The following is a 144,179-nucleotide window of genomic DNA, read 5'->3' on the forward strand; positions in this document are numbered from 1 at the left end:
GATTGTAACTTAGATTAAGCTAGGCTGGACTAGCCTAGGCTACCACAAGATTTTGTAAAAGTGCTGTAAGTTTGACTTTTAGTTACTTTCAGGTATAAATTAATCTTGCATGTGTGAGATTAATCCACTCAGTGAATTTGTAAGACAAAAATGTGGTTATGAAATATTTTCTTGATGTTATTCTAGATCAGGGCTACTCAACTATAATGTTAGCAAAGGTCCATTTTGACAAGTTCAATATTTTTGTGGTCCGGTGAATATTTCATATGCAACCACCACAATTAAACAACCAGTAGCCTACGAGCACCGAAACACTTTTTAGGTAGCTTAGTATGTAGCACGACTTGGATTTTTGTCTGACACAAACAAAAAAATAAAAAAGGAAAAAATGTTTGTAGTGTAGCTGTGTGGATCGCACATCAGAGAAGACGGCAAAGTGTTAGAGGTCCGGGGGCGAAGTCCCCAGCTCCTTGGATGATCACAAAATTTGCTTTTCCCTAATGGAAATCTGTTTAAAGAGGCCCTAAAATGTGGCAATGAGTTTATTTTTCCAGAAGCCCGAGGTCCACCTTCAACACCCAGAAGGTCCGGATTCGGACCACGTTCCGCCAGTTGCGTAGCCACTAGCCCTGTTCTAGATGTTATAAATGACAACCAACTTTATTTCCTTTTACAATTATAAATAGTCGTGAAACTCCAGTTATAGCGAAATCGATTTCTAATTATAAAAATGAGGCAAGTAAACTGTTGCTGTGATATTAATGAGGTATCTTATACAAAATTTCTAATAAACTTTTGTTAAAACATAAATCATCCAAAGTTTAATCCAATAAAGTTAACAGCAACGTAAGTGGCCACTTTGAGAAATAATGTTTTTATTTTTTATTTAAAGGTTCAAAAACAGCATTTAAAAAACTTCAAAAAAGAACTCGCAAACTTTATCACACGAAGCATGACGTTGATGTTTCTAACGTTGATGTTTCTCCAGAGAACATTCCAGAAATTTATCCTGAAATGCTTCAAGTTGATTTTTACCAAGGCAGGTTTATTCCAGATGATGATAATTACAATCCAAAAAGTCAAGGAATTCAGTTGACCACCTCTGACAGAGCTGTAACAATCAATCAATTGGTTTCTGAAATTCAAAAGAACAGGTTTGTGTCGGTTATCGGATATCCTGGGTCAGGAAAAACAACCCTATCGAAACGCCTGGCACGACGACTCTCTCAAAGAGACGACTGTCTTGTCCTAAGGATGCTTTTTATGGAGATGAACAACTGTAACGACCATTTGGTGTTAAAAGAGTTTCTACTGGGAGACTGCAATTACAGATTAAAAGACGAAGAAAAGAACTCTGTTTTTGAATGCATCACAGACATTCCGGAAAATTGCTTTATAATTTTAGATGGATTTGATCAGGTGAGTTGGACCCTGGAAAACGATGTGAAAAAATCCAATTACAATACTCCACTTCAATATTGGGAACTTGTTTCGAATCTTTGTTTAGGAAAATTTCTTGAAAATTGTCACTTAATATTCACTTCTCGACCACACGCTATGGTTAATATTCCAAAAAGATGCCGACCCAAACGCACTTACTTCATTCGTGATTTGACGTCTGACAACATGAAAACGTTATTTGACGCCTTAGTAAACAACCAACAAAAATCTAAGATTCTGTGGAACAATTTTACTGTAAAAACTCCTCATTTAAAATCAATGTCTCACAACCCTCTGATGCTGCAACTCTACGTGAGAGCATCTCTTGGATCGTCACAAATTGATGATATATCCACGATGACCAGGATATTTTATACTGTATTATTAAATCTTAAAACCTCTACACACGCCGTTTCCACATCTGATGATATTGTCATTAGACTTTCCAAAATCGCGTATGAAGCAACACAAAAAGGAACCGTATTAATCACAACAGACGATCTTATGAAAGAAAGGCTCACTAGTCAGAATGTTCAAGATCTTGTCGTCACTCTATTGGGAGCAAACAGAGAATATGCACTCCTGGAAGGGCAGCAACGGTTATACTTTACTCACCAGACCTTCCAGGAGTACTTCAGTGCTTTATACATCTGTCGTGAAATGTCATTACCAGATTTTACGTCATTCGTCCAAAATAACTTACTGAAGGATCACTGGGCTGTTGTTGTCCAATTTACGGCCGGACTCCTTTTGGATCCGATCATGAACAAAGGTAAGTTTGTGTTTTATCTACAGATTATTCATCATAAAACTAACAACAAATTATATAATTGCGCTTCTTTTCATTAAAATAAATTAAGACATAATTCATCAACTGTATGTGAAAAAAATCATTGCAATAATATACCCTCCTTAAAGTGCACCTGACAGGTTGGACCCAAGTGTAGTAACTTTTCTAAGCATTTCTTAGCGCAGAATTATGCTTAGCGAACTTTTTAATCTTAACCTCAAAGCTCGACTGGTTAGGGCGAACTTTATACAAAACGACTGCTTTGCAGCGCCACCACTGGCGAAACTCCATATTTCACTGCTCTGGGACGACTTTGGTGGTATTACGTCATCCTGAGTGGGCGTCTTTCAAGTAGCGACGTCGTCGTCAAAGTAGCGACGAATAAAACAAATGCTTTCTAGATGTAATTGGTGGATCACAGTTTGGTCGGAGTTGGTACAAGCGGTTGCAGTTTAATAAAACTGTACTGGATACGTTCCTACAAAGCCTAAAATATACTTGAAGTGAAAAATGAAGAAATCGCGCGAATCATCATTCATATTTAATTCATCACTATTCATAAATAAATAAAAGTTCTTTCTCATAATGTGCCTTCAGTTGGCCATTGAGTGTAATGGCCATCTGGACTTGGAAAATTGTTTCGGATTCGCCAAACAATGCATGACGGCAGCACAATCCGATTGTTGCTTCCGAGAGCATCCCCTTGTAGCCTAGTATCCACTCCAATACATGCCTGTAAGCAGTGCCGGTCTTAGGGTATTTTGGGCCCTGTGCGGAATATACTTTGCGGGCCCCAATGACAATGATCCAATTCAGTAGCGAAGCTAAATATTTTGAAAGGGGAAGGGGGTGGTCTTATGGGATCGCCGAAGGCGACACCCTGTGGCGGGGGTCCTCCCCCAGAAAATTTTGAAAAATTACTTTGAATTTGGGGCATTCTGAGAGCATGTTCAACAAAAATTTGGGTATGAATATTACTGTAAAATGGTGCTGTCCGGTGGCATAGCAAAAGGATAAGCTCATGCTTTCCTCAGCATTTTTCTGAAATATAAAGCTATGTCTCTATGTTGATTTGGATACAACCTATTTCGTCTCCTAAAAAATTCTTACCCCGATTCCGTACCCTGAAATCGAAGTAAGAAAATCAAATTTCGATCTAATTCGTCCCCTGAAAAGATCGAGAGAAATTTGAAATGTTTGCGGCAACTCCGATCAGCGACATCGGCTCTGTTGTTTTTTTTCTCGATCTTTTCAGGGTACGAAATATTCAGGGGACAAAATAGGTTGCACCCGTTGAGTTTCTATGTTTTCTTGCTCCTAATTGTTTTGTTCAATTCGCTTTGTTAAATTTTTCCATTGGAAATAACAAAATTCCGGATTTTCTGAGTAAATTGCGGCCCTGTGCGATCGCACGGTTTGCACACACCAAAGACCGGCACTGCTGTAAGCGACTAATTACTGATTCTGCCTGCAAGGAAATAAAATCACTTCTTTTAGTGTGCATTCTTTAGCGTTTAGGGTATCTTTAACCTAATGTAATATCCTTACTCTTTTGATAGGTCTCCGTTTTTTCCTTTCGGTTTATTGTTTTTTCTCCAGTTCCTGCTCCTCATTAAAAAAGTACCCAGAACTGCAGGATGTAGCCTAAGTGTGCCTCAAAATCGGTCAAATTGGTAACACAGCTAGATGCGTCTTTCTTGTCTTTCTTCAAAAGTTCTTTCGTCTGTGGCACTTCATGGCAACATACACATTCATTGGGCTGAGGCATAGACTCGCACTTGTGGCAAACTCACCACCTAGAGTTCCCAGCACGCCACTCATTGCTGGGAAGATCCAAATTGGGTTGGTGGTGTTAACAAAATCATCTCCAGTAAAAGTGAAGAGAACATAGATGACTAGTTTTGTATGGCCCATCCCACTTTCGAACACTTGAAGAAAACTTTTAATGACTATTTTCTTCTCAGCACCTTGTTTTGTTTGAAAGCGCGAAAATATAGCACACGTCTTTGTCACGACACTGTCACATAAACAGCAATTTGCGGGCTTTACCTCAACCATAAATTAAGGGTAGGCTACTGTTTGTGAGATACTGCTGTTACACTGCAAATGGCTATAGCCAGATTAGGACAAATAAAAAATTATCAAAATTGTAGCCCTACAAGAGCTTAGAAAAACTGCAATTTTAATTGAATTGAGATGTTGTTTGATAAAAATAAACTCAACCTATTTGATCTAAACCTGATAGTAATAATAAGTTGACTTTTCATTTCGGTAATTCTCATTTTGCACATTCTTTAGAGTCTAAAGTCTTTAGAGTCTTCTTGCAAAAACTTCTCGGCTAATCTCACACAGTTCTGTTGCCTCAGGAAGATAGCAATCTCCTCTCGCAAATTACAAACTCGCTTCAGGACACTACCCCGTGACAACTATCGCACTTCTGTGTGCAACAGCAATGATTGATAATAATCAGAATCCACAAAGACGAAAACAAATGCCGATTTAGTGGACTTGTTTTGATGAAGTTTACACACTTCATATCATTCAACATTTCGTGCAGCTCTTAAGACAGCTTTTTGCAGCAAAGGCCTCTCTGTGGAGAAAGCAATAAGTCCATACAGCACTTGGGGCTTTGTCTCTGATGCGTTTTACCACACCAGACTATGCGTGATTCAACGTGTGGAAAAATTTGTCATAGTTTGTCCGACATAGCGTTCGAGACATATAGTGCACGTTACAATATATACCCCGTAACTTTGTCAAGTTAATTTATGTTTGAGACTAAAATTTTGTTGGGTTTACATTTAATAATAATAATAGTAAATGTAATAATAATAACAATAATAAAAGCGAAAATTGTTAAAACTTCTTGCACTACGAACATGCTACAAAGCTTTCCGATATCTCGACATGAAACGCTTCATGACTTGTGTTTATATTTTCCAGTTTTGTAATCGATCTCTTCACGTTTTGAATTTTTTTATTGTTATTTTTTTCGCCCAAGATACAATATGCCTGAAAAACAAGCGATCCAAAAAAATTATCAGGCGACCCAACTTTGGGTCGCGACTCATGAGTTGGAAACCACTGCTTTAGACCAACGGAGCCCCACACATTGACGTTTTGCAGTAGTCGTACCATACCTTACCACAGTGATTCTCAAACTGTGTGCCGCGGCACACTAGTGTGCCGCCACAGATTCTCAAGTGTGCCGCGAATCTTTTTGAAATTTTGGAAAAGAACTGTATAAATATTTAAAATAAGCCATTCAGACAAGCATGCGACTTAACCCTTAACATACCAAGCCTAGTTCACCAACGTCGTTTACCAAGGTGGGGTCCTCCAAGGACCCCATCATTTTTATTGCTTAAAGTATACAGTATATACAGAGTCATCAATAATTAACATTAGAACTTCAAACAAGTGTATTTAACAAATGGTAGATAAAAATTGAGTAATAAACATATAATATTATTGTCAAATAAATAAATATTTGAAAAAAACAAGTTTTACTCATTGTGTCGGCTATTTGCGTCGATAATAAGTCGGAGACGCTTCGAAAAGGACCTGCAAGAGTCATGAATAGCTTTTTGAGGTATTTTGGCTCATTCTTTTTTCAGATTAGCCTTCAGCGCTTCCAAACTTTGGTGGTGTTTAGTCGAAACCCTGCTCACCAGGTCAGACCAGATGCCAAAGTCTAGGGGGTTCAGGTTTGGGGATGAAGGAGGCCATTCTTCCTTGGAAATGACAAACGACAAATTGGCTGAGCCAGTTTTGCGTTCTCTCACAATACATACAATCAGTATACTGGCACACTAAAGCACAAGAGCCAACTTGTAGTCTACTTTCTTCATCCTTAGGCTACTTAGATTACAGTTTATACAGCCTATGTAACAAAGGAAGATTGCTGAAATTGTAAGTAAAGCAGATGCCATTTTTATGACACTGTAACAAATCCCTGTTTTTACCCCAAGTGTTATAAAAACTAAAAGTTTAGCATCACACATCTTAGCATCACATACAGTATAATATATGTGTTTCTACAAATTACTTAAACAAAGGATCATATTCATAAACACACAGTTCATTCACTGTCATCTTCACATTCTTTTGCACTTGTCACAGTTGTGTTGGTGACTCGGTGCTGTTCGCAAAGGAAACGTTTGCATTTGGAGAATATAATGTTAACTTTTCTATAGTTGTTTCAAGGACTTTGAAAACATCTTCTTCTCTTCCGTCTCACTAGCTGCCTTGACGTTAAGAATATATTTGAAGCTTCGATCAGTGTTTCGAGTTACAGAAACTCCCATACCATCAATAGCTCTAACGATGTGAAGCTGAAAACCAGATGGATTACATGCTCTGTGCAAGACATTAGGTTTCGTCAATTCTTTGCCTAACTCCATCAAGAAATAATATCCTCGATTAGATTTTCTACTGTTCTAGTCTCTGTTTTTGAACACCCCCAAGTGATATAGGAACTCAGGACTCCAATGTCAAGCACGTTCATAAAAAGTCGGAAAGGCCATCTTGACATTCGTCTGCGCACAAAAATATTCACTCACCAACTTGTCTGCATCATCCACTCCGCCTTTTGTGCAGTTATATTATTCAAGTATCATGTTGGGTTTCTTGTGATCTTCATTAGATAGTGAATCATCAAGATACTGAGAAGATAGTAAACGAACCGTCTTGTTTTTTTAGGCACATAGCTTACAACTGACAGTTTATCTGAAAAGATAAAGTTTGACGATAAAACATATCGTCCCTTCGCAACTTCCGGAATATCTGACTTTTTTGCTCAGTGTTCCTGTCTTGGTGATATTTTTCTAGAGCAAAAATTCTGCAGTTGGCACTGATGTACAAAAAATACCTGTGGTAACACTTCTTGCAGTTGCAAACAGTGATTTCATTATGTCACACAGTACACACAACCCGACGTCCTTGATTTTTCTCTGGTGCACTCCCAAGAAGTTTTCCAGTATAGACTTGGAGATTATACAGGTTAGTGGTTTTCACGTCTTCAGCTGCCCACACTTTAATTCCCTATCTTGCTGGTTTTGATTTCATGTACTCAGGGCCGGATTTAGCTGATGGGGGGCCCGGGGCACTTTTAGATCGGGGTGCCCCCTGCAAAAATTGTTTTCAAGCCTACGGCGCGAAAAACCACCTCTGCGTCTACAGTAGCATCAATCCAGCACTGCACAGCATTTTTCAGAAGCTTCAAAGGCTGAAAGGAAGAAAAAATAACAACACAAAATCACATTTTTTCCACGTAGGGGGGCCCTTCAAAAGTCGGGGGGCTCGGGGCACCTGCCCCCTCTGCCCCCCCTAAATCCAGGCCTGCATGTACTGTCTCATTGGAAATTTCCCTCGGAAAGAGACTAATTTTTCATCTACCGTTGCTTCTTCAAATGGCTTATAGATTTTTTTTCAGTTTTCTACAAATCCATCACAAATTTCCCGAAAAGCTGCAAGTTTAGCATTTTCATTTCTTTGACCACGTGTTGATTTGTCATCAAATTCTCAAACTCTGGCAAAATGTAAGGCCATTTTTCGCGTGAAGTTAACTGGATAACATTCAGCATTTGTAACCTAATATACCAAGGGGGGTCCCATCAGGACCCCAGGTAACGTTATGCTGTTTTTTGCATATGTTTCAAATAATTTTTTAATTTTTGTTGCACTATACTGAACTTGCTTAAATTTATGACACATACACAGATAAGGAGAAAAATTGTTGCTATAGATAAGGCGGGAGATAAAAAAATTCACCTCTGGGGTCCCTACGAGACCCCGCTTGGTATGTTAAGGGTTAAAAGCGCTTTAACTCCTTCAATAGATGATAAATAAGCACATGTGACGATGAAACCAATTATGGCATTGCCGATACAGCAGGGTAATTGCCGCATCACTATTGGGCTGCTATGTTCGCTATTGCTTTTGCTAACATTACTTCCCTCCATTTGGAAGCAATGAATCAAGCAATCTTTTTGCAGAAGAAGAACAGCTCATTGATTTACGAAACGACCCATTTTTTCAAACGCTGTTTCCACAAAAAACTTGGATGCGTTTTGGCTGTCTGCTTCCAAATTCTATTTCATGATCCGTGCAAAAGCAATCAAAATTATATTGTCATTTGCATCTTCATGGCTATGTGAACATGGCTTTTCTGTTTTGACTGAAATTAAAAGCTGTAAACGAGAGAGACTGCTTGAAATTGACGATGAAATTCGGGTATATGTTTGTCAACAATACAACCTCGTTTCAGTCGAAGCTTATATTGGTATAAATAAGCACATCCATCGCATTGACACGTGAAAATAATTTTTTAAAGCAACTTTTCTTCTTTTGTAAGTGTGCCGCGTGCGTTTTACATTTTTTCTAATGTGCCACAAGCTGAAAAAGTTTGAGAACCACTGCCTTACCAACTCACCACAGAGAAAGAATGTCTCTTTCCCACCCATGGTGACGTCACAGCGGTGTTGCCGTTTTTATTTTCGCAATTGAATGAGTGCCAGATTCGCCGAAAGTGAACGAAAGTTTACAAGCGTGTAACTTAGTAGCCTGTTGATATTTTTTACGATTTGCTGGTCAGGGAAGTTTGTTAGTGTCATCTCTTTGGTATCTTAGGTAAATTTAGCGAAGTTATTTTCCTGTCAGAGGCACTTTAAACAAATTTTAATTGACCAATAAAACCTTGAGACTTGATTTCATTTTATATAGTAATTATTGCTCCAACAATAATACTTTCTTTTTTCAAATCTATAGATCTATCGAGCTCTGCAATTAACAAAATTCCTTCAGTAGAATCTACGTCAGCATTGACACAAACGTCATCTCAACCAACAACTTCGTTTTCACAAATTGTTTCAAGTAGGAATATAAACTAGATATTTTGCAATTACCTTGTGACAAGGAGTAGCCTAATATGTGCTTGCTTGTTTATTTGCTAAAAGTAAAATTACCTTTGGAAACCACTGGGCTAGGCGATCGTCCGCATGTGCTGACAATCTTTAGCCTATTTCCCAACGGGTCAATCACGCAGCTGCTTCAGAGCAGTGTATTTTATAGAGGAGGATGCTTTGTTGATCTCTAACATTACATCAAGAGTATGGAGTTTATTCATTCTGTTTTTTCAACATCGTGTTTTATTTTTACTTTTTTTTCATTTTCAGATGAATCTACGTCAGCATTGACGCAATCATCAACTTCGTCATCACAAATTGCTTCAAGTACGAATATCGACTAGGCCACTCAAACTTTATGCTTGAAATAACAAAGTGTTGGTTTGTATAAACGTAAAGTTGTCGCCCGACTGGTTAGACGTCGAGCCGGCGCCAACCTTCGCTTGGTTGCTTATTGGCCACACAGCTATTAAGTCACGGATGATAAGGATTTTTACACTCATCGTTGATTTGTTGTGAGAATCTCTATTCTCAGACTGAGAAAACTATTAACGCTTAATCATAGAACTTTTACATAATTGCCACAGTCACAGAGGTTGATATCGCTTTTTGTAAAATTGCTCTTGCTTACAAATTATTCCATCCACTATAGGTGGCACTCAATAAATACCTGAGCAAGAATTGTGTCATGCAACTGCACAGGTTGATAGTTGAACCAACGTTGCTTAATGTTGTGGTTTGTTTGTTTGCAAAGAAACTGAACCATCAAAGCAAACCAACTTTATTTATTGATTATTATTATTGAAGATTGTTTCTTAATGATGATAAAGCTATGACAACTTAACAAGTTGTCAAATAATTATCTCAAGTGATGGTGACAATTGTTGTCGTTTTCATATCCAGGCTTACCGACGGTGGTTGAAGATTTATAGTAAGTTTGCTAAAGGAAATATCGAAGCAGAAAATCTTCATGTTTACAATCAGGCGTATTTTTAGGTGTCTTGCCAAGACAGTGTCTTTCACTTAGTGACACTCCTTGCGCTTGATCAGTTCTAATTTTTATTTCTTTTAGACACTTTGGGTCCTGCAATCAACCAACAGCCTTCAATCAAATCTGCTTTGACACAAAAACCTTCCCAGCAAACCTTGCTTTCACAACCTCCTCAAAGTAAGAATATTCTCTGCTGACAACATTTTAAAGTTAGCCAGTAGCCTAGTGCTCAAGTGCATCTAGTCACGAAAGATGAACCACGATCACCTTCTCAAAAAACTTACCAACTTCTATAATCTACATCTACCACGCCTTAACGTTCTCGTTTGCTCATTTATACATATTTCTGTTGCCCTGTCGGCAGGTATTATTTTCGCTGGATGGTCAATAATTAAAACAAACGGCACCAAAACAGAGACAATGACACGTAGCCTAGCTACTGAACATTAAAAGTCTTCGCAACTACAGAGCAGCTCTCCCGTGATTTTGGTAGACCTAATATGCGCCATTTTGTCGAAAATGACTTTTTTGCATTTTTCTACGTTTAAATACTTCATGCATCTCCTGACAAAAATTTGTGCCCTAATGTAGTATGGTTTTCGAGATAATTGGTGGGTAAAACCTAACATATTCTAATCTGTGCAAGAATAATTTTCTGAAACCTAACATATTCATCTACTCCAATCACGTAACAGGATGTCGTCACGTGACAGCCATAATTTCAGAAGTAATTGCAGCAGGCTATTTCACAACATCTTACATCTCTTGAGTTGCATGAAGCGGATTCAAAAGCGTTTGATAAAGTAGATTGGGCGAAAATGTTGTCAAGCACTAAGTAAGCTTAATTATGTAGGCTAGCCTAAAAATGTCCATCCGAACACACTAGCTTTTCTTTTCATTAAATGCCGTATCATTTACGTTCGCCGATCAGTTTGATTTTTCATAGCCTACTGGTGTACTGATGGCTTAGTTGACTTTACGGTACGCTAAATAACTTAGCTTGCATACGATTATTAAGATTTTAAAGCAGAGACCCGGGAGTACGCTACTCAGTGTGTTTAGTCATTTTTAATCAACCGTCCCAGATGCTGTGCAGCCAATGAGCCAATGTAGTACGGTAGCCTTAAATCAGGGGTGATGAACCTTTTTTGCTGTCGCGGGCCACTTTGTCAATTACACATGAGTTATCGGGCCACACAACTTAGCGCTTGTCAAAATTCTATGACGTCATAGATTGGAATCGACCAAAAATACAAGGTGAAGTTGGTGAATAGTGTTTAAACAACTTTGCCTTAAACCTGTCCTATTTTCTAACTTTAAACCTTGAAAGTTAGTGTTTAGGGCAAGAAAATAGCAAAGGAAAAGTGTACCAGTGAATGCATAAAACAGCTTTGAGATATCTTTTGTCTTTAATGCATGAGCGATTGTCAAATCGTTTTGCGGGCCTCACAAAACTCTTTGACTGGCCGCATGCGGCCCGCAGGTTCGTTCGTCACCTCTGCCTTAAATGGAGGCATGTTATTAAGTAGGCTACCAGCAACTAATTTTGAGTTAGCGATAGCCTTTAACCTAGCAGGCTTTTGTGATATCAGCAAAGTCATCTAGAGATTACAGTGATGAAATGATACACAGTTCTGGGAGAAATCCAGTGGCTTACCGGTACTTTAGGTTTGATTTAAGCTTACAAAGCCAACAGAGTGTGGTCAAAGTCAACATTTAGCTTATATGAGGCTTTATCATACAAAAACATAGCATTAAATAAGCCAATAAGGCGGTTAAAGTCAACATCGAGAGTATATATTAGGTTTTACCATACAAACCTAATACTTTTTTATAACTAGTTATCTGGCAAAACCAAATATAAGCCATATTTTAATAAACAAACAAAAACCTGGCTCAAATTTCATTCTTAAAAATTTTGTTTGGTTGTCCGCTCCAGCCTTCCAAAAGTCAACTTCGAGTGTTTTACCTTGTTAATTTAACAGCTATAAACACAAAAAGTCGTTTATCTCGAAAACTTGAAAATGGCGGATATTAGGTTGTGACAAATCACGGGAGAGCTACAGCGCAACATGTGTAAGTTGTACGTGGCATGCAAAGTCATAAATTGTATTAGCTCTGATCCAAGTCAAGCATGTTTGTTCAGCCACTCACAAGTGGGAACATTTACTTTTTATTTATTTATTTTTACTTTAATACTGAAAGGGTAGAGTGTGTGAGCATTTTCTACTGTATGTGCATTTAATAGTAAGAAAAAGGTTCTGGAAATATGTTTTTTATACTCACTGTAGTTTGTTGGAGTTTTTGGGTTGTGCGCCTCAGCAATGTATTTTAAAGCAGCTTTCTATATTTTAATTTGAAAAGCCAAAAATATAAACTAGGTCATAGAACTTCTGACTTACAGTTTCTACTGACTTTTGAAAGCACATCAAGCAGCTTTTGAATGAATAGATTGTTTTTCAACTTATATGTATGTTTATATTATAGTTGTCCCATGGCGGCACATTAGAATCGGCTATAGGCAAATTGTTCATAAGCAATTGTTTGTAAACTGTTTTTCGTAAAGTGAAATCCGTAAAACAATTCTTCCTAAAGCATTTCTTCGTATGCATCAAATTTTAACTGCATGCACGAAAAAATGCTTTATGAAGAATTGTTTTACGAAGAATTAATTTTACGAACAATTGCTTACGAACAATTGCTTTACGAACAATTGCTTACGAACAATTTGTCGGACACCCTTATTAGCATCATATCGCAGCACAATACTGTGCTACGACACACTAAGGGACTCAACAGTTCTAGCTCGTTTGTCAGATCTTTCCCAAGATTGTTTTCATCAAACATCTCAACAACCGAACAGTCCATCCACTGCTTCAAATCAACCACAATCATCTTCCAAGGATGTTTCATCTGTTTTTCAAAAGCCAAAACCTCAAAGGTTAATGAGCAGATTGAAATATTTCACACAAAAAATATTTCCAGGTAAGAAATAAATTATATGATTTTATATTAAGAAACAGCTTTCAAAACATTATTTCACGTAACAATAGAAGAAAACTGCTTTTTCAAACTTTTCAAATCTTTGTGCTGTTATTGATGATTACGCGCCAAAAATAATATCAAATATTCAACTTTTAGGTTTACCTCAAATTTAATTAAACTAACAAACTTTACGTCCAGGCCTCGTTCTATCGCAATAAACATGACAATAAATTAACACTGTGATTAACATTTATCGCTGTTTGTGGCTTTGCAGAATCATCTAGAACAGGGCTTCCCAAACTGGGGGTCGTGACCCCCCAAGGGGTCGCGTAACGAACTTCAAGGGTCGCAGAAAGTTTACCAATTTGCACAAGGTACTGCATATTGACACTTCTGTACGAGTTGCTGTGACAGTTATTAACTTTATTAAGAGTCGCACACTCAATAGGCTGCCCGTATTTTTGAAAATTTATGAGGTGAAATTCAATTGGAGTTAAAAACTCTTTTACTGCATCGTGAAGTGAGGTGGCTTTCAAAAGTTAAAGTTTTAAAGTGGCTAGCCAATTAAAGTTGAAAACCGAAATCTTTATTTTTCCAACAGAATGAACTTCAGTCTTGGTCTACCATTTTCGCAATAATATCTAGCTTTTGAAATTATGTCAAATGTCAGATTTGCTTGAAAAATTAAACTAATTTAATTTGTCTCTCCTAAGAGAAAACATCAATATTATGCATTGAAATCTAAAACTAATGCGTTTATCAAAAAATTGAACATCTGGAAACCAAAATTTCAAAATGATTTATCTGAAATGTTCTCACTTCGCCTACCGTTCCATCTTATGCAACATTGACACCGTTTTGAGACCAGCTTTGATTAACATTAAGCCACGGGTGGACTTGCTTTGTACCAGAAGGCAGTCACACCCATCACACTAAATAAATGTGTATGATTTTTGGTTTGCTTCCAGTTAGCTACCCAACCCATTGGCTGCGTTGTGATGGTCAAAAATAAATAAAAAAAATAAAAACAAACTGAACTGAATGCCGATAAATTGTTTTTGGTTTTCGTTTGATCTTAGAAGCTTTTCAATAAATATCACAAGTGGATATTTCGCACTGTTCTTCATGCAAATCGTAAGTGGTCTCGAAAAATGTTAGGAGATTAAAAGGGGTCGCAAGCAAAAAAGTTTGGGAAGCCCTGATCTAGAAGAACTGCTAAACCTTCAGCACAAGTACAACCATTTTCTTATCCTGGACCAAGTAAGATTGAACTACAAAGATAATTAAAGCTTTGTTAATTCTTTTCAATTGTTTGTATCTTTACACATACTGTAGATCAGTTTGTTCAACGCTAGTCTCTTGATCGGGCTATGTACGACTCCCGCAAGCAACTATCTGCCGCTCCGTGACATTTGCTAAATGTTCTGTAAAGTTTGTTTTACATATTTCATAAAAAAAATTTAACTTATGAGCTAGGCCAACACAAAATTTGCGAGGCCAAGCAACTGCATGTAAATTTAAGGCAAACAAAAATAACAAGTTAATTTTTTCTTTGCCTTGTATTGCATCAACTGAGTTGCGACTCAAGCGTTAGCAATAATTTGTTAGTACACATATTACTAATGTAAAGTATACAAAGATCACATGATGCACGCACAACCAAGTTAACCATCGTTTCCTTTCAAGGTTTAAAATCGTCATTTTATTTCAAGTACAATATAGGCAAGACTAGGCTACTTTACATTTGTGCGTTGAACTAAAACTTCAACAACTTCATAAAGTAATTGTAACTTTAAATTAACTTTAATTTAAAATTTATACTTTAGCGATTGCAAACCTGTTTGCATTTTCATAGGTTCTTCAAGCTCTTCAACCATCCAGTTCCCTTCAGAAGAATCCGTTGCTTTAACACGCCAACAATCTTCCCAGCAAACACGACTATCTTCACCAGGTAAAGTATATTTTACATTTGTGCGTTAAATTAGGACTTTTACAACACTATATGAAGTAGCTAAAAACACAAACCACATTATTTTTTCAGTTCGAACACTGACAAGTTCATTTGCACACCACGATTGTTTGTTAGTTAAAATAAAACGACAAGAAGTGTGGACTTGATGAGTGTCATGAAGTTGGAACCGCATTTCCACAATTTTTTTATATGTTATCTCGCAAACATTTTGGCAAAATCCAGATCTGTACCGCTCGTCAAAATTTTACAACAAATTACAAACTAAAAATTTCAGTAAAGAAATTATTTTCAGAGCTTACAGTGATTTACAGTACAGTAAAGCTAATGTGCTGTTTGACAATGTTGTGTCTGTGCGTCTGCAAAGGTGATGATAGCAAGTCGTAATTTTCATGAGGATGTAATTTGTTTCAGGTGAAAAGTTGCAAAAGCAGAAAGCATTTATTTCAGAGCTGTACAAAAAAACTCGAGAAGTCGCTGCAAGTAAGTAAAAGTTTTAACCTGGTAAACACAGCTTTCAATGTTAAAAATGTTTCACCAAATTTGGAGTAGCCTATATTCAAGAGACTAAAACTTAATATTGCATTGCTTTTTGAGTGGTCCAAACTGAATATATTTACCAAGCAACCCCTGTTTGGGAAGGAGCGATCTTCCTAACGTCAGCACTACATGACTACCCACTATAGAACAGCAAGCATTGTGTTTCGCTAACCATACCGGTATAGCCTCCACAGTCCACACTAGGGTGGCTCGTTTTTGAACTTTTTTTTTAATTCTCTCGGGGTAGTGGGGAAATGGTGCCAATGAGTGAGAAAACGCTCATGACAAAATTTGAGATTCCTAACAAATTGTTTTTAGCCTCCTCATGGGGCCCAAAAATCGAAAAATGGGGTCAAAAACGAAATTTTTTCAAAAATATTTTTAGTTTGGGTAGATACAATATTGTTTAGATATATCTATTTAACCTAAAAAAAAATTGAAGTCATTTGAAATATTGATGATGAACTGTTTTATTTTGATCAACGACGCACGAGTACAAAATAATTGACACGGCGAGAAGAACACAATAAACATAGCCAGGTCAGAGACTTTAAAGAACTGGCCTGCCACGCCCCGTGGAGGCGGGGAGCGGCGTGATTATGGGGTGGCGATGCACCCGGAAGAGAAGTCCACCAGCTTAGGTCGCGGGGGCCAGGCTGGGGAGTCTAGGTACCTGTGGAAGGAAAGTGTGGATCGAGAATTTGTGCGACTCGTCCGCAAAAGTTAGAATGGCCGAACGGGCCAGGGAGACGGGCTTTGCTTTCTGCAAACGCAAAAAGGTCAGCTCACGACGGGCCGGGCGACAGAAGTTTTATAAAGCCAGGCAGCGCCCACGTCTCCATCACGTGACCGTAACACAGGTACCTTTAACTCCTATACCCGGTCTGCCCGTAGGCAGAGCAGATAAACTTTGGGGTCTCCCACGAGGAAGAGAAGCTTAGCTACAAGGACGATTTGAATACTCGTGGGAGACGAAAATTATATAAAATCTGGAGCAAAGGCTCAATTAATTGGTGTAAAAAAAAAAGATGGTAAGTGGGAATATATTGTATGCTTTACCTACCGAAAAAGTGTTGACGTTGAACCAACGAGCACGGATGTGCACTGGCCAGACGTTGAGGCAGGTTTGCCCAGATGGGTCGGGGGGACTAGCAATCGAAGCGTAGATATGACTAGGCTACGTTACCAGGAAAAATATAGAATAGTGTGATGAAACTTTGGAGGTTGCATCGAGTTGATCAGGAAATCATGTTTATCGATGAGTTAAAAGCAACGCGAGGTTGATCCGAGCGGAAAGAGCAGCATATCGGGAGAAGGTAGTGTCTAAAATTTCCATTTTTCTGAAAATTTTGCATTTTTGTTTGTGGTTACATAACTACAAACTTCGTCAGTGATGTAAATTGAAATAAAAGACGTAAATTTTCCTACCAAATTAACCCAATTTCATTAAAAAATGACGCAACAGGTCAGGGCGATCTATAAAGAGAAATACAATGACGTTTTATAGTTGGCAAAATGTCTAACGCAATTATGTATAATGTAATCACAAACAAAAATGCGAAATTTCCAGCAAAATGAAAATTTTCAGAAGCTATGAGGAAGCTGAAGGAATAGTTCAAATGACTCCAATTTTTTTTCTTAGGTTAATTAGATATATCTAACCAAACTAAAAATATTTTTGGAAAAAATTTTGTTTTTGACCCCATTTTTCGATTTTTGGGCCCCATGAGGAGGCTGCATACAGTTTGTTACGAATCTCACATTTTGTCATGAGCGTTTTCTCACTCATTGGCACCATTTCCCCACTACCCCGAAAGAATTGAAAAAAAAAAGTTCAAAAACGAGCCACCCTACTCCACACTAGCCATCAAGACTTTTTAAAAAACATGTGTTTCTCGGCAGTCAAGTGTAGCAAGAATTGACAGCGATAGACACGTGTTTTGCCCATGAGACTTGGCTTTTTTATCGAATTGTTACCTGACTCATCATTAATGCGTCCGGTCCGGGAGCCGTCCACACACCCAAGCACAGCAGGTACACCATACTTACATGGATGATACTGACCAATGAGGCGAGGGACTTACTCTGATAAAGGGGACCCACCGCGGTAGATGGTAATCTGTGGGTATATAAAAAAAAGCTTATTAACTGCCTCAAACTTATCTACCTGTCTCAACTTTCCTCTTGCTGATGTTGCAACAGACTAGGAAGTGACGGTCAAGCTCGAGAACTAGCACGTTTTGGTAAAATTTTAACCCTTTGAAGGTTGGGGGGAGGCTGTCAATTCAACTTTTTTGTATCAACAGTTGTATTTCTAAAACCACTGAGGCTTCGACTACGAGATTTCTTGACTTTTCCTAACTCTTATTCACCTCTATTGAGCTAACATTTTGAGCGAATAAACGTTATAAATTGAGAGATATAAGGCATTTCTCAGCACATCCTCTGAAATATTTCATATTCTATTTATATGTTAGTTTGCATTATTATATGTTATTTTACATTATTATATTATTTTGCATGAAAAATATAGATTGAAATTGAGATTATGTAAAAAAAATTTTAATCGCAACATAGCAATGCATGTTCTTCATTATACTCTACTAAAAAATAATGTGTAAACTCACGCAATCGCAAAATAATCCAAAAGTCATAAGTCACCTCAACATTTCAACGTATATGAGTAGTTCTAAATTTACATAGTTTTAATTTTCAGATATGCTCAGCGTGAATAATTTTACAAATTGAATCCCAAATTTTGAAACCGTGCTTTAAAAAATAGTAGAGATATCACTCCTAAAGCATAAGAAGAATCCACAGCCCCACCCCCCCCCAAACTGAGCAAGACTGCAGGAGCCCAACCTTCTAAGGGTTAATTTTACATTATTTGTGTGCATCAGTATCGTACCACTAATTTATGCCACATAGTTCTCAACCACTGCTTTTGTCGGTCAATTGAATCCTAACATTTACGGAAAAAAAGAGCCCAGTCTCATGGGCGAAACATGTGTCTATCGTTGTCAATTCTTGCTACACTCGACTGCCGAGAAACACAAGAAAGACCTTGTTAAGTTGAAATGGTCTTGACAAGATAGCTCAACTTTTCTTCAACATTTTAGCTTACACTTTCATTAAAGCCATGCCGTCGATTGTGATATAGCAACCTCTCGACTATAACCTTCCATTTTTTCATGATTATAGACAGTAGGCTAAGTTAAGTCAATTTATTTTGCTTCAATAGCGCAACATATAAACAAACAAGCAGAGTAAATGATAAGTAAAAATAATGCATTGTAAGTTACAGCTGTTGGTATTTATGGCGCTCTCTCCTCGGACTACTACCTTAACGTGGTGAGAGAGTTTCCGTACCTCAGTGACCTCTAGAGAAGTACTGGCGGGAGCTAACTGCTCCCAGAAGGGTCACCCATGCCAGGTTGGTCGAAAGGTATAGGCCAGACAAAACGTAGTCCAAAGTGCCCAAGTCCCCAACGGCGGAACAGGCGGATGAAGTCAACCAAGCTCAACAACTGTGAAAGCGGATGAAGGCTGCAGCATGTCGCCAGCTCCAATCGTCTTGCCTTGCCATTGGATAAAGCTGATGGCTTTGTCAAGTTTATGTGTGCTTGTTGAATGTGCGCCATCAAGTCCACGCAAATCAACCCACACACAGGCGTCTTCGCAAGACACTTGAACCTAACAACGATCGATAATGCATAACGAGAATAGGCAAGTGAAAGCTGGAAGTTTCTAGTGCGGAACCGACACGTTAGTGGTGCTAACTTGATTCAGTCGTTCTATCTTTCGGAAGAAGTAGGAAAGATGTTCGGCAGCAGTTATCACGACTGAGCAGCCCTCTTTAGGATCCACTCTGCTCACCCTGAATAGGGAAGGGGCTAGAAAGGTTCCCTGAACATAGTCTGCTTCAACTCAACCTGTCTGGTAAACCGCGTCCAGAGGGTTCTCCTTACCTGCGGTCGAAAAACGAAATATGTAGCCTAACCATGAAATTTGCAACCTGGAATGTTAGGACTCTAATGAATAACTCCAGCTCAAATAGGCCAGAAAGACGAACTGCGATCATTTCTCGTGAACTACAGCGTTTCAACTTTGACATCGTGGCGCTTAACGAAACCAGTAGAGTTGGAGAGGGCCAACTAAGGGAAGAATGTGGCAATTTTACTTTTTTCTGGAAAGTCTATGATCTTTTACATCCGAGAATCCACGGCGTAGGTTTTGCGATTAAAAATTGCCTCTTCCCAAAACTGACGACAAAAGATTTCAACAACGCTGCCTGCGCAAAATTCTGAATATCAGCTGGGAAGAGAAAAGAACAAATTTGAGCGTGCTAGAGGAGGCTGAAACAACAAGTATTGAGTCCGGCATTATTCAAAGCCTACTCAGATGGTGCAGGCATGTAGTGCGAATGCCACATCAGCGTCTTCCTAAGCAAACGTTTTACTCAGATTTGGCTAAAGGTAAGCGTTCGGTAGGTGGACAAAAGAAGCTGTAAAAAGACTCACTGAAGAGTAATCTTAAAATGTGTAACATCGATTACACAAACTGGGAGGAAACCGCAGAGGATAGGCTGCTTTGGAGATCTGCCACTCATGAAGGTGTTGCCACGTTTGAGAAAAGCAGATCTCAAAGGTTAAAAGAAAAAAGAATGCAAAGAAAAGAACGACAATCACACCCACAACCAAATCTCCCAAAGGATCTTAAATGTACCAAATGTAACCGAACTTTTAAAGCCAGGATTGGACTCATTAGCCATTTAAGAACTCACCGTTAGCTTTTTATTTATTGCGAAGGCCATCATCCTAGAAGACGAGGGATAGCTATCAATTATGGCGCAATCAGGATGGTAGCGAAAGACCATAAGTGGTCATCTAGTCAGCCACCACCCCATAACAATAAATCTAACTACGCATTCATGCACACATATGTGCAGAGTCACACACGCTACTTCGATAAATAAAAAGGGTTTAGCCACTGACACGAAAAGAAAACAAAAAAACAACTACTGTTGGTTTGAATCTTCATTCCAGGATTGAGAAAACCGAGGATAAGGATTCAAAGCAGCTACCAAGATTAGGCCAACAACCAATCTGTAATTGTGCGCTAGATTTCTAGAATACAGCGTTCGCCAAAGTTTTACTAAAAAAAAACGTATAGGCGCCATCACAAAGCAACAATTATTACGGAAAACAGACATACATAGGATAATTTGGTACTGCTGTGAATGACAAAAATTAAGAAGAACGATAATATTGAGTAAAGTAGTCCTTTGCATTAAGCACTTTAAGGTGTGCATGTGTAGCCTATCCATGAAAGAGTTTTGTCATTTTTTTGAAGCGATGGAACGGTAAACCTTTTATGTCGTGTGAAATGTCACTCCACACTAACTTGTAGGCTACACACAAGAAATAGAGTGTTTTTTTGCTAAAGTTGGTTTCAAATCTGGGTAAAAAAGATTGTTTTAGCCTTGTGTTTAGTACCATATTGACGTACGTCATCAAGCTTAACAAAGTAGCTAGAGAAACAAGCTAGCAATAAATTGTAATAAATGAAAGTAAGCAATAAATGAAATAAGAAAACGTTAACTTTTTTTTTGGAAACATAAAACTGAGTAGCCTATTTATCAAAAAAAAAATAAAAAAAATAAATCAATTCAAATTAATTTTAATATCTAAACAATGAATTTTCTGGCACTAATTGCTACTTAAATTTGTTGTTAAATACTTTTTTTTGGGCAACACTACGCAAACATTTTGCATATAAAGCTGCAGACGACAATTTTTGTTGGTAGCTGACAGAGTTGCCAACTTTGCAGTTTATCAGCAAGCTCAAGTCAAGTCAATTTATTTTGTTTTAACAGCACCATATATTAACAAACAAGCAGAGTAAATGTAATTGTCAAAACAATGCATTGTACAACTGTTGGTTAGATTATGGCGCAATCAGGATGGTAGCGAAAGACCATAAGCAATCATATAGTCAGCCACCACCCCATCACAGTAAATCTAACTACACATTCATACACACTAGTGTACAGAGGCAGGCACACTACTTCAATGAATAAAAGGGTTCGCCACTGATATTGAAAAACAACTGCTGTTGATTTGAATCTGCATTCTCAACCTGAGTAAGCCGAGGATGAAAATTCAAACCAGCGACCAAAAATTAACCAACGACCAATATGTGATTATGTGCTAGAATAGGCTACAGCACTTGCGAAAGTTTTCCTGAAATAATGAAAGTGGATAAACGTGAATACCTCCACTGAATTGCAACAATTATTATGTAAAACATACAAAAGCAGGACAATCTGATACTACTGTAGAGAACAAAGATTAAAAAGTACGATACGATGATATACTGTAAAGGTAAGTTATCCTTTGTATTGAGCACTTAACCCTTTTTCCTGTGACGTTTTTTGGCCAGTTGACCTGCGGACGGGGGGGGGGTCGGCTCGACACTAGCACTTTGAGCTCGTGTAACTCAAAAATTACGCAAGATAGATCAATCAAATTTTCACATGATGCAGATAATTTATCTGACAACACAGCATCGAAACTCTTTTGCAATTTGTTCAACAGCACAAGTTGAGAAATCAAATAATTTGATGGTTGGTCATATTTTTTTTATTTGACTTGAGAAATCGCTTCTTAATTAACCTATAATTGAGTGTGACGGGTTAATTCCATTGTGTACCATTTTAATCTTTTACGCGGAGACGTCGTCCACGCTTCAATGAAATCGTAATTGGCGTCCACTAACGTTTGCTTGTTGTTTTGCCGGAGGCATTGTAAAATAATTTTGCTTTGTTTCAACATTTGCAGAGAATGAGACAAAATCACCGCAAAAAAAAACTATTTCAAGTTCTTTTTGAGTCACATGTTTATAGTCTACACTTTTTCAAACGTACTGTCATTACTTGATATTAAAACTAAACCAAGCAAATTTTTTTCACATTCACAGTGTCGAATTTGGTTATGCATGATAAAGAAACACACTTTGTATTTCACAGCACATCTCAGGGAGCTATTTATCCGTTTTTAACATTGTTTCAACGTCTAAAGACGTTGAATAGATGTAAAAAGTGTCTGATTTGCTGTCTGGGTAGCGGTTGAATACAGAAAAGTAAGGTAGCCTAATGGTGTCACGTGGTATTTGAACAACAACCTATCCAAAGGTAGTGACTTGCTTCGATAGGAGCTCGTGCCATTTTTGGCCATCATGCACTCCAAAAACAAAGAGCGTCTAAAACTCCTGACTAGAGATGTAAATGCAAAAAAAACGAACCGTTTTTTTTTAAAAAAAACGTGTTTTTTTTCAAAAAAAACTTGAGCCAAAAAAAACACTCGTTTTTTGGTTTTTTTGGTTTTTTTTGTTTTTTTTCATATTTTTCTGGAAAAGTTGCAATTTTTTTGCAATTTACAGCTTAGTTTCATTATAGTGCTCTTGAAAAACATTAAATTACTAAAAATAGTTTTATTGGTGTGCTGAAATTCCTAAGTGTTTGTGTTTGGCAGCATATGTTCTTGCATAGTCCTATGAGGACCTATGTTGTTTCGCTTTCTTCTTCATTCTGTGGCATGTTTGTGGCAGTAGACCTGACAAACATTGAATTAATGAAATTTGATACATGACATAATGTAGATGAGTTAATTTCTTTTTCCTTTTATGGAAGTTAGCCTATGATGTTAGTATACTGTGGTACTGGTTATTCTTGTACACACTCAATGGGTTGACGAAATTTTGACAAAACAAGGTGGCAGTATTCAGTACACACATTTACCTTGTTTGTGGACGTGGTAATTTACTAATGCAAGCTATTGCCAATAGCTTGTTTAAACATGTTTTGTAACTGATAGCTTGCCAACGATGTATATGCTTTATAAATGTTGAAACAGAAGTATTCTTTTCGTGTGTTGTAAGATCTTGGATTGGACACTTCGTCATTGATGCTTCTTGCAGATTATTCGGGACATATAATGCAAGAGACCTTATCACTGATATTTTTAGCTGTCAAAAGTTAGTGCATTTGTCAGAAAAGGTTTAGGTTAATGTTCCTTTCAAATGCCCACCACCCATGTTGACTATTGCTAGTAACTACCATTCTACCAACCTTGAATGAAGAAGTTTTTCCTTTAAAGTGGAGTTTTTCAGCACTGCTCAGTGCTCAGTGTTCACATAGTGAATAAATGCTTTATAATGCTTTTCCTGACAAGAATAAAGTTTTACCCATATTCCCACAATGCAGGATAAAGATACAAAACAAACATCAAAGATGAAAACTTATTTTATTTGAGAACTAGGACTACTGTTTTTTGAGATAAAAAGAAATTGACCTCTTGTCGTTACGCACCAATAAAACCATGATGCAAACTTTAATTTTTTTTATTGGGCAGAGGAAAGATTGACGAAAAGTTAGGCAAAAACAAAAAAAGTGCTAAAGTCTCAAATTTCTGCAAACTAGTTCAAATTGGATGATTAAGTGCAACCAATAACCATACTTCTTTTAAACATGTCTATGACAGCACAATGGTGTGATTAAGGGAAAACAAACATGACTATGACGTCACAAAGGATTATTGAATCTCTTCAGGGAAAATAAAAAAACATCAAAACGTTTCCATCTTTCACTACATTTAAATGTGATTTGGGCTAAAAGTTGGGACTTTAGCACTACACTGCTTTTGCCAAACTTGTCATCAATCTTTCTTCTACCCAATTATTATTTTTTTTAATTTACGCACCATGGTTTTATTGGTACGTAACGACAAGAGGTTAATTTCTTTTTAGCTCAAAAAGTAGTAGCCAAAACTTGTTTTAATATTCATAAACAGATAGCCCACCCCATAAAACATAGGGGTAGAGCTAAAACTTATGTAAATATGTTGAGCGGTTCTTGAGATATGGCCGTTTTTCTATTGCTCCGTATCTATAAAGCCACTTAGTGGCTAAGGTTATTTCACTTATAACTCGAGAACCGCTTGTGTGATTTTCATCACGTTTGCACCAAATGCACATCAACTGGAACAATCTCTTGACGTTGTACTGGTAATGGTGTGGTGTGCTGGTGAAAAGTGCCTTTGTGAAGTAGAGAAACAGGACCCTGACCACCTGGTCTTAACGTAACATGCCCATTAACCAAAATCCCAGGTGGCTTCGAAACTGTACACGAGTGTGGTACTGCATTGAACAACTGGCTGAACCAAATTACAGACAATACTGGAGATGTGCCAACCATAGGACACTGTGTTACTATTTGAGACGATGAGAAACCTTTATGGCTCGTGTGTTGAGACTTGAGAGACATATTGTCTCATTTGAAAGATGTTATACGAGTTATGAGACTATTTTTTTGTTGAAAGAGACGCTATTGCAATGAGTTTACCCTAATTGCTGCATATTGTGACATTTAATAAAAAAATAGGTAAAAAAAACAAAAAAAACGAATAAAAAACAAAAAAAACGATAAAAAACAAAAAAAACAAGCTCGTTTTTTTTAAAAACAAAAAAAACCGTTTTTTTACATCTCTACTCCTGACTGATGAACTATGTTACGATGCATTACAAAAGTGATATGTTTCAATACTTACCAACAATGATCACTTTGAATGAAACAATTTTGCAAACAGTTGTGATAAAATGTAGTGATAATAATCGTTTAGTCAACGTGTGTTGGTAGGGTATAGAAGAGGTCGTTTGCACATTGCCAAATGGAACTCCCGTTCTGCGTGACAAACTCAAAGTCGTGGCCTAACGATACGAAAAATAGATACATTTAGCAAGACATCAAATCTTGCAAAAAAAAACTTTTTCAGGCTGAGTGCTATTGTCGTACAAAAACAAAAAATCACTAAAGTTTTGACTTTTTCCTTGGGCAAAATTAAAGGTTGATATTTTAAAAATGCACGTTTGTGTCTAAATGATTGAAATGTTTTTTTTCATTTTGTTAACTAGATTTGCAAGATAACGTTTTCTACATTTTTTTTAATAATTTGTTGGACATGCATTTTGTGTCGTTATTTATTACGCATTAGAAGATTTCTTTCTTTTCAAATGTTGAAATAGCATTTTAGATGCAGTTTGCGGTTGATGGCGTTACTGCAAAAGCCATCTTTTGTAATTGACACACACCCAAAAACAAAAGGCGCATAAGCCATCTTTTGTAATTGACACACACCCAAAAACAAAAGGCGCATAAACTACTGCTGGCTGATAGACCACGTCACAATACATCATAGCGATGTTTTTCCGAACCAAAGACTCAGAAAACCAATTTTGTTGTATGTTAGTTTAGACGTCTGCAGACGTTGAACCAATGACAAAAAGTGATTGCTGATTTCAAACAAAGTGATTGCTGTTCCCAATGTGTAAACAATTTGATAAAAAGTAATCAAGTTTTGGCCACAGCTTTCTGGTCCGTATAGGCTACTATGTTTATGGTCAATCAACTCACGTTGCAAATAACTTATCGAGTCGACATTCCTAGGTAGGCTCACACTGAAGTTGTTTTGTGTAAAGTCTTGCTTGTGAAAAAATCGAAGTAAAAACACAAAAATAAAGTAAGTTATATTTACAAAGTATTATATTCTTGAATGAACCATAGTTTCAAAAAAAAAATAATTTGAACAGGTTTCATCTGATAAAAAATATAATTGATATCATCGCGAAGGATCTAACAGCTGCGAAAATCACTTCGAGCATTTCTTTGTGGTGATTTTCATTATGCAAACCAAGGTGAACCTCAATATACATATTTTTAAGGCAAACGATAAAAATCGTTCTTTCTTTTTTTCTAATTAGTTTGATGAGACGAGGAAACGATCCGTATAAACAATAATTCAATTCAACATATTTCCCTTCTTTTGTCAGATATGCATTTTGTGTAACAATGTTTTAGAAAAATTGCTGAGTATGGTGTAGCGTTTGAGATGCAGTCAGAGAATGCAACTTCATGGTTGAAGGCGTTATTACAAAAGCCAATCTTTTGTTACGGAAATGTATTCTAAAACAAAAAGGCACAAAAGCGGCTGACTGATAGATTGCGTTACAATACGTTACAAAAACGAGGCATTGATTTCAGATTCTTTCAACCCAACAAACAACTTTGCTCCAAATGACACAAACGTCCAAATTTATGGAGAAAAATATATAGGTCTACACCGTTTTGTGAAAGTAAGCTTTTGAAGACCAACATTTGAATGAAAAGTTTGAATTTGTTGAGTTGGTCCTAATAGTGTTTCTGCTAAGATATATCCAAACTTTTAAATCCTCGTAGAGAAAAAATAATTTTGCAATCTCTCAAGCAACTGCAAAATTGCCATTTAAGTAAAGATTCAGTGCTGATACAATATGCACAATGTTTGTCAAAGCACAATAATTTAGCTGCGCGTGTTTTTCCACAAAAGCCAAGCAGTTTAGATAGTCTGTGTCAAGTTCTTTTCAGTATCCATCAATCTCTCGTTTTCATAAAACATTTTCACAACATCCAAAAATATTCATGTGAATATAAGTATACAGGTACATGCAAAAGTTTATTGGCGGGACAAGAACGCACTCTTTGCTTTCCGACAAGAAATCAAGAAACTTACCACATCAGTGATCAGTCTGTTTATTTTATGAGATAAACAGAGTTTTGTCAAGAATTTTCCTACTGCTTCTTGTTATAAGTTAGAAACAAAATGTATTGGCCATAGAAAACAACGTAAAATTACGTTTTTTTCAGCATAGCTTATCGGATGCTCTCTGATAATTTCAAAGAAACTCAGATGTAATTAAAAGATTAATCAAAGCAACTCAAAACTCGAGTTTGCAAACAAAAGGCGGAATCATTACGGTTGAATGCTTTACAACAAAGCTAACTCATGAGATACCTGCGTCGCAGACCACGCACGGCGGCGCTCAGTAATCCTATTAATCCGTATAATTTGAAAACAAAAGGGCTGGCTAGTAGCTAGCTAAAATATCAGAGTATCAGAGTATGACAATAGCAACGTCATTTAAAGTGGAATAAATACTTGAATAATTTTTAGGAAAAGTCAAGAAATTTCAAAGCTGTGGATCGCGTAGTTCTTTAATGATATTGCTTTGAAAAGTACCACGTCCCTACCGACCTCCCCCCCCCCACAGGAAATAGGGTTAAGGTACGCATGTATATTCATGTAACAGTTGGTTTTTGACATTTTTCTGAAAGCGATGGAATGGTAAATCTTTTGTCGTGTGAAATGTCACTCCACACTTGCACACACAAGAAATGGAGTGTTTTTGTACCAAAGTTTGTTTCAAACCTGGGAAGAAAAAATCTGGTTTTAGCCTTATGTCTTGTACCATATGGATGTATGTCGTCTAGTTTAACAAAGTAGCCAGAGAAACATGCTGGCAAAAAAATATTTTCGTACTTGAACATGAACTGTGCATATGTCAGCTTTTCAAGATCACTCACTTTTAATACTTGAAATTTGCTGTACATGAAGGTCGTCGAGGTTTTCCTGTCACCAAACAAGCACGCTCTAATACTGTAAATTTGTTCTGAATTACTTCCACCTTGTGTACTAACGTTTTGTTGGCCCTACCCCAATTAATTATCGAATATTGAAGATGTGATTGAAATAATGAAAAGTATATTAACTGTAATGTGGATAATGAGACATAGTATTTGGTTTTGTAAGCAATGCCACATACATACATACGTTTCAAACTCGCGTTTTTAAGTGTACGCGTATTTTTTGCAACTTACAAGTTGTTTGTCATTTTCAATTTATTTTTGATAAAACCTGAATTTTTGTGTGTTTTTTTTCAACTAGTTTAGTTTCACATTCAGTTTAGTTTCCACATTTTAGTGTTTTTTGTTTTAATTTATTTGTCTAACTCAAATTTATTTGGCAACTTCGTAAAAAAACTCTCGCCCAAATCAGCAGGCGACCGGCGACAGCCATTTTGTTTTTAGTCGTAGGTGAGAAAAAAGAACTTTGATTCAATTGCAGCAAGAAATAGTTGGTTCAGCTCTCAATTCTGTCATTATTCTGCTTGGTTTCATCAGACAAATGTTTTAAAGTTTGTTTCTGTCCGTGTCTTCTGAATTTGAAGAAAGCATCAGTTTCGATTGAACTGCAGCAAGAAATGACTGATTGGAAAATTTTCATGATCAAGTTCTGAAGTTGCTTTGAAGATTTATTGAAAAATAAATCAAAGTTTATTATAATTTGCAAGATCTGGTTAGTTTAATGTTTTAACAAAAGTTTAGTTTCCACCTGTAAAGCTGGACTAAGCATTTTATCCTAATTTGGTAAAACTTCGAAGCTGTTGAAGACAAAAATTGTGATTTTGTGACTAGCTAACAAAAGTCTAGTCAGGTTATTTTCAAACTAGAACTTTGGCTCAAACCTGAAAGTTTTATTCAAAATAATTTGTTTATATTTTTGTTTGTTATACAGTATAAAGAAATTGATGTTTTTTTCTTTAGTAAACAACTTGTGTTCAATGTTTTAATATTTTATGGTTAAAACCAAACTGTGGTTTTAGACTACAACCTGTTTAGCGAGTTAATCTTGATTGATGTTATTCCTGCATTGTTAGATCACAAAGATCGTCGCTCCATCGCCATCACAAAGATTCTGCGGGAAGGCAACGACTTGGAAGTGATAGTCACAGCAGGAAGTCATTTTGATGGAGGAAGGATACGGATGAAATCCTCCGACACTCAGAATGACATTCATGCGGTGACGTCATTCCTCAAGTCGATGCCGATGCGGATCGGAATCCTTAATCTGTCCACATGCAAAATTAATTCCCATCAATTCCGTCCATTGAAGGAGGCGATCAAATCGATGCCTGGATCCGTAAGTCATGTTTAACTTTTACAATCAACGTTTACATTGATTCATGGTCAGTTGTTAAGTCGATTCAACGTCGCATTACGTTGTTTTAATGTCTGAGTTTCACAAAGTAAGTTCGAGTTTCCAATTTTAATCATTTTCTAACAATTTTTGTAAACATAAAATAAATAAACAAAAAGTCATAACACAAATAAATTGTTTATGTTCAATTGTTGAATCATAATTAATTTGTGTTTAGATTGTTCGGCTGAATCTTTATGGCAACTTCTTATCTGTCGATGACGCCATCGAGGTGTTGCACAAAGTTGACGGTGAAGTTTGGATGGTGGGATCCCTCGATGATAGAGATAGGCAGAGGTGGAGAGATCCGAACATAGAGGAAAGATCCAAGCTACAAGAAGCACTGGATCAGTCGGACAATAAAGTGAGAGTTGTTTGCATTGCATCAACGTTATAGCAAAAATTGTGTCAACATTAAATCAACATCAATTATTTGCTTTTTCTTTTACAGAAGTTGAAGATCAATATTGATGGCCTCGATTACATCACGCACAAGGATCAATGATGTTTTTATTTATTTGTTGGTGTTTATAATAAAATTATGTTATTCAGTGATTTTGTTTGCTTGAGTTAAAAATACAACAACAAACTGCTTGTTTACATCAGATGACATAATATCAACAAAAATGTTTATAATATTATCAAACCAATGTTTGTTTATTTTCTTCAACTTGAGGTCGATAAACATCTACAAAAGTTAGTTTGTTTCTTAAACTTAATAATTTTTATGAAATAATTTTAATTAAGTTATTTGTTAACGGTGTTGCCAGATTAGAAAATTATTATATGTAAATTCAATAGACAATTTGAGTCTGAGATTTGAAATAGTGCCGGCCCTTAGGGGCAAAAATGAGCATCTTCAGGCTAAACGTGTTACACGTTGTTTTTTTTGTAGTTGATGAATTTAACTTCAATTTTAGTTGGTGCCACAACTTTTTGAGTCACGTGATCACCCCCAAGTCGGGGAATCCCCCCAAATCAATTTTGGGCTCTTTTTACAGCATTTCTTAGCAATTAGATACGTTATTTTTTTTTATTTGGACTGACTGCCACTACAAAATACACAAGATGAAAATCCCACAAAATTATGTTACTAATGATGTCATAACATTAATTTTTTGCTTGTTTTTTTCTTATTGTAGTCGCTTGTTTGTTGTTGGTGTTGCATTTTGGTTACAACAATTTACCAATGCTAAAATAATTCCTTCTTCAAATATGACGTCAGCATTGCATCATAAATGACGTCATAATTTTGTTTTGTGATTTTTTTTTATGTTTTTCTTATAGGTTAGTAGGCCATAGTAGTGAGGCAATAACTAATACTTTATACAGGTTGATTAGTGATAGGCCTATCATGATTCATGAATATTGATCTCCAAAAAAACTACTCATCATTGGCGTATGAGCAGATCTTTCAAGGCTAGATTGGAGGGCAGGAAATCATCAGCTACTCAACAGTCTCGTCGTCCAGGACCCTCAGACCATAGCCGTACGAGACTAAACCATTTTGGAGGGGCAGAACGTAAATTTTCCCAAATCTACACGCTTTTATAGAAATTACCCAAAATGTATGCGGTGCATGATAACAGTGAAAAACTAACATAACAAGATCACCAGCTAGGTAGAATTTCCTACCAAAGTAATCAAGATAGAACAACTGAATTCATCTTTGAAGATACCTTGCTTGTGCATTGCTTGATGCTTCTGCACTTTGGCATGGTAGGTATAGGAGTAACAAATATTGTTTTTTTTCACATCTCAAATAAAAACAACCCCACTTAAATATTCTGTATAAAAAGTATATAATGGTAGACTACTGGTTAAAATTAGACCTATATAGACCAAGTGCACTGATTAATAGACCTTAAAGTTGAAACAATGGAGCCTGTCTGCAGTTATATGATTTCACAAATCATATCAGGAAAATCAGCAACAGGAAATATATTAGTATCATACTTACCAAAATGTACTGTATAATATTGTTGTTTGTATTTACTGCAGGAATACATACATGAATCCTTGAGAATTGCAGGCAAGAAAATATACCCACCTAATTTTCTAATATTACACCCAACATTCTCTGAAAGGAAATTTTGAAATTGAGTAGGCCTATATTTGTAATTGGACAATAAAACCCAAGATTGCACATTTTACTTTAGATTCCAGGATGTCTCACCTTAGTTAAGCATATTTTGGAATGAAACCACGGTCTGAAAGCAGAGTGCTCGGCTTGAGACTTGGCCAAGTTCAACAACAGAGCAACCCTTGCATGATGCTTAAGGCAACAGCCTTGAGACACACAAAGAAACTGACTATCTTGCTGATGATTAATTGTACAATTTTTGAATATATTTTATAGATCGCTACGCAGTACACACATAAATAATCCTCCAACTGGTGTGACGGACCTCAGACAGCAATGCAAAAACATAAGGTGTGGCCATGAAATTAGTAAACATTGATCAAAAGAAATATGCACTGAAATTTACCACTTTACTGTACTGTACAGAATAATAATGCAAATCACCAGCTTGGTTTTAAGAACTACTTCGTTGGTTTAAAAGTATATGTAATTATCTTTGTATTGAAATAATGTAAAAAAACTGAAAGTAGCATAAACACTTCAAAATACAGTGGATCATCAAGTAATGCTTATCCTCAGCGCCTGGCAATACCAACATAAGTCTCCTACAAGTCAGCAGTTGTGAACTGAGCTTTGAGATTATATATTTCAGCAGTAGCATTTTAAATGTTGGTGAAATTAACATGACACAGTTGCATAAACAAACTAAATATTTTATTTTTATTTTGAGGCGCAACTGCATCATTTTAATTTGGGTAGTTTTATAAAAGTAACCAAACAAACCTAAGCAACACCACAACATTAACATTACATTTAACAGATATAACATTTTTTTGTTCAATGTTGTGGTTTGCTTAGCTATGTCCGTTTATGATTGAAAAAGTACTGTAACCTCTCCACCCGAATTGTTGTAAAAAAGTATAGCCTATTCACCAGATTTATATAAATTCATATTTTGTAGTTGCCCAAATCAAGATGATGGATTTATGAATATTATGAAAAAAATTAAAGGCTTTGTAAATTTTGATGCCGAGGCAACTGCATCATGCCAATTTGGGCAGTTTTATAAATAGACTATGATCAAATAATTTCATTTTTTGTTGTTGCCCAAATCTAAACGATACAGTTATGTAGCCTAAATGGGAAAAATTAATGAATTTGTTCATTTTGGGGAAACTGTCTCACGCTAATTTGGGCAGTTGCATAAACAGACTACGGTAATCAGTTTCATCAGATAATTTCATGTTTTTAGCTGCCCAAATCAACACGATGCATTTGTGAAAATGAATAAAATTAGCTATATAGCAAATTTTTCGTTTTGATTTGGGTATTTTCACAAAAGTATTTGATAAAACTACCATTCAACGGTATTTGATAAAACTACCATTCAAATATTTCTGAAAGTTCCTTGGTTTCGTATTATCTGAATTTTCACAAAAGTATTAGAGACATATTTTGGCGGCTGCCCAAATTAGCATGGTGCAGTTGGTTAAATGCATTTCTAACTACAGTTTGGTCACCATGCAATACAATACATTAATACGGGTGTGCCAAATGAAAATTTTGCGGCACATTTCTTGTGCAAATAAGAGACTGTACTTAGTTTGATAGGTAAAAGATATTAATTTATAGTTTTTCTTAATTCATGCAATTTTTTATCTTTTCTTATAGCAATTTTTGCCCTAATAATTGTGAGATTTTTCTCGAATTCGCGACGTTCGGCTGCCCCCCCCTCTCTGCCCCCCTGGCTCGTACGGCTATGCCTCAGACCATGTGGGTTAGGCCAGGGATCCTCAAATAGTGGGTCTTACGTCTATCGTCCATCCACAGTGGGTCCTACGTCCCTACGTCCATCCACAGTGGGTCGCAAAACGGTTTAACTTATTATAAATATAACTTGTATGGCAAAAATAAATGCAATCATATACTCTTTGATGTGCTGAGTTTCGTACAATTTTGTACAAGAAAATTTATACTTTCGATTGTAGTAGGCCTACAGTAGTCCCTGCTTATTAAGCCACGGTTATAAATCCTAGAAGACACCTTGAGCCAGGACATGAAAACTATCTCAACTTATCTCCAGAACTGGCGGCTGAAACTCAGCGAAACCAAAACTGTGGCAGCAGCTTTCCACCTACACAATCGGGAAGCTGATCGTGTGCTACATGTTCAGAAAATGGAAAACATGTGTTCTTCTGTCCCGAACCAACCAAAATATCTTATGATGACACCAGACAGATCGCTTACATACCACTACCATTTGGTGTCACTGCGCAAGAAACTAATATCCTGCGCTGCGTTACTCAAGCGCCTGGCAGGCTCCAGCTGGGAGGGGGGCGAGGGCTGACACTTTGCGTATAGCAGCCTTAGCCCTTGTCTACTCTTCAGCAGAGTACTGTGCTGTTTGTGCACCTGTTTGGTGCAGCAGTGCTCACTGCCATAATATCGACCAGCCGCTCTACTTCTGATCAACGAAGCTGATGAACAAGACATCTGTGCGACTACTTGGGCGGACCATAAATGGAATTCTCAATGGAAATCAAGTACCACCAGACTCCACTCGTTCATCTCCGACGACGACACATGCCCCATCGGCCTGACACTACAAAAACAGGCATGGGTGCGCCTCAACCGTCTCCGTACGGGCGTCGGGCTTTTCCGCTCAATCATGCACCAATGGGGAATGGCCTCTTCCTCCTTCTTTAAATGTGGTGCTGAAGAACAGACCACATCATCAATGACTGTGTCACAATCAATGTGCGGGGCCTCGCGTCTGGCTGCTTTGCGTCTTGACAGAATGTGCTGTTTTCATTATGGAATTCTGGTGCGGTGTGTTATTATCGGTTATGACCTGAAGTAACCTTTGTATGAGAAATCTGTATTATGTAACGTATTTCTAGAATCGTCTGTAAGCATGCAATTCTGGAATGTTCTGTTGTTTTTCATGATTTCTGAGCGTCGTTTGTCATGACGTCATAAGGTTGTTTATCAGTAAATGTCCGATTGCGAAATAACTATTATGTAAGGATCTTCTACTCCTACGTGACATTCTTTAAACCTGGTGTTCATGCCGCTCAATGCTACGTGACCGAACGATGAGTTCGTGTGATGCAACATTACGTAACCTTCTCGAAGTTACTAGACCGAACAAACCTTTTATAAATAGTGGTGTAATTTGCGTAATGATTTATTATGATGATTATTATTGAGTTGGTTATAAGAGTTGTGTTATGAGTTGTGGATTATGACGTCATGACAAAAGACGCTCAGAAATCATGAAAAACAACAGAACATTCCAGAATTGCATGCTTACAGACGATTCTAGAAATACGTTACATAATACAGATTTCTCATACAAAGGTTACTTCAGGTCATAACCGATAATAACACACCGCACCAGAATTCCATAATGAAAACAGCACATTCTGTCAAGACGCAAAGCAGCCAGACGCGAGGCCCCGCACATTGATTGTGACAGACTGTATCATCTTCAAGCCACCGAACGGAGTGGAAGGTCTAAACATCATAGATGATGAAATCAAAGATTGGCTTATGTCTAGTAGCCTTCTAGTTACTAGTCTAAGAACATCGTGCGTCTGGTGTGCTAAAAGAATGGACCCTCTTCCTCAGAGGCTTAAACGACGACGAAGCGCATGGTTAATAAGTCCACCCACTTATTAAGCACAATTTGGTCCATTCCGGAATTACTGAAGGTATAAAAGTGGTAGAAAATTGTCCCCCGCTTAATAAGCCCAAAATTGTCCGGTCCCAATGTGGGCTTTGTTATAGTCGTCATTTTATTTACGTTGATTTTATGTAAGTTGTGACCTGCCTCACTACATAACAACATTCAGCGTTTTCTGGTACAGACGTTGGAATTGATTACCACCACACAACGCGTGTAATCAATTAAGCGTTCTGTACCACGTTCCTTAGTTGATTGTTTCGCGTTTCTTTCTTACTGTATATTGCGTTGCTTTGATACACTGAATCAGTAAGTAACCAAACCAGCTCAGTGGCCGAGTGGTTTCGTCTTTGGCCCTGGTGCTGGTAGATCTTAGATCGATTCCAGGTCCGGTCAAACCGAAGACTTTAAAAACGGTACCGATTGTGTTCTATCCTGCATAGCGCAGTGAGAATGAGTCGGGTGATAATGTGATAACATCGTAAACCTGATATAAATTAAAAATGAGCCCTGTCGCTAAAAGACCTTAGCTGTTGTAGAGCGACAATAAATAAAACCATAACATTATTATTATTATTATTAAGTAACCAGCTCAGTGACCGAGTGGTTTCGTCTTCGGCTCTGGTGTTGGTGGATCTGAGATCGATTCCAGGTCCGGTCAAACCGAAGACTTTAAAAACGGTACCGATTGTGTTCTATCCTGCATAGCGCAGTGAGAATGAGTCGGGTGATAATGTGATAACATCGTAAACCTGATATAAATTAAAAATGAGCCCTGTCGCTAAAAGACCTTAGCTGTTGTAGAGCGACAATAAATAAAACCATAACATTATTATTATTAGTAAGTAACAAGAGGTAAATGGTTTTCTCACTTGGTTGGCTGCTACTGTTATTATTGCTTATTTTATACTAAACGTCTGGAAATACAGCAGACATTTAACTGGCGTCGCCGGCAGGATCTTTACAGAATTTCTACAGGATTTTAGAAGCATGGAGAAACTGATCGAAGTTCTGCAACAACAAATTGCCAACCAAGAACGCCAGACGAAGGAGCAAATTGCCAAACAAGAACAACGTCACCGAGAACAAGAACAACGTCACCAAGACCAGACGAAACTTCTCATGGAGCAACTACGAGAAATGCGAGCCCAAAGTTCAAGACCACAACCAACAACTTCGTACTTCGTTTACCTAAGTTCGTAACGTTCGATGCCACCACTGAACTGTGGGCAGACTATTGGAAGAGGTTTAACACCTTTGTAGTAGCACATTCAGTCGCACAAGACAAAATGCCGCAGGTTTTTCTCACTAATCAATCACCTACTATCTACAAAATGTTAACAAATTTGGCTGCGCAGGAAACAAGCCCAAAAGAAGTCAATGATCTCACCATGACGGAAATTACAAATTACATGGCTCAACAATTCGACCCAACACGCTTCATCGTGAGAGAGCGATTATACAGGTACTTTCTTTTCTTCTAAAAATAAAAAATGCTATCGCTGTGGTAATTCCAACCACAACGCCAATGACTGTATAGGTTTAAGAAAGCCACCTGCCATTTCTGCAATATTACGGGACACTTACAGAGTGTTTGTCGAAAGAAAGCTAGACAGTTTAAACCTTCTAAGGTAAATTGTATCGAGGAAATTAACATGCTCTCTAGTTCTTGCAGAAAACCTCGAAATTCAAAGTTGGAAGTACCGATCTCCATTAATTCGGTAACCACACACTTAGAACTGGACACTTCTACAAATGGAAATTTCCTTTCCAGCGACGTCTGGACTCGGGTAGGCGCACCTCAATTGCAAGCACCAGTGTCGCAGTTCCAATCTGCTACCAAGCATCTAGTACCAATCACGGGTTCTTTCACGGCCCAGGTAACTTGTCCTTCCACGGGAAGGTCAGATAATATTCCTTGTGTAGTCACGACAGTCAAAGGACTAAACTTGCTAGGTCGTGATGCAATCTCGTCTTTAGGAATTTCTATCGATAAATTCCTTCTGTCTTACTATTCTACTTTACAGAGTATCCAGTCATGCGACAAGCCTGATAAGAGTCTGGAGAAAGCATGCTCCCTCTTAAGTGACGAGTTCAAAGATGTTTTTAAGCCTGAACTCGGGTGCTTACGAGATTATGAACTAGACATAGATTTTAAGTCTGATGCTAAACCTGTTTTTCTCAAACCTAGGCCTGTACCTTTCGCGCTAAAGGAGGACTTAGCACAAGCGTATGATTCGGGCATTGCACGTGGTGTATGGACACCAGTTCAGTTTTGCGATTGGGGCACACCAGTTGTTCCAGTCCGTAAGCCTTCAAACTCTTCAGAAGCGAAGGCCAAGTTACACATATGTGGCGATTATTCAGTCACGGTGAACCCTTCCCTGGAGACCCATCGTCACCGTTACCCTTACCAGAAGACTTAATGCAAAAGTTGGGTGGTGGGTATGGTTTCAGCAAGATAGACTTGGCTGATGCCTACAATCAGATCCGAGTTGGTCCTGACAGTCGAAAACGACTCGCATTAAGCACTCACCGTGGCGTACTTTTACAAAATGTTTTACCTTTTGGCATATCTTCTGCTCCAGGTTATTTTCAGAAGATCATGGACGACCTTACAGCCGAATTTCCAGGGGTCGCAGTCTACCTAGACGACATTCTTGTCAGTGGCACTACTGCTAAGGAGCATCTCCAGAATCTTAGACGCCTCCTCGATCCACTTCACTCAAAAGACCTGAGGTGTAGGAAAGACAAGTGTAAGTTTGCACAACCTCAGGTAAAGTATCTCGGACACATTTTGTCCAGGCAGGGCATCTCCAAAGGTCCTAAGGTAAACGCCATACTGGAGATGTCTGCCCCCACTGACGCATCTTTTCTTCGTTCATTTTTAGGTTCCTTATAATTTTACTCGAAGTTTCTACCGTTGAACGCTTCTATACTGTAGCAGAACCACTATACCATCTCACGAAAAAGGACATTCCTTGGAGATGGGGAAAACAAGAGGAAAACTCTTTTGTTCAGCTGAAGCATTATCTTTCTACTGATGAGGTTCTTACACATTTCAATGCGTCACTTCCGATAGGTATCGCATGTGATGCTTCTAGTGTGGACATCGGTGCTACTTTGTTTCACCGTTACCCAAATGGCACAGAACGGCCTATAGCAAACGTTTCAAAGGTATTAACAGCTTTGCAGAGAAACTATAGTCAAATTCATAAAGAGGCTTTGTCGATAATTTTTGCGCTAAAGAAATTCTATCAATGTCTTTTTGATAAAGCATTCATTTTGGTCACAAATCATAAACCATTGCTTAGTCTTTTGGCCCGACCAAATCGACACCTTCTTCGGCAGCAAATCGTTTGGCTCGTTGGGCACTCTTTTTGTCGCAATTTACATACACTATTGAGTACAGGAAGACGAAGGATCACCAAAACGCTGATGCTTTGAGTCGCTTACCAGCAGGAGGGGATAAAGTCTTCGATGAAGAGGAAAGTGCGGATGACATTGATATCGTCTGCGCTATCGATGCTTTGGATTTGCAGGTCCAGACCCCAAATGCTGCCTCACTACGTAAAGAATCTTCTAAAGATCCTACCATTTCCACGGTAATGCGTTTCATTCATGAAGGATGGCCGGCCAAGTCTTCTCCACAAGACCAGGTCGAACCGTTTCGTAGGTATGCAGACTCTCTTTTTACATGTTATGGATGTCTACTTTACGGTTCCAGAGTGGTCATCCCATCCAAACTTCGTCCTTCCGTCCTTCAATTGTTTCATGAGTTACAACTAGTAGCGTTTGTTTTGGTTAGTGATGTTTCGTGTGTAGCTATGGCGCCATAGTTTATCCAGATCCCAGATCTCTCTATTTTGTTCGCATCTAACTGTTTGATGTCCTTAATTAAATCGACTTGAAAACAAAGTTAAGCGCAATAAATGTAAAGTAATGGATGCTTGCAGTAACATAATCATTGCACCTACTCAAAATTATACAATGAAGGTAGACGTAATGAATTTTGAACTTTCAATATAATTAAACAAAGAAAATGAAGGGGTGTACCAGCAAACATCTATAGGATTGGCCCATGATACAAGAGAAGGATCCCCAGTGGATACAAACTGATATGAATGAGTCAACAAGTGAATAAAAAAATAACAGTTAACCTTTCAAGTACATGTAGCTCCACACAGAGTAAAATTTACATGCCTTTTGACTCTTTTTTATTTCTTTAAAAGTATTATTGACTCAAAAAGAATGTCTAAAAAGACATTACGAAAAGTAATAAAGAAAAGGCATGTAAATTTCACTCTGTGTGGAGCTACATGTACTTGAGAGGTTAACTGTTATTTTTTTATTCACTAATTAAACAAACACTGCTTTAATTCTTCTGTTGTGTGGAATGTTAATTAGCTTTCACGACGGTGATAAAGGGGGGTGGTATATCGTGCAAAAATCCAAGGGCGCTATAATGCGTTGCTACGCCAATGTGTTAACTCACAAGCACTTTCCTGTCAATATTAAGCCAACGTAAATTACCACGCGGAAATTGAATAAAGCACTAAACTGCACCATGCAGAGTTCAAACTTTACCATTGTTGCTGAAATAAAGATAGTTCTAACTCTAACTACTCTAAATATGATGAAAAGTTAGCCCAGAAGGTTTAAAACTAGCACTACGTACCAACACTACAGGGAATGGGATAGAATGGAAAATGGAATGGAATGGAAGACAGATTTTGGGATGGAAGATGGAAAATGTCAAGGATGGAAAGGAATGGAAGATCTTGATGATGGGATGGAAGACAATCTTCCATCATTCCATCCCAATTCCATCATTAACTTTCTAACGCATTGTCAAGACATACATACAAAATATTACGTTGCTTGCTGAAATAATTCGATTTTCGGTTCGTATTTTGTATGGTATCGTGTCGTATCCAGGCTTACACCCGGTGGTTGAAGATTTAGATGGAGTGAACGGGAAGGCAAGGAAGCCAATCTTCGTGTCCACCTTCAGCCATGCCTCTAAGTGTCAATTTTTGTTAAATTTTTAGCTTAAATTTAGCCTATGGATTTTAGGTTTATTTGTGGCATATTCAATGCGGAGATCACACAATGTGAAGATGGAAGAGATTTTTGAGATGGAATGGAAAATGGAATGGAATATTTCTAAAATGGAATGGAGATGGAATGGAAGAAAATCTCAGGATGGAAGATGGAAAAAACGTCTTCCATTCCATCCTATACCCTGCCAACACATTCTTATGTGTACTTTGAATGCTTTGAAGGTGATTATCTTTGACTTTAGTTAAGTTATTGCCAAGGGAAAACAATGGTTGAGATTCCCTCTCTAGGATGTATTGTTTCTATTCTTTGTAAAGACTTGTTACAACTAGTAGCGTTTGTTTTGGTTCGTGATGTTTCATGTGTTGCTATGGCGCCATAGTTTATCCAGAACTCAGATCTGTCTCTTTTGTTCACATCTAACTGTTTGGTGTCCTTAATCAAATCGATTTGAAAACAAAGTTAAGCGCAATCAGAGATCTCTGAAGTACTGATTCTTATTATGAGGTCCCTGAGGTCTTCTGAGGTCCCTGAGCGCAATAAATGTAAAGTAATGGATGCTTGCAGTAACATAATCCTTGAACCTACTCAAAATTATACAATGAAGCTTCATCTTGTTTAAATTTAGCGATTTGAACCCGGTTTGCGATTTTATTACAGACCTTAATAATGCATTTACTTGATTCGGTTAAGTTGTTAAGCTAATGAGATTCACTCCTGCAATCAGTCGTTCCAACCACTAGGGGTGGCTGAGAGGAACGGTTAGAACGGTTAGAGAGGAACTCGACTGAATCTTTTTTCTTCTGGCCATAGGAAAGGGTTTAGACTTAGAGGGAAGGAAAATGTTAGATTTTAGAAGTATGATATGTCTTGTAGCCTACCATTTCTTTAGCTTTCGTCATTATTACCCATCAGGCCTGAGTTGTGGGCCTTTTTGTGCTCCACATGTATGTGCTGTCAATATCGAGCGATATTTTGCCTCAACGCTGGCCCAACAATCAATGTTTGTTGAGTTGTTGTGACACCAGAAAGATCGTTCCTTCTCAACAACTTTAGACCACTTTGACCAAACGCGGTAGGTTTAAAACTGTATATAGGCCAGCAGCGTTCTTCTTCGTGCGCAGCAAGAAACAAATCTATAAAGTGAACTACAATAATCAACACAATGTCTATGATCATGTTATTATCAAATCATTTGTGAATTTTATTGGATTATAGTTTTTAATAGTCAATCAATCATAATTACAACCATGACAATAATTATCATAAATAAATGCTAATGTTGGTAAATAAAAAATACAAGTTTATTAAAACATCCTTCACATATCAATTCTATAACTTAACAGTCAAACAAAACGAAAATAACATTACCACAAAAATTGTTTAAGAACTTTAAGGGTGGTTGGTCCTTATAGTGCAATGAGCATCTACATCTTTTTCGTTAATACTGAAATAAATATTCATGAAAATTCAGAAGTGAGTACAATATAAAGTAAGACTTTTCTCGTAAGAATATGCTAGCTTTTATATTTTACACTAAATTAAAAGTTTATTCATACATAATTAAAGTACACAAAAACTAAATACATAAATTTTACATATTGGTAAAAGAGTAGTAATAACACATATTGAAGCTTAAAAAGCGTCAAGCAATAGCAATGTTGCACAAATCTACTGACACACAGACAAATAGATTCAATCTCTTAAATTAGATGGTTGATTTTATTCACGCTTTTGATTTCCATCAGCATAAAACCAATATATTTCAATTTTTTTAAATTTTACTATGAGAATTATTAATGCAGTTGGTACTTTATTGTCTAACTAAACACAACGAAATAATGACAGTTACTTAGAACAACAAACTAAAAGTTTAAGCTACTTATATGCTGTGTAACTGATTACAAATAGTATAGAACAAGTGTTTGTAAAATTGCAATTATTAATAGAATTTTACTACTAGTATTGATTTATGTTATTAATTAATAGGATAATATCTATATTTTCGAAAGTTGATATTGATCAATGCTTTAGTTTCTTCCACTCATCGAACTTCGCCTTACACTCATCTTTTAACTCCTTTTTCTTGCAATAAACCTCCAACACTACGTCCTGTGATCATGAATTACATCATTTAGTCTTAAAATAAAAAAGCAACAGAAAGCAACAAAAAAGGTAAAAAAAAATAGAGCGACAATAATTAAAACCATAACATTATTATTATTATATGTAAAACTCGCAATCCCACACTAGGACCTTCTTAAAGGAGGTTAGCTCATGATCAAAAAAAAAAAAAAAAAAATTATACTTTCATGATGATGAAATAATTTTATCAAATACATATCATCGTTAATAAGCTGAACTATCGTAAGTCCAAATTTTTCAAAATTGCGTTTTTGATTGACTTGGTATCTTTATAGACAAACAGTTTATTTTGTTAAAACATCGCAACTCCATCTATCTTAGTTTTGATGATACAGAACGATGAACTATAGAGTTACGATAGTTCAGCTTATTAGCGACGATTTACATACCATGAACTTCCTAGGGAGCATATGAAATCTTTCCTCTTTATCCATCGGCCTAGCACACTCTGATTGTTTTTTGGAATAAAACAAGAACTTGTCAACTGGATCCTCATCTTTTCTTCCGTAGTCGAACGTCTTTGCCTATGAACGTATATACATGTCACAAATTCAATTGTTCAGCTGCTTGTGCGTTCAGTCTAGCCCAGTTATGGTGACCTATCATGGTCCTTTTTACTTTATTATGTTATTGTGTGATTTTATTTTGGCAACTTTGGTCAAAGTTCATTTTCAGCTGAGGCATGGCTTATTGCTAGACAAAGGAAAGCTTACTTTATCTGTTTTTGACCTTTATGTATCATAGTTGAGTAAAAGAGTCAATTATTCTGTTATAGTTGAGTAAAAGTGTCGTTTATCCCGTGTCGTCTGTAATAACTAGATAGTAATAACTAGATAGTTATTACTTTACCTTAATTAAGTATTCACCTGACCAGTTAGCCCAGCTCTGCAGTTATAATGAGACTGTAAATAACTACTAATTTTTATCCATTTACTTGGTTAACTAAGAGAACTGGGGTGTGTTATGTATTTTTAACCGCCATTCTTTTTGTTTTTCATGCTCGGATTCTATTTGAATAAGACTTAATTGATGTTGTAAACTGTATTTAATAAAGTGACTAAGGCTACACAAAAAGTGCTTTTCTGCGTATCAGTCCGCGCGCGTTTGTAAATCAGACAAACCGTGACAATACATTACAACTGTCTGAAGTAAATACAAAGTTGACTGCTTTTATCAACTAATGGCCCAATCAAATATTTGGAAATACAACTGTTCAGAGTTTTTCAGTTGTGTTTTTCGTCACCGTCATCATTACCAATATTATCATGCGTCACCTTCAAAATTTGACTGATCGCATTGACTAGTCTTTTTGAATGAATTGAGTAATGGAAAAAAAACTATTGAATGGGCTATTGAACCTACTTCAATCCGGTTTAAACTTAGCGATGTGTTTTATGAGTTTATTTATTTGTTGGGAAATGTCTATAGCGAGAAGATAGATTTGATACAGCCAGGGTCGAATCCTATCAGCAACGTGAGGGCGGAGAGTGTAATGAAGCAAAAGTAATGTAGCAAAGACAATTTTAAACATCTTATACATTACATCAGGCCACATAACACAACTAAATATGACAGCATTAAATAAAGTGATTTTTTATGTTTTTGCCGGACTGGAGGCCCAATCTCCTCTGATCAAAAGAGAGCCTATACCCCACTGGATGTACCTCAGTAACAAACGGTAAAATATAATCAAAAGATCAATGAATCGGCAGGCTTACAGTATTGCTTCATAAAGATATAGCAGTAACTAAACACAATTAATTAGAAGTATAGCATGGTTTGTGTAGCTAATCGGTAACCATGAATTTTAGAAGTAACATAATTTAGGAATCTCTGCCGTTGAAAAGTATTAAAAATTGTTCAATGATCAATGTCTTCCAGCTTAAGAATGCTTGGTTACCTAATCTTGCAACAACATACAAGTTAAGACCGGTGACGTATCTATAGAAAGAAAATTTGAGGAGAACAAAAGAAACTTTTGTGGGTGAAATGTCATTCAACATGAATTACAATGGGATTAAAAATATTAAAATTTATTTTTTGAAGAGGAGATTTCCTTCCCACACTCCTCCAATGCTTACATCCCCAGCTGAAAGACATATTTCAATTCCAACCAGAACATTGATATGTAAGCCTTATGTGGTAAAATATAAATCGTTGGTTTGACAAATGAAAGTTTTTTTTATGACAATGCGTACTCTCATGTGCTGGTTGTTCATCGCTAACAAACGCATTATCGTAATCACAATTTTGTTTAATTCAGTGTTAGAACTGCAGATCAACCGACTTTTTAAAAGTTTAATCCAACAGGCCATAGTCCTAAGAAGGACCGTAAATGTTTCTCTTTAGAGCAGGGTAAGCTTGTTCATAATTAAAAGAGAAAACAAGGACAATTCAGTCAAAGGGGCTCCACTCCACGCCTTTCAGTGCCTTGCGAAAGACTCACCCACAGGCTCTATAGCGGTGTCGAACCTGCGCTCTGTTGAACGTCGACCCAAGGCTCTCACCACTAGGCTATGTAGCCGTTAAGTTAGGTATTGCTACTTTTTAAATTACGTACTTGCAAAATGCAATTGTCTTGAGCCAATTGTCCAAAAATCTTTTTAAAGCTCTTTCTTTCTTCATCCTAAGTATATCCAAGTAACAACGATTAACATTAAAGCAATTAAATACATCGAAGAAAAATTAGCATTGTTTTGTGATTAGCCTAGATAGCAATAACTTACATATCTTATTTAAACCCATTTTTAGTTTTTTTCAGTCACTTATCTCGCATTAGCTACTTAGTTTTACTGTAAAGAACAGCATGCAGATAATATGCATAAACTCAAGTTATAATTTTAATGATTCAGAAAAGTTGAGATTGCCATATAATGTAATAATATTCTTATTTGGTCTAAAAATGCGATGCGCGTTCATCATCAGCGAATATTTACAAACTAAAATAGTTGCCTTAAACATAACCTTTTGATTTCGATACGGTATTCAACGATATGATAATCGGCTTTGGTTTTAGACTTGGCTAGGCTTTTTAGATTGAATAAAGTTTTTCACAAACGGTGTTATATTGTACAGTAGCCTACCTACAAATATACTTTTCAAATATATTGTAGCATACAATCTAAATACATTTCAGCAAAAGCATTTTTAAAACTAACTGTGGTTATTGTTTCAACATCTTTTTAACTGAAATTAATTGAAAATCTGAACTTTTACGCCCAATCGAAAATCGATCTGTTTGCTAATTAGAGTGCTTGTATTTTTTCATTTGTAACAATTCCTTCAATCAACGCGACAAACAACTTAAGAGTTGACAAAAAAATTGTGTTTTTCAAAATATTATCGTAGAAAAATATAAATTCGAGTAATGTAGTTGGGATTATTGTTGACAACTAGATCGTTATGAGAGCTGATGTGTAGCCTAACTCAGTGATTCTCAACGTGGTCCACCAAGAATTTATGTTGGTCCACAGAGAGTTCTATAATTCCTTGATAAAACGTTCTTCAAAATTGTATTAATTACTACAGTAAATTACGTAAGGACTGCATACTAGGGTTATGACTTGGAAAAAAAAATTAAATTTTGTGTGTCCTGTAGTCACAAATGATGAACTTTTACGTCCTGATTTGAAAACTCACAAAAGTTAAGACTGTTTAAACAAAAATCTCCCGCACCAAATTTTTCCAGTTTTCAATGTATGAAGGATGGGCTTTCTTTTGTAGATATTTATAGACTATATATAATATATATATCGACTAATTTGAATTTAACTGACACAATTTCAATTGCGAAGATTGGAAATTTTATTTTGATAAATTGTGATTGCACAGATTAAATTATTCATATCATGAATTACCACAAGTTAAGTGAATCTGTTGAGAAGAATGTGGTATCCTGGACAAAAAATCTTGCTGTAAAGCCAACAAGAAGAAGAAACATGCCAATGATTGAAACCCAGAGTAATTATGTTCGTATTCCCAAAAAGAAAGACATTATAGGGCGATACCACTCACTTTTAGACCAAGCTAAGGACAAGACTACAAGAACGATTCTAATAGCTGATGAATTAATTATTCTCTGGGCAAAATTGAACTTTCCAGCGGTGACAAAGCAAACAATAATGTCAAAGCTACGGAAATTGATGGAGAAACAGGAGAAAAATAGAAAAAGAAAAATGGATTCATTTAAAGATGAAACAGAAAACCTGTTTGACATTACCAAGATAGAAGGAGAGTGGCTGTGCCAAGAAGACAAAAAAACTATATAACCTACAAATTGAATCTAAAGGAAAAATTGGCTATACAACCAACAAAACTACTCCAAAATCGTCAATCCACCCTTCAAAGAGAGTGCGAACATCAAGTGCTTCACATACAAGTACCAATGTGGCTTCACATCATGTCGCACCAAATGAAGAAGATAAGACGACATCAAGTGATGTCGAGAGTTGTACAAGTGATGCAGACAGTACTATGGCAGAATACAGTGACAGTATTACCCAGTCAAAACCAATGTTGCATTTTTCTACATCGCATGCATCAAAATTGGTTATACGGAATTCTCTTTCAACCAACAAAGCAGCAGTTGTCTGTACTAGTCTGGCTGATGATGGAATCAGTGTTCCCACACCATCACAATCCTGGTGTTTGGAGAGCAGTTATAAGAGATGGCAACAATGCAAAGCTAAAATTAAAATCAATTATGAAAGAGGTTTTCTTAATTAATTACGTATTATTTTATTAAGGACTAAGATTGAACACGCCCTTGAGTTTTCTGACCTACGTGCAGTACAGTTTCGACTAGTGGCGTTCATGAGGCGTCAACATAGCAAAGTGGTCCATCGGATATTTTTTTAAAAATATGGTCCATGGGGCAAAAAAGGTTGAGAATCACTGCCCTAACTGGTAGCGCGCTGTAGATGTGAAGAAATTAATTCAAAAATTGCTCGTTACGTTAGACGACTAATTTTGCATGTTTCCAGCAAGTAACGCCGTTCAACAATCACCGAATAAGGAAATCATATTTGACAGCCAACCGCCATTTACAGTTGAGAACGCAAGAAGACTTCTGATGGCATCGCTCAATCCAGGTAAACAGTACTGTTACTTCATGACAGTCCAAGTCACCAACTTACAATGCTTAAATTACATACGGTACATTATAAACCCGTTGTTTAGGCTATACTGTAATATAATAAAAATAATGTTTGTTTTTATATAGCGCTTAATCTATCACAGAATGTGTTGCTCCTCAGCTCTTGGAAAAGGCGACAGTGTCAATGCAGCCGTATGGAAGCGCAACTGAGTACATTATCACCCGAATCCATTCCATTGTTCAGTGTTAAGCAGGATTAGATTCAGTACCATTTTTAAAAAGTCTTTAGTATAAACCGACAGGGTATCGAATCCATGCCTACTGATTCAGAGGCGGAGGCACTAACCATTAAGCCACTGAGCCGGTTTAGAAAAGCAAGAAAATTTAAACTTACTTTCCATTTTTTTATTTTTTCTTGTACAGTTTTAGCTTTGGGAATATTTTTGCCAGCGTATTTAATTTCAACACATCTGTGAAGAGTAGCCACGTCTTGTGGAACAATTTTGTTTCCAAGCCAGATGTAGTAGTCGTGCTTGGAAACTCGATTCAGGATTTCTCGAGCCTTTTTCATGTTTCCCATTTCTCTTTCAGTCGCATTGTCAGAGTCATTTGAATGACAAATCTGTTCAATTATCTATAATAATAATAAAATGATGATAATCATGATAATAATCATAGAAGTAATAATACTAATAATAAAATAAATTACTAATACAGGAGATTTAAAGCTAACCCCATGTTATCTTTCCATTGTTTATCAGATTCCGCCATCAAATTCAATAATAAAAAATAATTTTAAACAACTTCTGTTTTTTTTTGCGTTCTTTTGTTTGAAGGTAGAAAACAAAAACGTTATTTGAAATTCATCATAAAAGTTGCTCAAGGTGATATTTTGCGTAAAGTAACAAACATTTGCTTCACAGTAGCCTAAGCACTTTTGAAAAGAAAACTTGTTTTTTATCACATTTGTCTTTGTGAAAAAACTTTGCAGTACAATATGATTTTTTCCGATTTCAATATATTGTCAAAGTCAAAATTCAATATCACGCTTGATTTACAATATTAATAAAAGCATAAGCAGTAGGTTATGGCATACAGGTATATTATTTCTTCTCTAGTAATGATTAAAATTAACATCATTTCTTTTACAAAATTATAAACATTTTCACTTTGCATGTTTGATTCTTGGCATTAGAGAAAAATGATTGTTATACAAACATCTGCTATTACTAAATTATTTTATAGATTCAAGCAATGCATTTGGTTAGTTTGTATAAGCTCGCACGCAGGCTATCGCATACAAACGTTAGTCTAAGTCTCTAAGATTACATTGTCAGTGATCTTTTCAAAGGCCACCATGTCATCAACAGACTGAGCCATTGTTTTGTCTTGTCCGTCCCTTCCCTTCAATGTGATGTAGTCGTTTGCCAACACCATTGCATCGCATATCCTGTAATGAAATCAATCAAATATTTTTGATGATAATAAATGAAACTATAGAAAGGACTTTCAGAGGAGGCTGAAAACTTAAATTCTCTTTGCAACCCGTGTGACCTCAAGATAATTACAATAATTATAATAAAACCGCCAATATTATCATCATTACTATTGATCTAATAATCGTGAAAGCTCAGCAGCTTTTTGGGTGCGATTTTAGTGTTTTTGAAATTTTTAGATTATAACAAGGTGTTTCTTTTAAAACAAATCTGCACAAGACAATTATATTTTAAGGATCCTTGTGTAGCTTTGCATCTTCAATAATATGAAGCAACCAGACAAAGATTGAAAAGCACCAACGTCCATTACTTTTGTTTTAGAGTTTTAATACCAACTCATCATCATCATTAAGTTCCTTCCTCTCGTCGAGGGTTGGAGGCAATGAGGCGCCAAGTTTCTCTGTTGTGAGATTTTTCTACTGCTGTTTTGTAATTAAGTCCTGACCAGCCTTAAATATCATTAGTCCAAATTCTTGGTGGTCTTCCCCTATTTCGTTTGCCGTTCATTTTTCCTTCTAGTAGTTGTCTTAATACCAACTAGTCTTAATACCAATTGATGAGTGTACAGTATATATCCGACATAAAATTAGCCATGAAATAAAAGTGGAAAATTACATTCTTAAAACTAAGCTATCAACATAATTTCAATTCATGAAAATGTATTTTATGGCAAATGTTTTGATTACAGATTATATTTATAACACCAATGTCAACGCGCGGCGCTAGAAAATCCTGTTTAAAATTATCACAAACATGTTGGCACCATGACGATCATCCATAGCCCAAAAAGAGCCATAGGCATTTTTCTATACAGCAGCGTACTATTAATAATTTTGAGAGAAATCAAGGCCGATAGTCGAAGGGGCGCCACTCCGCAATCGACGCATGCCTTTAAGTGTCTTGCCAAATACACAATCACATGCTCTTGAGCGGTGTAAAACCGGCGTCCTATCGTCCTATTAAACGTCGAACGAGGGCTCTCACCAATCGGCTATACGCAGCTTTAAAATGTCAAATGTTGGTAAATTGTTGTTTTGACCGGAGATTCATAAAATAACGGGATGACCAACTGGGCTACGTTATCTGACAGGTGGAGGGTAAAGTACTGCCAGATATTTTATAAACTTTTAGAAAAAAATTAAAAAATGTTTTATTGACATATTTAAAGTACTGGTTACCCAAAGCTTTCTTGTTTAAAACTAACAATTTTTGTTTCATTAAAATGGAATTTACGTACAAAACTGAAATTGAATAAAACTTAGACGTTTAAGAAATATATTACTAAGCATTTAAATACAAAAATGACTTTATAAACTTAAAATACACCTATTTTGTGCAACTTTAAACGTCGGGTTAGTTTTAATCAGGAAAGCTTTGGCTGACCATTGCTTTAAAAATGTCAAAAAAGTTTTTTTTATTTTTTTCTAAAAATTTAAAAGGTATCTAGCAATACTTTACCCTCCACTTGTCTAATGATGTGTTGTTATATAAAATTACATAACCGCTATACACGAAACTTTTATTTATCAACACCAAAACCCACGTTTTACCAGTCGTGCTGTACGGTCTTGAATGCGTAAATTGGACCTCATCAACAATGAAAAAACTCACTACCTTCCAAAATCACATCATGAAAAGCATGACCAACAAAAGGTTACTTGATCACACAAAAATAGAAGATCTTCTAACTATGACAAAACTACATCCAATTGCAGCAATTATAAAATCAAAAGTTTTAAAACTGTTCGGCCACACTAAAAGATCACAATTCGGAATCAGCAAAGTTTGCACAGAAGGCAAAGTAGAAGGAAAAAGAAAACGTGGCAGACAACCAAAACGATGGCAAGACAACATTCAATCATGGACCGGACTCCACTTGACGACACTGGGCGAGTTGGCCCAAAATCGCCACTCTTGGAAGCAAATAAGCCATGTTGATGCGCAATCTGCCGCAGGCGGAGATAACGACTGATGAATCATCTGAAAACATATTGTATTAAGAATTTGTACTTGCTTGCAGGAGATTATTATTAACCTCGTCAATGATTTGATTGTTGACAAGATATTGAGCAGACTGAAACAGAGACCATCCGTTATTAACCATGGACACCACATCGTTTTCAGCGTAATTAGTATCAGCGTTTGTTTGGAGTCTTCCACAAATTTCCAACACAGCTTTGTGAGGTAATAAAAACACATAATTATCTTTAGTTTCAAACATATGATTGTCTTTGTTTACATCAACGTCGCGTGGAAGGTATTCAATGTATTCGTATTCCTGAATTGAATCATCTTCCAGATTTTATTCTGAAATTTTAAGTATGTCGTTTACTATTTTCATTGTCCTTTATTATAATTGACCAGATTTTTGATTCCTGGGTGTAATAATAAACTTTTTAATCTCGGAAATTGCCAAAGGAGCAGTGAGTTTTTTTTAAGTCAGATAGATTTCTGTTGATTATTTTACTTCCAAAACTGATGACCTTCTTGACCTTATCATAAACATTTTTAAGCAAATTTCCACCAATGATTTTTCTTTTTTCAAATCTTCTGTTTCAGTAATTTTTTATGAAATGTATTCTTGAGTGTTCAGTTTACGCATTTTAATGCTTAATTCCCGTTTGAAAATTTCATTTAGTATGCCTTTAAGCATCCAGTAATAATGCGCATTGTCTCGTTCAGGCAGGCGTCTAATTTTTTGGTATGCTTGCTGCGACACCATGCCGGAGCTGCGTATTCCTCTGCACTGTAGGCGAGCGCCTTCAATGAACACATTCAATAAAACATTGCACTTTCAGGACGAAAACAAAAGTAAACTGCTATTTGCTACGTCAGCGATATTGGCCAGTGAGCTAATGAAGAAAATAGCTTTTGTACTTTGAACGCAGTTACTTTGTTTCACAATCGTCAATGCTGTCAAAAGAACGATATGGATTCCTATAGACAAATTATGGAGGTACTTATCTTCTGTTTCAGGCTACATATTAGGCTAATCAACCTTTTCCTTTAACTATGGTATTCATGTCGGATAGGGCAACTTATGCAACGAGGATTGGATGAAACTTGTGGTGTGTTATACAAAGCAAAAATTTTATGCCATTTTTATTGCTTCCTGTTACTTTTTCATTTTAAGACTAAAGGATGTACTTTATGATCACAGGAAGTAGTGTTAGAGGTTTACTGCAAGAAAAGGAGTTAAAAGATGATTGTGAGGCGAAGTTCAAAGAGTGGAAGAAACTAATACATTGATCAATGTCAACTTTCGAAAATATATCTATTATCCTAAATCAAATATAGTTACTACTATCTGAATCCTTAACAGCGTGTTTTACCCAAAAGAATGGACGACGGGATGGACGACAAATGGCTCCTCGTGCCCCATCCTGTGAGTACCATCTGCTTTCAACCAGATGAGAAACGAAATTTGTCAACAAGGAGCCTCCACCCGAACGGCACAGCTGCAAGGGGCAATTGATAAGTTCAGACGCCCCACTATTCTGCAGCTCAACATAGAAGGCTACACAACAAGCAAGACCAAATTTGTGGAGCAGCTTGCCCATACCAACCGGGCACTCGTCATCCTCCTCCAGGAGACCCACTGCACTTCTGCAGATAGGCTAGCTATTCCCAACTACACGCTAGCCGGGTCGCGAAATTTTTTTTCCCACGAGATTTCTGTCTCATTGATTTTAGTCACTCTAAAAGTAAGATTTTCCGAAAGTGTTTTGAGAGATTGGTTGATTCAGATTGCGAAATAACTATTTGCTAATGAAATTGTGCAATGATAATAAAATATAAGCTTTCCCTAACCCTACTTTTTTTGAAAAGCTCTTGTGCACCGCAAAAATTAATTTAAAGAAAAAAAAAGTTTGACTTCGACGGGCGTTGAACCCTCGTTCTCACGATCACTAGGCAGAGGATGAAACCACTGAACCAACCGTGCCAACGAGAAAATGTTGCATTCACACGGTTTTAATACAAACTTTTACCAAAATATGTAAATGAGACAGAAATCTCGTGGGAAAAAATTTTTCACAGCCGGGTCTACCTTAAGCAGGAAGCACGGCATTGTCACGTTTGTGCATGAGAGCCTGAAGTGGACGTTTGTCGACCAATCTCCAACTGATGCCGAGATTGAGTGGGTGTGCATATGTATCTCAGACTACAACATCGTCAACATCTACAAGCCCCCACCCTCGCGAATGTTGCCATCATCCCTTCCAACGTTCCCCTCCCCCAGTCTCTACGCTGGCGACTTCAACTGCCAGCACATCGACTGGGGCTACAACAACACAAGCAGCGACGGAGAATTGCTGGCTGACTGGGCCTCTACAAACCATCTTGCCCTCCTATTCAGTCCAAAGGAACCAGCCAGTTTCCACTCCGGCTGCTGGGGAACAGGGACAAACCCTGACTTGGCCTTCGCGAGTGTCGACAGCTCTCTTCCAGACAGACGTGTGCTTGAGACGTTCCCGCGGTCCCAACACCGGCCGTCCCTCATCATCGCCCCAAAACATGTGGCTCCTGTCCTGAGTTCACCGGTGAAGCGATGGAACTTCAAAAAAGCCGACTGGAATCAATACAGCCTCCTGACCAATGAGTCTGCTGCAAAGTTAGGCTACCACCACCTGAAACATGCAACGCAGACGAGGCATATCAGGACTTCTGCAATGCTATAATAATTGCGGCAAAGGCCACAATACCACGTGGCCATCGAACCAGCTATACACCATGCTGGGACTCTGAGTGTGAAGCTCTCTATCGCTCCTACCTAAACTCCACCCCGGGTACTGCTTCTAACACCGCCGCCACCAGATTACTTGAGCGACTGGACGCAAAGAAGCTTGAGCGATGGAATGAAGCCGTCCAAACCATTGACTTCTCACACTCAAGCCGCAAAGCATGGAGCATCATCAACAACCTCACTGGGTGCTCAGCAAACTCCCCTCGCCAGTGCCCCGTTTCTGCAAATGCCATCGCTTCCCAGCTAGTGCAGAACGGGGTCTACAAGACAAAGGACCGCGAGACATCCCGCCTTGTCGCCAAGGAAGTGTCTGCCCTATGGCGAGTGGTAACACCACAAGAAGAAACAATCTCTGGAGACTTCACCCCAGAGGAATTCGCCACCGCCCTCCGCCTAGTGAAACCACACAAGTCTCCAGGGCCGGATAAGATCTGCCCTGAGCTTGTGCTCCATGCTGGCCATGCCCTAAAGTCCTGGTTACGTAGATTCCTCTCTTCCTGCCTGCACCACCTCACAATTCCAAAAATATGGAGAAGAGCTCTAGTAGTTGCGATCCCTAAGCCTCACAAGCCACCAGAGGACCCAAGGAGTTATCGTCCGGTATCCCTCCTCTGCGTTCCTTTCAAAATTCTCGAAAGGCTGATCTATGCCCGCGTCAACCCAATCATCGACCCGCTCCTTCCAAAAGAGCAAGCTGGGTTTCGGCGCGGCAAATCCACTGTAGATCAGGTCACACTGTTGACCCAAGACATCGAGGACTGATTTGAGGCAAAAAAGAAGGCCGGCGCTGTCTTTCTAAATCTCACAGCTGCCTACGATACTGTATGGCATCGCGGCCTTACTTACAAGCTGCTTCGCCTGCTTCCTGACTGACATATGGTCCACATGATTATGGAACTTGTCAGGAATCGAAGCTTCACCCTCACCACCGGCAATCCACGCGAAGCAGACTGAGACGCCTGAAAAACGGCGTCCCACAGGGATCGGTCCTGGCTCCACTTCTTTTCAACATCTACACCCACGACCTGCCAACCACGGTCTCCGCAAAATACGCTTATGCGGACGATCTGGCAATTCTCCACTCCACAAACTCGTGGGAAAATCTAGAAGACACCTTGAGCCAGGACATGCAAACCATCTCAGCTTATCTCCAGAACTGGCGACTGAAACTCAGCGAAACCAAAACTGTGGCGGCAGCTTTCCACCTACACAATCGGGAAGCTGATCGTGAGATACATGTCCACAACAACGGAAAACCTCTGTCCTTCTGCCCCGAACCAAGGTATCTTGGGGTGACACTAGACAGATCGCTCACATACCGCCACCATTTGGTGTCACTGCGCAAGAAACTGAGATCCCGAGCTGCACTACTGAAGCGCCTGGCAGGCTCTAGCTGGGGGGCGAGGGCTGACACTTTGCGAATAGCAGCCTTAGCCTTTGTCTACTCTTCTGCAGAGTACTGTGCACCTATCTGGTGCCGCAGTGCTCACTGCCACAACATCGACACTGCCATGAACAGCGCCCTGCGCACAGTGACCGGATGCCTGCGTCCCACACCATTGGACAATCTCCCCATTCTCGCTGGCATCCAACCTGCTGAGCTTCGTCGCGAAGAAGCCACTCTGTCCCTCGGTCGACGGGCACTGGAGCCTAACCATCTTCTTTACAACAAGATCTCTGCCTTCCCAAACGGGCACCCCCGCCGACTGAAATCAAGACACCCATTCGTGCCAGCCGCTCGGCTTCTGATCAACGAAGCTGATGAACAAGACATCTCTGCGGCTACTTGGGCGGACCATAAATGGAATTCTGAATGGAGGTCAAGCACCACCAGACTCCATTCATTCATCCCCGACGCCGACACACGCCCCATCGGCCTGACACTACAGAGACAGGCATGGGTGCGCCTCAACCGTCTCCGTACGGGCGTCGGGCTTTTCCGCTCAACCATGCACCAATGGGGAATGGCTTCTTCCTCCTCCTGTGAATGTGGTGCCGAGGAACAGACCGCAGACCACATCATCAATTACTGTACCATCTTCAAGCCACCTAATGGAGTGGAAGGTCTGCGCGTCATGGATGATGAAACTAAAGACTGGCTGCTCTCTAGCAGCCTTCCAGTGTAGTCCGGGAACATCGTGAATCTGGGGTGGTAAAAGGATAGACCCTCGGCCCCAGAAGCTCAGACGACGACGACGACGACCCAAAAAAGGATCATCAGAAGGTCTTTATTCAAATAGAATTATATTAGATGCTATTTGAATAAGGACATTCTGATGATCCTCTTTTAGGTGAAACAGGCTGTTAAGGATTCAGATAGTAGTAACTATATTTGATTTAATTCGCTCTGCTTTGGCATTGAGCACTTTTTGTAGTATTAATAGTTTTCATTGATTTTATCTATTATCCTATTAATTAATAACATAAATCAACACTAGTAGTAAAATTCCATTAATAATTCAAATTTTACAAACACTTAATACTAGATTATTTGTAATCAGTTACACAATTTAGTAGCCTAGACTTTTAGTTTGGTGTTAGTTAGGTGTCTAAGTAACTGTCACTGTTTTGATGTGTTTAGTTAGACAATAAAGTATCAACTGCATTAATGGTTCTCATCGTAAAATTTAAAAAAAATTTCAAACATTTTATTTTATGCTTATGGAAATCAAAAGCGTGAATAAAATCAGCCATCTAATTAAAGTGATTGAATTTATTTGCTTGTGGATCAATAGATTTGTGCAACATTGCTATTGCTTGGCGCTTTTTAAGTTTCAATATATGTTATTAGGCCTACTACCCTTTTAACAATATGTAAAATTTTGTATTTAGTTTTTGTGTACTTTAATTGTGTATGAATAGGTTTTTAATTCTGTGTAAAATATCAAAGTTAGCATATTCTTACGCGAAATATCTTACTATGTATTGTATTCACTCCTGAATTGTCATGAAAATTTATATCAGTATTATTGAAAGAGATGTTGATGCTCATTGCACTATAAGGACCAAACACCCTTAAAATTCTTTAAACAATATTTGTGATGATGTAATTTTCATTTTGCTTGACTGTTAAATTATAGAATCGATATGTGAAGGATATTTTAATAAAGTTTTTTTTTTATTTACCAACATTAGCATTTATTTAAGATAATTGTTGTCATAGTTGTAGTTATGATTGATCGACTATTAAAACTATAATTCAAAACAATTCACAAATGATTTGATAATAACATGTTCATAGACATTGTGTTGATTATTATAGTTCACTTTATAGATTTGTTTCTTGCTACACACGAAGAAGAACGCTGCTGGCCTATATACAGCTTTAAACCCTCCGCATTCAATCAAAGCGATCTAAAGTCGTGTAGAAGGAACGATCTTCCTGGTGTCACAACAACTCAGCAAACATTGATTGTTGGGCCAACATTGGCCATTTGCGGTGTGTGTTGGCACAAGGCTGGCAAATTTGTCCAACATTGCCAACAATATGAAGTTACCTTCCTGATGTCACAACAAGGCTTATGATAGAACAACGCGCACTACGCTTTGCAAACCATACGGTAGCCTCCACGTTAGGCATCAAAACGTTTCTAAAAACCAATGTTTCTCGGCAGCCGAGTGTTGCAAGAATTGACAGCGATAGACACGTATTTTGTCCACAAGGTTCATCCGCACCACACTCGATGAATTAGTGGGGATGTGGGAGCATCTCAGACAGCAATAATCAAAAAAGTAGAGAGTACCACACCTAATCGGCAAATTCAAGTTTAATAAATTTGAATTAAAAGAACTTGAATTTGCCAATTAAGTGTGGTAATCTCCAATTTCTGTATCGATATAATAAGTCCTGCATCAGTCGACTAGATTGCAGATTCACCAGTTAGATTAAAAAGCGTTTATTTACCAAAATAGGCTATACACAATCAAAGAAATAAACAAGCTGATAAAAGAAGTTAAGACAAGCAACAAAGGAGGTTGACTGTAAACAGAGTCACTAGTGGGATCATTTCCCTGGATTCTGAACAGTCTTCATCCTAATCATTGCAGCACTTGAAGTTGGGTGGTTCATTGGTACCACTTGCTGACCATGCGGCTACACTTGTCACTTATAGAACATAGTCAAAACTATAGAGTAAACTAATTTATAATAAGTTGGTCAGCAGCTATAATTTTGCAGTTTCTTTACGATTCTTTGCTGTGATAAATGAAAACATTAAATGTTTGTCTTAGTTTTCATTAATTGTTTTCAACAACGAATTGCATTTTTTCAATAAACAAATTTTGTTTGTTGAAAAAATGTATGAAACGAATAAAAACAGTGTAAAAACAAAAAACGTAAAATAACGTTAAAATCACCATTCAAAAAAGGACTAAAATAAAATCGTTTTTTATGGTCCCCAGTTTTAATACTTTATAACCATTTAAAAGTTAAAGAAAAAACAAAGAAAAACGAAACAAAAAGAAATTGGGTAATAAAGTGAAACTTTTACTATTTATATAAGTAATAACCCGTTAAGTGCACAATTAATATTTGTGACTCGCGTTACTGTGCGCATTTGACAACTCTCAGTATTTTTCCTCGCATTATTACTTCGTAGAGTGTTGTGGAGTCCGCAGCGCAACAAGCTTTTCTTTTAATCCTGCTTGCTTCCTTTTGTGTTCTTGACTATTTCTGATAATTCAATATTGGACTATTCTTTACTTACAGTGAAAGCGATTGGGTCGATCAACAATTGCCGCAATACGCACTTAACAGGTTAAAACAAAAAATAGGCGGTTGTAATGATGTGGTTTGGCCTCGGTAAATCCAAAGGTAAATAGCATTTTGCTTTTGTGCATGTTATGTTGGACTGCTATTATTTCATTTATAGGAGTAGGAAGAGTTTAGTTTTTTGGGGTGCAAAAAAAATCCTTGCCGAAATTTAGCCTAATTAATTGCCTCCAAATATTTTTAGCAACAAAGCATAGACCACCTGATTAAAAAATTCGAAACTGCTACCGATAGTCTGGTATATACTGTGAATGTAATTAGTCAACTATACCAAAAAAAAAAAATGCAACTATACCAGTATCGCAAAAAACAATGAAAATCATTATAACAGTACTAATAACTCAATCAAGGAAAACATTTCACATCAATAAGACAATAATAAGCTTACATCTACTTCAAAATACAATTTGTCATAATGATCTAAAACCTGAAGAACTTCAAAGTTATTTCTAAAATTCTATAAACTAAACTTGTAGATTACATTTTCAGTTGAGTATTTTGATGTTGTAAGTTATGTGTTCAAAGCATCACTTTCAAATTCAATATTGGAGCACATTTCGATAAAGAAATATTTTTCATAAAATTTGCAACCATCTGGATATTTTCAGATGTTGAAAATAAGTTGAAAGGTTATTTCAAATCTTAAAGGCATACTAAATGAAAATTTCAAACTGGAATTAAGCATTAAAATGAGTAAACTGAACATTCAAGAATACATTTCAAAAAAAATTACCCAAAAAAATTTGTTTTCAATAGCGCTGGTAAGGCCCAAAGTCCAATGTTTCATTTATTTTCATTTTTTTCAAAATGACCAAAAAGTGCAAACACTGCTCGAGAATACGTCACTAAAGACAGCAATAACAAAAGCCACGTTACCACATCTGATGTTTTGAGCAAACTGTCTGATGTTTTGATGTTGAAATGTGTTGTTTTGATGTACATACATACATAGCCTACAGTCAAATCGCCTGCAGTAACAATTATTGCGTGATTAGCTGATTACTATAGTCTTTAGTGACGTAACTGTAAAGTCGCACGCTTCGTTGCTCAGGCCAATTTCGTTTTGAAAGCTCTGACAAAAGCACGCGCGCAATGGTGGTCAGACCACAATGAGGCAAAAATTTATTGAAAATCGTTTTATGGTAGCATGTTAAACACAAAGAACCTGGAAAATCGCCAAGCCAGGTTTTTCCTTTAGTATCCCTTTAAGAACTAAACTTGCAGGCTACAATTTCAGCGGAGCATGTTGATGTTGTAAGTTATGCGTTTGAAACACCACTTTCAAATTCAATATTGGGGCACATTTCGATTACAATATACTTCTCATATAATTTGTAAACATCTGGATATTTTTGGCCCAAATTTTTCAAGTTTTCAACAAATTTCACACGATGGCATGCATGACCTTGACTTTGTACTTGACTTAGCAGATGTAGTAATAGTAAAAAAGCATAAAAACGTAAATTCAGTCACAGTCATCACTTTTCTGTGTATAGCGTAATGTCATACATAGAGCTAGAATTTGTTGCAAATAAATTTTACCTAAAAGCGCCTGCAAGCGTGTGTGTTTGCAAAACCTCCTGGAAACAATTATGACAAAAGCAAAAGACTATAACATTGTTTGTCCATACACATCACCTGCAACCAACGCTGATAAAAACCAAAACAATGTCTATTCTTTTGGTTTTCAAAGATGAAGAAGATACGCATCACTCCTGCTTCATCCAATTTTTGAAGTTTTTATCAACTTTATTGTACAGTTTCGTCGTTTCAGAGCGTTCATCATTCTTGAAAACCTTTCCTTTGTAGTAAACCTCCAACTCATATTCCTGTTTCAAACAAACAGGAAATTAAAGGAATGATTCAGTTGTTGTACAACACAATAGTTTTTTTTTATTCATCAATCAATCAGTGTTTTATTTGTCAGTAACAGGAACATAATAGGCCTACATGTTTGAAATATGCAATTAATATACACAATGCAAAGTCACACAAGTTCTCGTACTGACAGGGAGACAACGAGACGACCATACGGTCTACTAGTCAATAGTAGGCCATAAGAGAAAAAAAAATGAAACGTTAAATTGTTCCCGCGCTTCAACATACGCACCAAAAAAAAACATATTTAAGATAACGTAGACCTAAACATAAAATTCCAAGAAGCAAGCAGAGATTAATCAAGTTTCCGACTGAACATGTTATATTGCATATAATCCACAATCTATACCGCAAATTTGTTGGTATATATAACAGAAAGTCGTAAAAAGGAAACAATAACATAGGTCAACAAAGTTAATTTTATGCATGAGATTTGTTAACGGATTCTGTATGAGTTTGGGATGCTGATTTCAACTCTGCAGTCAGCTTTCTTCCGCATGCTCTTGTTTCTATGCAATTGACAATTCAATTGTTTTCTATTTGTAGCATGTATTTAGTGCTTGAGCGGTGGGATGGCGCAGCGGATGAGACGTTCGCTTTCCAATCATGCAATTCTGGTTCGACTCCTGGCTTAGGCTGGCTGTTGAAAAACACTGCTCACCTCTACCCAGGGTGTAATAAATTGGGTGGGCGTAGTTTTTGAAGAGCGGTCGAGAGAAAGGAACGGGCCACCCTACTCTCGTTAGTGCCGAAGGCTTAGTATGGGATTCACCTATCCTTATTTATTGCTTAAATTTGATTTGCACCGAATAATTTTTATTTATCCGGGCCTTTTTCTTTTGCGTGCATCATATCAGCTATTGTGAATATTAGGTACTCATGGATGATTGACTTGCACGATTGTGGAGTTTAATATAGGATCCAGGGGGGTGCTTGTGTATGTGCCTACTCCTTCTAAATAGAAAAACAAACATTATATGTTGTTTTTCTCCCGTTTTGCAAAAATTTCTCGCTTGCTTCGCTTGCTCAAGCTCATTTAATTAAGTTAACCGAGGCATTACATGCGCAGGGTTTCAGGAGCAATGGATTTATGGGTAGAAATGATTTCTGAACTCAAAACCTATAAAAATATTGCAATGGGCTATTCCGAAATAAAACCATCGCTCATTCAACTAGTTAATAATTAAATTGAGCTATTTCACTATTTATAAAAACTATGGGGTGAAATATGTTTCGAAATTTTACTAAAACACTACACAACACTAAACAAACCTTGAAAAGATAAATTATTGAAATCCTTCTGTGGTCATAAAAAAATATTCAAAACATAACTTCAATGTCAAGTCAAAACTTGTCACTTAAACTTTTATGAAAATCTTTTTTGATTTGATAAACTTGGCCAGTTATGAAGTGCAAGGCTTCATGACCCAAATTGTTGCCACAAGTGCATCACTAAGTATAAGTTAAGCAGAACTTTTACATAATGCAGAATTTTCGTGAAAACGGATATTATTTTTTATTGATTTTGAAAGCGGTTTAATAATTTTCATGCAATATTATCTTCGCATAATACCTTCTCTATTACAGTAGGGACTTTTTCCCTGGTGAGAAGGGCTGAAAATATAGCTTTAAACATAGGCCTATATTAACAGCCAACAGTGTCAGTATTGAATTGTTTACGATCACTAAGCATAGTAATTATTTTCACGATTTTCCTGTTAAGTCATTATTGAATTTTGTCTGACTTAAGATTTAGGCTTGCCTCTTTTGATTTTAATATTATGTAACCATCGTTTCTAGCACTAGTTGCTACGTTCATCTAATGAAATTGAAAGTAAACTTAACAACAAACAAGATGGTTTATTGCTTCACTGACAATTTCATCAGATGAACGTAGCAACTAGTGCTAGAAACGATAATTGTCCTGATGAACACCCAAACTTTTCAGTATTCATTATGTAACCATTTATTTAAAATAGAATTTTTATGGGTGTTGATAACATTGGAGATTGCTTTGTTTGTTAGGTTTTACGTATTTTTCAAATTTTCTTTTTTACATGTGCCAGCTGGAGATGATGTTACTATAACAAAATCGATTCTTAATAAATTACACTTACAGGTTTGATTGTTGTGAAAATTCCAGTATTTGATGAATGCAAAATAGCAGTACCTACATTTTGGACTTGAAATTGTTTGGCAAAATGACCGAAACGTCATGGTGTAAGGACATAAAATTTAGATTGAACGAATTTCATAGTCAAAGATTTTATTTGATAAAAAGAAAGAATTAATGTATGAGTTTGTCTGGTATTAATTCTATAGTCATTGGGGCTCTAAAAATCTGGCTAAAAATGGGCCATTTTTGCCTGATAAGGTTTTCAGGCCCCATAAGATCTTTTTTAATAACACCACAACAGTCAAATTCAAATTGGTAGAAAACAAGCTTTCAAATATTACAAATAATTATGTTGTAAACGATTATTTTGATTGGTTTAGGTTTTGTGTTGAAAGCATCTAAAAGTTGAAAAAAACATAGGATTTTGATGACACACCTTTCACCTATTCATTAAGAGATTATGTGTTTTGTTGTTGAATTGTGTAGTACAGTGTGCAATGAACTCGTACAAAAATTTTTAGTCTTCCATCACATCTATAATAGAAGTTATAAGACTGTGTAAATGACAAAAAATTGTTATAGGCCTACTCTACCCCACAAGCCAAAAACGAGGTTAGCACCAGATATAGAAAAGGTTGTCATGGGAAAACCGTTTGAGATATTGATTTAAAACTTGGAAATTGGAATTTGGACGTTTGGTAGCTTAAGGAATAATGCGACAACTTTTCAGCAAAATCTGACAGCCGCCAGATACTTACGTGGGTGTATGAGTTAGTATGGAATGATCTATAAAGTAAAATTAAATAGGCTATAGGCTACTACATTTTAATTTAGAGTACAAGTAATATAGATCTTGAAGAAAAAAGCTAAGGGCAAATTCCGAATAAGGTCCTCAAATTATGTAAAAACAAGTGTTGGCAGAAATGCAACAAAAATTTTGTTATCCTGTGATGTTTTCCGTTTAACTTGAAAGACACTCTGCAAAATATGACCGCAACCAATCCAACATTTTAAAAGTTCATAATCAATTAAAGCTACTTCTCTTGATTGTGGAAACTGATATAAAGTTTACATGACAAAAATATTTTTAGGAGATAGACCGACAAAACAAAGTAACTTTAGCGCGTTTAACATGTTTTATTACAAAGAGATATAGGCCTAATATAATTGAAAAATCAACTCAAACGTTTTCGACATGTTTAGCCTATGTGGCCTCATCAGGAATTACTTAAATTTGCAATATACATAAAATAAAAAAATATAAGATAAATTTGAATCTGACTATGTGATTTGTTTAATTATATTATATCTCTTTGTTATAAAACATGCTAAACCCGCTGTATAGTTGCTTTGTTTTGCTTGTCTATGGTTCAACAAAGCAAACTCTCTACCAAAGCTTTAACATAAGAAATAATAAAAGCAAATTAATCATTGTTTTTATCTCTATTGCTTTACCGTTTTTGTTCATTATATTCATCAAAAATTACAGAAACTAAGCAATCTCATCCCTGATAAGTTACAGATAAAGTTATTGATTGAACAAAATCTGAATTAAATTATTATTTAGTTCAACAAACCAGAAATTGCTGTGGCAGTAAATGAGATGCTTCCTCCCTGTTCATGGTTATAGGAACATCTGGTTCATTCTTTGCATAAAACCCAAACAAATCAACAGGGTTCTGAGTCTTTCTTCCGTAGTCGTACTTTTTCTCCTGCACGAAATTGTTTTAGAAAATTTTGTTTCACCCAATTTGTATATTGATCACTAGCGCAGTCTAACGGGTAAAAATTATTTTATTTTTGTGATTGATGTGCAAACAGAAAAAATTATGTATTTTTATCTATAAAACGTTTAAAGTTTTAATGCATTTGTATTCAAAAGGATAAACATTTGAAAACATTAAACCTTTTGTAACACCATGGCTCACTTGTTCAAGAAAAAGAAATAAAATCAATACTCAACCAATCAAATCAATACAATCATACAAAGAAGTCAGAATACTACACATTTCAAGCATATTTTCAAAAGTCTAAGATCAGTTTTAAAATTTTAAAACTTAAAGTCATTGTTTAATAATTTTTGTATATTAAAAGTGGGATCATTCGTAGCTTTTGGCGGCATTTTCCATGTTGTAGTGTCGCAAAAGTCTAAACCAGTGGTTTTTAACTGAGAGGTGCGACACTTATCTCCAGGGGTAAGTGGGTACTGAATTATTGTTTGGCGTAGTCATAAAATAACTTAAGAAATTATATGGTACTTATTTACTGGGACTCAGCACTTTGAATTGTAGGGATAATTACTTTTCAACTATGCTTAGGAGATGTGCAAACACTGATTATCAATGTCAATGTTGTGGCAACAAGGATAGAGGTTGAAAACCAGTGGACTCTATGTAAGGCAGTTTTTGTTCTTAAGTAATAAAGATACTTTAGGATTAGGTCAATCGATAAGGTCTAATTCAGAAAAAATGTAATTTATTTGATTCTTTTATAAACGTCGCCATAAGTCGTAGAACTCCAATGACAACAACGTATTAATGTGGTTAATGTAACTCATATGCTTTCATTGCTTTGTATTGTACTTACACGATAAACTACATGTTCCTCCAAGCCTTTGAATTCCTGATCAAAGTTTCTCTTTTGCTCTTCCTGAATAATTTAAAACCATGTTTCAAGTGTAACTAGCTAATTACATAAATTACCATGGCGAGTTGCAAATGCAACTTAATTTGTCACATTTCCAGACTTTGCCGACTGTTGCTAACCGTGTGATTAAAATTAAAAAAAATATATCAATAAAAATTAAACCAGCAAATTTTCAGTGTATCATCAACGCGTGATGAAGTTATAACCTATTAAATCATCTGGAAGAGACAATGAAAAATGAAAACTTATGTTTCAACAATTCAAGTCAGATATTTTGCAACAGCATTATAGAACTACAAGTAATTGTTGAGTGCAAACTTAAATGTATCTCAAAATGTTATTATTAATCTAAAAGTGGTGATTTTGGAAAAAAAAACTTCAAAGATTTCGTTTACAACGGAATTTAAGATTGTCGTAAAACATATGATACTGAAAATTGGCAAGGCTTATTGGTTAATTTTTCCTAGCTTAAATTTTGAATTCACATCATTGCATAAAAGTTTTATTTCTGCTACTGCATCCAAGCGGTGGCGATGGCGATGGCGGATAAGGCGCTCGCTTTCCAGTTATGCAATCCTGGTTCGACTCCCGGCTTAAGCTGGTTGTTGACAAACACTACTCACCTCTACCCAGGGTGTAATAAATTGGGTGGGCGTAGTTGCTGAAAGAAAGGCGCCGGAGAGAAACAAACTGGCCAAGTGGCCACCCTACTCTCGTTAGTGCCGAAGGCTTAATAGGGGAAGGTGGGGTAAAGCGGACCAACGGAGTAAAGTGGAACCCCGCCTTTTTTTGCTATTAAAGTTTCACTATTGTGCGAATACCATTAAGTTTAGTAAAGCATGACGAAAAGTAGCTGCACATGCCATTATTCAAGGTTTCATGGTTTATAAGACACAAAAAAGCACGGAAATTACTTTTTGCACCCTCTGATCTACTGAAAGGTATGTATGGTAACTTAAATTGTATCTTATGTACATAAGGTAGAAGTTTTTTTGAATGATAAAAATGAGCCTCACTATATCACGTACGCATTACGTAGATTCACTCTTGTTGCTGACTAGCCTAACTTTGGCCAACAGTTAAATTAGTAGTAATGTAGAGGTGGGGTAAAGTGGACCAGTGGTGGTTCACTTTGGTGTCCAACGTTTTCTTTGTAAACAGTTCTTCGTAAAGCAATTCTTCGTAAGCAATTTTTCGTAAAACAATTCTTCGTAAAGTTAATTCTTTGTAAAACAATTCTTTCCAAAGCATTTATTCGTGCATGCAATGGAGATTTGATGTATACGAAGAAATGCTTTACGAAAAATTCTTTTACGGATTTCATTTCACCAACAACTGTTTACGAACAATTGTTTTACGAAGAATTGCTTACGAAGAATTGCTTTACGAAGAATTGTTTACGAAGAATTCGCCTATAACCGTCCACTTTACCCTGTCATAAATATTTTTCTTGTTTATGATTTCTTGACCGAGTTAGGTGCTGTGTTACTTATAATCTTGTAGCTTATTTTACACAACAGCTGTGTAGGCCTAATTAGCACTCAAGTGGATAGTTGTTCTGACATGGTTGGTTGGTTATTGAATCTTTATCCTCGGACTGACAAAGCCTTGATAGGCTATTCCTAGTAGTTTCGCATACTTGTAGAGGCTCTTCACGCAGAGCCGGTTACCGAGATTGGCTGAGTGAAGTTTCCGATTGCTGAGGTGTTGCTGCCTGAAATTATTGCATCCATTAAGTGCCGCAAAATGGAGAGCACTCCTGAAATGCGTTGCTCAAGCGCATACCCAGAGAGTCGAATCAGCGCCGCGTAATCTTGAGCCGGGCTCGTAACCACTGAGCTAACGGGGCGGAATATCCCACCAATCATGATCGAGTAGACGAGCTGGTTTCTAATTTAGTTATATTCTTGTTTTTCAGAATACCTCGTTATCACCAAAGGACATCCTGTGGGCGCATCAAGCCTGCGCTGGTTGCAATGAAGAGGATGACAACTTTATCTGTGAACTCCGTTTTTAAAAAAATTCTTCAAAGTTTGATTCTTAATGGACTTATGAACTGCAGTTGTGAAGTTTCATAATGTCTTCCCTAATGATGCTAGTTGTAAATAATTTGATTGCGTGGAAAAATTACGGAATTTGCTCAAAACTTACAACGGTCCACTTTACCCCACATATGCGGGGTAAAGTGGACTATTGGAGGTACTTTTAAAATTAAATAATTTATATAAAAATGCTGGCAGTCATCAAAAGTGCACTTTAAAAATTGTCGAAATATGTTAGAATTAACGCTCAAATAAAAAAAGTTAAATTTTTTGGCAAAATCAGTGAACTGTACTGAATTAACCCTTAGGTATTCCACTTTACCCCACCTTCCCCTATAATGAGAACCTTATCTTCTCATCTCCCAATGCTTGGATCAAGTATGGGACACACCTTTACCTTTTAACTGCATCCCAATCAACAAACATGGGAGTTGAGGGCCTTTAAAATGACAACTTGAAAGCAAAAGATAGTAAAAATTATTTATGAAAATTTTATTTGTTAGAAGCAATAATTCTATCTCACCTTCCAATCATCAATCGTTTTTTGAATTTCAGCTGGGTCAACATCATATATGCTTTTAGGAACCTTTTTTATTCCCAAATAGTGGTAGTAGTCATGTGTGAAGACTCTTTTCAATATCTGTCTGGCTTGTTCCATTGCAAACGACGAATCACTTGAATAATAGATTTGTTGCATCACCTAGAGTACATTTTCAAAACCTTAACATTGTTACGATTCAAAATTAATTGTTTTCTTCTGGTACTTTTATATTACAGTTGTATAGGTATTTGTGTGCAGTAAAAACGAAATACATAATTCAATCATCACTCATCAGTAAGTAATCATAGAACAGAGAAAATATCAACTAGACATTACCACACTGGATCAGCACTGTAAAGTGTTGAAAAGCTTACAAAAACTGACACAGATAATCTCCTGGAAAACAGTTTTTTTGAGAAATATGTTTAAAAAAATTTAAATTGCAAAAGGTAATTTGGAAGAAATGGTAGTAACATTCTCATAGTTTAAACAATACTAATTTTGTTAAGTTTGATTACTGTGTTCTTTATCAATAGCCTAAAAGGCTGCTATTTGTTTTATTTTTTTATTTTTTGCAACTCTCAACGTAGCCTACGTAGGCCAGCACGCTCTCAAACAATGTATCAAAACAGCAACGTAGCTAGAAAGAAACTTTTAAGGGGAAAAACGTAGCTGTTTGAGGGGGAGGGTAAATGTAACTCAACACTTATTACAATGATACTAAAACGTTTTAATAGCATAGAAACATATTTTTGATGGCTACATCTGTGCGTTAAAGTCTGTTTGAATCTATATAAGTACCGGACACATAACATTGTGGCAGCATTACATTGTCAGTGATCTTTTCAAAGGCAACCATGTCATCAACAGACTGAGCCATTGTTTTGTCTTCTCCTTCGCTTCCCTTAAATGTGATGTAGTCGTTTGCCAACACCATTGCATCACATATCCTGCAATGAAGAAAATTGAACGTTTTTGAGACAGTAAATGAAGATATAGCGGACAGTATGATCAGGCAAACTAAACACATGCAATAACTGTGATCAAATACATCATAGTTCAATTCAGTTTATTTTTATTTCTGAACATCACAATGAAAAACAACATATTCCAAACATAGCAGAGGACTAGAAACAGGTAGAAATCTATTATATCCTTCTTGTTATTCAGTGCATGCTGAATGTTATCTGCAAATTGCAATAAATCATTTTTGCTGAATTGATGGTAATGGGAATATATACAGTAACCACGGACTGAGATAACGACTTCTGAAATTTAATCCATACAATTACATTTTAATGCAGAAAACCGTAGGGCACGATGAAGGACGTAAAACAAGTATTAGGCAATACGACTCAGGTCAATGGCATTATATATACTGCAACTCATTATAGGCTACAGCTTACAACATCGGTTGCTAAACAATTAATGTTGCGATACTGACGAGCCCGGCATCATGAGTGAAACACGGTGTCTATCGCTGTAAATTCATTGCTACAATCGGCTGCTGAGAAACAGACCGCACCATGTTGAAGGTCATCTTTCATGTTTTCATTTTCATGAAACCTATGTATCAGTTACGCAAATAGAACTAAAGGACTACGTGTTGTGTATAATTAAAGTGGTCTTACAACATTCATAAGCACCCATTAATACAATTAAATGCTGCAATGCAGGATGACTTCGCTTTCCAATGCTTTTTCTGTAAAACAATTGTTAAGTGTAAGTAGAACAACCTAATCAAGTAGCGTTACATAACTTACATAGCTTCTACAGCTGTGCTTATTCTGTGTTGGTATGCCCGATGATTCAAGCAAACTCTAGTGTGGAACATTTCATATAGATTTTTGCACTCCTGTAATTGAGAAACAGTATAAATTTGTTTACTTCTTGATATTGACCTAGCGTTGCAACAATCTTGTCCAAAAAGGAATGAAAAGAAGCGTTGTCACAACAACCACTAAGCTTTAATCGGTTGATGTATTAGGATCATTAAAAATATTTGCTAGTATCACGATCTCAATATTGGATTTTACACTGTTATGCTCTGTGGCTGCTTAGTGCAGGCTACCTACATTGAGACGATGGAACTGTTAAAATAAAATTGGAATCACTATGTCCAGGCTAAAATAAACTTAATCAATATATAACCTACTTTAGTGGTTTAAAATATAACCCAACACAATGTGCAATACGTATTTTATAGCTTCAGTGAACTTTTTAAGGTTTATTGCTTTCACAGGGTTTTCTGTTTAGATTATTTCAAGTAGGCCATCAAATATCCTATGTATACCTATGATTGATTCAGGATTTATCTACTTACTGTTACAATTTTTATATCTGCAGGTTACCTTTGCTATATTTTGTGTGAGTATTGACACTATTGAGATGATCTTATAGGGCATAATATTTTGCTGAAAACACGACAGCAGGCTACAGTGAAAACTTTTAAGCAACCCTACAAAAAAAGAAAGATACTTTCATGACAATTAAGATTAGCCTATATGAAAACCTAAGACGTTTACAAACGTTTTTGTGCTATCCTATATATTTTAAGAGGCTGCAGCAAACTTGAATTACATCACAGAGATTTCAAGTTTTCAAATAACCTATAACGCCAAACCTTATCTCTTGCACAAATCCCCAAATCAGGAAAAGAAGACGATTCAGTTTGGTCGTTACCACCATCTTGACCTTGAGCTGCATCCATTTTTGCGTAGTCGAGAACTCTCATGTTCTTCATGAACCGAATGTGATCAAAGCTGTTAGCTATGCCCAGCTGGTGGCAGTCGCGAGCAAAGTAATCCCACTTGTCAACGTCCACGCCATTGCGTTGATTTGAGACAATCTACAACAGTGTAAATCTATTCCCTTAACTTTTTTTGGTTGGGCACTGCAAGCAAGCAAAGTATGAAGCTTGCAAAACAACTTACAATTAATTTATTGGAAAGCACGGCACGGAAGGTGGGCCGAACCTTTGGCGCCTCAGAGCCAATCGTTAAACAATCGAAGGTTTGAAATACTGTAAGATATAGCCTAATCATTGTGATTCGTTGTTGCACATGTGAAAACATTTCAGTAGGCCTAACGCCCATTATAATTTATTTTAACCATATCCGTACCTCATACAGAAATCCTTTTTTTCTTGGTCTGCCTTCGTACTGCCAATTCTGAATGAAATACTAACATGAGAAAAATAGACAATATCTATCATTCAAAAAACACATGTTTTGCTTTTTTGCAAATCACAGGTCACTATAAGTCTATTGGAGGTAAACAAAACTCATGAGATCAGACTTGAAAGATGGAAATACTGTGATGTCAGTTTGTTAAGTCTTTGTTGAACCCTAAAGAGTTAAAGATTAAAAATATTGGATTGTAAAAGAAAACCTTTTAAAAATATCATGGTGATTTTTGTGTGTAAGATCTACTGATATACAAATTCACAAGAAAGCTGTCAACTTGTAAAAATTCTTAGGCTACAATAGTAAAATAATTAACATTATTAAAATGAGCTGTTTTAATGGAGATGTACAGTACTGTCTGATATATATATTCATGAATCTAGCTCCGAATCGATGAGGAAGAATAATTTCGAAAGAATATTATTCCCCAGCTTCGGAAAAATAATTTGGTTTTACAACTAATCATTTTTAGTTCTGACTCTTCAGACTAGTCAATAAAATTTAAATGTGCAAAAATACAAGTGAATAAAGAAATAACAGTTAACCTCTCAAGTACATGCAACTCCACGCAAAGTGAAATTTACATGACTTTTGACTCTTTTTTTATTTGTTTAAAAATAATGCCTAAAAAGACATTTTAACTCTTTTATGTTTGTTTAAAAACAATGTCTAAAAAGACATTATTAAAAGATAACTATACGAACAGAGGCCAGTGTTTCGATCTTCCGATCTCTTCAGCGTAGTAAAATGAAAGTGAAAAATTGTTTTGTGAAGATGGTTTCCCAGAGTGATGTAATAAGCCAATGAGAATTGATTTAATTCTTGATTTCAGACTCCAGCGAAAAACTTCTATCAGACTTAGCTGGAGTCTAAAATCAAGAATTAAATCAATTCTCATTGGCTTATTACATCACTCTCAGAAACCATCTTCTCAAAACAATTTTTCACTTTCATTTTACTACGCTGAAGAGATCGGAAGATCGAAACACTGGCCGCTGTTCGTATAGTTATCTTTTAATAATGTCTTTTTAGACATTATTTTTAAACAAATAAAAAAAGAGTCAAAAGTCATGTAAATTTCACTTTGTGTGGAGCTGCATGTACTTGAGAGGTTAACTGTTATTTCTTTATTCACTTGTTGATTTATGCATATCAGTTTGTATCTTCGGTGCATCCTTCTCTTGTATGGGCCAATTCTATAGATGGGCAATTCTATAGATGTTTGCTAGTGCACCCCTTAATTTTTTGAATCTTAATGCAAAATTACAGTTCGTTTTTTATAAATCGAAGTGCTTTGAACTTTTGATTAACCTGTTTTTTTCTATAACCGTGAAATGGTGTTCGCAATCTAAACGCATGTTTTATGCATTTAAATCACAAATTTTGATCAAGAAAATACATAGCATCATTCTTGATCATGTCTAAAACGTTATAAATCATTCAAAAATACTTTCGAAGAAATTTATACAAATATATTCCACGTCACACAATGTAAACATACGGTAGTCTAACTGTTTTAATCGATTTACCGCGTCTTGAGATTTGTGCTTTGTAACTTTGGCGTTGGGTCTTGGTCCGTTAATCATTTCTTTGACAAAAATAGCATTCTGAAACTCGGTGATGTTAGTTTTCTTTTCATCTTCTTTACACTCTTCTTTTCCGTTTATCTTCTCTCTCTTTTCTTTGTCATCTTCCTCTTTTAAAAGCTTCTCAAAATCCGAGGCGATGCCGGCGTTATCCGTCAGAATTCGATCAAACATCAGGCAAGATCGTTCGTCGTGCTGAGCACGAGAAAATAAAAAAAATAAAAATAACGAAAAAAATGGCGATAAACAGAGTAAACCTAATTTCATAAAACACTGGCAATCTGGATAGCCAACACATAATATCGCTCCAAATTTCGAATTCTACGTTCATATTGACTTAGCTGTTATAATAGGCTCTAATCACCTACATGGAATGAAAAAGTACGAAATAAAATGAGAACTGATTTTCAATCGACCAAAAATGGCAAAAGTTGATGAATCAATTGGCAACAAAACGCCAAATCAAACAAAATCGACATTAAAGAAGAAAAAAAAAAGACCAACATGTGAGGTTGAAGAAAAAAAGGCGTGGATGAAAACATTAAAGCATCTAAATTATATACATCAGCTGGTTATGCAATTACAGTAGAATGAAGAAGTAACCAATTGGCCACAAGAAACACGTGATTGGCTTCAAGAGACAGGAAAGGAACTTGACAACGGAGGAGAGAATGACTGTACGATATTGAAAAACAAGTTAGTTATATTTTGACAAGAACAGCAAAATATATAACGGTGCAATATAATATAATTTAGAAAAGGGGCTGTAGCTAATTGCATGGTGTGGACATAACTTATCAATCAGTAAAAATAAAATGTAAAAACGAACTTTCCAATAAGCTTTCTGAGTTTCGTTTCCAACTTTGTCCAGAAATTGATAATCAAACATGTGAGAAAATGGACCATGACCTGCGTAGCAAAGAAGTAACTAGAAAGAAATTTTAAAGGGGGCAAAGGCAATTGTTGAGGGTGGAATATATTAATATTTGAAATAAAGAGTTAGTTTAAAAATATGGTTACCGAATGCAGAGGAACATTTATGAAACGTCATTCAAAAAATAATACAGTGTCGTTAAAACGTTGTAATGATATTAAGAACATATTTTAGCGTGATGTAATTGCTCTCCCAACCCCCTTTCCATGATACTTCCCTGAAGCAATACTCTTATTAATATCAATTGAGTTTACAATATCCATGGAGGATTTTAAATTGACTGTTTAATCATCACCAGTATCAGTTCTAAGTGAGAGGGGCTTCTTTGCAATGCATCTTATATTAATTCTAAGATGAAAGCGTCCACTTTACATCATTTAGCAACTGAACAACAAAGTAACTATGATTTGGATATTGAAATATAGATCACTGCTCAATAACATACCGAGATCATGGCAAAGCCCAGCCAGCTCTACACACAAAACATCCTTTTCGTCAATATTCAAACTTTTTTGGTTCAATTGTAAGTGGCGGATAAGCTCCCCAGCTAAATGACAGGTGCTTTGAAACAATAAATGCTACATGGATTAAATTTTCCGTTAAATAACATTCTTATCAAACACATGAAGGAGCGTAAAACTAATCAAATCTCCCACCATTCTGTGACAATGTACAAGATACAGACGTTGGGAAAAAGGTCTGATAATAAAGGAAAATGATCTCTATCGTTTTATCTTCAGCGTTTGTAAAACATATTTTTAACTTCGTTTTAAGCCTGTATGGGGCTTATTGGATTTATTAGGTTGAATCAGAGTTTGTATTTCAGAAAAGAAAATCAAGAAAGTAGACCTACGGTACTTTAAAACATTTGTTCATGTTTGATCTTTTTGGAAATCTTAATTTCTCAGCTCGCTATTGATTAGCTCCTATGAGCATGCCTTTCGGCGGCTGGTACTGTATGTGAGCAGTGGGGCTGCAAACGACTTCGGGGGGTCTGGGGGTCTCCTCCCAGAAAAATTTGAAAAATCGCACTAAATTTGGTTCGTTCGGAGCATGTTTTTATCTCAATTTAAAAAAAAAATGTATTCAAACTTTGTTGAAAAGTTGATGTATTCCTAAGCTATATTTAAAAAAAAACTAACAGTTTGCTTTGGAACCAAACTTTACTAACATTGAGCTTGGTCTTGATTAGCCTATAGCAGTTGCATACAACGTTCAAGTGATTTTGAGATGCCCTAGGCTGGACTAGCACTTCCTATAACCTGTAACTCTGCAGCTAGCGCTTCTACATTCATGGCTCATCGCTACTCTGCGAAATAAAAACTAACTTTAAAAAGTTTGTAAAGTTATTCGGTTAAGTGGGGCTGTTTTCCATGCAGCTCCAACAGATTCAAAAATTGCTGTAAAATACCAAAAGAGGTGGAGCTTCAAGGATAATTTTTAGCCAATTAGAGCGCTTGAAATCCAGAATCTCTGGCTGCAAAAAAGTTTTCCCAAAATGGGTGTTGCCAAACGAAACTTTTAATATTTCAATCTTCGATCCGCAATTCTTAAGTGAAAAAAGTAACCGAGTCGGACAAACAGAGGAAAACAGATTTTCCCTTTTCTCTTTCTTTTAGGTGGGGCTGCAGCCCTGCAGCCCCATAGCACGAGCCGCCACTGGGGATGTCAAGTTTTCTTCCCAGAGTGCATTTTCCAAAAGTTTTGCAACACACTCAAGTTATGTATAACTTAAATTTTATGTTAACTTTCTATTTAAGTCTTACATGACAAAAATAGCTTGACCATGCTGACATCTTATCCGCCTCGATAGCTCAGTTGGTTAGCGCGTGACTTCTGAAGAGGAGAAGGTTTAAGATCAAGCGGCGGTTCGACTCTCGGGGTGTGCGCTGGAGCAACGCACGTTAAGGACTGATCTCCATTCAGCGGCACCTAACGAATGGAATAATTCTCCGGCAACAAGACTTCAACAATCGGAAATTCTACTCTGTCAATGTCGGTGACCGGGCCTGCATCAGTGATTTAAAGCCTTTACAAGTATACGAAACTGCCAAGATTAAGCTCTGCAAGAAGCTTTCCCAGTCCGAGGCTAAAAATTCAATCAATCAATCAATCTACTTTTGCAATTTAAATAAATCTTTAGTTAAAGAAGTAACTTCACAAGGTAGATTTAAACGATCTGTCTTAGCCTGATGCTGCGAGTTTGCTGTGGCAATAGTAAGTTGCGCTAGCTTTCGGAACACAGTTCCCCAGTCATGTGCTATGATGAATGGTGTTGAAGTCAGTGAGTGGTTCTTAAGTGTGGTTCTTTCGTTTAGCTTGAGGCTGCTGGTTGTTGAGTTTCTGTATTGTTAGGCGTTTTTTGTTGCAAAATTTGTTTTCAGTTGATTAGTAGATTAGATGACGTAGTTCTTCCCTTTCGGCACGGTTGTTGATTTTAGGATTTTGTCTGCTGATGAATATGGCCTCTTTGAAACGTAATTTTACTGCGTCATTTTCTCGGGCAATTATAGTAATTTCAAAGTCGGTGTGGCATCGTTTAAATCTACCTTGTGAAGTAAGCAACGATCATGCTGCTAAAAGCGAAACTCAATCAATTAAAGAAGTAAGTTTGTTATTGGCAGAAAAGCTCCGTTCTATTTTATATAAAAAAATCTATTTACCCAATTGAATGCTCAAATCTGTTGTGGGAGGCTCCAGGATAAAGAAAGTAGTTCCCCCCAAGTTGTTTAATGTTCTTGAGTCTTTGAAATTGAGGAGTGTTGATGACTTTCACCAGCAGAGGATGGAGTTCAATGTCTTTGTGAATTGGATCCTTAAAACACTGAAACAAAAGCATTCAGGGTTTTGATTTCTCTAGAAATGCGTTAAACTACAAAGTGAAAATCGATAAGCACTTTACTTTCAACAGCGTTTGATATCAAAGTCCTGATCGGTTTTCATGTTGAAAAACGAATAAAAATGTAAAATTATTGCAAACATCGTAACTAGTTTTTTTCAAATGCACCAAACTTCCATTATTTTTTGAAACCGCTCGGAACAAAACACAATTGAAATTAAATTAAAGAGGAAAACATCCATCGACTGCTTTTTTTTCCCGAATATTCTCAGCTTGACAATTTCTTAGGACTTTTTTGTTATTCAGTTTACATTGATTGAAAGTGAAGTTTATATTAAAAAAAGGTTATTTTTACAAGAAATGAACAGATGCAATTTTATTTTCAGGCATTCAAGTCCATTAACACTTTTCTCCTCAACGGGAGGCCAGATTTCGCGCCCCAACCTCTCATATTTCCTTTGATTACTTGCAGCACAGTAACGTCATGCACTTGGTTTTTCTTGACTTTTCCTAAAATTGCCAGGCGGATCTGATGATATTAAATTTGATGCTAAAAGTTGTGTAGTTTTCTTGTAAATTGAAGATTTTGGTGAGTTTTTTGCTATTTCTAACCAACTTCCAACAAAGCGTGAAATGGATTACTTTGCCCATAATAAGCCATAAGCTCATAATTGCTTCGTGCATCAATATGCGCGAGCAGAGAGAAACTTCCTCTTGTTTTCCATTGTTTGGCTTCTTCTTTTTTTGAATGAGAGGTTGTTTTTGGACTACATTTCATTGGGGTCAAATGTCCGGGCATTCTTCGAGCAGCCACTTGATTGTAGAGTCCTCCAGCGTTGACAGGCCAACTGCCCTTGGAGGAGTAAACGTCGGGCAGTGGTATAGGATTTGCAGTGCAGAGGAACAGACAGCAGATTATTTGGCTTGACCTCAATAACACAAAGCGCGTTATTTCTTATGCTACAAAAGAAACGCCAGTGATCACAAAGTTGTTAATTAAAAACAATAATAGCAAACGTTTTTTGCGTTATCAGCTTTACGAAGAATAGCAATCCACGATCAATGTAGGCCAAAAACTATTCAAAACAGTTGTTTCAACCAGCAAATATCCATTGACGAATAAAAAACGTTACAATAAGAAATTTTCCCTTAGGTAGTGACACGAAAAACCTAGTTTCGAAATAAACGTTCTATGGAAATGCTCTCATTGACAAAACTTGCAATTGAGGAAATGTATCGCTGCAAATGCTTTTGGAAGAAGCTGAAGAAATAGCGTTTTTGCAAACAGTAATTGTGAGATACTGTATAGTGTATACTCAAAATTATGAGATCACGTAGCAGATTACTCGATGACTACATGTCCCTTCGCTGCCTATGTCGCCTACTTGTTGTTATGTGTTGCATTTTTGTTTCACGGTGCACTATCTGTTGTTCCAAAGAGCGCAAAATAAAGATGATAATGCCTCGTCTTCACTACAAAGTATTTTGCAATGTAGACGAGGCATAATGCTGGGCGTCACATAAGACAAACAACAAATCAGCTTTCTTGATCATTGATTCAACATCTGAAAACGTTGCGCCAATGTATAAGAAGCCGGCTATTGTAAAGACCCGCCATTTATAAACGATCCGATTATACCAAAAGTGGGATAAACTAATGGATCAAAGAATGAATAAACAATGCAGAGAAAACTAAATCTAAGTGACGAACAATACCGATGTCTTCATTTATCTTGGAAAAATGCTGCCTAAACTAATCAACAAAAAATACCGTAAATGACGGCAGGGATCCCGAAAGCAGAATTTGCTCGACTTTGGCATGAATTTAGTCAGACATCTAATAAATCTACACATACAATCAGGGCCTCTGAGAGAAATTTTCACTAAGGGTACGAAGAGTCATTCCGGGCCCCCCTCTTACTCCGGGCCCCGTTTGTCTTGGACAAAACGAGTTTGTCTGCCTAAACTTATCAACAAAAAATACCATAAATAACCGCAGGGATCCCGAAAGCAGAACTTGCCCGACTTTAGCATGAATTTAGTCAGTCATCTAATAAATCCACACATACAATAGCGGCCACTCAACGGCTATAATATTCATAATCATCCTGGTTCTGGGCGGTTTGTGTAACAGTTCAGAGGAAGACACTATGTGAAATGATGCACCACACAAAAGATTTTCAATGAAGACTGAGTCTAAAAAGCGATGTGGATTGTGGTGCACAGTGACTTCAAGTTTAGGACAGAAAAGGCACAAAAATATCACGATAAAAACAAAGACCTTGTGAAAATTTGCGGGAATCATCACACGATGCAAATGCCATAATTGCATACTGCTCTAAGCTGGCCGGCAACCACAAAAGTAGACAACAAAGGCAGTTAATAACTCGATAACAGCGCAATAAACATTATAAATACGTAATCCGACAGTTTTCTTTTACAAACGTTTTACGTCTAACAGTAAAGTCTCTGCAACAAATTTTGTGAAGCGTTTACAAACCATGGTTATGTGAAATTATTCATCATTATTATTTTTTACTTTTCGGATGTTGTAAATTGTCATCAGAGAAAATCACAAAAAAAAACAACATTTCAGTACTTCAATGTAGTAGGCCTAAGAATTTTTTACAGAATGGTAGCCACGTTTTTTCAAACAAGAAGCCATTTTTCGGCAATATAAAGTTATAGAAAATAATTTGCAATCCTGCAAATGTTTGAAAAGAATCTATGAAGTCTTCTCACAATCTGGCACAAAATGATTATGTTTATTGTACCTCTGCAATATTTTTTACGACAAATTTTGAAGCTTCGTTGTAATCATTTTTATCTTTGAAGTTAAAAGTTAATATTTTTTGGCCAGAAACATAATCGCTGCCTTGCTCTTGTATCGCTTTGTCGCCTTTACGCGTATTTTTTGTCTTTCAAACAATAACGACCCTGTCAGCAATTCAGTCCTTTTACATTGATTCAACATTTGTAAACGTTAAATTAATAGAGGTTTGCTGAATGCGAGTTTATTTTACATTTCTTTTGTTTACCCATGTTCCTCACTTCGCTGTTGCATTGTTTCGACGCTGGCGGACTAAAAATGCATTTTCAAATTGATTAACACAATCTTCAGTAAAAAGTGAGCTTCGAACTTAGCTTTGTTGATGTAAATGCTGTATTTTTAGTGGATGTAATTCATGAGTCATGTTTATAAACACCGGTAAGCGAAATGACTTATGATGTGGCCTGCATGATATTTGTGATGCGACTTGACACAAATCCACAATTCCAAAAGCGCCTAATTTGAACTTAGAAATTTCAGATAATTTCAACAGCTTGTTCAATTGTCTTCTCTCTACTAAAAATGTTCATACTACAAACTCAATATTGTTGACCTAAAATACACAAACGAAGATGTAAACAGCTATTCAAGTAGGCTAAGGTGTTACTTATGAGCAGTTTGGTTCCATAAAACCAGAAGCTGGCCATGAGTTTCGGAAAGCATTAGTTTAGGACAAAAATATAAAGCAACAAACGCAGTTTTATTTTTTTCTAATTCGTGTAACAATATTACTCTGTAACTATTTTAGAATTAATGAGTAGCCTACAATAAGATTTGCTCGCAAGTTCTTTATCAATTCAATGAGTATGCAGACCGCACACACACTTCGTGCGGCTGACCAATCTCTTTGTTCTACAGAACTTTGCATGAAATCGGATTGGCACGATAATTAAACAGCGGCAAGATAAATCAAAATTATCGTTTTTGGGTACCTTTGCAAAAGTTGAAATATCAAGTTTAACATATAAAATTTTAGAATGATGACTTTTCTAACTTAAAGAAAAATAATTTTTTTTCACACCAGTGCAACTTCTGTTGAAATAGCACCAGCGGATCAGACGTAACAGCTAATTGAATTTGATCCGAAAACGGCCCCCCTTGAGTAGTTAACTTCCAAAAAAACGTTGAAAAGCAAAACGTTAATACGAGCTGTTTTCGTACACGGAAAGCACGTCACGAGCTATTTTAGCCCCGTGCTAATTAATCGCTGATAACGGGAGCTATTAAAATCACAGAGCCAAAATATTTTACAAGATAATAGCCATGTGTATTGTGCGTATAGAAGTTAAATTTTTACCTAACAAGTTTATAGAAATGAAGTGTTTGAGATGAAAAAGCCGTTCAGAAAGTCAGTTTTTAATTTAATTTCCCGAAAAAAGCTTCAAAATTGAAAATTTTGTTGGTTCCCGACCCCTGACGTAGAGTAATGCTAAACTAATAATTCAAAATTGAAAATTTTGAATTATAGCATAAGCATAGAGAAATGCTAAACTCAACAAAAAATTACTTTTGCTTATCAATATAAGGCATTTTTGGGCGCTTTTCATTTCACAGTAATTGCACTAACATTTATATTGCACTAACATTAACATATGTATAACTAGCATTGCACGAACATGTCTAGCTACCTGAGACGAAATGCTTATTGTGAAGGGCACGAAGGTAGAAAAATGACCAGTTTAGGTGTAGAAAATTCGCAAAGAAACAAAAACTAAAAGTCAAGAAATTTCACATTTCTAGCATATTTCCTTCTGTGAAATATTTTACTACTAGTGTAGGGCGTCCTCATAAAGCCCCGTGTTGCTACAGATAGTGTTAACATATAAAATTTTAGAATAATGACTTTTCAAACTGATAGACAAATGATTTTTTTTCACACCAGTGCAGCTTCTGTTGAAATAGCACCAGCGGATCACACGTAACAGCTGATTGAATTTGATCAAAAAACGGCCTCCTCTTGAGCAGTTAACTTCCAAAAAAACGTTGAAAAGCAAAGGGTTAAATACAATTTTTGTCTATACTTTAATGCTTTCGAAAACAAAATTAACCGACTGGTGAGAACGTCTGCGCCGCGCTTAACCCTATCTTAGTACGAGCTGTTTTCATACGCGGAAAGTACGTTACCGGCTGTCTTAGCCCGTGTTAATTAATCGCTAATAATGGGAGCTATGAAAATCACAGAGCCAAAATACTTTACAAGATAATAGTCATGTTGGTTGCGCGCATAGAAATTAAATTTTTAAGCAACAAATTTATTGAAACAAAGTGTTTGAGATGAAAAAACGTCAGAAAGTCAGTTTTTATTCTCATTTTCCGAAAATAGCTTCAAAATTGACCGAATGCATATTTTGGAATAATAACGTGCAGTGGTCGGGAACCTTTTTGAGTCAGAGAGCCATTAAGGCTATATTTTTGGAAATACATTTCCGTGAGAGCCATAGGTTATACTGTAATGCTTTAACACTTAATACAATCAACAAGTGGTGGCACTGATGAAGTTTTGAAAGGGTGAACGCGTCTTAGCAAGAGCAGAAAAACAGAAGGGGGTTTGGGGGGTCTCTCCCACCAAAAAAATGAAAAATTACAATTTAATTGGTGCATTCTGAGCGCATTTTCAGCTCTAAATTGTAATGAAAAGTTAAGATAAAATTTTGCGGTTTGCACTTTAGAAGATTGTTTTTTTTTGCGAGCCAGATGCCGTCTTGAAAAGAGCCATTATTATGGCTCGCAAGCCATAGGTTCCCGACCCTTGACATAGAGTAATACTAAACTAAACAAAAATTACTTTTGCTCATAAATATAAGGCATTTTTGGGCGTTTGTCATTTCAAAGTAATTGCACTAACATTTATATTGCACTAACATTTATATTGCACTAACATTTATAACACTGGTCAGCACACATTTTGGTGCCAAGAAAGTTTTAACGGTTTTGGGGTATTTTGATGAAGCTGAATCCGAAGATGACCTTGGTTTTTACGAATTGGCTCTAGTTTTTGAAATATTCCATGGTTTTATTCCAAAAAAGTGCTAAAAATATGCAAGTTTTAACATTGGTATTTTCTTTATGCTATAACTTTGATGAGACCTTGTCTGTCTTTTACAAGCATGTCCTTATCTTATTCTTACATTTTTGATGCGATTCTGTGAAATTTGACAATAGTATTTGCAGAGAGCCTTCTATTGGCAAACCATGTTTTATGTGAAAATCAAGCAAAAATTAAACAAAATTAGCAGTAAAGAACAGATTTTCGTTTGCAAAAACAGGTGGCGTCAAAGCACAAACACTACTTTTAGTAACAATCGAAGTAGCCTACATTTCGTAAATTGTTAAAGTACATTAATCAATCATACAATTCGAAATAATTAGTCGATGTTTACAAATGTTCTTTAGCAAGAATTTCTAGAATGTGATGTGGCCAAGCAGTCACGTTGGAGACTCCAACAGTGGTCAGTCATCATGTGGGCATATCCCACCTGCCCTGGTACCGCTCTTGTATGACAATGTCCTGGTGGAACCTTTCTCCGTGCTCTTCACTTAGGTCACCAAGGCTTGCAGGAAAATAATCTAAGTGGTTGATGTACTGATGGCTGATGAAACCTTTGAAATTGGAAAGCATATCTTCCACCAATTCTTGGTAATTTTCAGCTTTCTGCTTCCAAGGAATTTCTGTGTGACCAAAACAAACGATTGTCATGCAACAGACTCCTTGTCTGTTATAGACTGCACAAAACGTGCATCTTTTATGAGTTTGCGGATCTTAGGGCCATCAAAAATGCCTGCTTTCATCTTTTCGATGGGCAAAGCAGGAAATGCTTTGCAAATATTACGCGCCCGGCTCAAGACCATGCGGCGCTAGTTCGACACTGCGCTTGAGCAACACATTCTAAGGACTGCTCTCCAATCAACGGTAGCCTACCTAATGGGTAAAATAATTCTCCGGCAACAAGACTTCTACAGTCAGAAAACTTTTTACAAGTATGTTGATTGTACATTTTACAAGTATGCGCAACTACCAGGAATAACCTATCAAGGCTTTGTCAGTCCGAGGATAAAGATTCAAAACCAACCAACTAAACCAAATATAATTGAAGTAGTCCCCAGCCGTAGGCAAGGCATTCACAAACTGCTTCATCAAACCAAGTTTGATGTGTAGTGGTGGAATGATGATTTTCTCTATGGCAACTAAAGGTTCATTTATGACGTTAGATTCACCAACTCTCATGTAATCTGTAGGTGGCCAGTGGCCACCCTTTTTTCACCAAGTGATTATTAAGAGCTCGGCTGTACCACAAGTAGATGAAACATGAATATTTTGTATAGCCGCTTTTCTAGCCAAGCAAAAAATTACCATTTTCAAGTCTACACTAATTCATCATTGATGAGAGTCGTTATCCAGTTTCTGTGATATCGTTTTAATGTTATTGTACTCTTCTTTTAGTTTTGTTGAACGGCCAATTGGTAGAGATACACATCTGTTATCGTTATGTAACAATACACATTTTAAACTTCTTTCGAACTGTCTATGATCAAGCGCCACTTTTGAGCTCTGTATTTTGGAACCCTACTCTCATTTACAGCAGAAGCCCTGCGATAACTTTGCAGTAAACAAATTCATCTTGCTGGCAAAAATATGGAAGCAATTCTTTTTCTCTCGCACAATAAAATATTATGGAAGCTCCGGTTCCAACAGAGGTTTTGTCTTTTAGTTGGGATGCCAAAATTTCTGCTGCTTATTTGGATAGGTTAAGATCCCTGATGAGATCACTCAGCTCCTCCAGTTTGAAAGTCTCTAGAATAGCTGAACTACTTTCAAACACGTTTCCATCGCTGTCACTTGCAGAGCTTTCTACCTCTTCATGAAGCTCATCATATTCCATGGCCATGTCAAGTAAATCACTATATTCAGGCACTTCTATATAATGAGGCACAGGTTGTCGAGCAGAATCTAAACCTGGGTAATTCCACGTAGTGCTTTTCTTGTGACGATTGAACCCCTGTAGGTGTACCAAACAGAATTAGCAGTCATTGAATTGGCTTTTTGGTTTTCTCCAAACCATTCCTACACCAAAATTAAGATTTTTAAGTGTACCTTTAGTCCACTTTCTTAGTCTTTCTACACATGCTTTGCAGACAGTATGAGGTGCTCATGGCTTATCTTGGTCATCTAGCCAAAATTTGAAAATATCAAATATCTCAAAAACTGGAGCCAATTAAAAGAAACCAATGTTGTTTTCGGATTCAGTGGGCCGAAATTGCACAGAAACCGTTAAAATATCTTCCGCACTCGGAAAAAAGTTTTTTTGTTGGCCAGTGTAATATTTAACAGTTTCATGAAAATGTCTAGCCACCTAAAATGAAATGCTTATTATGAAGGGCACGAAGGTAGAAAAATGACCACTGTAGGTTTAGAAAATTCGCAGAGAATAAAAACTAAAAGTCAAGAAATTCAACATTTTTAGCATATTTCCTTCTGTGAAATATTTCATTACTAGAGTGGGGGCGTCTTCATAAAACCCCGTGTAGCTACAGATAGGGTTAATAGGCAGTCGTTTCGACACCGCTCCAGAGCACAGGATTGGGTCTCAATAAGAAATTTTATAGCAAAGTAGTGGAAGCGTCTGGCTTAGTGATCACATTTCCCTTCGTCTGCAGACGTTGAATCAATGTAAAAATGACGGGTTTTGCCATCTGAGTCGCTACTTCCTGTGGGTTGTGTTAGATCTGTGATTGGCATCACCATACAATCCGCGTGATTCTCGTGCATTTGCCTTCGTTCGGTAATAGCTCGCTTAATGCTGTGGACCAGTGGTTCTCAACCTTTTTCCTTGTTGGCACCATTTTGAAATCACCGACAAGTTCTCGCACCCCCTTCTAGAATTATTCCATAATTATTCCTTTATAACCAACCCAAACCATTCAGCATTCCCGCACCCCTTAGTAACAGCTCTCGCACCCCTAAGGAGTGCGTGCACCCCCGGTTAAGAACCCCTGCTGTAGACCGACAGCACTCAAGAACAATTTTTGCCGGAAGATCAAGCGCTTGATTAGCAAAGCAGCATATTCTGTGATCAACAGAATATCTGTAGGCTAAACTGTAGTAGCCGATACAAACTCGCAAATTTATGCCTGTTTTAAATGCATGTTACAACATTTTGAATTGCTTATTTTAATGATTTGTAACATCATCATCATAATCCATAGTCGGTTTGTTCCCCACTAGTGGGGGTGGCCGATTGTTTCCGCGCAGCAATTGTTTTAATCCCTTTTCTCCATTTCACCCTGTCCCTTGCATCTTCCTCCTTCAGTCCGACTTTTTTAAATTCATCCTTCACTTGTTGTTTCCACGTTCTTCTTGGACGACCGCGTTTCCTCTTCCCATCCACCTTTAGATCTAGTGCCTTTCTAAGAAAACTTCCTTCCTCCCTCCTTATCACATGTCCATACCATCTTACTCCATTTGCCCTTGCCAGTTGGTCTATGGTCGCTCTCATCTCTAGCATACCCAACAATTCTTCAGTCCTTTTTTCCCTTCTCGTTTGCACCCCACACATTGCTCTCACCATTGACCATTCCGTTCTTCTCAGGATTGCCAGTTCATTCTCTCTCAATACCCATGTCTCGCTACCATATAGCATTGCAGGCCGCACACAGTGCAAATACAATGCATACAACATACAATGCAAACTATCAATCGTGTGAAAATCACTTGTAGGCCTACAAACTTTGAAAATAAGCATAAATAGGCCTACAAGAAACATATTCCTTACTTTCTTCTTTGTTGCCAATTTGGCCATGGTGCAATTGCCGTCTGACCCAATATTTAACGATTCTACTTTGAGTTTCGCTAAAATTCGCTTTTCTTTTGCAAAATAAACTTACGGAGTGGGCGAGGGACAATTACGTACGACGCCAATCATCATAAGTAAATTACTCTGAACTTCAACTAAATTTTCATTGAAAATGTCATTCACTAAAACAAAAAGGGAAAACAAACGAGTTTAAAATTGCTTACTTAATCAATAATACACTTTTATCATTTTGCCAGATTACTTTAGTCGCTATATAAGTAGACATCTGACTCTGAGCGTTGACTTTCGTGTGGTAATAAGCAAAAAATACAAACCTCGTCTCTCGTCTGTCGTAGGCTATTTCTACAAGGAATAAAACCGTTTCATCTAAAACTGTAAAAAGTAAAAGTAACTCCCATACTTGAATCCAAGCAAGAGGAGATGAGAAAATAAGATTCTTATTATACCAACCCCTCTGCACTAACAAGAGTCGGGTGGCCAGTTCCTTTCTTTCGGGCGCCTTTCCTTCAGCAACTACACCCACCAAATTTATTACATCCTGGGTAGAAGTGAGCAGTGTTTTTCAACAACCGGCTTAAGCCGGGAAAGTTGACAAACCGACGGACGTTGGTTCCAATACAAAGCGTGGCGCGTGGGTTCTTTACACAAAGTATGGTATTGTATGACACGCTACCAACTATAAACAGAATGACCTCACAATGAAAGAGCCCATGATTTCACACACAGCAAGATAAAATTACTGAGAAACAAACATTCAAACAACAGCTCTAACTATTAGGAATCCATCATTCCCATAGACTTCCAGCTAACATGTCAGGAATTGAGTCAAAGCAAAGCTTTAAGTTGAAACTATACAAGGAATATCTTTTCTTTGCCAATGTTGTTTTCAACACGAAGTTCTTATCAGGTCAATGGGAACGCGCGGCCTCTATTATTTTAAACACAATGAGGAAAATTCAAATTACCAAAGACCCAGAGAATCCAAGCTATTCCATCGAATTGACAACAGCGAGTCTGTTTGTTTTTGTTGTTTAAGCATCGTCGACTCACAAGGGAGTTGCCACAGTGATCTGTCGTCTGTGGTGACGATAAAACTTAAATATCCATTCTCACACATGCCAAAAAGTTAAAGACATTTCAATAGAGAAAACTTCAAGAATATTTAAAAAAGTTAAGACAAAAAATTGTTTCGTCGTGAATGCACTTTTGTGATTTTTCTTATTAAGCTGATAGTTAGTCTAAATCAGTGGTTCTCAAACTTTTTGTTTGGGCGGATACCTTTTGAAAGCCTCAAAACGGCCACAACCCCTCAAAATGGTCACGATTCCTTAAAGCGTCACAACCCTTTACAAATTTTATTATCTGAGATTTTATTTTGTAGTATCGTCAAAAGCAAATAAATGTGTCATGCTGCAGTAGAATATAATTTATAATCTTGTCCTCTATAACTTTGTACACTATACCTAGCTGAGGGTTACCATATTTGAAAAAGCAAAATTCCGGACAGTGCATGACTATTTTCATGAGACCATATATGCGTTACCGAACTATTAGCCATTACCAGTAGCCATTAGAATTAGTTAAGGTTTTTATATCAAAAATTCACTAGGCTTCCTCCTCTATGACATTTCAAGTAAATCTCTGATTATATGTTCGCAGCATGTGATCTATATCTAACCAATTCTGATTCAGCACAACGGTCAATAAGTCCAAGTAAGTACAAAGCTCCAGAAAGTTCTAAGTGGTAAACCTCATTGATAAAGAAAAAATTCCGTACAACCTCGTAGTAAAAAAAATGGCAGTGTTGCACAGTACGATTGCAGATGCAGTAAAATGAGCTGGTTGAGCGAATTTTTTAGAAAAAAAATTCTAATTTTCCCAAAACGCCCATCATAAAATTCCGGACATTTGAGCATTTTTTAAAACTCTTCCCGGACGCAAAATTTAACACCAAATTCCGGACATGTCCGGAATTTTCCGGACGGTATGGCAACCATAACCTAGCTGCATTAGTATGCAATTCCACAATGATTTCTACTAAGTAATGCTGACATGAAGAGTGGCCTCCATTGAAATGTCTTTAACTTTTTGGCATATGTGAGAATGGATATTTAAGTTTTATCGTCACCACAGACGACAGATCACTGTGGCAACTCCCTTGTGAGTCGACGATGCTTAAACAACAAAAACAAAAGACTCGCTGTTGTCAATTCGATGAAATAGCTTGGATTTTCTGGGTCTTTGGTAATTTGAATTTTCCTCATTGTGTTTAAAATAATAGAGGCCGCGCGTTCCCATTGACCTGATAAGAACTTCGTGTTGAAAACAACATTGTCAAAGAAAAGTTATTCCTTATATAGTTGGAACTTAAAGCTTTGCTTTGACTCAATTCCTGACATGTTAGCTGGAAGTCTATGGGAATGATGGATTCCTAATAGTTAGAGCTGTTGTTTGAATGTTTGTTTCTCACTAAATTGATCTTGCTGTGTGTGAAACCATGGGCTCTTTCATTGTGAGGTCATTCTGTTTATAGTTGGTAGCGTGTCATACAATACCATACTTTGTGTAAAGAACCCACGCGCCACGCTTTGTATTGGAACCAACGTCCGTCGGTTTGTCAACTTTCCCGGCTTAAGCCGGTTGTTGAAAAACACTGCTCACCTCTACCCAGGATGTAATAAATTGGGTGGGCGTAGTTGCTGAAGGAAAGGCGGCCGAAAGAAAGGAACTGGCCACCCGACTCTTGTTAGTGCAGAGGGATTGGTATAATAAGAATCTTATTTTCTCATCTCCTCTTGCTTGGATTCAAGTATGGGAGTTACTTTTACTTTTTACAGTTTTAGATGAAACGGTTTTATTCCTTGTAGAAATAGCCTACGACAGACGAGAGACGAGGTTTGTAGTTTTTTCCTTCTTATCATATGAAAATCAACGCTCAGAGTCAGATGTCTACTTATATAGCGACTAAAGTAATATGGTAAAATGATAAAAGCGTATTATTGATTAAGTAAGCAATTTTAAACTCGTTTGTTTTCCCTTTTGTTTTAGCAAATGACATTTTCAATGAAAATTTAGTTGAAGTTCAATGTGAGTTACTTATGATGATTGGCGTCTTAGGTACGTAATTGTCCCTCGCCCACTCCGTAAGTTTATTTTGCAAATGAAAAGCGAATTTTAGCGAAACTCAAAGTAGAATCGTTAAATATTGGGTCAGACGGCAATTGCACCATGGCCAAATTGGCAACAAAGAAAAAAGTAAGGAATTTGTTTCTTGTAGGCCTATTTATGCTTATTTTCAAAGTTTGTAGGCCTACAAGACACAAGTGATTTCCACACGATTGATAGTTTGCATTGTATGTTACAAATCGTTAAAATAAGCAATTCAAAATGTTGTAACCTGTCTTTAAAACAGGCATAAATTTGAGAATTTGTATCGGGTATACTACAGTTTACAGATATTATGTTGATCACAGAATGTGCTGCTTTGCTAATCAAGCGCTTGATCTTTCGGCGTAAATTGCTCTTGAGTGCTGTCGGTCTACTCTACAGCATCAAGCGAGCTATTTCCGAATGAAGGCAAGAGCACGAGAATCACGCGGATTGTATGCTGATACGAATCACAGATCTAACATAACCCACAGGAAGTAGCAACTCAGATAGCAAAATCCGTCATTTTTACATTGATTCAACGTCTGCAACGTCTGCAGACGTCTGCAGACGTTGAATCAATGTAAAAATGACGGATTTTGCTTTCTGGGGGAAGGGAAATGTGATCACTAAGCCAAACGCTTCCACTACTTTGCTATAAAATATCTTATCGACACCCAATCCTGTGCTCTGGAGCGGTGTCGAAACGACTTCCTATCGACCCTATCTGTAGCTACACGGGGTTTTATGAAGACGCCCCCACTCTAGTAGTGAAATATTTCACAGGAGGAAATATGCTAAAAATGTTGAATTTCTTGACTTTTAGTTTTTATTCTCTGCGAATTTTCTAAACCTACAGTGGTCATTTTTCTACCTTCGTGCCCTTCATAATAAGCATTTCATTTTAGGTGGCTAAACGTTTTCATGAAACTGTTAAATATTGTAAATGTTAGTAAAAGATTTAAAATGTTAGTGCAATTATTTTGAAATGTAAAAACGCCCCAAAATTGCCATCGAAAAATATAAAGGTGGAGTGCTAAAAAAAAATCACCCTTAAATTGGCTTATTACCAGAAAAATTATTCTTATGTAAATTTAAGGCGGGCAGTGGACCACCCCCGGTTACACCACCAGCTGTATGCATCAATTACCGTACGGTAGAACAATATTAGGACTATCGGCTCATAAACTACAGTCCTTATGATAAACACATTGAAACATTTGGTCATGTCACACTATAACTAAAATAAAACAGTGAAAACTATTAATACTACAAAAAGTGCTCAATGCTTAGCAAAAAAGCAAAGCAGAGCGAATCAAATCAAATATAGTTATTTCTATCTGAATCCTTGTTTGTTTGTTTATCTTTATCCTGCATTGCGGGAAAGTGGACTTGAGCGCTATGCATCGGTGTACGCCTTCCGACGTACACCTGACCCACGCTAGACCTCCGACGTACACCTGACCCACTACACCTGACCCACGTACATCCTTAACAGCCTGTTTCACCTAAACGGATCATCAAAAGGTTCTTATTTGAATAAGAACCTTTTGATGATCCGTTTGGGTGAAACAGTCTGTTAAGGATTCAGATAATAATAACTATAACCAAAATATATATTTTCCCGAAGAAAAAAGTTACTTAAGGCTAATTGTTTTCCGTTCGTTCTGCAATTGCAATTTTTTTCGTTTTTACAACAAGCCTGAAAACAGACGATTGGAAATTATTGCAATGGGAGAACCTCCAGTAATGAAAAAAGTAAGACGGATTATTTGTCAGTGAGAAAAGTAAACTTTATCAGACTTGTTTTCATAGACATTGGTTCATGGTAGCTGTTAACTATAATTACTACACCAAACTTGAACTTAAAGACATTGAATTATATATCATCTAAATTACTTTGATATGAAGTATAATGTGAAATGTAATGTGATATGACATACATGAAAAGTAATGTTTCTTTTGCTTCAGTGCTTCAACGACCCGATTCATAAACACATAGAGCTCCATCCTTTGTTGTCGAAGTTCATCAACACTCCTCAATTTCAAAGACTCAAAAACATCAAACAACTTGGAGGGAATTACTTTCTTTACCCAGGAGCCTCTCATAACAGATTTGAACATTCCATTGGGTAACTAGTTTACTGTGAAATTTTCCTCTGTGGTATATATATTTTTTTTTGCCATTTAAAAAGTAGTTTTTGCAATCACACATCTTAGAGTGGATATAGCCTATAGTTTACACAATTATGAGAGTCTTCGTCGGTTTCAAGTTTAATCGGGTACATCAATGCAGTGTTTTTCATAAAGGATGCATCATCTTGAATTAAGTTACAATAAATTTGCATGCAGAGACTATATAGCCTATACTAGGAAGATTTTTATAATCTTGTACTGTAGTTTCAGCAAAATATTGGTCAACCTAAACACTGCAAATTAGACCGTAAAACATCATGTTCAAGTGACTTTCTTACCTTTAAACGTTAAAAGCTAAGATGCTTTGAAATTGTTATAATTTTCTTTTAGGGTTTGTCATCTAGCAGGAGAGCTCGTTCGACACTTACAGTCCACACAGCCAGAGTTGAATATCGATGAAAAAGATGTTTTATGCGTTGAGTTAGCTGGACTGTGTCATGATTTAGGTTTGTTGTGGCATGATTTAGGTTTGTTGTAATATGATTTAGGTTTGTTGTAATATGATTTAGGTTTGTTGTAACATGATTTAGGTTTGTTGTAATATGATTTAGGTTTGTTGTAATATGATTTAGGTTTGTTGTAACATGATTTAGGTTTGTTGTAACATGATTTAGGTTTGTTGTAAAATGATTTAGGTTTGTTGTGACAATTATAAATTTTTTTCTGCACGAAGATCAGTTTTTATTACACGTTTCCTTCACAACAGGTCATGGAACCTATTCTCACATGTTTGATAAAGTCTTTTTAAGAAAAATGAACAAACTTAAAAACAACAATCAAAGTTCAACAACCAAAAATTTAGAGGTACGTTAGCTGATGGAACTAATGCGTTTTGTGCCTGTGGAGTAGTTTTTCAGAAGAATATTGCTTTTAGCTAAATGTAAATGTTTTTCAAATTCATTAAAAGAGGAGTTAAGGCAAAGTTCTCCATTCTGTTGATAACGCTAAACTAATAAACCAACTAAATACCACCACGTTTGTAGCACGAGGAGCGATCCTGCTCTATGTTCGATCGACTTCTTCAAGACAACCCAATAGTAGAAAGGGAGTTTAGGAAACTTTTGACAACGGATGGAGAGACAAATGAAACTGACATCACTCAGTACCGAAATGTCATTTTTATAAAGGAAATGATCAATGGACCGATAGAAAAAGATAAGGAGGTGACTAAAAATGAATTAAAAAAAGTTTAATTCCATTAATTAATAGACCTGTCAAACACAAGCAATAAATAGGCTATAAAGCGTAATAAAACTCTCGAGATATCCTAATACTACTAAGCATGAAGTTTGATTGGTACAGATCATTTTAGACCAGATGTGCAGATACCAACCGTAGACAGTTGCACTGTTTCGAACTTTTCAAGTCACATCAGGGCCAAGAACGCATTAATGGTTAAACTGCTTTAGAGTTTTTGCTAAAAAACACCAATTTAGAGGGATATTTTTTTCTTCACAAGAGTTTGGCTCTGAAAAACACATCACACATGGTTTTCCAAAGAGAATGCGTATGCTATCCTTGCTGGTTCTTGACAACTAGGCCTACTACAGAACTCTAAAATGGTGCCAATTAACGCGAATCAATTCATTCAGAGCATTGTTTGCAGAATGCAAATGAGACTTTGCGCTATTGCTGACACTGACAATGGTCAGCTAATTATACCATCAACAACTTTAGCTTTCTTTGTCTATTAGTAGAAGGTATCTGCTATGATGGGACTAGCCTACAGGCTGGCTGCTTTCTATAGCAGCCTCTCAATGTAGTCAGAAAAAGTCATCGCCAATTAAGCTGGTAAAAAGATACACCTTAGATCCCGAATGCTCAAGCGAAGAAATCAATGTTGTCCAAATTAAGAACTACAGGCTGATAAAATTTGACAAAATCCTTGAATAAAGTTTATTAAACTTCTAAATCTCGACGAAGGCAGAGCTTACGTTTGCTTATCATCATAATGTCGTTTTTATCAAAAAGTACGGTGTTGCAATGGAAGGAGAGCAGCGGTTCGACACCGCTTGGGAGGAAAGCTGCTGTACCGTGATGCTTGGCACATACAGTAATGAAACCCCAACATGAGAGCAGGCTATATTTGGTTCGGTATCTCTATATTGTAATTGCAATGAAATAACTGTGATTACATTGCGCAGCATGTAATTATATGTGTGAGTTGTTTTAATGAAAATAACATAAAATATTTCATGTTTTTATTATCTACAGAAAATGAATAATGGACAAATATCGGAAGTTGATTTCCAAGAAGTTGAACAAAAGCTTGTTGGAAAGAGGGTAGGTTAACTAAATTGTTAAAAAGTTTAATGCTCAAGCGAAACTTACTTTCGTTCATCATTGTGATCACTTCAAGACGATGAAAGTCAAAACGAAACAATTTATAATTCTAAATATTTTACTTTGAGCAAATTAGCAAAAATAAAACAGGCAATACAAAAGAACCGAAAAAATTCGCCGCTTAGAGTCTCTGTAAGTTTAAATGTGGTCTTGTTATGCAGAGTTGGAGATACGAGGGACGAGAAAGAGAAAAGGGATTTCTCTACGAGGTAAATGCTTGACAAAACTCACAAAAGGAGTGGTTTTTGTCTTTTTGATGGTCTTTTTTGGCAATTGTTTTCTCTAGTGAAGCTATGCGTAAGGTTATAGGTACCTGCAGCTAATAAGGCCGCTAGTTTCAAACCTCAATATTTTTCTAAATACTGCATAATTTTGAACGAAACTTGGCATGAGGATACTTTGGGTCTATCTAAACAACATATCTGTGAAACAAGTTTCTAAGTAAAAGGAGTTGTAAAATATTAAAAAAATAAAATGAAAATCTCAAGCCGGCCTTATTGAATAAGGCATGGTTTGAATTTGCACCAAAAGTGATAGAAAAGGTGTATTTTCACAATAACAACATCACAAAACAACTTCTAATAGACAACACAGTCACAGAACTAATTCCCTCCTCCCATGCTCCATTTTTTTCAAAGCGACCTGGTGTGTTTAGATATGGTAGGGATGATAAAGTATTTTGATATTGAAATTATGATATTTTCATTGCAATAACAAATTGGATCAATGGTGTAACAAGAATTGTTTGGATCATTCAAGTCTTTAACCCTCACTTTCTTAACCAGGAGTGCACAACTGTACCCCAGCGGCCCATGGGCCTTATTACCAACATTACCTAGCCTGATCATCATTATCACTCTTGCTTTAATTAGAAAAAAAGTTCAAATTAATTGGTTTTACTGCATCAGCATGCACAATTGCACATATCTTTCATATGAAATGCAAACAAAAAAACGAAATTCAAAGCGGTTTGTTAACTGCAGAGCAGTCTAAATTATGTGAAAATTAATAAAACCACTCAATTTCAGTTCCCTTAAACTTCAATTTTCCGTAACTCAAAAAGTTCTGAACTTAGGCTGTGAAACTTTACGTCACCTAAACCGTAGCTTATGATTGGTTAGCGGTTTCATTTTAGTCATTTTTAGTGGCAGAATTTTGACTTGTTAAAGTGGCTACCCCTTATTACTAGCAGGGCCTTATTAGCGACAGGTACCTTAGTAGACTAAGTTATGATTTCACAATCTCGAGCACTATTGCTTAAAAATGAAAGATAGCTGACATTGCTGTAAATTAAAGTACTGCAACTAAATTATACGTGTTGCTGATATGTTAAAACATACTACTCTGAGATATTCTAAAAAATAACAACACTGAAGATAAAAACAGTGTAGGTTTTGAATGTTTGCTGAATATGGGTTTAGTATTTACATTTTGGGTTCTTTGGTTTTTTATTACCTTGACCAGGCGTTCTAACCATTTTGATTTTAAAACGTCTTTTCCGTATTTTTTTATTGCAAGGTCTTGTGTAGGCCACAATGTAAGTTACAGGATTTATGTATTTTTACAAACAAGTTCAAGTCTGGTTTTTTGATGTACATGATGTAGTGATGATGTAGTTTAAAACGAGTATTACAAAGGTTTCAATTTCGTAAAAGATAATAATATCAAACCTTAATACAGTAGCCTATGTCCGTCGGAACACTTCGCACAGTCCGAATAATTGGGTTCACAGCTTACTGATATAAAACGGAAAATATATTAAAACTGTTTAGCCTACTGTTGATCAAAGCCTGCAATAAAGCAGTTAGCCCTTAGAGACTGATATCCTTCTTTCGTCACATGCAAATCACTTAGGCCTATAACCAGCTTTTCAATCTTTCAGATCGTTGCAAACCACCGGAATGGAGTGGATGTCGACAAGTGGGATTACTTTGCTCGCGACTGCCTCCAACTGGGCATAGCAAATGGCTTCGATCATGTTCGATTTATGAAGAACATGAGGGTTCTCGACTGCGCTGAAATCAATAGCAAGAATGAGGAAGAAAAGAGGAGTGTAGACTATCAGATATGCGTAAGAGACAAGGTAAGTGTTGAGTACTTATTAGACTGCTTGCTGCTGAGGCAATGAAGGGTATTACTGACCTTTGACAAGCTTTTGCTATTTTGCAAGCTGACCAATATAGCCTAAAGTATTTGATCACATTCAGAGTTTGTTATATTCTAAAGAATCCTTGTAATAAAGTGACTTTGGTAACGCAAACTAGACAGTTTTTTAAACGTGTAAAGTTAAATTGTGTTGCTTGACTTGGGAAGTCTATGTTACTAGAGTGTCAACAACAACTTTGTCTATTTATGTTTAAACGTACAACAGGAATGCAGTAACCTCTACGAGATGTTCCACACTAGAGATATCTTGTATCGTCGAGCCTCCAAGCACAGAATAAGCAACGTTGTGGAGTGCATGTAAGTGATAACTTTGCGCCACAAGTAGTATATCAGGCCCGTTAGGAGCCCTAAACACTGCTGGCGCTAGAAAGCAGGATATGATGTATTTCCGGTCGGTTTCCGGTTTGATCAAAATTTTATAGGGGATTTTTTAAGGGGAATTTTTATGAATACTTATACAGTTTAAACTTGACATTTGAATTAACATACAATAACTCAAATTTGTAATATTATGATAATGTTTAGTTCAAAGTACCTTATCAATACTTAATTAATTATGTTTGTTTTACTTGTGATTTAATGTGACTTATTCTTAAGTGGTTTTCAGTTTGTAGTTCAAATACATGTTTTAATTTTTTTACAGATAAAGCAATAAAACAATCTTTTTTTCATATAAACATAAGTCTTAAATATACCTAGAGCCCTTAAGTGTTGCACGGAAGTTGCACTTCAGGTACCACCGTGGTTACATTTCAACGGGTACCGCCGTCGTTACATTTCAACAAACAATGACGTCAGAGGTGGAGAGAACAAAGGGACTTTCCCTACGCACTGTCAAGGAAGTAATTCATTGTGCAACCCATGCTATAGTAACTCAGCATGCCGATTTTTGACCATGGCGTTAATAAAACCAATCAAACTCAGTTATTACATACCTATGTTGCGGTCGGTCCATGCTCTGCTCCGGTTCTGTTATAATGCTGCGTTTTATATGCCAAATGTGGGGTCTCCAGCATGAGGTAGAGATTATCAAAACCTAATAGCCTACTGCAATTCTAACTAAATACGATAAACTATTTATAAAATCAACAGTGACGATCGGTGAGGGAAAGCAAGGAAAGCAGTGCTTACCTTAGCAAAAACTATGCAAAATATAATGACTGAATTCTAGGTTTAACTTATTATTTTTATCACGTCTATTTTAACTTGAAAATAACTGTATTCGTGACTAGAATTACTCGTAACGCTTGTGAGTAGTCTAAGTTCTCACCAAACCGCATGTCTTGCCTATAAATGCCAATTGACGCAAACGCTTCTGTCAGAAACAATCACTGAGGCTCCAGGTAAGCAACTATCAAACTTGCTTTCCCAGATTCAAAAATGTCAAAAAACGCCTTCGTTTTATCCAATCATCACTCGTTTTGTAAAACGTCACCAGCTGCTTAGCCAATCAGATGTGTTATGGTGGTATGGTTAGTTGTGCTTTCCCAGTGACGTCAATGCGTACATTCGCTAGAGCGACTAGACTAACTCGTCAGAATGGTCTCTCGTCACGGTGCACGCACAGCATCATAATGTCAAAAAGCTTGTTGCTGTTTTTTGAGGTCTCCTCGCCATGTACTTTAGCCTACTGTACTAGCTTTCATAGTCATGCCTTTGCCCTTTTTACAGCGTTGATATAGCGTTACTTCGCCAATGAACGTTCAGGTGCGGATGCAATATTTAGGTCGTTAAGCTTCTATACTCAGGAGGCAAACTTATCCAGCTTTTTGTACAAATTGCTTGCGGTTGTAATGTTTAGGCCTAAGTGTTAGTTTTTGTAGTGTAGGCTTAACTGAATATCTGAGAATGAACATTCATGATGAATTAAACATTTAGACAACTATTATTCCATGTCTAACACAGGATTTTGGTCCTGCAACGTTAAAATTAAGATTATTCATGACTTCTAAACATTAAATGGATGTATGATCACGACATAGGCGAAGCACAATTTGACAGATTTTTATTTTTGATTTGTTTTGGAAATGCTCTCAGAGCGCACCAAATTGGAAGTGTTTTTCAAAAATTTCTGGGGGAGGCCCCCCAGACCCCCCGCTGGAAGTGTTGCCTTGGGCAACACGCCTTCGGGCTTCGCCCGACGGTTACGCCCTTCGTGCCTACTACCTTGGTGCAGCATATTTCCAAGTTGCTTTCCCAACGGTTTAAGCAACCGAACGTCACTGAAAATCAACATCAATCAACAATATGTAGGCTACTCCATTAACTTGACGTCTTCAATAAGCTGGTCGTCAGGAAGAAGTCGAACGTGATCCTTGAGCTATTGCACTAATTCGTGGTGGTGCAGGAAAGATTAATGGACATGCACCTGGTTTCAAGTCAAGTCTGTTGGCATATCCCATTTTAAATTTAAGACAATTTTTGAAGTCTTCTTGAAAATGCAGACTACAAATTCTATGGTATGGTTTTGGTCCACTCCACTGACTTGTGGTGTTGACAAAAAATGCATTCCATTTCTTTCTTTGCTTACTATCTTTTGGAAACCGAAACAGACCAACTTTATGCAATGTTGTCGTGTTACAGCCAAACACAGCACAATAGTCATGCATAGTAAATGCTATGATGCAATATTGTTTCTGCAATAGTCAGACTATGATGCAATATTGATTTTTTGGACATTTAATTTTTAGCTATGCTACTACATTTATACTACTGTACCTCACCTTTCTCGTAACATTGCTACTATTACTCAACGAAATATCCTAGAAACTTAGAAAACGTGAAAAACCATCCTGCAAAACTTCTTGGAACGTAACGCGTCTAAACTTTCCAAACCAGCGCGCGAAAAGACTTTTGATATTGCTGTCGCTACTCTACTGCTAGACGCTGGTGACGTCTTCTCGAGCAGTGTTTCCACTTTTTGGTCATGTTGCAAAAAAATAAATGAAACACTGGATTTTGCGCCTTTTGCCAGTGTCATTGAAAATAATTTTTTTTTGGGAATTTTTTATGAAATGTCTTGAATTTTCAGTTTACGCCTTTTAATGCTTAATTCTCGTTTGAAAATTTCATTTAGTAGGCCGTTAAATCAAGAAAATTACTCTACTGTATAGCCAATGAATAGTAATTAACAAATTATATTACCGAAAAAAGCTATTTTCCATTCAAAAGCAGTTCATCAAAAGCTCGTTGTTTATAATCATGCAACCTTTAAAGACACAGATATTGTGGATAAAAAAGTTACACTACAGTTCTAATTTCTCTCTAAAGGACTGGCATAACTTGCTCATTGAATTACTATTTTCAGCATATTTGTATAACAGGATATCTGATGCAATGGTGTTGGTGAATGGCCACATGAAGCTGAAGGGTAAAGATGGAAAGGAATTGACAATAGATGAATCTGTGAACGACATGGAAGCTTTTGAAAAAATCACGGATAATGTAATATTATGGTACCTTTGTTTGCTTTGTAGTACAAATACTTGTCTTTAGGCTGACAGAGTGACTTTAAAAACTTAATTCTGAGTATTCTGAACACATGTCGTTGAAACTCAAGCGGAATTCATTCCCCATATAATATTCAAAACATGTAGGGAAAGTTTTAGTTTCAGATTTAACAACCCTGATAATAACGAATGCAAGAAAACAGAATAGGGTATCCCTACAACACTTATAGAAATGAAATGGAGGAGGGTGGTCCAAATCTTGGCACCCAAGACGCGTACGATCCCAGAGCTCACCATGAATGCCGGATTTTCCGAAGCAGAATCCACAGCTGTTAAAATACATCTATTACTTACAGAAATGCATGACAAACAAGAATTGAATTGAATGAAAAAATGATTTTGTACTTTAGGTTATCCATCAAATGTATTATTCAAGCGACCCGAGTGATGCTTCAGATGACGAAAAAGAAGCGAGGAAAGAAGCTCGAAAAATGATGAGAAGAGTTTTCGATCACGACTATTATGTCTACATCGGATCTAAAAAGGTTCCTGAAGACAAAGTGTCCGAAGAAGAGGACAGTGAAGACGTTAGCACTGTAGAATCAAAGGTTGATATGTGGATAGTAAGTCAAATACATGATTTGTAACTTTTCATTTCAGACTTTCCATTTGTATAATTAAAATGTTAAATAAAATATTGATATTATTTGGCAATGCATGCTATGGATCTGTAATTGAGCCTCTCTCTTGCACCAGCTTGCTGGGCGTGCAGTTGTTCTCTTGTGTTATATTGTCTTTTTCATTATTTTTAAAATATTGTATGTTAATTTATTTATTTTAAGGGAGATCATGAAAGCTTTGCTACTTTGTGTATCATATTAATGTAACAATGAGTATATGCAGAGGTGGACGTAGAAAGGGGAGGAAGGGGGTGATAGCTCCCTAAAACAGAGAAAGTAACTTTGTTCAGGTCGAATTTAGACCTCCATATCATTGTGTTGAATTCGCTTCCCTCTCCCATAAAGCAACATGGTGGATCAGCCCCTTTAATATTATGCGGTTGCGATTAAGCTCTCTTAATTCTTTGACCAGACAGCATTGCACGTTATTTACAGTTCACAAACGTGATGTTGCCTTGCTTACAGAAACAGCAGTGAAAAGAACAAGTGCAGCATTTTTTTAAAGTTATTTGATTGGTCGGTGGTGTCCTTTCTGTAATTGGAATCTGATTGGGAATTAGCATGTCTAAGTTGCTGCCGTCAGTATCAGATATTCTTTATGCTGAATACAATCAGCAGTACTTCCAACGTATTATTGCAAACGCTACAACATCGTGCAATGCTCAGGCTTCCATGATATACGCCTGTATAAGGATTTGAGGTCAAAGGCGAGAAACTACATCCATCTATGGCTTATGTGCCAGACTAGAAGGGTTATTTTTTTTAATTTAAAAAATATTATTATTTTATGGGCTTTTTAAAAGTAGTGAAGTTAGTTTTTAAGTAATTTAAGTTTTTTTGTTGAAATCAATCTTGTATCGAGGCATATCAAAATTACCTAATTAGCAATTAACCCTTCCAATGTGGCGGAAATGCGGAGCAGCTGGTGCGGTAATGTTATTCCTTTTGCAGACAACAAATGCGTCATTTTTACATTGATTCAGCGTCCGCAGACGTTAAATCAATGTAAAATGACGGATTTTCCTGTTTGGGTAGCCTGTAGCCTACGCTGGCCTTGGTATAACTTCGTTTACATGTATCAACATTTTCAGAATTAATTTCTGAAACTTTTGAATATTGTTTATTCAGGAGAAAGAAAACAAATCCTTTAAAGACATTTTCGAAGGTTTGGAGGCCCATTGGGTTTTCCCGTTACAGGCAAGCACAACACGACCCGTTGGTTGTTTAGCGTTCATTTACAAGACAATATTGTTCGACACAATAGCAGTGGTTCTCAAACCTTTTTGTTTTGGCAGACCCCTTTTGATGTCTTAGAAGCGGTCGTAGACCACTAAACAAAATTTATCCGAAATTTTGGTAGCCTGTATCGCGTATCCTAATGGAATCAAAAGTTTCATAAGTTTCAAAGCGACACGCTTAGAAGAATTTGCTTAACTCGTAACGAACTTATGATGATTGATGACATTGACGAAATTATGTTATGAGCTATATGTCGGCACACAGGATCAAAACTCAGCGATCTATATGCTGATTTGATGTTTTTTTATAAATTTTATCAAAAATTAATATAATTTTTGCCACCGTTACGAAGAATTTCTCCCTTTTTTCATTTGTAATCAACATTAATTTGTTATAATCACTGTCATTGCAAAACTGTGAGTGGTGATAGACTGTTGATTAACGTTTGAATTTCTAAGTTGAGGATTAATCTACAATCTGCTGTCTCAAAAGCATTAAGTTGAAGATAGCCTTAGGGAAAATATAATCCATTAATATAACTGCAGACAGTGCACACCGTTTCGGCCTTCCGACCTCCTCAGTTCTTTGAAACATCAAACGACGCACCAGTTCGTTGCGAGGTATGAGAATCACGGTAATACACAAATAAAGCACAACCAATTTTTTAAATTTCGTAATTTATGAAATATGCGGTAAACTCGGAAGCTGTCACGGATCCCCTGAAATCGCTTCGCGGACCCTTTGGGGTCCGCGGACCCCGGTTGAGAACCACTGAATAGATGCTTGCATTACGTACTCGCGCTGGTGTGATTACAATCAACCACAGTTTTCGTTTTGGGAATGTGGAAAATTTAATTTTCAGTTTGGGACAACATTGGTCTGGGCTAGGCCTACGGTATAGCAAAGAATTAATCTCAACCAGTAGCATGTAGCTATAGAGGTGGTTGCAATAACTTTGACAATAATAATACTATTTTATTATTATTATTGTTGTTGATCGAAGTATCGTGTTGGCGTGAGAAACAAATGGCGACTTCAATACACTACCTGTTTACTCCAGTAAGTTTTTCCGCAAATAAAAAGTTTAGTGTGAAGTATTAATTAAGCAGCTTGTGTTGTAGCCTACAATCGTCACATAACACAGAATACAATGAGCCTATACCCTAATTTTTCGAGTCCCAATTTTGGCTTTCTGTAAATTGAAATCAGCTCCAAAACTTTCAAAATATTTGATGCAGACATTACAAACTGACAAAATATTCTGCCATTCAGACAAATAAAAAACCATGTAAAGTAAGAAGTCATAGTTTCTGTGCCAACACTGCATATCTGTTACTGTTTTGAATTGTATGCAATCAAAAAGGGAATACATGTTTGATTTAGATCTTCCATTATTTTCATATAAAATTGTTTTAAATATCTTTTCAGGAAGCATATTTTCATTATGGAATGAAAAGTAGAAATCCAGTTGAAAATTATTTATTTTATTCCAAAAGTGGAGACGAGGAGGTGAAACCTAAACGGATCAAAAGAGAAGAAGTCTCCCATATGCTTCCAAAGCATTTTATTGCAAGTTTTAATAACAAATTTACTACAGTAAAAGTATAAGGTCTATGACATATCTTTTTACCGCATAATCTGCCTCGGTAAAATAAGCGTCTTACGTAAACCTGGCCAAGAAACTTAAACGACAAGTTCTATTAAGGGCGTAGCAAGCAAATCATTTTGGAGGGTGGGGAAAATAATTGTTATTGCACATGCTAGTGAGCCCGGTAACAAGCCGCTGAAGGAAAAGCACCCAATGGGCGATCTCCCTTACAAAATTGTAAAAATAAAATCTTAAAATTGCGCATTCTGAAAATACTTTGACCTTAAATCAATATTAAAACTTTGATAAATGACGCTGTAACAGAGGGTAAAAGCTACCTGAGCTACCTAAGCTACATGTGTGTTGTGATTAGTATCAACTGCATGTTGTAAATTTACGTTTATTTTATGTATGTTTGTACGTTATAGTTTCTCTGCTCGGCGCACTTTACCTTTATTGCTTTCTCTGTTCGCGCCTCTCGGCTCACTCAATCTCAGCAAGCCCGTTTTCATAGGAACCTTTCTTGCAATGTTCAGTTAAAGGGACTTTCTGTTGCTTTATGTTCTGATCGTGCGAGACTGACTTACTTTGTTCGTTTTATATTTATGTCTTGTGTTTTGCAGATGTACTTCATTTCTTAGTTCATTAAAACCTAATAAATGGTCGTTTCACTGCTTAGTGCATAGCGCAGTCAGTTTTAATGTAGACAATTAAAAAAGAACTTTGCAAAAGCAAGTCAATGCAGTAGCACCAGTAACTTTTTTTTTCTTATTGATCATGTTTTATGTAATTGTGGATTCTTCTTTACTTCGTGCTTTTTATTCATTTTGCACCCCACTTTGAATAAGATTATAAACCTATAGAACATACTCAGGAAATTTCTTGGCGTGTTCCAATATCAAAATATTGTTGTTTATTTTAATTTTCAGGATGTTGAATTGGAAGTATACTGCAAGTCAAAAGAAAAAGAAATAGAAAAAGAATTTAAGAAGAGATTCAATGAATGGAAAAAGAAGTAACGATGCATATTGTCACAATGGTCTTCTCGGTGGATGGTTGAAACAATGAACAAACAATTTCTCGCTGTAATATTTCCAAGGATAGACGCCTTCTTTCTTTTCTGTTCATTGCAACTTGATGAAAAAACAAAACTGCATTAGGCCTAGTTGTTGCAGCTGTTCCTTCCAAGTTTCCTTTTTTTTGTTACGCGTACTATCGAATAGAACAAATCCATATTCTATATTATACCTTTGATATAGCATCTTTATAGCAACAAAAATGAAAATAATTTAATTTTCGAAACGTTTGCCGAACGTGAGTTTAATATCTAAATTTTGGGCTTTTTATTTTTTGAATAAGCTTAACCAAGATTAACCAAGCGTTCCAACCATTTTACTCCTTAATTTTTTACTCATTTCCACAGTAGATTTGTATAGTAGATTCGTTAGTAGATATAGTAGATTCGTTGTTATTAGTAGAATTAGTAAAAACGTAAGTACGTAACAATAATATTTGTCGATCAACATGAAGAACATCTAGCAAAGATATGACGGCAACAAATTAAAAATTTATATTTTAAAATCCCATTGCCAGTTGGAGTTGCCCTCTTGAATGCGGAAACTGATAAGCCCCCACCATTCACCCCGCTAATAGCCATGGAGATTAATGTATCAAACAAACATTGATGCCAATTTTGTAAACTCTTAAACGGCCTGTTTTTAAAATTAAAATAAATAAACAAAAATGTTAAAATAATCAAAACAACAGCAACAGGCAATCCATTCCTGGAACTGAATTGTTCCGATAACTATACAGTATACAAGTATTTTATTGAGATGTCGAATTTGTCTCACTCGGTGATATACGTATACAGTAGAGCACACAAACGAGCAAATGTAATAGAACAGCACAACTGCTTTGTTTGTAATATTGGTAGCGCTCTTCTTTGACTCATTTGTATGTAGGTAGGCTACTTCACCAGATATCCTCTTTGCAGAAAGAGCTGTTGTTTTCTATAGTCTATGCTTTGTTTTGCTATCTTTGAATGTGTAGGTTTAAACGTAAAGATGCAACTTAGTTATCTGTAATGTAACCATACCGTGGAGTTATGAATACACTGTAATACAGGACATGACAAACCAACCCAAGTTTTGAAACTAAATTGATTCTTAATTCTTGATAGCAGAAAACCAACTTTAGTTTGATATCTTCTTCGCTTTATCATTTTTCTCTTTGCCACTCCAAGGGTAGAGGGTCTCAGCTTTTTTACCACCTTTGATCAGTGGTGGTGATTTGGCCTAGATGTTTAAGGGCAGGTGTCGAGAAGACATTGAATTGATTCGTCATCCAGTTCGAGTAGACCACGCCATGGACTTCTAAATAGTAGCATCTGGACTGGAAACGCAGTGACCAACATGTGGCCAAACAGTTGGTACAACAGTTGGCCAACAGTGGGCCAATAGGGTTAGTTACTTGGCTGTTGGCCCACTGTTGGCCAACTGTTGTACCAACTGTTTGGCCACATGTTGGTCACTGCGTTTCCAGTACAGATGCTACTATGTAGAAGTCCATGACCACGCACACTGTTTAGTGCATAATAGATGGCAGCGTTGAATGTGATCTGCAATTATTATGTTCCTTATTGTGGCACAGACAGATCGCTGATGGTACCATCTTCTTTGTGAACGCTGGAGCGGAGTAATTCGATGCCTGTACGGAGGCAATTGAGCCGCGCCCGGTCCTTTGGAAAAATTACTTCGATAGGCTCTTTGGGGTGATTGTCTGACGTTCTTGAACAGAAGAGTTTTTTTATGTAATCGCTTTTCAACGACAACCTTCTAGATTCTATTTTCAAAAAGCATATCTTTCGAATAAAAAATCATCCAAAAAATGATAAATCTCCGTCTGAAAAACTGAGGTCTAAAAAAATTCAAATCAATTTAAACCAGTAGCGGAAGAACAGTCACCTTCACACGATTCCCTATGTAAGTAGCATGAAAATGAGAAACGAAGACTGTCAAAACTGAACCTCAACCTAGAATGTTCAGAAGACTTCACGGGAACCGCTCTTTTTAGAGCGCGCCTGTTGCACTGTCGACAAGTATCGTCGTCCCATCCTCCGACAGCTAAACGCCAAAGGCATCAGCACATCCAGCAAGACCGATGTGATTGAGCAGCTTGCTCATAAGAACCGAGTTCTTGTCATTCTCCTCCAGGAGACACACTGCACCTCTGCAAACAAGCTATAGTAATTCCACACTATACTCACTAGTTGGGTCTACCCTAAGCGGAAAGCATGGCCTTTCCACGTTTGTCCATGAGAGCTTGAACTGGACGCTTGAAAACTTCTCCGCCAATGAGGAAATAAAATGGGTTTGCGTGAGCATTAAAAATAACAACATCATCAATGTATACAAGCCACCATCCTCACGCCTGAACCTATCATCTATACCCGCATTTCCCCCGCCCAGTATCTACACTGACGACTTCAACTGCTAGTACATCGACTGGGGTTACAATTACACCGGCAGCGACGGAGAATGCCTGGGTGCTTGGACTGCGAATAACTACCTCGCCTTTCTTTACTACTCAATAGATCCAGCCAGCTTCTGGTCCGGACGTTGGGAAACGGGTAAAAACCCCGATCTGGTCTTTGCAAGCATGGACACAGACAGCTCTACTCCTGACAGGCGTTTACTGGAGAAGTACAGCTCCTATCTTCGTGCCTCACCAGGTGCTGCCTCTAACTCAGCTGCAACAAGACTGCTCAATCTGCTGGATTCACGGAGACTAAAGCCTGGTCTACACTACAAAATATTTTGAGCTGAGCGTGGCGCATTCTTTGTTTATTTAACACAAAGCTTCTCTCGGCAACAGCGCCGCGGTCGGCCTGAAAATGTCTGGTCATCGCGAGCTTTTTTTACGCTCTGGAGAGATTCGCTTGACCAAGGTTCTGGCGCAGAATTTAGTTTGAGCTCAGGTCTTGGCATTTTGTGGGACTTTGGTGGAAAGGCAGTTTCAGTTTTCTGGAAAGATGGTACTCTGTTTCAGTTAATAGGTTAGTTGGTGTGTGTAGATAAAAATTAAAAGGTTAAGCTTAAAAAAGTCTTACATAGGCCTACTTAGCTGTTAGTTTGGTTAAGGTGGCACTTCACTAGGCTTTTGGTATGATTAAAGTTGGCCTTCCAGCTAGTATGGTGGTCCTACCTCTTAGACGCATTCAAACTATCTTTAGTTGTTGGTCAGGTTCAGGTAGCACTCCACCAGGCTTTCAGTCAAACTTGGGTTGGCCTACCTGCTAGCTTTGCATTGATTGCAGTGTTCAACTGTGCAAGTTATAGGATAGCTCTAGGTCTACAATACTATTCTAGATTATTTTTAGTTGACCTATTACACTGTGTCAGTACAGTGATGGATGCGTTTGATTGATAAGTATAAATCAATTGAAGGCGAATTTCCAGCCAGTTGACGTAACCAAGCAGAAAGTGACATTGTTAGCGCTTGAATGCACCCGGTCGCAAGATCAAATTTGCCAGTGTAGACAGTTTTTAGTCAGTCGAGGCTGGACAAGGCAGGCGTTTGCGCTTTTCGGGCTTGTAGTGTAGACCAGGCTTAAAGCGATGAAAAGAAACTGTCAACACTCTCGACATCACACGCTTTCTTTAGCTGGATAGCATGAAGTACCGTCAACAACCTTACGGGCCGTTCAGCACGCTCTTTCCAACAATGCCCCGTTACTGCCAATAGTATCGCATCACAAATAGTGAAGAACGGGACCTATAAAACAGGCGACAGCAAGTTCTCCAAAGTTGTAAAGAGGAAAACGTCTGATCTCTGGAAAACTCTAACATAAGATAAGGAAAGCATCTCCGGTGAATTCACATTGGATGAGTTCACCGCTGCTCTCCACTCAACCAAACCCCAAAAGGCCCCTGGTCCCATAACATCTGCCCCAAAGTTGTACTCCGTGCTGGCACCGCCATAAAGTCTTTGGTGCGCAAATTCCTGTTTTTCTGCTTGTGCCAACTTAAAATCCCCAAAATCTGGAGACGAGCCAAAGTAGTCGAGAACCCTAAGCCTCATAAGCCACATGAGGACCCGAAGAGTTATCGACCAATATATCTTCTCTGCATCACTTTTAAAATCTTCAAAGATCTTCGAACGTCATCTACACTTGAGTCGAACCAATTATAGATCTACTTTTCACCCGGGAGCAAGCTGGTTTCCGACGTGGAAGATCTGCTGTGGAACAAGTCACTCTCATGACTCAAGACATCAAAGACGTTATTGAGACAAAGAAGAAGGCCGGTGCTGTGTTTCTTGACCTCACAGCCGCCAACGACACCGTATGGCACCAAGGCCTCATCTGCAAACTGCTCCACCTGCTCCCGGACAGGCACATGGACCGCATGATCATGGAGCGAGCTCATTTGCAACACAAGCTTTACCCTCACTACCGGAAGTGATAAACTAAGCAGGCTCTGACGCCTTAAAAATGGCGTCCCTCAGGGATCTGTCCTGGCTCCTCTTCTGTTTAACATCTACACCCACGAACTGCCAAACACGGTGTACGCAAAGTACGCCTATGTCGATGACTTGGCCATTCTTCATCTGTCGAATGACTGAGAAACATTAGAAGGTTTTCTAAACTAGGACATGTCGACACTTTTGACATAACACCAGATATGGAGATTGAAGCTCAGCGAAGCCAAAACAGTGATGACAGCTTTCCCCTTAAACTCGCTAAAGTTACTTTATTTTGTTAATCAATAAAAACTAATAGGCCTATCCATTTCCACGAAAATTCCACATTATGCAAAAGTTCTGATTGATTTAAATTAGTGATGCACTTAAGGCAACAATTTGGGTCATAAAGACATGCACTTCGTATTTGCCCAAGTTTATCAAACCAAAACTGGATTTCCGTAGAAGGCTGAGTTACTAGTTTTAGTTAAAATTGAAGTTATGTTTTAAATATTTTTTATGACCACAAAAAGATTTCAATAATTTATCTTTTCAAGGTTTGTTTAGTGTTGTGTAGTCTTTTAGTAAAATTTCGAAATACATTTCAACTCATATTTTTATAAACAGTGAAATGACTCAATTTAATAATTGTTGACTAGTTGAATGAGCGATGGTTTTATTTTCGGAATAGCCTATTGCAATATTTTTTAGGTTTTGAGTTCAGAAATCATTTCTACCCTTAAATTCTTTCTCCTGAAACCCTGCGCACCGAATGCTTCGGTTAAGTTAAAATGAGCTTGAGCGAACAAAGAAAGCGACAAATTTTTTGGAAAAGCAGGAGAACATTTACAGATGTTTATTTTTTTTCCATTTGGAAGGAGGGAGGCACGTAAACAAGTGCAACCCTGGATCCACTATCAAACTCCACCACGTGCAAGTTAATCATCCATGAGTAGCTAATGTTTACAATAGCTGGAAATAAAGCACACAAAAAAGGCCTGGAAAAAATACAAATTATTTGATGCAAATCAATTTTAAACAATAAATAGGGTAAAGCTGAATCCCATGCTTGATCCAAGCATCCTGGAATGAGAAGAAAAGACTCTCATTATACTAAACTTTCGGCACTAACAAGTAGGGTGGCCAGTTCTTCTCTTTCGGCCTTTCTTTCAGCAACTACGCCCACCCGATTTATTACACCATGGTAGAGGTGAGCGGTGTATTTCAACAACCAGCATAAGGTGAGAATCGAACCAGGATTGCATGATTGGAAAGCGAACGTCTTATCCGCTGTGCCATCCCACCGCTCAAGCACCAAATATAATATGCCACAAATAGAAAACAATTGAATTGTCGATTGCAAGAAAACAAGAACATGCAAAAGGAAACTGACTGCAGAGTTGAAATCAGCATTCCAAACTCATACAGACTCCCCGTTAACAAATCTCATGCATAAATTTAAATTTGTTGACATGTTATTGTTACCTTTTTAAGACTTTCTGTTATACAGCAACGAATTCGCTGTATGGATTGTGGTAATGGATAAAAAATAAACTATTCTGTTGTTTAACAACTGAATCATTCATTCAATTTCCTGATTGTTTGACACAGGAATATGAGTTGGAGGTTTACTACAAAGGAAAGGTTTTCAAGAACGATGAACGCTCCGAAACGACGGAACTGTACAATGAAGTTGATAAAAATTTCAAAAATTGGATGAAGCACAATGATGCGTATATTCTTCATCTTTGGAAATCAAAAGAATAGACATTGTTTTGGTTTTTATCAGCGTTGGTTGCAGGTGGTGTGTATGGACAAACAACGTGATAGTCTTTTGCTTTTGCCATAATTGTTTCCAGAAGGCTTTGCTAACACACACGCTCGCAAGCGCTTTTAGATAAAATTTTTCTGCAACAAATGCTAGCTCTATGTATGACATTACGCTGCACACAAAAGTAATGACTGTGACTGTAACTGACTTTATTTTTTTATGTTTTTTATTATCAGTACATCCGCTAAGCCAAGCAGAAAGTCAAAGTAATGCAGGGCATCGTGTGTAGTTTGTTGAAAACTTGAGAAATTTGGGCAAAAGATAAAAAATAAAATATTGTTTACAAATTAGACTATATGAAAAGTATATCCTAATCGAAGTGTGCCCAATATTGAATTTGAAATGAATGTTTCAAACGCATAACTCACAACATCAACATGCTCCGCTGAAATTGTATCCTGCAAGTTTAGCTCTTAAGATTTGAAACAACTTTTCAACTTATTTTCTACATCTAAAAATATCCAGATGCTTGCAAAGGTATCCGACGTTTTCTTCGTAAACAGTTCTTCGTAAAACAATTCTTCGTAAGCAATTCTTCGTAAACAATTCTTCGTAAAATTAATGCTTTGTAAAACAATTCTTCCCAAAGCATTTCTTTGTGCATGCAGTTGAGATTTGATGTATACGAAAACATGCTTTACGAAGAATTGTTTTACGGATTTCATTTCACCAACAACTGTTTACGAACAATCGTTTTACGAACAACTGTTTACGAACAATTTGCCTATAACCGCTTGCAAATTTTATGAAAAATATTTCTTAATCGAAATGCGCCCGAATATTGAATTTGAAAGTGGTGCTTTGAACACACAACTTGCAATATCAAAATACTCAACTGAAAATGTAGTCTACATGTTTAGTTTATAAAATTTTAAAAATAACTTTTTAGCTTTGATTTTAGATCATTATGACAATTTGTATTTTGAAGTAGATGTAAGCTTATTATTATCTTATTGATGTGAAATGTTTTCCTTGATTGAATTATTAGTATTGTTATACTGATTTTCATTGTTTGGGCGATACTGGTGGTTTACTAATTACTAGGGCCATTTTTATATGACCTTAAAAAATCAATAATATGACTTTATTTTTTGGAAAATATGATTTTATATGACTTTATGTGAAAATCGTTTATTTTTACATGCGAACAACGCCACTCACGGAACTAAAGAGTAAAACAAACGCAACATAACAGTAATACACATCCATTTTTATTTTAAACCACTGTTGTAGTCCAGTTTCATGTAGTGTGGAACGTTAGAGTCTTTGAAGTTACGATTTGGACGTAAAAATGACTTTAGTAAGGAAAATGAGCGCTCCACAGACTCTGATGTGGGTTGACACTTCTGCAGTTTTGTATAAAGCGCTGGTGAAATGTCTTGTCTTTGTAGCTCCATAATTTGTTTCACATCGTTTTTGTCCAATCGCTTCTTAATGTAATTTTTGAGCTCAAGCGGATCTTTTCCGAAATCAAGGGCATTTAGATCAGCATGGGCCTCTTTGATGGTGTACAGTACGTACAACTTTTCATTTTGAGTATTAAGTTGACCTCAATGTGTGACCTCATAAAATATAGGTCTGTGACTGTAAGTGTTATGTAGGCTAATCCTACAGTTTGCCTTCGTTCAATCAGAAATTGCCTTACTTTCTTAGTGCTTAATTGTTTTACCGCTTAAATTGGTATTTTTTATTTAAAGTGTACAATGGTATGACTTTATAACTCAAAAATATGACTGTATAACTTAAAAAGCTGATTTATGACCTAACCAGGAAAATATGACTTTATATGACTTCATAACTTTCTTAATATACCTCATAGGGATGCGTTTTTTGCGTTAAAATTGATTTCACGACTTACTGATGCATAGAAAAAAATATGACTTTAATGACTTTAAATGGCCCTACTAATTACATTTACAGTATTTACCAGACTATCGGTAGCAGTTTAGAATTTTTTGATCAGATGCTGGTGTATGCTTTGTTGCTAAAAATATTTGGGGCCAATTAATTAGGTTACATTTGGGCAAGGATTTTTTGCACTCCAAAAAACTAAACTCTCCCTACTCCTATAAATGAAATAATAGCAGTTCAACATAAATGCACAAAGGAAAAATGCAATTTCCCTTTGAATTTACCGAGGCCAAACCACATCATTGCAACCGTCTAGGCTATTTTTCGTTTTAACCTGTTAAGTGCGTATTGCGGTCATTGGTGTTCGATGTGTTCGACCCATTCGCTTTCACTATACTGTAAGTAAAGTATAGTCCAATAATGAATTATCAGAAACAGTCAAGAACACAAAAGGAAGCAAACAGAATTAAAAGAAAAGCTTGTTGCGCTGCGGACTCCACAACACTCTACGAAGTAATAATGGGAGGAAAAATACTGATAGTTGTCAAATGCGCATAGTAACGCGAGTTGCAAATATTAATTGTGCACTTAACGGGATATTACTCATATAAATGTTAAAAGTTTCACTTTATTACTCTATTTTTCTTGGGTTTTTTTTGTTGATTTTCTTTAATTTTTAAATGATTATAAAGTGTTAAGACTGCGCATCATGAAAAACGATCTTTTAATCTTTGATTTTTTAATCGTTATTTTAACGTTCTTTTACTTTTTTTACACTGTTTCTATTCGTTTCATATATTTTCTCAATAAACACATGTTTTTATTTATCACAACAAAGAATTGCAAAAAAACTGCAAAATTATAGCTGCTGAATAACTTATTATAAACTAGTTTACTCTAGCTTTGACTAAGTTCTATTAGTGACAAGCGTAGCCGCATGCTCAGCAAGTGGTACCAATGAGCCACCCAAGGGGCTACGTCATAGAAAAGACGATTCCAGTGATCAGAAGCTCAATTCCCCTACAGCAGAAGCTCTGCAGTAAGCAACCGAGCGCGCAAGACAGCAAACCTCAAAATCTGCCAGTAATTGTGTGACGTCATAGTATGTTAAATCCATTGTTTCAGTATCAATTCATCTGTAAACAATTGTCGTTTCATCAGCAAGCTGCAGCTCAATGAAGAATACAATCATCATCAATAAAAAAAAGTAATATATGAATTAGGCCTAAGTATATATTGCATATCGTGAATGGACTCATATCATCTATCAATTACTTATTGTCAATAACAACACTGGATCTGTATTTTCATCTTCCAATATTTGAAAATATCACACACTACCTTCTCCTGATATGCTGCTCTTGCCCGCTCGGATCAACTTTGCGTTGCTTTTAATACAACGATAAACATGATTTTCCGATCAACCTCCAAAGTTTCATCCCATCTATATTTTTCCTGGTAACGTAGCCTAGACATATCTACGCTTCGATCGCTAGTCCTTCCGACCCAGCTGGGCGAACCTGCCCCAACGTCTGGCCAGTGCACATCCGTGCTCGTTGGTTCAACGTCAACACTTTTCCAGTAGGTAAAGTCTACAGTATATTCCCACCTATCTTCTTTTTTTTACACCAATCAATTGAGCCTTTGCTCCAGAATTTTATATAGTTTTTGTCTCGCACGAGCACTTAAATTGTCCTTGTAGCTAAGCTTCTCTTTCTCGTGGGAGACCCCAGAGTTTATCCGCTCTGCCTACGGGCAGACCGGGTATAGGAGTCAAGCGTACCTGTGTTACGGTCACGTGATGGCGACGTGGGCGCTGCCCGGCTTTAAAACTTCTGTCGGTACCAGTCGCCTCACACGACGGGCCGCCCGGCCCGTCGTGAGCTGACCTCTTTGCGTTTGCGGAAAGCTAAGCCCGTCTCCCTGGCCCGTTCCGCCATTCTAAATTTTGCGGACGAGTCGCACAAAATTTTCGACCCACACTTTCATTCCACAGGTACCTAGACTCCCTTGCTTGGCTCCCGCGACCTAAGCTGGTGGACTTCCCTTCCGGGTGCATCACCACCCCATAATCACGCCGCTCCGCGGGCGTGGCAGGCCGGTTCTTTAAAGTCTCTGACCTGGCTATGTTTATTGTGTTCTTCTCGCCGTTTCAATTATCTCGTGCGTTGTTGATTCAAATAAAACAGTTCATCACCGATTTATTCAAGTCGGATTTGGCTACTTATGCAACGAGGATTGGATGAAGCTGGGTGGTGTGTTATACAAAGCAAAATTTTTTATGCCATTTTTATTGCTTCATGTTACTTTTTTATTTTAAGACTAAATGATGTAATTTATGATCACAGGATGTAGTGTTGGAGGTTTACTGCAAGGAGTTGAAAGATGATTGTAAGACGAAGTTCGATGAGTGGAAGAATCTAAAGTATTGATCAATATCAACTTTCGAAAATATATCTATTATTCTATTAATTAATAACATAAATCAATACTCAGTAGAAAAATTCTAAGTAGTATAATCAGTAGTAAAATTCAATTAAAATTTCAATTTTACAAACGCTTGTACTAACTATTTGTAATCAGTTACACAATATAGTAGCTTAGACTTTTAGTTTGGTGTTATTCTAAGTAACTGTCATTACTTTGTTGTGTTTAGTTAGACAAAAAAGTATCAACTGCATTAATAATTCTCATGGTAAAATTTAAAAACAATTTGAAACATTTTGTTTTATGCCGATGAAATCAAATGCGTAAATAAAATCAGCACTCTAATGTAAGGAAAAGGTATGCCACGGTTCTACCACCTGATCAAGACTCACAAAGAAGGACCTGACATCAAGATTCGTCCAATTGTCTCAAGTACAAACGGACCAGCCGCCAAACTGTCACACCTAGTCTGCAGCCTACTCAACCCCCTATTGAAAGACGTTCCGGCACACCTTACAAACAGTCAAGAACTACTCAACCAACTTAGAGACATGCCACAAAATACCCTGAGAAGATTTAACTTCCCCTTCAGCCTGGATGTGACAGCAATGTACACCTCCATTTCCCCTTAGGAAGCGACGAACAACGTAATCCAAAAACTCTCAATAGGAAGAACACAAATCTGCAGCCCGTTCCACCCTGAAGAGATCGGTTCCCTTCTCGAGATTATCTTTCAGAACAATGTCTTCACATTCAAGGAGAAGTTCTATAGCCAAGTTGACGGTTTACCAATGGGAAACGCCATATCTGGAGTCCTCGCCATCCTCTTCATGGACACCCTTGAAAAGCAGACATTGTGGAACCAGACAAACCTCACTCTCTACAGACGATACGTTGACGACACATTCTTGCTGACAGTCAACAATAAGGAAGCCTTAGCCATCCAAAATGCTCTCAACCAAGCGCACCCAGCCATCAACTTTGAAATAGAATTACTAACAGCAGACAACACCATCTCACTACTGGCTTTCACCATAAAAATCGACAAAGACGGCACAGTCCACCACGAGTTCTACCAGAAAAAAGCAAAGGCAAAACTACTCCCACACTTCGACTCGGTCCTACCCACAAGCACTAAGAAGACCATACTCTTAAACGAAATACAGTGAAGAAGGGATAGATGTTATTCACCCAATAAAGCAGCACCACACCTGACTGAATTCGAAAAGACAATCAGGGAAAACGGATACCCCAAGGACTTTCTTAAGCAACTACCCAGACGACGACACCGATAAAGCAGACAACCCCCACCTCAGACACCATACAACCCAATACATTTCGAATTTCCTTATACGAGCGACGACGCGGATCGTAAAATAAAGAAAATCTTCAAAGACCTGGACTTGCCAGTTCGCCTCTTTCGACGCTCACGAACCCTCCGAAACGCACTTAAAAAACCACAAAAATCCGAACCTTGCCGGCTGCAAAGCTGCCAACTACGGAACGACGACATGTGTACCACCAATAACTGTGTCTACAAGATCACATGCAAAAAATGCAGGGAAAGCTATAGGCAGCACGATCCGCCCACTCAACTCCCGCATCAAAAAACACCTTAGTTCAGATAAAAGTTCGGTCTTTGATCATCAACAACAGTGCCACGCCGACTTTGAATTTAAAATTATTACCAGAGAAAATGACGCGGTACAATTACGTTTCAAAGAGGCCATATTCATCAGCAGGCAAAATCCAAAAATCAACGACCGTGCCGAAAGGGAAGAACTACGTCACCTAATCTACTAACAACTGATTCAACAAAATTTCACAACAATAGCGCCTAACAGCACAGAAACTCAACAGCCGGCAGCCTCAAGCTAAACCAAAGAGCCACATGAAAGAACCACTCACTGAATTCAACACCATTCGTCATAGCACATGACTAGGGAACTGTGTTCCGAAAGCTCGTGTAATTTGATATTGCCACAACTAACTCGCAGCATCAGGCTTAAAAAGATCGTTAGAATCTACACAGTGAAGTAAGCAACGATCATGCTGCTAAATACTCCTATACGCTGTGACTGGATGCCTGCGTCCCACTCCAACGGACTGCCTACCCATCCTAGCAGGCATCCAACCCACTGAGCTACGCCGTAAAGGAGCCACGATTTCTCTCGCTCGCCGCGCTTTGGACCCCGACCATCTCCTCCATGCAACATTCAAGAAACCACCACCTATAAAGCAGCGGCTGAAATCAAGACGTCCCTTTGTGCCTGCCGCACAACAACTTCTTAAAGGGGTACTAAAGGAAAAACCTGACTTGGCGATTTTCCACGTTCTTTGTGTTTAACATGCTACCATAAAACGATTTTCAATAAAATTTTGCCCCATTGCGGTCTGACCACCATTGTGGGCGTGCTTTTGTCAGAGCTTTCAAAATGAGATTGGCCTGAGCAGTGCTGTGTTAAGCCCTTGGTGGGCCCCGGGGCCAAAATAATTTTGGGCCCCTTATCGGCAAGCAGACTTATGATAATATAGTGTGTATGTTAACTGCACTGATATGAAAAGGTGGTTCACTTCACTAGACTTTCTCACCAGTTGAGAAAATAATACAAATGTAAATAAGAGCAAACACAGGTCTATCAAGTCATAGCTACACCTTTACTTGCAATGAAAGCCAAAAGTGTTAACGATTTCTAAACATACTGGCAACGGTCATGAAGCGTAGGGGTCATTCAACCCAGATCTTATATCACACAGTAGAAGTTAGCATAAAAATTTGACATGCTTATCACATTGAGTTCATACAATTTTAATATCGAACAAGAATAGACAAAATTATGAGAATTTTAAATTGGTTAGTTACATTTGAAAGCAATTTTTTCCAAAAATTACAATTGGCATTTGAAATTTCACTAACCTATTAGTTTTAAATGTATAGCCATAACATAGCAAAACAGTTTAGAAGTGCAACAAAAATTGTTCATTCAATTTTTGTTCATTCTGTTCAGATTACTACAGGATGCGCCGATCATAACAAGCATTTTGCTTCTTTGTGATGTCATAGATGTTGCCATCATGTTGCTTGGTTTCCACTGGGACAAATTGATTGAAACTTTATCGTGGCGGATGGAGGCTGTCCTTAGTAGTTCTGGAGTTTTTTCTGCAGATTGGATTACGGTTATAATATTTAATATCTTTTCAGGAATTCAGGTTTAGAGGTTTTTTTTGCAGATTAAATTACAGTTGTAATATTTAATATCTCCTCAGGAAGTACAGGTTTAGAGATTTTTTTTGGCAGATTAAATTACAGTTGTAATATTTAATATCTTTTCAGAATTATCGATTCTTTACTGTTTACATGTTTTTACAGACCTTCTGATGATCCGTTAGGTGAAACAATTTGTAAAGGCTTCAGATAGTAATAACTATATTTGATTTAAGAAAATTACTATAAACTTTAACAAAAGGGAGCAATATTTACAGTGCAACACTAGTTAAGAGGTTTCTAGGTAAGGTCTAACAGCTTCATTACTCACTGACAACTTTGCAGTACTCAGAAAGCCTTCATAGGTTACTGGTGCTTAATGAAATGTTGTAATGCTTACTGCACAATAACTACTACCTAGTTAAACTTTTATAACTTCATAAACAACCATCAACCCAGCAGTGTACAGAACACAGCAGAAATATAACTTATAGTAAACACAGGTCTGTCAAGTTATAGCTTCATCTTTGCTTGGAATGAAAGAAATGAAATATATATAAAGCAGCAACGATTTGAAATCACAAACAAAATCCTGGCAACTGTCATAAAATACTTATTATACTGGTATCTAAATGTATGCTGGTTACACTTGCTGATAGGTACCTCTGTAAAGTCAGGGATATTTATAATTACGGGATTGTAAATGCTAAAAATGAAATGCTAATTAATCTATGAGAATTGCTATTTTATTTACTGTTTACAATTTTTTAGCAGTAAACAAAATATGACTGCAGAAATGGAATAGGCTACAAATAAGACAAACATTTTTATGGCCTACATCTAAAGGCAGGTGAATTGATTATTACACTACTCAATGTCCGCTTATTACTTGCTGACCTTTGAGGTCAGTTTTTGAATTGTTTGCCTTACTTTTGGTGGTCGTTCTTCAGCTTGTGGCCTGCTGGTCACTTTATCACACAGCAATTAAAGTCATGGGTAAAGATCCCATTAAATGCTTCATGGTTTCTGGTACATTCAAGGTTTAACATTTGGCTCAACATAACTTTTGAAAAAAAAAAAACTATGCAAAGAGCTTTGAGAAAAACATTCCCTTGTTTGGAACTTCTGCAAAACTTTTGCAGCACGTCTGCACCATTGGTAATCATAGTGAACGAATGTACTTCAGTGGCAATAATGGCAAAGCAAAGTTTGCTTGGTTCTGACAAACCTCCATGGTCAGCCATTTCAAAGAATTCCTCTTTGAGAGTTTTGTTTATAAATCTGAAATGTTCAAAGCAAGAATGTCGCTAGTTCAAACAAGACATCTTCTTTATGAAATGCTGAATGAAATCTTGGTACATAGCAAGGTTACACCATTCTAGAACTAGACTACCAGTTGTAAACCAGTAACATTCACTTTGAAGTTAGCTTAAGAAAACAAAACACCCTGTGAAACCAAAACGTTAAGCTAAAAGTGCAACAGCCTTAATGCAGCTTATGACACTTCAAAAAAGACTTTTATATACCTTGCAAGTTATACCAGTAGATGTAGAAAAATACTGTATTGTTAAAAGGGATATCAATAGACCAACCAAACTTTCAGCTAGTCCAGTATTACAAATAGTATTTTATGTGTCTTGTTTAGTTATTGGCAGACTTCAAAATCAATCGTATCTCACTCTTAAAGTTTATGCTAAAGAGAAGCTAACCTACAAAACATGAACGCTTTCACCTTACCGGGTATGCTAAAGAAAGGTTTCAATCTATGCTTTTGCAAAATTTAGACAAGGCATTGCAATTAAGTTATGCAAATGTCTTATATAATTTGCCCATTTATGACAATCATTTTAAAATGAGCTGTCTACTTCGTGGTTCAACAGTAGCTTACAAAATACAAAGTATGGTGATTTTACCAGTGTATAAAGTGGTTTCAGTTCAATAGTTGCCAATTCCAAAGTTCTACCACAAAATACGAAAAAATAAACAACCAAAATAATTAAAACACATCTTTGTGGGAATTGGGCCCGTCTTGACTTCAAGTATTCAATTGCAACCAACCTGTTTTATTTCAAATACAGGTAATTTTACTAATGTTGTCATATTTTAACTTTTCTTTAAGATACCGTAATGTGGTGTTTTTAGAGATGTTTTGGTATAAGGGCCCAGCATCTCATTGGTACCGGGCCTAAATTATCTTCTTAATGGACAAGTAGGCTACACGCAGTAAACTTTAACAGCTAAAAAACACATTGTTACTGAAACGCAAAAGTCTATTACCTGTGGGCCCCTTGAAATTCCATCACAAAATAACTACAACACATTTATTTTAAACACACCTTTGTGGAAATTGGGCCCTTCTTGATTTTAAGTATTCAATTGCAACCAACCTGTTTTGTTTCAAATACAAATGATTTTACTAATGTTGTCGCAGCCTATTTTAACTTTGATTCAAGATAATATGGTGATTTTTGAGATACTTTGGTATAAGGGCCCAGGCCCGGCATCTCATTGGTACCGGACCTAAACTATCTTCTCAATGGAAGTACACGCAGTAAACTTTAGCAGCTAAAAAACATGCCACTGACGCGCAAAAGTCTATTACTTGTGGGCCCCCTGAGATGGTGGGCCCGGGGGCCGGGCTCCCTTGGCCCCCCCCTTGACACAGCACTGGGCCTGAGCAACGAAGCGTGCGACTGTGCAGTCTACGTCATAAAGGCTAGCAATCAACCGATCACGCAATAATTGTTACTGCGGGCGATTTGACTGTAGGCTATGTATGTATTTACATCAAAACAGCACATTTTAACATCAAAACAGCAGACAGTTTGCTCAAAACATCAGATTGGTAACGTGGCTTTTGTTATTGCTGGCCTTTATGACGTATTCTCGAGCAGTGTTTGCACGTTTTGGTCATTTTGAAAAAAAAGAAAAAAAATGAAACTCTGGACTTTGGGCCTTGCCAGCGCCATTAAAAACAAATTTTTTTCGGTAATTGTTTTTGAAATGTATTCTTGAATGTTCAGTTTACTCATTTTAATGCTTAATTCCGGTTTGAAATTTTCCTTTAGTATGCCTTTAAGAACGCAGAAGAACTTGGTTTAAGTGCGGCACACTGGACGAACCACATGTGGAACACGGAGTGGCAAAATCACACCTCCACGCTCCGTGACTTCATACCCGACGCCGATCCCCGTCCACCAGGGATGTCCCTTGCAAGGCTTGCGTGGGTCAGGCTTAACCGCCTGCGACGGCCTCGGCCGCTGTCGTTCGGACATGCACAAGTGGGGCCTGGCTCCTTCATCAGAATGCGAGTGTGGTGCCACGGAACAGACCGCAGACCATGTCATACACCACTGCCTAACCCACCGGCCTCCACACGGTGCGCAACTGCGCATGGTCTGAGGGTCCTGGACGACGAGACTGCTGAGTGGCTGAAGATTTCCTGCCCTCCAATCTAGCCTGGAAAGATCGCTCATAAGCCATCATCATCATGCTGCTAAAAGCGAAACTCAATCAATTGCATAAGGTAAAGGTCCCATACTCAGGTACTGAGCTTTGGGGAATGAGAAGATAAGGTTCTCATTATACTAAGCCTTCGGCACTAAGGAGGGTAGGGTGGCCAGTTCCTTTCTCTCGGCGCCTTTACTTCAGCAACTACTCCCACCCAATTTATTATACCCTGGGTAGAGGTGAGCGGTGTTTTTCAACAACCAGTTTAAGCCGGAGTCGAACCAGGTTTGCATAATCGGAAAGCCAACGCCTTATCCGTTGCGCCATCTCACCGCTTTATGTTGCGCCATCCCATCCCACTCTAATGTAAGAGATTGAATCTATTTGCCTGGGAGTCAGTACATTTGTGCAACATTGCTATAGCTTGACGCTTTTTAAGTTTCAATACATGTTATCACTGCACTTTTACCAATATGTAAAATCTATGTATTTAGTTTTTAATTCTGTATAAAATATAAAAGCTGGTATTTTCTTACACGAAATATCTTACTTTATATTGTACAGTACTCACTCCTGAATTGTCATGAAGATTTATTTCAGTATTAACGAAAAAGACGTTGATGCTCATTGCACTATAAGGACCAAACACCCTTAAAAATTTTTAATCAAATTTTGTGGTAATGTAACTTTCATTTTGTTTGACTGTTAAATTATAGAATCGATAAGTGAAGAATGTTTTAATAAACTTGTTTTTTTTTTATTTACCAACATTAGCACTTATTTATGATGGGCTAATTATTGTCATGGTTGTAGTTATGATTGATTGACTAGCTATTAAAAACTTTAATCCAATAAAATTCACGAATGATTTGATAATAACATGATCATAGACATTGTGTTGATTTTTATAGTTCACTTTATAGATTTGTTTCTTGCTACGCACGAAGAAGAACGCTGCTGGCCTATATAGCCTACAGCTTAATTTAAACCTACCGCGTTTAGTCAAAGAGATCTAAAGTTGTTGAGAAGGAATGATCTTCCTGGTGTCACAACAACTCAGCAAACATTGATTATTGGGCCAACATTGGCCATTTGTTGTGTGTGTTGGCACAAGGTTGGCAAATTTGTCAAACTTTTTGCCAACAATATGAAGTTGCCTTCCTGATGTCACAACAAGGTTTATTATGATCGAACAACGCGCACTGCGCTTTGCAAACCATAATAGAGCGGGAGCCAGGTCGATTTATTTGACTGTCTGGGTCAGTAAGGTTTGACAAGTGTTTCTAGACTGAAATTTTGTGTAGATTTCAAAAATAAACTTCTTACTTGCACTAGCCTGACCGTTTTTGTTATATTAAGCATTTTCCGAGATGATACCTGTCAATATCGCTATATCCGTTAGGGTGCACCATTTGTCCCCCGACCTTTAGCAAAAAGCCTGAACTTTTTTTTGCTTATGAAGTTATCTTAGAAAACAACTTTTGCAAAGTTTCATTTTGATTGGACAAAGTTTAACCCCCTACCAGGCCATTTTCTAAGGGGACTAACGGCATTTTCTTCACATTATCGCCACTAGATGGAGCTGCTTACAAGATGCAACTGCATATTTACTTTGGAAACATACCCCCCTTCATTCTGCATAAGTAAAAAAAAATTATCTGAATTGGCCAATGGGAAGTAGAAATATGGGCAGTTTTGTACTCTCCCCTAGCGCAATACTGCCTCTAGTGGCCAAAACATAACAACAATTATCTCCTTAAATGTTCATCCAATCGAAGCAAAACTGGTGTCTAACCCCCCATTTTCAAGGGTGGTGAGTTCATTTTTGCTGCTAGTTTTAAAGATTCTAGCCACTAGGTGGCAGAAAACCTGCTTTTCATAAGTTTAAGCTAACGTAACCGCTTGGACTTGACTTCAAATATGCAAAATTTCAACAAATGCAACTCATTGAGATGTATATCATTGAAAACAAACAAAGAAAGAACAGTGCAACATCTATTGTAATTGTGATAGATATTGTACAGCAATAACACGAATTTCACATCATAAAGGTCACACAGGTAATGAAACAGTAAACTTGCAATTAGATTGTCAGATACCATGACGCTGAATCTATTTTCCTATTTCTTTGGTTTGGTAATTTTTTTCGAGAATTCTCTACTATTTGTAAAATGTTTTGGTATCGTTCTTCCTTGAGAGCAGTCCCATGAAAATCCTGGACCAGTTTGACTCCTCGCTATGCTGTGTCATTAACCACACTGATGTTATTCACAATTGTTTTTGCAATTTTGTAAGTCTCATTGTCATCCCAGCTTTCGATAGGTTCACTTAAAAATGCTGAGTCAATTTTCAAGATTTTAAAAAATGACCAAGAGTCTTCTCCAATATAGTCCTGGAGATCCCTGGATATGTCTGCTGGGAGTTCAGGAAAACAAGGTTTTCCAAATCCAGTGCCAAACCTTTTTGTGCACCCCCCGTCATTTTTAACCAAGATCATTTTTGTGCCATCAGTTCTTTGGTTGAGGTTTTCACACTCTGACTGAAAAAAGCCAACGGTACAAGCTCTTCTGTCAGATACCACATATGTTTTCCAAAACTTTTCAGAGCTACACCCGCAATGGCATCATCGATTGCTTGATAATTAAGGAAGGAGTGAATGAACAATTGGTAATTTTTTGGAACAGTTGATGGTTCAGGAGCAGTTAGCCACCACGGGATATAACAAAATACAACAAATTTCACAAAGCGGCGAAGTTTCAACAATGACCTCTTCCAAAGATTTTTCCTGAACAATAACATCATTTATTCATCATATGTTTGCAGTAGTCTACTGTGTCAAACGTTAGTCTAATTCACAGATAAATTTACATAAAAGGTAAGGTTGTTACAATTTCTTGTCTGTGCTGATTTAATGTTCGTTTGATGTTGTTTATCTAATTAAACAATTTCTTAATTAACCATGGACACTGGACAGTGCTGTTTCGACCTTTCGGGTCTCTACAGAATGGTGAATATGACCTAGAAGCAAAAATGCACAATTTCTTAATGTTGAAGATCACATACCTTTCATATTATCACATATTTTGGATCCCAGTAAGTCCAGCTTTATAGCGAATAAGAGCTTAGACATCCACCGCGCTTTGTGCAAAGCACCAGGTCTGTTGAATGATTTGAAAGTTTTTTTTTGTGTTATCATCACCAAGGTAAAGAAGAGTTAATAGAACCAGCTCCTTGTAGTCTCCTCTGCTAACTGGGTGTTCAAGAAGTCTGTTACATATTTCAACAATTTCTTCTCTTTTTTCAGCTAACTCATGTGAAATATCAAAAAAGTCAAAGTTTTTGTCTGCTACTGGAATGGCAGAGAAACATTTCTTAAACCTTTGGAAAATAGTAATTTCAGGACTCCTTGATGGTTAAATTTGTAAAGTGTCTCAAACATGGGTCAACACAATCTCACCAATATGCTGACGACATGCAAACCAAAGCAAAGGTTTTGAAATAATCTTTTGCAAAGCCACACATGCAGCTGTTTTAGCTCCAGCGTTAGAGCTAGTGGTGTCAAACACCATTCCAGACAAGCTGCTTTTACAGTCCCATACCTTTATGAGCTCACCTACGGGGTCAGAAAATTTGTGTGGGATAGCTGGTACCCCTAGCAACTTCGTACTTCCAACTCCTGACAAAAGGATTGGCAGTCTTTCTACTTTCTCATTCCTTCTAATGTATCCATCAGTTTACCATCCCAATGGATGTTGGCAACTGATGGAGGTTTCCAAGTTCCTGCAATCCTTTCAGAGATTGTTTGAACTGCTTCAACACGATATCTCTCAGTGGTAGTGTGACTGAAGTTTACTTTTGACATATCACCATCTGCTGTATCGATGACCGCATGCAACACAGGGGTAGCAGCAGAAGAAAATTGTTGAAACTTCGCCGCTTTGTGAAATTTGTTGTATTTTGTTATATCCCGTGGTGGCTAACTGCTCCTGAACCATCAACTGTTCCAAAAAATTACCAATTGTTCATTCACTCCTTCCTTAATTATCAAGCAATCGATGATGCCATTGCGGGTGTAGCTCTGAAAAGTTTTGGAAAACATATGTGGTATCTGACAGAAGAGCTTGTACCGTTGGCTTTTTTCAGTCAGAGTGTGAAAACCTCAACCAAAGAACTGATGGCACAAAAATGATCTTGGTTAAAAATGACGGGGGGTGCACAAAAAGGTTTGGCACTGGATTTGGAAAACCTTGTTTTCCTGAACTCCCAGCAGACATATCCAGGGATCTCCAGGACTATATTGGAGAAGACTCTTGGTCATTTTTTAAAATCTTGAAAATTGACTCAGCATTTTTAAGTGAACCTATCGAAAGCTGGGATGACAATGAGACTTACAAAATTGCAAAAACAATTGTGAATAACATCAGTGTGGTTAATGACACAGCATAGCGAGGAGTCAAACTGGTCCAGGATTTTCATGGGACTGCTCTCAAGGAAGAACGATACCAAAACATTTTACAAATAGTAGAGAATTCTCGAAAAAAATTACCAAACCAAAGAAATAGGAAAATAGATTCAGCGTCATGGTATCTGACAATCTAATTGCAAGTTTACTGTTTCATTACCTGTGTGACCTTTATGATGTGAAATTCGTGTTATTGCTGTACAATATCTATCACAATTACAATAGATGTTGCACTGTTCTTTCTTTGTTTGTTTTCAATGATATACATCTCAATGAGTTGCATTTGTTGAAACTTTGCATATTTGAAGTCAAGTCCAAGCGGTTACGTTAGCTTAAACTTATGAAAAGCAGGTTTTCTGCCACCTAGTGGCTAGAATCTTTAAAACTAGCAGCAAAAATGAACTCACCACCCTTGAAAATGGGGGGTTAGACACCAGTTTTGCTTCGATTGGATGAACATTTAAGGAGATAATTGTTGTTATTTTTTGGCCACTAGAGGCAGTATTGCGCTAGGGGAGAGTACAAAACTGCCCATATTTCTGCTTCCCATTGGCCAATTCAGATAATTTTTTTTTACTTATGCAGAATGAAGGGGGGTATGTTTCCAAAGTAAATATGCAGTTGCATCTTGTAAACAGCTTCATCTAGTGGCGATAATGTGAAGAAAATGCCGTTAGTCCCCTTAGAAAATGGCCGGGTGGGAGGTTAAACTTTGTCCAATCAAAATGAAACTTTGCAAAAGTTGTTTTCTAAGATAACCTCATGAGCAAAAAAAGTTCAGGCTTTTTGTTAAAGGTCGGGGGACAAATGGTGCACCCTAACGGATATAGCGATATTGACAGGTATCATCTCGGAAAATGCTTAATATAACAAAAACGGTCAGGCTAGTGCAAGTAAGAAGTTTATTTTTGAAATCTACACAAAATTTCAGTCTAGAAACACTTGTCAAACCTTACTGACCCAGACAGTCAAATAAATCGACCTGGCTCCCGCTCTATAAGGTAGCCTCTACGTTAGGCATCAAAACTTTTCCAAAAAAAATTTTTCCCGGCAGCCGAGTGTTGCAAGAATTGACAGCGATAGACACGTATTTTGTCCGCAAGGCTCATGCATACCACACCCGATGAATTAGTTGGGATGTGGGAGCATCTCAGACAGCAATAATCAAAAAAGTTTAAAGTACCACACTAAATCGGCAAATTCAAGTTTAATAAATTTGAATTGAAAGAACTTGAATTTTCCAATTAAGTGTGATAATCTCCAATTTTTTTTATCGATATAATAAGTCCTGTATTAGTCGACTAGATTACAGATTCACCAGTTAGATTAAAGAGCGTTTATTCACCAAAATAGGCTATACACAATGAAAGAAATTACTAAGCTAATAAAAGAAGTTAAGAGAAGTAACAACGGAGGTTGACTGTAAACAGGGTCACTAGTGAGATCATTTCCCTGGATTCATCATCTGAACCGTCTTCATCCTCATCATTGTAGCACTTGAAGTTGGGTGGCTCATTGGTACCACTTGCTGAGCATGCTGGTACACTTGTCACTTATAGAACTTAGTCAAAACTATAGAGTAAACTAATTTATAATAAGTTGGTCAGCAGCTATAATTTTGCAGTTTCTTTACAATTCTTTGTTGTGATAAATGAAAACATTAAATGTTATGATTGAGTTTTCATTAATTGTTTCCAACAACGAATTGCACTTTTTCAATAAACAAATTTTCTTTATTGAAAAAATATATGAAATATATAGAAACAGTGTAACAACAAAAAACGTAAAAGAACGTTAAAATAACCATTAAAAAAAACAAAGACTAAAGTAAATCGTTTTATGATCCCCAGTTTTAATACTTTATAACCATTTAAAGTTAAAGAAAAAAATAGAGTAATAAAGTGAAACTTTTACTATTTATATGAGTACTAACCCGTTAAGTGCACAATTAATATTTGCAACTCGACTTACTGTGCTCATTTGACAATTATCAGTATTTTCCCTCGTGTTATTAGGCTACTTTGTAGAGTGTTGTGGAGTCCGCAGCGCAACAAGCTTTTCTTTTAATTCTGTTTGCTTCCTTTTGTGTTTTTGACTGTTTCTGATAATTCAATATTGGACTACACTTTACTTACAGTATAGTGAAAGCGAATGGGTCGAACACATCGAACACCAATGACCGCAATACGCACTTAACAGGTGAAAACGAAAAATAGCCTAGACGGTTGCAATGATGTGGTTTGGCCTCGGTAAATTCAAAGGGAAATTGCATTTTGCCATTGTGTATGTTATGTTGGACGGCTATTATTTCATTTATAGGAATATAGGGAGAGTTTAGTTTTTAGACTGCAAAAAAAATCCTTGCCCAATACAGCCTAATTAATTGCCTCCAAATATTTTTAGCAACAAAGCATAGACGCACCTGATTGAAAAGTTTTAAACTGCTGCCGATAGTCTGGTAAATACTGTAAATGTAATTCGTCAACTACCAGTATCGCCCAAACAATGAAAATCATTATAACAATACTAATACCTCAATCAAGGAAAACATTTCACATCAATAAGATAATAATAAGCTTACATCTACTTCAAAATGCAAATTGTCATAATGATCAAAAATCCAAGCTAAAAAGTTATTTCTAAAATTTTATAAACTAAACTTGTAGACTACATCTTCAATTGAGTATTTTGATATTGCAAGTTGTGTGTTCAAAGCATCACTTTCAAGTTCAATATTGAAGCACATTTCGATTAAGAAATATTTTTCATAAAATTTGCAACCATCTGGATAGTTTCAGATGTTAAAAATAAGTTGAAAAGTTTTATTTTAAGAACTAAACTTGCAGGCTACAATTTCAGCGGAGCATGTTGATTTTTTATTACAAATTCATCTTTTACATTTTTATTACAAATACATTTTTTATTACAAAGAGATGAAATATAATTAAAAAATCATCAGGAATTACTTAAATCTGCAATATACATAAAATGAAAAATTATTACATAAATCTGAATCTTGACTATCTATCAGATTTAAGTAATTCCTGATGAGGACACACGTTCGTGTCGAAAACGTTTGAGTTGATTTTTTAATTATGTTAGCCTACATCTCTGTGTAATAAAACATGTTAAACAGGCAAAGATACTTTGTTTTGCTTAGCTATGATTCATCAAAGCAAACTCTCTACCAAAGCTTTAACATAAGAATAAGAAGCAAATTAATGATTTGGTTTTATCTCTATTGCTTTACCGTTTTTATTCATTATATTCATTAATACTTACAGAAATTAAGCAATTTTATCTGATGAGTCACAAATAAAGTTTACTGGTTGAACAAACTTTAAATAAATTAATTATTATTCAGTTCAACAAACCAGAAATTGCTGTGGAAGCAAATGGGATACTTCCTCCCTCTTCATGGATATAGGAATATCTGGTTCATTCTTTGTATAAAACCCAAACAAATCAACAGGGTTCTGAGCCTTTTTTCCGTAGTCGTACTTTTTCTCCTGCACAAAATTGTTTTAGAATATTTTGTTTCACCCGATTTGTATATTGATCGCTAGCACAGTCTAACGGGTAAAAAATATTTTATTTTGTGGTTGATGTTTGAAACAGAAAAACTTATGTTTTTTTATCTATAAAACGTAGGTTTTAATGCATTCGTATGTAAAAGGATAAACATTTGAAAATATAAAACCTTTTGTAACACCATGGCTCAATTGTTCAAACAAATGAAATAAAATCAATACTCAACCAATCAAATCAATACAATCATGGAAAAAAGTTAGAATACTACACATTTTAAGGATATTTTCAAAAGTCTAAGATAAATTTAAAAATTTTAAAACTTAAAGTCATTGTTTAATAATTTTTGTATTTTAAAAGTACGATCATTCATCGCTTTTGGCGGCATTTTCCATGCTGTAATGTTGGAAATAGCTAAGTCTAAGCCAGGGGTTCTTAACCATGGGTGCACGCACCACTAAGAGATGCGAGACCTACCTCCTCCAGGGATGCGTGGATACTGAATTGTTTGGCGTAGTTATAAAATAACGTAAGAAGTTATATTGCATTTATTTACCGGGACTCAGCACTTTGAATTGTAGGGATAATTACATTTCAACTATTCTTAGAAGATGTGCAAATACTGATTGTCGATGTCAATGTAGTGCCAACAAGGATAAAGGTTGAAAATCAGTGGACTCTAAGCAAGGCATTTTTTGTTCTTAAGTAATAAAAATACTTTAGGATTAGGTCAATCAAGAAGGTCTAATTCAGAAAAAATGTAATTTCTTTGATTCTTTTATAAACGTCGCCAAAAGTCGTAGAAATCTAATAACAACAACATCAACTGTGGATTAATGTAACTCATATGCTTTCATTGCTTTGTATTGTACTTACACGATAAACTACATGTTCCTTCAAGCCTTCGAATTTCTCCTCAAAACTTGTCTTTTGCTTGTCCTGAATAATTTAAAACCATGTTTCATGTACAACTACCTAATTACACAAATTACCACGTCGAGTTGTAAATGCGACTTGATTTGTCACATTTGCAGACTTTGCCGACTATTGTTAACTGTCTGATTAATTTTTTTTTTAAATGTTAAAAAAAAACAAAAAAAAAACGCATTTTCAGTGTATCATCAGTGCGTGATGAAGTTATATCCCATTGAATCAAATGGAAGAGACAGTAAAGAATGATAACTTATGTTTCAACAATTCCAGTCAGACATTTTGCAACAGCATGTAAACTACAAGTAATTGTTGAGTGCAAACTTAAATATGCCTCAACAACAAAATAGTGATTTTGGAAAAAACAAACTTCAAAGATTTAATTTACAACAGAATTTAAGGTTGTCGTAAAACATATGGTACTGAATAGTGGCAAGGCTTGTTGGTTAATTTTTTCCAGCTTGAAATTTGAAATCACATTTAACATTCTATAAAAGTTCTCTTCCTGCAACTGCATCCAAATCAACAAACATGGGAGTTGAGGGCTTTTAACACTTTGCTCCTCAAAGGGAGGCCGGATTTGGCCCCCCCCTCATATTTCCTTTAATTATTTGAAGCACAGTAACGCCATGCACTTGGTTTTTCTTGACTTTTCCTAAAATTGCCAGGCGGATCTGATGATATTAAATTTGATGCTAAAAGTTGTGTAGTTTTCTTGTAAATTCAAGATTTTGGTGAATTTTTGCTATTTCTAGCTAACTTCCAGCAAAGCGTGAAATGGATTACATTGCGATGACAAGCCATAAGCTCATAATTGCTTCGTGCATCGATATGCGCGAGCAGAGAGAAGCATTCTCTTGCTTTCTTTTGTTTGGTTTGACCTCAATAATACAAAGCGCGTTATTTCTTATGCTACAAAGAAAAGCCAGTGATCGCAAAGCTGTTAATTAGAAACAATAATAGCAAACGTTTTTTGCGTTATCAGCTCTACAAAGAAGAATAGCAATCCACGATCAAAATAGTAGACTATGGAGGCCACAAACTATTCAAAACAGTTGTTTCAAGCAGATAATATTCATTGACGAATAAAAAACGTTACAATAAGAAATCTTCTCTTGGATAAAGACACGAAAACTTGGTTTCGAAATAAACGTTCTATGGAAATGCTCTCATTGACAAAACTTGCAATTGAGGAAATGTATCACTGCAAATGCTTTTGGGAGAAGCCGGAGAAATAGCGTTTTTGCAAACAGTAATTGTGAGATACTCAAAATTATGAGATAGGCTTCATTTACACGTAGCAGCTAACTCGATGGCGTCCCTTCACTGATTTATGTCGCCTACTTGTTGTTATGTCCTGTATTTTTGTTTCACAGTGCACTGTGTTTTGTTCCAAAGAGCGCAAAATAAAGATGATAATGCTTCATCTACATTACAAAATATTTTGTAATGTAGGCCTACAAACAAAATGTACAATGTACACAATGTACATTACAAAATATTTTGTACTGTAGACGAGGCATAAAGTTAGGCGTCACATAAGACAAACAACAAATCAGCTTTCTTCATCATTGATTCAACATCTGAATACGTTGCGCCAATGTATAAGAGGCCGGCTATTGTGAAGACCCGCCATTTAGGCTATAAACGATCCGATTATACCAAAAGTGGGACAAACTAGTGGATCAAAGAATGAATAAACAATGCTGAGAAAACTAAATCTAAGTGACGAACAATACCGATGTCTTCATTTATCTTGGAAAAATGCTGCCCAAACTTATCAACAAAAAATACCGTAAATAACGGCAAGGATCCCGAAAGCAGAATTTGCTCAACTTTGGCATGAATTTAGTCAGACATCTACAGTAATAATTCCACACATACAATAACGGGCTCTCAACTGCTGTAAGATAACACGATGGTTCTGGTTCTGGGCGATTTGTGTAACAGTTTAGGGGAAGACACTACTTGAAATGATGCACCACACAAAAGATTTTCAATGAAGACTGAGTCTAAAAACCGATGTGGATTGTGCTGCACAATGACTTCAAGTTCAGGACAGACAAGGCACAAAAATATCACGATAAAAATAAAGACCTTGTGGGAGATTTTCGAGAATCATAACACGATGCAAATACCAAAAACGCATGGTTTGCATGCTGCTCTAAGCTGGCCGGCAACCACAAAGGTAGACAATACAGGCAGTTTATAATTCGATAACAGCGCAATAAACATTATAAATACGTAAACCGACAATTTTCTTTTACAAACGTTTTACGTCTAATAGTAAATTTTCCCTCAACAATTTTTTGTGAAGCACTTGCAAACCACGGTTTTATAAAATAATTCATCATTATTATTTTTTACTTCTCGGATATTGTAAAACGTCATCAGCAAAATCACAAAAAAAATTTCATTACTTCAATGTAGTAGGCCTAAGAATTTCTTATAGAATTGTAGCCACGTTGTTTCAACAAAGAAGCCATTTTTTAGCAATATAGAGTTATAGAAAATAATTTGCAATCATGCAAATGGTTGGAAAGAATCTAGGAAGTCTTCTCACAATCTGGCACAAAATGATTATGTTTATTGTATCTCTGTAAAATGTTTTACGACAAACTTTGAAGCTTCGTTATAATCATTTTTATCTTTGAAGTCAAAAGTTATTTTTTTTTTTTTGGCCAGAAACATAATCACTGCCTTGCTGATGTTGTCGATATTACGCGTATTTTTAGTGCTTCAAACAATAAGGACCCAGTCAGCAATCCAGTCCTTTTACATTGATTCAACATTTGTAAACGTTAAATTTATGTAGATTTGCTGACTGTGGGTTATTTCACATTTCCTTTGTTTACGCACGTTCCTCAATTCGCTGTTGCATTATTTCGACGCTGGCGGCAATTCGCTGTTGCATTATTTCGAATTGATTGACACAATCTTCAATAAAAAGTGAGCTTCGAACTTAGCTTTGTTGATATAAATGCTGTATTTTTTGTGGATGTAATTTATGAGTCATGTTTATAAACACCCGTAAGCGAAATGACTTATGATGTGGCCTGCATGATATTTGTGATGCGACTTGACACAAATCCACAATTTCAAAAGCACCTAATTTGAACTTAGAAATTTCAGATAATTTCAACAACTTGTTCAACTGTCTTCTCTCTACTAAAAATATTCATACTACAAACTCAATTGTAGACCTAAATACACAAACGAAGATGTAAACAGCTATTCAAGCAGGCTAAGGTGTTACTTATGAGAAATTTGGTTCCATAAAACTAGAAGCTAGCCATGAGTTTGGGAATGCATTAGTTTAGGATAAAAATGTAAGACAACAAACGCAGTTTTGTTTTTTTTTCAAATTCGTGTAACAATGTTACTTTGATTGTAACTATTTTAGAATCAGTGAGTAGCTTACAATAAGATTTGCTCGCAAGTCGTAAATTCTAATCAATGCAATGATTCGGCACACCGCACACACACTTCGTGCGTTCGATCGAGCTCTTTGTTATTCAGAAGTTTGCATGAAATCGGATTAGCACGGTAATTAAATAGCGGCAAGTTAAATCAAAATTGTCGTTTTTGGGTACCTTTGCAAAAATTGAAATATCAAGTTTAACATATAAAATTTTAAAATAATGACTTTTCAAACTTATATACAAATGATTTGCTTTCACACCAGTGCAACTTCTGTTCAAATAGCATCAGCGGATAACACGTAACAGCTGATTGAATTTGATCCAAAAACGGCCCCCCCTTGAGCAGTTAACTTCCAAAAAAACGTTGAAAAGCAAAGGGTTAAAACGACAACTTGAAAGCAAAAGATAGTAAGAAATTATTTATAAAATTTTAGTTTATTAGAAGCAATATTGTGTCTCACTTTCCAACCATCGATCTCTTTTTGAAGGTCGGCTGGGACAACACCATATATACTTTTAGGAACCTTTTTTATTCCCAAATAGTGGTAGTAGTCGTGTGTGAAGACTCTTTTCAATAGCTGTCTGGCTTGTATCATTGCAGGAGACGAATCACTTGAATAATAGATTTGTTGCATCACCTAGAGTACATTTTGAAAAACTTAACATTTTTACGGTTTAAAATTAATTGTTTTCTTTTATACGTTCATATTACAGTCGCATAGGTATTTGTGTGCAGTAAAAACGAAACAGTTAATTCAATCACCACTCATCAGTAAGTAATCATAGAACAGTGAAATTTTAATATCAGCTAAACATTACCACACTGGATTAGACACTGCAAACTGTTGAAAAGCTTACAAAAACTGACACAGATAATCTCCTGGTAAACAGTTTTTTAAGAAATATGCAAAAAAAATTTAAATTGAATAAGGTAGGCAAGTTTTGAAAAAATGAATAGCAGCATTTCTCATAAGCTTATTTCGAACAATCCTAATTTTGTTAAGTTTGATTACTGTGTTCTTTATCTTGCTAAAAATATAAATTTATCATAACGTTAGCAATAGCCTATACAGGGCTGCTATTTTTTTCCTGTTTATTTTTTTATTTGCTACTCTCAACGTGGCTTACGTAGGCCAGCACGCTCTCAAACAATGCATCAAAGCACTGACGTAGCTAGAAAGAAACTTTTCAGGCGCAAAAATAGCTGTTGGGAGAGGAGGGTAAACGTAATTCGACACGTATTACAATGATATTAAAACGTCGTAATAGGATAGAAACATATTTTTTGATGGCTACGTCTGTGCATTAAAGCCTGTTTGAATCTATATAAGTACCGGACACATAACACTGTGGCAGCATTACATTGTCAGTGATCTTTTCAAAGGCAACCATGTTCCTGTTATCAACAGACTCAGCCATTGTTTTGTCTTTTCCATCGCTTCCCTTAAATTTGATGCAGTTGTTTGCCAACACCATTGCATCACATATCCTGTAATGAAATAAATTGAATATTTTTGTGACAGTAAATGAAAATATAGCGGACAATGATGATCAGGCAAACTAAACACATCAAATAACTTTTATCAAATACATTATAGTTCAATTCAGTTTGTTTTTATTTCTGAACATCACAATGAAAAACAGTATGTTATGCCAAACATAGCAGAGGATTAGAAATAGGTAGAAACCTACTATCCCCTATTTGTAATGCAGTGCATGCTAAATGTTATCTGCAAATTGCAATAAATCATTTCTGCTTAATTGATGGTAATAGAAATATCTAACCACGGACTGAGATAACGACTGCGGAAATTTAATCCAGTCAATTAGATACTTTTACTGCGGAAAACCCTAAGGCACGACGAAGAACGTAAAACAAGTATTAGGCGATACGACGCAGGTCAATAACACTATATATATACTGCAACTCATCATATAGCTTACAAAATCGGTTGCTAAACAATTAGTGTTACTGACGCCAATTTGTGTTACTGACGAGCCCAGCAGCCTCATGAGCGAAACACGGTGTCTATCGCGGTCAATTCATTGCTACAATCGGCTGCCGAGAAACATATGTATCAGTTACGCAAAGAGAACTATAGGACTCGTGTTACATAATTAAAGGAATCTTACGACATTCACAAGCACCCATTAATACAATTAAATACTGCAATACCAGATGACTTCGCTTTCAAATGTTTTTTCTGGAAAACAATTGTAAAGTTTAAGTAGAACAATCTAACCAAATAGCGTTACCGCCACTTACATAGCTTCTACAGCTGTGCTTATCTTGTGTTGGTATGCCCGATGATACAAGGAAACTCTAGTGTGGAACATCTCATATAGATTTTTGCACTCCTGTAATTGAGAAATAGCATAAACCCGCTTACTCCTTGATATTTATCTAACATTGCAACAACCTTGTCCAAAAGGAATGAAAAAAAGCATTGTCACAACAACCAATAAGCTATAATCTATCGATATATTACTGTAGGATTATAAAAACTATTTCCTAATATTACGATTTCCATATTGACTTTTACACGTTTATGCTCCGTGCCTGCTTAGTACAGGCTACCTACATTGAGACGATGGAACTGTGAAAATCAAATTGCAATCACTACGCCTAGTCTAAAATAAACTTAATCAAGATATAACCTACTTCAGTGGTTTAAAATATAACCCAACACAATGTACAGTATGTATGTTAGCCTATAACTTCAGTGAACCTTATTAAGGTTTTTTTGCTTTCACAGGACTTTCTGTTTAGATTACTTCAATAGTAGGCTACCAAAGATTTTTTTTCTCTTATCTAGATTTATGATTGAATCAGGATTTATCCAATTTACAGTCCCAATTTTTATTACTGCGGGTTATCTTTGCAGCATTTTGCAGGAGGGCTAAGATGATCACAAGGAACATAAAAATTTACTGACAACACGACAGCAAGATAAAGTGAAAGATTTTAAGCAACCATAACAAAAGAAAGATACTTTCATGACAATTAAGATTATATGAAAGCCTAAGACGTTTTTCAGACGTTTTTGTGCTATGCTATTATGTTTCAAGAGGCTGCGGCAAACTTGAATCACATCACAGAGATTTCAAGTTTTCAAATAACCTATAACGCCAAACCTTATCTCTTGCACAAATCCCCAAATCAGGAAGAGAAGTGGATTTAGCCTGGCCGTTACCCCCATCTTGACCTTGGGCTGCGGTTATTTTTGCGTAGTCGAGAACCCTCATGTTCTTCATGAACCGAATATGATCAAAGCTGTTAGCTATGCCCAGCTGGTGGCAGTCGCGAGCAAAGTAATCCCATTTGTCAACATCCACTCCGTTGCGCTGATTTGCGACAATCTACAACAGTTTCAATCTATTCCTTTAACTTTTCTTGGTTGTGCAGTGCAAGTAAACAAAGTATGAAGTTTGCAAAGCAACTTAAAATTAATTTATTGTAAAGCACGAAACGGAAGGTGGCTCGAACCTTCGGCTCCTCAGAACCAATCCTTTTAAACAAAGGTTTGAAATAAGATATAACCTAATCAAATTAATTTGCGTTCTTCTGGTGACTATTTACTAGGTTACCTCGTGATGTTAAAGATGATAACTAACTTTTTTTCCGACGTTTCGTCAGTCAGCACGACTGACTTTATCAAGGTGGCTAAAACAGGTTGATACAACCTGTTCAGCAACGATGGCACAACACAAAAACATACTGATAAAATGAGTAAAGTAAAGCAGCAACAATCAGAATTAAAACACGCAACAAGATACCTAGAGATTGTGAAGAAAGGGGCGTTCTTCCCGGCTATCAGCACAAGGCTGAGCACTCACTAGTACAGCGAGCAGCTGCGATTCGCCAACCATAACGGTGTAGCTTCCACGCTAAGCCATTCAGACCATCCAATCAACAATATGTTTCTCGGCAGCCGATTTGTAGCAAGAATTGACAGCGATAGACACGTGTTTCGCCCATGAGGCTGGGCTCATCAGTATTGCAGCGATAGACACGTGTTTCGCCCATGAGGCTGGGCTCATTAGTATTGCACCGTATTCTGCCACAAATTTATTCGACCACCGCTTTACCAGTCAGTTTAACTCTTATCTTTGTGGAAACAAAGAAAGAGCCAACAAAACCAGCAGGCGCCAGGGCAGAGGACATTGTGAAGAAAGGGGCGTTCTTCCCGGCTATCAGCACAAGGCTGAGCACTCACTAGTACAGCGAGCAGCTGCGATTCGCCAACCATAACGGTGTAGCTTCCACGCTAAGCCAGGGGTCACCAAATGGCGGCCCGCGGGCCGCATGCGGCCCGCCACGCTGTATCGCTGCGGCCCGCGAAAGGTATCAGCGCACAAGTATAACCAAAATTACTTTTCTTGAGGAGTTAAAGAGCACGAAGGCAAAAAATGCTTTCCGGAAAGCATATTTTCGCTTTGCATACGATTCCAACGACCGACCAATCAGATTATAGTTTAGGTGGGGGTTGCTTAAAGCTATTCCAATGCGATGTCCAGCCACATTGTCCCAGTGGTTGATTAAAATGTCTGTTTTCGAATTTCGAAATTGTCTGTGAGCATAGGGTTGCTTATTTTAATTTTGCAAATGTCATGTAAACACTAGTGTGCGTTTCACCGTTATTGTGTTTCACGACCAGTGTTCTCTTTATGCAAGTTTTTGTTGGCAAAATAGGTCGGTGTGCCAACTCAATTTATAATAAATTGGCAAAATATTATATATAAATTTAAAGACTTTTTCTGATTGTATTATGAAAATATTTAGCTTAGTACTGCAAAATGTTTTTTTCTTCTTTTTTTTTTTAAAGAAATATGGAACGCTTCACGATTTCACGTGTCATCCTTGCGCAGGGGCCATGCTAATCTTCTCTGTATCGTTCCAGTTTTAGTATATCTACTGCCGAAGCAAGTTCTGCAAAATGTTGTTAATCAACAAATTCTTGCCACGCTGATAAGCATCGCAAGTGACACTTGTCTATAACAAAAGAAAGACGGTTTTATAGACTCTCACAAAAAGGATGAAAAATCAACTCATTGCTTTTTTAAAGGATTTTTGGGTGATTTCTACAAGCATTTGTTTCATGGTGCCTGGTTTCTTTTTCCCTGTTATTGGAGCCTATTTTTCGCTGATATGTTTGTAGGTCACTATTGTTGCCTGTATTGCGATGTGTCAAACATTTCCTTGTTTACTAAAATTGTTAATTGCAAGATATCTTTTGTGAAGCGAAGTGACAACACAACTCTTGCTTGGCGATGAATATTCTGATGAAACCGCTCGCTTCGCTATAAGTGCGCAAAACAAGTGGCCTCGTTTATTAGGCAATGTTAAAAAAAGTCAAAAGTGTTGTAAAAGGAGCTTGGCCTGGCAGTAGCGTTGTTCGATTAATTTTGTTGCTGCGGTATTCTAACATAAATATGAACAACATGTAACGCTGGATACTGGGTACGAAATGCGTTCTTTTTTAGCATAAGAGTCAACCTACCTAACATTTTATTAGTGCGGCCCGCCACAGCTCTCCTTAGTGCCAAAGTGGCCCGCATGCAAAAAAGGTTGGTGACCCCTGCGCTAAGCCATTCAGACCATCCAATCAACAATATGTTTCTCGGCAGCCGATTTGTAGCAAGAATTGACAGCGATAGACACGTGTTTCGCCCATGAGGCTGGTTTTTTTTTTTTTTTTTTTTATTATTGAAAAGTAAAAACAGTTGTACAGTAAACAATACAAAAGAAGCAATTGGTGAATGCAATCATATTATTGATACCAATCTGTTGCACAGTATAAGTTATACCTGTATTAAGAGATCAAAGGCATGAGATAGATTTGGAAATTCATTGTAGTTATGATATCACTTTTATGTTTGAGGCTAGTGTTTTATCTCCACAATAACGGTCATCTAACAAGTACGTTCATACAATAGTAGCCCAAAAGATATTCTTATCATGCATATGCCAAAAGGCGTTGTTGTGTTCGACATTAAATCAGATGCATTGCGCAGGCAGGTAGGTAACACATTACCAGTCACAATAAAAGTGTCTATGTTACTGTGCGTCCCACAACGCACATTTGTAGCCAAAAATAAACAAATCAATAAGTAGGAATATAATGTAATGCATGCAATTGCTTAAACGAAGAAGGATCTGCATGTTGCCTCATTGCTCTCTTGTAGTGCAATGATGCTACATGCAGATGGTATGTGTGAATATGTATCATTTACTATGGCGCATTTCATAAAATTCACAAGTCAGGTACATACACTGCAAATGATAACAATTAATAGCAGAATTCTTTCGAGAACAGTGGGTTCTTGGTTGTCATGTTCGACTTATGCTACAGTGTGGGGAGTTTGTAAGGGGCGTCGGTATTACGGAGGTGTCATTTTGAAGATATTCTTTAATTTTTGTTTTAATAACCCAGAGGGTTGTTTTGGTAAATTTTTTGTTGTCCCACATATATTTATCTCCAATGTCTAGTGAAATTTTCTTTTTAATTATGGTACTCTTAACTGTATTTAGGATCAGCAGAATCAGTAGGCTGTCTGCCTGTCTGCTTGGAAAATGGTTGTATAGGATTATATCAGTTGTAAGCTTAATCTTTTGTTTTGTTATTGAATGATATAGCTTTTCTATTTTTTTCCAAATTGATTTCGTGAAGTTACATTCAGTTAACAGGTGTTTTATATTGTCAACAGCCATTTTGCAAAATTTGCACTGAGTAATTTTGTTCTGGCTGCAACGCCATGAGTTAGATTGTTTGTAAAAATCGCCCCATTTAAAAGCTGAATGTGCTATTCGATAGCAGATCGATATGTCAGAGTTTGAAAAGTATGGTTTGATATTTTTCTTCATAAGGAGCGTTTCTGACCAGCTTATTGGTTCATTGTTTTGGCTCTTAATTTCAGTTTTAGTTTCTTTTTGTGCTTTTAGGGTTGTGTATATTGTATTATATGATATATCAGTCCAGTCAAGATTGTGTTTTCGGAGTTGGAGAAAAGTGCGACAAATATCAGAATGAAACGAATTTGGGCAATCAGAGTGTGGTTCACTTAGGTTATATAATTTTTGGTTGATGTGCCTTATTTTATAGTTTAGATTGTACTTTGCCCATTCATGCCATAGTTCTGTAGCTTTATCGAGTGTGGACAGGTGTCTAATTCTGTCAGCTCTACTGGTTTGAAATTTTGTTTCTATGTCAATCATTTTTAATCCTCCGTTTTTAACTTCTGCAATGATTTTTGTTCTGCTTAATTGCTCAATTGGAGATGGATACCATAGAAAATTGTATAAGATTTTGTTTAAGGATTGGATATGCTTTTTTTGTGGGTAAAGAACCCTTCCCATGTGAAGAGATATAGGCACGAGGAGAGTATTTATTATGGTGATTTTTCCTAGAAGGGAGAGTGGTCGAAATTTATGAATGTTGGCAGTCGTTTCAGTTTGTTTTATCACTTTTTCCCAGTTAAGAGTGTCTAGTTTTTTGTTGTTGTTTCCTAGCCAGATTCCAAGGATTTTTATTTCATTTTGAATTTGAATATGTGGGTAATGTTGCTGTACTTCACTTTGTAACTCAGGTTGTGATACAAGCATTTGTGTTTTATTTTCGTTAATTTTTTGTCCTGACATTTGTTGGTAAAGTTTTAATTCTTTAAGTATTTCAGTAATAGAATTAAGGTTATTTGTGATAAACGTTGTGTCGTCTGCGTATTGTTCGATTTTTACTGCTTTTTTATTTATGGAGAAGCCTTTTATTGATGCATTGCTCTCTATGCGGCGTGTGAGTACATCGGCACATATTATAAAAAAGAGCATGCTCAGAGGGCATCCTTGTCGGATGCCTCGCCTAATGTCGATTTTTTTTGTTAGTGCTCCATTCATTTCAACTCGACTAGAGATGTTTGAGTATATAAGAGTTAAGTATGAAATCATCACTGGCTTAAATCCAATTTTTTGCAGTATTTTGTACAGAAAAGAATGTTCCACTCTGTCAAACGCTTTTTCAAAGTCTGTTACCATTATATATAATTTTCTGTTTTTTAGTTTTGCTGCTTCGATGGCTGCTTGAATATTCATTGTAGCGTGTTCAATTCGTCTGTTCGGTAGACCACATTTTTGGTTGGGTTGAATCAGTGTTTTCATTAAGGGGGTGATTCTATTGGCTAGGATTTTGCTTAAAATTTTGTAATCCGTGTTCAATGATGAGATTGGTCTCCAATTTTTCAGCGATGATTTATCTCCTTTTTTGTGAAAAAGTTTAACTATGGCTTCTCTCATCGTTACTGTCATAGTGTTTTTTAGAAAACAGTTAGTATACATTTCAAGCAAATCATATTTCAAAATGTGCCAACATTTTTGGTAAAAGATTGCGCTGAGGCCATCCGAGCCGGGGGCTGAGTTTTTATTTAATGTATCAATTGCGATCTTAATTTCATCTTTTGTTATTAGTCTTTCATTTTCTTGTGCTTCATCTGCATGTATTGTGGTGTGGTTCAAAATGTTTAGATATTCATCTTGTTCAGTTGGATCAATTTTTCCATCAATTCCCCATAACTTATGGTAAAAATTGTGTGTTTCTGTTAAGATGTCATTTTTGTTGGTTACAACTTTATTGTCCTCTGTATGTAGTTCGGTGATAGTATTATTTTTACCTCTTTTCGTTTCAAGATGAAAGAATCCTTTGCTTGTTTTCTCTGAATCGTTTTGAGATATTTTGCAGCGAATTTGTGCTCCTCTTTGCGTGTTATTGTGAAATTGTTCAATAACATCGGTAAATTTTGCTCGATCAGATACTAGGTTTGGATGAAATTCGTCTTCAATCTTAGAGTTTAAGATCTGGAGTTGTTGGTTTGCTGTGTCATATGCTTCTCGTTGCATCGTTGCAAGTTGCTGTGAGAGCTCTATCAGCCTATTTTTAAGTATTTCTTTTCCTTTATCCCACCATTCAAGAGTATTTTGAAAGTTTGGTTTTCTTGTTGTCCAATTGGTCCATGTTGTTTCTATTTCGGATATTACATGTTGATGTTGAAAGATGGAGTTATTTACTTTATATGTGTGTTGATCCCATTTTATGTGTGTGTGATAGCTTAATGATAAGGTTGGTGCATTATTATGGTCTGAGTACAAATTTGTGTGATGTGTAATGTTTTCAAAGTGCTTCAAGGTATTGTTGTTTATATATATTCTATCTATTCTTGTTTTTGCTTTTGGGTGTGAATATGTATAGATTGCTTTGTGTGGATGTTTGTATCGAAATATGTCTATTAGTTGAAAATTATTAACCAGTGTTTTAAATGTCTTTTTGTCGTAGGTGTTTGAGAAGGATTGAGGGTTTGCAGTATCTAGAGGGTCTGTGATCAGGTTAAAGTCACCAAGTAGTATTATTTTGTCATCATTCCATTTTTGTAAGTTTGTGGATAGTATTTCTGATAGTGATGTTTTGTCTTTATGATTTTGTGGAAAGTATGCATTGATAATATGCATATTTTCACCATTAATATTGATATGTAGTTGGTGAAGGTGGTTGTTCTTTAAAATAGTATGTCTGGGTTGACCCTTTTGATATATTTCATTTTTTAGTATTATCATAGTTCCTGCACGAAAGCTTGGAGAATCAGGGAATATGTTTGAGAAAAGTTTTATGTTATAAAATTTTTCCCAATTTTCTAATTGTTTAGGTAAAAGTCGATGAGTTTCCTGAATAGCTAAGGCAGAGAGTCTATGAAGCTTAAAGAATTTTATAATGTTGGTAAATTTTTTGGAAATTCCATTTATATTGATTGAGCAAATTTTAAGCTTTTTAACTTGCATGTGACAAGTTTGACTCTCTGCCTCAGAAAGCATTTCAGTAGGTGTCAAAAGTATGATACACAATCACATTAGGCTATATTATAGGCTATTTAACACTATGATTATTGTTACCTTTTTTTTCGGTTTTTAGGCGATAAAAGGATTCAATAAAAATTCGTTTTAAATATTATAGTTAGTAAGTATTTTCGTTGTCTCTTGGCAGCTCTTCTTCTTTGTTTGGTTCAAGGGTAGATTTTTCATCGTTTTCTGATGGCGTGAGAGGGTTTTCATCTGTCTGATTCTGGGATGATGTGTCAATCATCAGAGGCATTATGCTTTGTTCTGAATCGGAGGATGAGTTTTTTGAGTAGTTTGGATCTATTTTTTGGGTCTTGTTTTCTAAGGGCGGACTATCTTCAAGAGGTCGCTTATTAGGTCTGATGTAGGTGGGTGTTGGTGAATGGTGACTTTCAGGTGCATTTCTTGTTTTAGATATCGGATGTCTTTGTTGATTGTGTGTTGTTTTCCTTTTCTTTTTCTTTTTCTTCCTTCGTGTGCTTTTCTTTTCCCATGGGTTTGAAGCTATGTCAGTGGACTCTCTATCTGAGTATAGTCCTTCTGTGTTAGGGCTTGTAGTACCACTTTCAGTTTCGGCGTTTCTTTGTTGAGTTAGGAGGGCACGTTTTGGGCATTCCGTACCTTGATGTCCTCGGTGTTGGCAATACCCACACAATATCCTCATGGGACATGTTGCATCGAGGTGGCCCAGTCCTTTGCAGAAGCGACAAAGATGTCGTTGAGGTGGATTGTTCATTTTTTGTGTCGTTCGGCACTGTTGGGCTGTGTGCCCCTTCTTTTTGCATATATCGCACTGGGCGCAATCTGCTGCCCAATGACCTCGCTTTTTACATATTCTGCACAGGGGGAGATGCTCCTCTCCTGGCTTTGTTATATATATCCATATTCCGTGTACTTTGATTTTGTCTG

At 36.8% G+C, this 144,179-nt stretch overlaps 5 protein-coding genes and 1 non-coding gene across 7 annotated transcripts in view; 3 read left to right on the forward strand and 3 right to left on the reverse strand.

Moving 5' to 3' along the window:
- The first annotated feature begins 331 nt into the window (after positions 1 to 331).
- LOC145783388 (uncharacterized) lies at positions 332 to 30,082 on the forward strand. 2 transcript variants are annotated; one of them, XM_082595247.1, is made up of 10 exons: positions 332 to 2,212; positions 8,999 to 9,103; positions 9,406 to 9,462; positions 10,208 to 10,303; positions 12,944 to 13,111; positions 14,967 to 15,062; positions 15,495 to 15,563; positions 29,208 to 29,470; positions 29,706 to 29,891; positions 29,979 to 30,082. In XM_082595247.1, the coding sequence occupies exons 1-10, from the start codon at positions 1,015 to 1,017 to the stop codon at positions 30,030 to 30,032; spliced, it is 2,292 nt and encodes a 763-aa protein (XP_082451373.1). In that variant the 5' UTR covers positions 332 to 1,014; the 3' UTR covers positions 30,033 to 30,082. The 2 variants fall into 2 exon arrangements, with proteins under 2 accessions (XP_082451373.1, XP_082451381.1); XM_082595255.1 differs by lacking the exons at positions 9,406 to 9,462; positions 10,208 to 10,303; positions 12,944 to 13,111.
- A 27,640-nt stretch (positions 30,083 to 57,722) lies between these two features.
- LOC145767517 (deoxynucleoside triphosphate triphosphohydrolase SAMHD1-like) lies at positions 57,723 to 86,099 on the reverse strand. Its single transcript, XM_082579357.1, has 13 exons — positions 85,975 to 86,099; positions 76,199 to 76,359; positions 73,981 to 74,096; positions 73,431 to 73,510; positions 72,545 to 72,796; positions 70,953 to 71,000; positions 70,454 to 70,678; positions 69,594 to 69,685; positions 68,660 to 68,780; positions 67,813 to 67,989; positions 65,188 to 65,250; positions 64,179 to 64,313; positions 57,723 to 60,436 (listed from the first exon to the last, which is right to left on the reverse strand). The coding sequence occupies exons 1-13, from the start codon at positions 85,999 to 86,001 to the stop codon at positions 60,317 to 60,319; spliced, it is 1,617 nt and encodes a 538-aa protein (XP_082435483.1). The 5' UTR covers positions 86,002 to 86,099; the 3' UTR covers positions 57,723 to 60,316.
- Positions 86,100 to 90,759: 4,660 nt separating this feature from the next.
- LOC145783433 (deoxynucleoside triphosphate triphosphohydrolase SAMHD1-like) lies at positions 90,760 to 104,948 on the forward strand. Its single transcript, XM_082595311.1, has 14 exons — positions 90,760 to 90,921; positions 91,135 to 91,295; positions 91,690 to 91,805; positions 92,066 to 92,163; positions 92,343 to 92,522; positions 93,574 to 93,642; positions 93,864 to 93,911; positions 95,585 to 95,785; positions 96,074 to 96,165; positions 99,192 to 99,312; positions 99,728 to 99,940; positions 101,126 to 101,194; positions 102,665 to 102,805; positions 103,754 to 104,948. Exons 1-14 carry the CDS (start codon positions 90,895 to 90,897, stop codon positions 103,841 to 103,843), a joined length of 1,626 nt encoding a protein of 541 aa, XP_082451437.1. The 5' UTR covers positions 90,760 to 90,894; the 3' UTR covers positions 103,844 to 104,948.
- A 9,807-nt stretch (positions 104,949 to 114,755) lies between these two features.
- Positions 114,756 to 115,565, forward strand: LOC145767524 (uncharacterized). Its single transcript, XM_082579370.1, has 2 exons — positions 114,756 to 114,828; positions 115,066 to 115,565. The coding sequence occupies exons 1-2, from the start codon at positions 114,756 to 114,758 to the stop codon at positions 115,563 to 115,565; spliced, it is 573 nt and encodes a 190-aa protein (XP_082435496.1).
- Positions 115,566 to 128,878: 13,313 nt separating this feature from the next.
- LOC145767533 (deoxynucleoside triphosphate triphosphohydrolase SAMHD1-like) overlaps positions 128,879 to 144,179 on the reverse strand; it is a 23,735-nt gene continuing 8,434 nt past the window's right edge. Inside the window, exons 7-12 of the mRNA XM_082579379.1 lie at positions 136,529 to 136,753; positions 135,660 to 135,751; positions 134,756 to 134,882; positions 133,855 to 134,031; positions 129,918 to 129,980; positions 128,879 to 129,022 (exon numbers count right to left, since the gene is read on the reverse strand). Coding sequence (XP_082435505.1) covers positions 128,879 to 129,022; positions 129,918 to 129,980; positions 133,855 to 134,031; positions 134,756 to 134,882; positions 135,660 to 135,751; positions 136,529 to 136,753 — 828 coding nt within the window. The remainder of the gene's footprint in view (positions 129,023 to 129,917; positions 129,981 to 133,854; positions 134,032 to 134,755; positions 134,883 to 135,659; positions 135,752 to 136,528; positions 136,754 to 144,179) is intronic.
- On the reverse strand, positions 138,218 to 138,320 carry LOC145785040 (U6 spliceosomal RNA). The gene has a single exon (XR_014291107.1). It is a non-coding gene; the product is annotated as a U6 spliceosomal RNA (small nuclear RNA).

This window comes from Aplidium turbinatum, chromosome 1, assembly GCF_918807975.1.
Source record: "Aplidium turbinatum chromosome 1, kaAplTurb1.1, whole genome shotgun sequence".
NCBI lineage: Eukaryota > Metazoa > Chordata > Ascidiacea > Aplousobranchia > Polyclinidae > Aplidium > Aplidium turbinatum.

Bases quoted from the DNA above. Each gene is read 5' to 3' on its own strand.
- LOC145767524 (XM_082579370.1), top strand. From the start codon at position 114,756: ATGCCACGGTTCTACCACCTGATCAAGACTCACAAAGAAGGACCTGAC. The intron at 114,829-115,065 runs GTACAAACGGAC...AACTCTCAATAG, and splicing joins GATTCGTCCAATTGTCTCAA to GAAGAACACAAATCTGCAGC.
- LOC145767517 (XM_082579357.1), bottom strand. From the start codon at position 86,001: ATGGCCAAATTGGCAACAAAGAAGAAA. The intron at 69,686-70,453 runs GTTTGGCGTTAT...TCTCAATTACAG, and splicing joins GGATTTGTGCAAGAGATAAG to GAGTGCAAAAATCTATATGA. The intron at 60,437-64,178 runs GTTTGTTGAACT...TGTTTGAAACAG, and splicing joins TACTGCCACAGCAATTTCTG to GAATATGAGTTGGAGGTTTA.
- LOC145783433 (XM_082595311.1), top strand. From the start codon at position 90,895: ATGGGAGAACCTCCAGTAATGAAAAAA. The intron at 91,296-91,689 runs GTAACTAGTTTA...ATTTTCTTTTAG, and splicing joins AGATTTGAACATTCCATTGG to GGTTTGTCATCTAGCAGGAG. The intron at 91,806-92,065 runs GTTTGTTGTGGC...CCTTCACAACAG, and splicing joins TGGACTGTGTCATGATTTAG to GTCATGGAACCTATTCTCAC.
- LOC145783388 (XM_082595247.1), top strand. From the start codon at position 1,015: ATGCTTCAAGTTGATTTTTACCAAGGCAGGTTTATTCCAGATGATGAT. The intron at 9,104-9,405 runs GTAGGAATATAA...TTTCATTTTCAG, and splicing joins GTTTTCACAAATTGTTTCAA to ATGAATCTACGTCAGCATTG. The intron at 10,304-12,943 runs GTAAGAATATTC...CTCGTTTGTCAG, and splicing joins GCTTTCACAACCTCCTCAAA to ATCTTTCCCAAGATTGTTTT.